The 144,179-nt window shown below is 39.6% G+C and overlaps 1 protein-coding gene, 1 non-coding gene and 1 pseudogene across 2 annotated transcripts in view; 1 reads left to right on the forward strand and 2 right to left on the reverse strand.

The window, feature by feature from the left end:
• Positions 1-7,552: 7,552 nt before the first annotated feature.
• LOC122070227 lies at positions 7,553-48,759 on the forward strand (annotated as a pseudogene).
• A 34,974-nt stretch (positions 48,760-83,733) lies between these two features.
• On the reverse strand, positions 83,734-83,840 carry LOC122070236. Its single transcript, XR_006137705.1, has one exon. It is a non-coding gene; the product is annotated as a small nucleolar RNA R71 (small nucleolar RNA).
• Positions 83,841-140,278: 56,438 nt separating this feature from the next.
• LOC122070223 (phospholipid-transporting ATPase 2-like) overlaps positions 140,279-144,179 on the reverse strand; it is a 123,328-nt gene continuing 119,427 nt past the window's right edge. The window contains 3 exon segments of the mRNA XM_042634349.1: positions 140,279-140,804; positions 140,918-141,068; positions 141,189-141,316. Coding sequence (XP_042490283.1) covers positions 140,439-140,804; positions 140,918-141,068; positions 141,189-141,316 — 645 coding nt within the window. The 3' untranslated portion in view covers positions 140,279-140,438.

Here is a 144,179-nt window from a genome sequence, read left to right on the forward strand (position 1 = left end):
TGCCTTAATGAGTAACTCGGAGGGGGTTAAAACGTGAGATATTAAAAGTGTGTAAAATACAATGTCTGTAATGTAGTATTGATGCATTACATATTGAATTTCTATAAGTTATATTCAATAAAACAAGAATCTTTGAAAATAATTTTTGCTTTACATTCAAGATAAAAAATTACAAAATAAATTCATCCAAAAAAAAAAGATACAAAATTACATGTAAGCCACCACCCCCCCCTAAAAAAAAAAAATTTATTTTTAAATATCTAGGGCAAGCCACCACCTATGTTCCTTGACTACACTTGTTGAACCAAACCACTGATAAAAAAATCCAATCTGGTTCCATAATTTACAGTTTTATATTTTAACTTTGAAGAATATAGATGCAAATTCTAATATCTTCAGTGGCAAACCCGGGCTCTCTTCAAGCAGTACAGGTTAGATATTTAAAGCCTTGGAACTTAAATGTTTTAACTGGGGTTTTAGGAATTCAAAGGAAATATTAAGGTTCTTTAAATTCAAGAATCAATGTCAGCGTTCCTACTTCAAGAATATGATGAATTGTATAGGTGTTTGTCATTTAAGTTGTATTGGATGGTAGTGTTCATGTAATGTATTTTTTGGGAATATGATGGATTGTATAGGTGTTTGCCATTTAAGTTGTATTGGATTGTAGTGTTCGTGTAATGTACTTTTTGGGAATATGGTTGCTAACCCCAATCATATCAAAACAAAACTCACATAAATTTTTTCAGAAGAAAATTAATTAAGACAAGTGGATGGACAGAAATCCAACATTTGCTCGCTTGCTCTTTCTTATTTCTTCTTCCATACCCCAGAAGCTACAAAATTAAGATAAAACAATTTGGTATAGGTGCAAATACTGATCCAAGGGAGCTTCATTCACGAGGTTTGAGATTCCAGCTGATCCCAATTCACTAGGTTTAAGAAACTAGAGCTGATGTTGCCATTGTAAGAAAAAAAATTGTCAGACACTCTAGCACTCTCAAAATTTGGGCTATAAGGCTGCTTCTTAGCTTACCAAACAATTCACTTGAAATGCAAATTTAACTAGGGATTCGTTTCTTGTTCATGGTTATCCGTTGTTTCTTCTCATGCATTCTTTTTTAATAAGCAATTGCATTACATGTATCCAATCCTAACACTGGGGGGAGGCAGTGGGTTGGAGGGGGAGGCAGATATTTTGCAAATCTAAACTCCAAGGTTGTGGTTGCTGATTTAGGACAGCATTGGAGCATGAAGGTGTGTTTAAATCTGAGATTAGAGGGCACAATCTGGACCACTTGGTTTATTGCCCAATATAGAGTTTGCAATGATTGTGCATATTGTGTGGTGCAAACTATTCTTATATTGTCTGGACAAACTTTTTGCATATTGCATTGATCAGTCATGGAAGGAGATGCAAGGGTCTCTAATTATGACTTGACAGTCTCAGTCTTTGCACTAAATACTTATTTTGTGCTGATGAGTTCTTCCTAGTATCATGTTGGAATAGTTTCTAAATTCAGAAACCAATCACTAAGATGCATGCAGTCCAAACTGATTTTAGGTGTAGAGCACAGGAACTGTGAGAACTTGGCCCACACTACATCCATCAAGAATATCACCAATCAGTCCCACACATAAAACAAAAAAAATTGAATTGCTCTTATTCAGCAGAGAATGAGATTCTCACGGCATTTAGGAAATACCCTTGGTTTATGAAACTATCTGAGAAGAAGATAATGAGCCATATGGACTTCTTTGTTAACAAAATGGGTTGGGGAACGGGCAGTTATCATCACGTACTCGCACCTTCTCGGGCTTAGCTTGGAGAACAAGATTCTTCCAAGGTGTTCAGTTTTATAATTGCTTTAAAACACAATCAAATTGTTTTCGCATTATGAGTCTGATGTAACTAATAAGATGGAAACTCGGAGAAGAATGTCTCTTGAGTTAAAATTGCACAAATTAGATGTTAGACTCACTAATTGATATGTCCTACATACCACCCTTGGTATATCCACATCTTAGTCACTTGCCATTGCCTAGGCTAGCACCATAACAATTGTGCCCAATTTTAGTGAATAGGTTTCCACATCATCACCTAGTCATGTATCTAATTTTAGACAAATCTGATTTCTCAACCTAACCATCATAGTGGTTCCAAATTTTGTTGGAAAAAATTAGTTATTTCTGGAAATATTTGAACTGCAGGGACCATTCAAAAGACAAGAGGGAAGTCAAAGCATGGTGGATCCTTTGGCTGAGGTAGGTCACCAAATTTGGCATATCCAAGGAATTCCTCATCGATCAGTTGGTCAAAATGTCAAATAATCTTGTCCATGTGGAAAAAATCTGTGGTCTTGTGGGAAGGGTTCCTAAAATGGGCATGTAGGAACCCTTCTTCCCTAAAGGACAAGGTTATGTAAACAATGTTGATAAGAAAAGGATTTTAACCATATTGTAGACACATACAGAAACCTAAAAAGAGAGAAGAAATAACCCTAGACATCTAAATTTTTACTGTTTTTTGAAATATTCATGCTAAGGTTCAACACTAAGCCAAGGGAGGAAAAAAAGGGGGTGTTAACTTAAGAAATGTGGCTATTAGTAATCTATCAAGTGGACTTTATATTCCATCCCTTCCAAGAATAAAACCCAACCTTTATAATTCTTTTGGGGGTGCTCCTGCATCATTAAGTAATATTTGCACTATGATATAGGATTAGGATAGTGTAGGGACAAGTAATATGTGCCAACCCCTTCCATTTCAGCTGTTAGAATAGTCTGTTTCTGCATAATTAGATAGTTTAAAAATTGTTCCCTGATTTAAGTTTAATGATTAAGTACCTGCAACATTATAATAAGGGAAAGAGGATGTTTTAAACTATATTAAGGCACTTACAAGTTGTAGTAATGCATTAAAATCTGCGAGCATTTGAGTTTTATTGCTTCGGTTATTAGATTCTGCACCTGAAACTTGAGTTTCCATTCCTGGCTGAAATCCATGAATTTGAGAAGCCAAATGACGAGCAAGCTTTGAATCTGATGAACATATGTGCAGTGCACATGTTAAGGATTTTCCAGATGTAGTCTTCTCATATGGGATCAGTGATGAGTACAGGTACTTTCAGAAACCGACTTGGTTTTCTGCTGGAGTTCTAATTATCTGGGATATTGAATAATAATCTCAAGGCATTTCATTATCATCATGATCTTTTTTATTATAAATCATCTATCGAATAATAGTTCTTGGAGCATATCATAAATTCAAAAACATCTTAATTGTTATTTATAATTATTTGTTCGCGACTTCATTTATTGAAATTGCAATGATACATCATTCCTAGCTAGACATCATTAGCTTTTCTGTACCTTTTGATACATATGTATTTTCCAAATAGTTACTTTCAATTTCTTTTAGGAAGAATAGCATACTAGCAAATAAAGTTTATATGAGGCAGCCACACAAGCACAACTTGGTGCCAGCTTTGTTTTGAAGGAGAGATCTCACTTCTGCCAAAGGCATGCCAAGTTTCTTTTTATATCTTTTATCTTAAGCAAAAAGTGTCCTGCTGTTGATACATTAGATTAGAAAGATTAATGATACAAGCCAAAGGCAAGATGGAGAAGGACTAGGACTAGAGAATGCCAGCTATGCTGATGGTTTAAATTTGCATTTGGGAGAAACTTTCTGAAAATTAGAAGAAAAAGGAAGAATAAGTAGAGAAGTAGAAAAACCTATGCAATCATACCTTGAGAGAAAGCAACATTACTTAGCTAGAAGAAGCTTAATTTTCAGAAAAACTAGAACTTTGGTTGTTGGTGCTATTGCTTTATGTATTTTAAGTCTAACTGATCAGCGCAGCAGCAACTAACTTATGTTTTCCTGACTTAGTGATGCAACTTGAAGGATTTGACGATTTTACTCTTACCTCTTCATGGGAAAGGTATCCTAATGTTTCTTAGAATCTCTCTTTATGTTAACATAAGATTTACTTCAACCTGTAGCTAGGAGACTAGTAAGATCTGAAGAGGTTAATAAGATTGGGGGTAGGCCAAGTGGGCCAACGGAGAGGGTTCGATGTGGAGATTCGCAGGGCTAAGTGTGAGTTGGGGTGGGGGAGAAGGGTTGGGGTTAGACAGCTAATGGGAATAGTGTCTTTATTGATGGTGAGCCGAGATGCTTGGGCTGACCTAGTTTCAAACCTGAGTCAAATAAGGCTCCAGTGTTAGAATCCTTGATTTAGGTCAAAGTAAGAGATATTTCTTGCAGAGCACCCGACAGATGTCTAATATTTGTTATACCTCCACTAGGTGGGAGTCTTGGGGAGGTGGTTTGTTCCTCCAAATATCAGCTGCAAATTCCCACTAGTTAGGAAGATATAGGTCCTTGAGTTCTGCCCAGAAATCCTCCTCCAGTGGCTGTCGCTGGATATGAACAGAACAGCACCAGTAGTAGATCATGGTAGGTAGTAAAGAGCCTCTATGCTTCGAACAGATCAATTAACCTACAGAAAATTAAAGAAATTAAAGGGAAAAACAGAAACTGATGGAAGGATGAGAAGGGGGAGAAGAATGATGTGGATTAGCCTCTCACCATCTCCTTGGGCTTCTCACCCCTCAAATATTTTTGGACAATCCCATCCCTCAGTCAACCCTCTCAACCATAGAAGAAACTAGTCAATTTTTATCTGTCAAAATCTCTGCTAAAAGGCAACAATTACTCCTCTTAATGGAAACAAATAATATAAGAATCTATTAACAAAAGGAAACTAGTAGGGAAAACAGAAACTGATCCTATTTGAAAACTAGTTTTTTCTACGAGCATAAAATCCTATTTTTAGTGACAATAAATGTAATCCACATTAGTCTGAAACTGTCTCTTATTGTCAACTTTCCTCTTTGTTTAGGTGAAGGCTGTGAAATTGAAGGATGGGAGGGTACTGGATGCTGAAATTATTATTGTTGTTGTTGGTGTTGGGAAAGACCACTTACCACATTGCTCCTAGGATAGATTGAGGAAGAGAAAGGTGGAATTATGATTTGTGTGGTCCCCATTCTAATTATGTTGTAGGGAATTTCTTCAGTGCCATCCACATCCACTACCCTATCTCAACCACCATAACCATAATTAACATGTTTAACCACCCAATTTACAAGGATTGCAGCTGGTGATTGATGTGATGGAATTCTTTTCTATTCCTATCAAGAGGTATGTTAAAATTTATAAGTCTTTAAATAAAGGCACTGTCTAAATGGCATTTCTTTAGGTGTATTTAGAAGTTTACACCTTTTAATTTCCAAAAATTTCATTAAACTAGGGGTATGTCAAAAATAATTTGAAAGTGTATCAAACAACTTAGGGTTCTTTATCACTCCAATTTTACTTTAATGATTATCGAAAAACAGAAAAATGTGCTTCAGGTGCAACCAATTGAAGCTTATCTTTGAAGGTGGTGACTACTCTGTGGATCTCATTGCAAAAATGGGGTCCCAATCTAATGGAATTGAGGAAATGCTTCTTACTGAACTTGAATCAATAGGATCAATTGATGGTGAATTTGGAATTTCACACTTCCAGCAGCTGGAGAAGATCTTGATAATTTCTACTATCAAAAGATTAGGTTATGCCGATCAAGCCCTAGCATGAAATAGGTTTATTGATTTCACACGGACTTCGATGGAGAAATAAAGAAAGAGATTATGAGAAGACATAGGGACTGTCTTGGGACTATGAATAGACCCATAAACAGTATCTACTGTTAAGGTAGGAATTTCGATTCCTTTCAAGACCCTAAACCTAAACCCATACCCAAACCCTAGACTATGTTGCTGCTATAAATCCCGTTTCTTTTAAGTACATTGGGCATGGGTTGCAGTTCAATCTAATGAACACTTCATGTTTACTTGATGTAAAGTTTTGGTTATACCCAAAAACCATTGGTACCATTTGGTTACGTGATTCGATTGATCTTCTTAGATGATTTGGTCATGTTAAGCTTCTCACTTTGGTTTCTGACTCTTGGCAGGTACCTATTTTCTTCTCTACATGTTCCCCTTCCTCCTTTCTGATTCACATGTAACTTACCACTCTAACTCCTTTGGTTTCTTTACTTCTTGGTTATGATATATTATGAAGAATCTGATAATTCCAAAAGAAATGAGGGACAATTTGAATCCTCCACTATATGATCCCGAGCATTTGAAACTGAAAAAGAGCAAACCAGCAGCAGGGATATATGAAAAATTTCTTAATAGCTTGTTGCTGAGATCTCACCTAAAGGCTTTATTTCTGTCAATGGAGTGAATGACTTTACCATGGGGATTGTGCAGGTATTAAAATTCTCTTCCTTTGTTTCTTTTATTCCCCAACTAACTTGTATGGAACTCATCACAGACAAATTGTTTGAGGTTATATATTTTACATGTTGCTTTGTGTTCTAACCCTTTATTTTCTCTCTTACAATATATCAAGAGCATGGATCATCCTTCGCTATGAATCTTAAAGTAATCTTTGATTGATCCAATAAGAACTGACCAAGTTATATTGATTTCTTTATATATTGTATGTAAATTTAGCCTATGATTTTAGTGGTTTCAAAAAAAAAAATATTGTAGTAATGCCGACTGATGTTTTCCAAATCATGTTGATAAGTTTTATACAATTTCTCAGAATATGTTGTGGGAAGTGGTTCACTATATAGGGTCTTAGGCATTTAAGCATTAAGGTTGGGGTGAGGATTTCTAACGATTTGTAATGCAAGGTCTGAGAATTTCTGTTGTCAAGATACATGAGCAGAATTTTGGTGCTTGGCACAGACTCCCTGACTTTTTTTTATTGATTGAAAAAAAAATAGGTAAAGAAAATAGACTAGATTTTATTTTTCTGAGCAGGAATCTTGAACTCTATTCATTTTCAGTCATGGAATTTTTTTACTCTTGAAGAAGCACATCTCCTACTGGCAGTACCCTGTTTTTGGGTAATTTTTTGCAGACTTTATTTCTGGAAATTAGTCTGAATCTGATCATTAGATTCAGTTGATTTTCTAGGGCCTTATGGCCCTCACTTAGAAGGTCCTTCAACTCAATTTGGAGGCAATCTTCCTCTTGGATTGATTGTAATTTTAAATCACCCAAAAAAGAAGCATGTGAGAATGATGCAGATCAACAGCAAGAAAGGTACTTTAAAAAGTTCCAACAAACACAACTGTTTCTTTTATTTTGGCTGCTTCTTATTGGCTGAAAACTTTCCAAAGACCAATATAATTCAACCTTTGTTGCTTTTAGGAAATCATTGTAAGGGTTAGATGATATTATGAATAAAACTTGGCTTTTGCTACATTCATTCTGTGAGATTCAGATGTATGTGAGATGCAGTACTTATGGTGAAATACCTTTAACGGCCAGTGGGACTCCAGTCATATCTGTTTCTTATTCATTCTTCTCCTCCATTAATATTCAAGTAAGTGTTCTATTTACAGTCTTATTCTATTACAGTCTTTAAATTTATTAAAACTCTTCAATTTTTTATCGATGCACCTTGGATGACATCATGGCCACATTTGAGATGATTATTGTAACACATAACTTGCATGAAGATTACCAGATTGCTAATGGTTATGGGCATGACAAAGCCAAGGAAGCTCTTATGGTTACTTTTGTTCTTTTAAATTTTTTATTTTGAGTTCTTTTTCTAGGTCCAGAAAAAGTGAAAGACAGAATCTGCAGTTATGGCCTGTGGGTTCTCCAACCTTGACAGTACGTGGATCTGCCAAGGGCTGCTGCTTAGGTGGCGCATCTAGCAAGATCTGAACGTTTCCCGGTTCCCTTAATGGTAAAAATAATAAACAAATAAAATTCTCTTATTTTGCATGACTTTGGCCCAAGTCAGCATCTTAACTACTCCGCCACCTAGGGTTATGGGCCTAAGACAATGATAAATTCTGTTCAGCATTTGACGGTCTAAAATCGATGTCAGAAAATCCTAAAATGGCATCGGAATGGATACCAACGTTGTTAGAAAGAACTTATCTGATGTCGGTAAAAGGGAACTGCAAACAAGTTTGGTCTGGAGCAAAAATTGATTTTATACACCACACCACACCACACCATGCCCCGACCCAACTCAACCCGGCCCCACCTAGATTTGCTCGGCTCGGCTCGGCATGTATGTGTTAAAAGCACCCTCGACCCACCCTCGGACATGTGAGAGGAGAGATATCTCTCTTCAAGTAACCCTACATTTATAATTGCCATTCCAATATATTAGCCACTGCCCATTCTCATCCACTTGCAATGTGGGACTAAAGTTTCCCACACAAAAAGTGCAATATAAAAAGCAATTCCAAAAGCCTAACTCCTGTGGGAGGGAAAACACCAAAATCAATTATTTGGAAATGGATAGGAGGTATTTTGAAACTTCATTTAAAAAAAAATTCCAGCAGGTATCAATTGGTTGTAGGCCTGTGATGTCCGTATTTGTTTATTTATCTTTAAATTGTGCTTGTCTTGCCAGAAGTTTACAGTATTTCATATTTGTATCAAAGACATTTCACCTGCCATGACATATACTGATGTGAGTTTTATTGATTTTCTAATAGCCCCAGAACATTTGTGTTTTGCAGTTGGTATTGTATTATACATTTGACTCATTGACTGCCTATCTAGACTTAAAATCTTATCTAGAAGGTTATAACACCAAAAAGCAGCAACCTTTTCTTCAGCATTTAGCCATTTTTGTTTTGGATATCCAAGTCTTATCTTTTTAGTTTTGATAGAGGACTAGGAAGCTTGTGTAAGTGGTGGCTGACCATTTGGATGGTCAGGAATGATGTACTTTGCTCTTCAGATTTGTTGTTGCAAAATTCAGAGTGCAAGTACTTTCTTTTTTCATTGTTTGTTTATGGAGCTTTGTATCTGAGTTTGCACTTTTCCAGGGAAATGTCTGCTACAAGTCATAGCATCACTTGGCTTAATATTCTGCTAACAGCTCGCAGAGTTGAAATCGAAGGGGCAACCGCTTATGCAGCTTCTGGTATGTTATGATGTGCTAATACTTCAAGTCAACAATTTCTGTAGGTTTTGGTTTGAAAGGTTGTTCTTTACCGTATGACCGGTATGACGGAATTGTCTTATTGTTTGGATTTGGGAAATTCTTGATCGATGGAGGAACAATATCACTACTTTTGTTCAGTAAGATGCCAAAGTGGCATTGGACTCATTTCATACTAGTAAAAATCACAGGAAATCATTTGATGACATGGATTCCTATTTCTCTGTACTGCATGGCCATAGAGATTGATTACACAAAATCAGGGACTCTGATCAAGCCCCAAACTGGGATCGAGTGGGTAAGCCCTAAACTGGGATCGAGTGGGCTTACCAAATAAGGTGAACAAGGTCCTGAAATACGAGAGGGATCTGCTGGCTTGATGCAAAGTAATTGCATCTCTATGCTTCCCTCCTCCCCCCCCCACCCCACACACACACACACAAAAATGGTGCTGCCAGCCTTTATATGCATAAAACTTGATTCCTGCAGACGGATAACTCCATGGGAAACAAGATGAAGGTAGTAGATGCAAGGAGACCCTAGTTTATCTTCATATAATCATCATCTAGGGCCTTTGATAGAATTTTTTCCAGCATAGGTTGCTGCAACCACATGGACAGTCCTTGAGACTATCAAAACAGAATTGAAGATGAAGACTGATTATAATTGCTGTGATACCATGGGACAACAGAGAAACTAATAACCAGTCCCCACAAACCTTGAAGAAGAGAAGAAGAGCAGGAGAGAGAGAGACCATGACATGATTCAGTAGTCTTCTATCGTGGTCAATGACAAATAAACAAAGTACTGCAGGGTCTGACAATAATACCCCTGCGGTGCTACATATCTTAACATCAATGATATCCCACGATCGAGATAATTGGCTGAATCCCATAAATCCATTACACTGAAGTTCACTGTTATCTTCTTTTATAAAAAAATTAACTTCAGCTTCATTTAGTGAATAATCCTGATTTCATATAATTTTTTTTGTTTGATAGAGTTGTATAATGCCCATTGATGAAGGGTTGGGTTTTGATTCACCATTTTAGATCATTATTCTTACAATATGAATCCTATTGTTGCTGTTAGAGGTTGTTTATCTAAGTATGACATGAACTGCAGGAACACCAGCAGATTGTGCTTCTTTAGGAATCTCCAAAGCCCTCTTTCCTGCAGTTCCTGACCTGGTAGCTTTCTAGACTCTTTTATGGGTTTAAGTTTTAATTCAAGAAGTTTGTCTTATCAATTATTAATTCAAGCACCTCTATGTTGCCAACAGGATTAATATTATTTGAATCTTATATGCTCTTGTCATCTTTTCTTCGTTATTTCAATATTAACATAGAGCATATGTAAGGAGAATTTTGTATGTTTCTAAATTAATCAAACAGAGGTAATAATATTCTGGTCGCAAGATCAAGAGTGATATAGCTAAACACAGAGGGGGACCAAATATAGAACATGTTACCAACATGTGATATCCACAGTTGCTACCCTTATTGATGCCACTGATAACCTGTGTGAGTACAAGGAAATATTAGCAATTTGGCAAAATCAAAACAAGTTTATAAAAAATAGTTATAATTTGTATAGCTCAAGTTTACCTTAGCAGCAGCAAACCTTACTTAGCTAGCGCTACCTTTAGAAAGCAAGTTAGCTACAGTTGAGCTGCCTTACTTTAACAAAACAAGTAAGCAAGTAAACTACCTTTCCTAAGCCTAAGTTTACCAGGCCTAAGCAACTACAGCAACAATAGTTCAACAAATAAACTTGTCAAAATACCTTATAACCCTCTACTCAAAGATTCTTCATATCTTTAAGAGAATGACGTCTTTATAAAGTGCTGCTGAATTGAAAAACCAAGCTGGTCAAAGGTTAAACTCAAATGGTCTATAGAAAACCAGAATTGGTTTGGTTTGTATTGAACCATTGAACCATGATCAATCATATTTTAAATATTAGACTGAACCAGTTTAAATCCATAAGGCCATTCAATGTGGCTGAACCAAGATATTGAGCCCATAATACGAAAATTGACCCATCAAGAGTTTAATCATTGAATTACTTGAATTGAAGATGAACCATATAATTATCTTGGCACTTGTGTTGACACCAATTACAATAAGACATGTGTTGCAATATGATTCTCAACACATAGATGACAGTAGCAATAGGGGCAGCAGCTGCAGTCCAACAACCAGCAGCAGATGAAGGTGCAGCAGTAGCAATAGGGGCAGCAGCTGCAATCCATGTTCGACAGCACCCCTCTCCTTCTTCTTCTTCTTCTTCTTCTTCTTCATCTTCTTACAGTTCAACCGTAGTATACAGCAGAATAATGGAATAACCGAGGCAGTTTTGGGCTTTTAAGGTTCAGCCCTAAGGGTTGTTAGGGCCCGTTTGGTAGAACCAGTAGCAATTGGGGCAGCAGCTGCAGTGCATGTGCAACAGCCCCCCTCTCCTTCTCCTCCTTCTTCTTATTGTTCCACTGTAGTATACAGCAGAATAATGGAATAACAGAGGTGGTTTTTTTGGGCTTTTAAGGTTCAGCCCTAAGGATCCTTTAGGCTCGTTTGGCTGAACTAGTCCAACTACCAAATTAGTTCTAAAATTTAATTCTAAAAACTACTTTTAAAACATAAATTATATAAAATTTAATTCCCTCTAATAAACCCCACCAAATATTAACTTATTAATTTGGATTTGGTTAGCATGATGACCTCTACATTTGGGGTAAGTGCGATGCCTGTGGGTGTAGGCATGTGGGCCCCGGTAAAAATTTTCAATTTTTCCTGCATGTTCGGCCGGCCAGTTGGCAGTAGGGTATCCCGCCAGTTTGACCATTTTTACACCATTGGCTGTCCTAACCTTTAGGTTCTCGAATCCACCCATTATAGGACTGGTTCCACTCATTTTTGGCTATTTTTATGCTCCTTCCATAGCCCATAAATTAGCCAAATTCCCTATCTCCCACTACTGTATATAGGGATCCATAGCAAAGTAGTCAACCTTCTTGTACCTACTAGGCTACAACACTAGGGACAGTTGCTTTCAGTTTAGGGTGTTACAACATCATTGGTAGACTTCATGTGTATGATATATACTTCGCTCGTTTAAGGGTGAGAATATTTGTTCTATTATGCTAGGAGCCCAATTCCTATGTTATAATATTCTGTTTATACTTACTGCTCTCTTACTAATTTCTTATATTGGTCCCTCCAATAGGTAATTTGAAGAACAAGTTTGTTCTAAAATGTCTCTAACTCAACTATTTCATAACAAGATACAAATTGATAGAAATCCTACAACGTTCTTTTAAGTATTCTAGCTAGACCTTCCTAAGTTCCTTAGATTACTTGTCATATAATTTACACGATTTTTAAGTAACTGTGAGTATTTTTCATATAATTACAGCTATTTTAAGTTATTGAGTGCCTTTATCATAAATGAGATTTGCCACCTCAGCTCAGATGGTGATCGCACAGTCCAAAGCTCAGCAGTCCATATCAGCAAGGATGGAAAACAGCCAGCCAATGGGAAGAGCCACCGACCACTATAAAAAGAAGACTTAAACAGAATTTTACGGTAAGACACTCAGAACACTCAGAGCTCTATCCTACTCACCCTTCTATTTTTTGTTAGAACACTGACTTAGGCATCGGAGCCTTCCTCCCGGGGTCACCCTCCGGGCCAGTTCCTTATCTATGGTTTGCAGGTTCTAACTGAGCGGGAAACTTTATCAGCATTAGCCGAACACTCGAAGACGAGCACTTTGAAAATTAACCGAACGTGCTAAAAATCCCAACAGGTATGTCTCTTACTAATTGCTATGTCTCTTACTAATTACTCATACGATTTCAACATATTTAAATTAAAGTTTATGTGTTGGATTCTATTTATTTTGTAGCTCGTAGTCGTCAGGGATCATAACACTCAGAACACTAGAGCTCTTCCTACTCACCCTTCTCTTTTTATCAGAATACTGACTTTGGCATCGGAGACTTCTTCCCGGGGTCACCCTCCGGGCTAGTTTTTCTTCTGTGGTTTGCAGGTTCTAATTGATCGAGAAATTTCATCAACATTAGCCGAACACTTGAAGACGAGCACTTTGAAAATTAGTTGAATGACGCTTTCATCCCTCCACATCTCTCTTGACTAAAAGTCCCAATAGGTGTGTCTATTACCAATTGCTAATACAATTTCAAAATATTTAGATTTAAGTTTATGTATCGACTTCTATTGTTGACACTTAGAACACTCAGAGCTCTACTTACTCACCCTTCCAATTTTGTCAGAATACTGACTTAGGCATCGGAGCCTTCTTCCCGAGGTCACCCTCCGGGCCAGTTTATAATCTTTGGTATGCAGGTTCTGTTGGGCGGGAAACTTCTACAACATTAGCCGAACACTCGAAGACTTGTGCTTTGGAAATTAGCCGAACGACTCTTTCAGCTCTCCACATCTGTCTCGGCCGAAAATCCCACCAGATATGTTTCTTACCAATTACACATACAATTTCAACACACTTTAATTTAAGTTTCCATATTGAATTCTTTTGTTTTATGCCTCTTAGTCGTTAGGGATCTTATACCTACACGCATTTGATCAATATGAGATTAGTTCAGCCAAAATTCACCAATATTGAAGTTTCTTAGGAAATTTTCTTCTTTGGAGTCAAAACTAGCGAAATGATACCGAAAGTCAATATACCGTTGAACTTTCCTCGTAATTATAATTTCCTCATTGAAAACTTACAATCTATACAAAAGGTTTGAACGAAATATAATGGAGCCTGTAATTACTGAGAGCCAGTACGTCACCTAATACAAAAGGGCACCACAGAGAGAATGCTCATTAATTTTTTCATAATTTAAATGCATAAGAAAGTTTTTTTTTTTTTTATTACTATAAACCTAATGGCCAAATATCCAAATTTAAATTAGAACAAGTATTTAACTTAATCCACAAATATATGCAAATGATCTTACAAACTGATATAAAATAAATAATATACTCTAAATAATTCTTATCATAATCATGCTAATATGAAAATGGTAACACAGGCATTTCTTAAAAGGGAACAAAAGGAGAAATAACTAAATAAATTAATCAATTTCACATAATATGATTCACATAAATGGTTAAACACCATATATGACTTAAATACATGAATCACTAAGTCATCCATAGGTCTCCCTATAAAATGATTATACCACCTCAACCTGCTCTCGCGGAACTTATACAGAATCGGTGTGACCCCTATTTCGTTTCTGATTAATTTATTCGTTACTTATCCCTCCTGGTATTGATACACATCCCTTATAACATCCTCATCTCTGCTACACCCAGAGATGAGGATGTTACGTGGGATCCTCATCTCGGGGTGTAGTAGAGATGATGAAGTTACGTGTGATATGCGGTAAGACCAGGAAGGATAAATTAAGGAATGATTGTATAAGAAACTAAGTGGGGGTTGCACTGACTTAGGACAAGCTCCGTGAGAGCCAGTTGAGGTGGTATGGTTATATTCCATGGAGAGCATTATAAGCCTCAGTTTGGAAAAATGATCGAATGCAAGTAGAGGGTTCCAGAAGAGGTATGGGCAAACCTAAAATTACTATCGACAAGTGGTATGGACATATATACATATGGTAAGGAAAATTAGCTGCCGGATGATGTGCAAATTGGTTGGTATCAGGTTGGACACAAATCATGCAACGTTCTTATAAGTAGTGTTGCTAGAGCTTCTTAAGTTAATGGGATTACTTTTCATATAATTTGCACGTATTTTAAGTTAATGAGAGTACTTTTCAATTAATTTACAGCTCTTTTAAGTTATTGAGTATACTTATCATATATGAGACCTGCCTCCTCAGCTAGAATGGTGATCGCTCGATCAAAAGCTCACGAGTCCACATCAGTAAAAATAGAAACCAGCCAGCAAATAGGAAGAGACATAGACCACGATATACAAAAGATTTAGACTTATTTTTACAGTAAGACACTCAGAACACTTAGAGCTCTGCCTACTCTCCCTTCCTTTTTTATCAGAATATTGACTTAGGCATGAAGCCTTCTTCCCGGGATCACCCTCCGGGCCAGTTTCTTATTGGTGGTTTGCAGGTTTTATTGAGCGGGAAACTACAGCGACATTAGCCGAACGATTGAAGATGAGCAATTTAGAAATTAACCGAACGACGCTTTCAGCTCCCCACATCTGTCTTAGCAGAAAATCCCAACAGGTATGTCTCTTACCAATTGCTCAAACAATTTAAAGACATATAAATTTAAGCTTATTGAAGGACTTATTTTATTTTGTGGCTCATAGTCATCAGGGATCATAACACTCAGAGCCCTGCCTACTCACCCTTCTATTTTTATAAGAATGCTGACTCAGGCATCGGAACTTTCTTCCCGGGGTCACCCTCCGGGCCAGTTTCTTATATGTGGTTTGCAGGTTCTATTGAGGCTGGGAAACTTCAGCAACATTAGCCTAACACTCAAAGATGAGCACTTTAGAAATCATCCGGACGTGCTTTCAGCCCTCTACATCTGTCTCGGCTGAAAATCCCAACAGGTATGTCTCTTACCAATTGCTCAAGCATTTTTAACATATTTAAATTTTAGTTTATGTATCGATGTCTATTTTTTTATGGCTCATAGTCGTCAGGGATAATAACACTCAGAACACTCTGAGCTCTACCTACTCACCCTTCCAATTTTGTCAGAATACTGACGTAGGCATCGGAGACTTCTTCCTGGGGTCACTCTCTGGGCCAGTTTCTTATCTACGGTTTGCAGGTTCTAATGAGGGCGGGAAACTTTAACAACATTATCCAAACACTCGAAGGCGAGAGCACTTTGGAAATTGGCTGAATGTGCTTTCAGCTCTTCACATTTGTCTCGGCTAAAAATCCCAACAGGTATGTCTCTTACTAATTGGTCATACGATTTTAACATAATTAAATTTAATTTTATGTGTTGGCTTCTATTGTTTTGTGGATCGTAGTCTCAAGGATCATAACACTCAGAACACTTAGAGCTTTGCCTACTCACCCCTCTCTTTTTATCAGAATACTGACTTAGGCATCGGAGACTTCTTTCCGGGGTTACCCTCCGGGCCAGTTTTTTATCTATGGTTTGCAGGTTCTATCTGACCGGGAAATTTCATCAACATTAGCCGAACAGTTGAAGACGTGCACTTGGGAAATTAGTCGAACGACGCTTTTAGTCCACATTTGTTTCAACTGAAAATTACAAAAGGTATGTCTCTTACCAATTACTTAAACTTTTTCAACACATTTAAATTTAAGTTTATATATGGAATTTTATTGTTTTGTTTCTCATTATCGTCAGGGATTATAACACTCAGAACACTCTGAGCTCTGCCTACTTACCCTTTTATTTTTTTTTAAATACTGACTTAGGCATCAGGGCCTTCTTCCCGGGGTCACTCACCGAGCCAATTTCTTATCTGTGGTTTGCGGGTTCTAACTGAGCGGGAAATTTCATCAATAATAGCCAAACACTTGAAGATGAGCACTTTGAAAATTAGCCGAACGACACTTTCATCCCTCCACATCTGTCTCGTCTGAAAATCACAATAGGTATGTCTCTTACCTATTGCAAATACAATTTCAACACATTTAGATTTAAGTTTATATATCGGCTTCTACAGTTAACATATAGAACACTCAAAGCTCTGCCTACTCACCCTTCTGATTTTGTCAGAATACTGACTTAGGCATCAGAGCCATCTTCCCGGGGTCACCCTCCGGGCCAGATTATTATCTATGGTATGTAGGTTCTGTTGAATGGGAAACTTTAGCGACATTATCCGTACACTCGAAGACGTGCACTTTGGAAATTTTCCGAATGACGCTTTCAGCCCTCCAAATCTATTTCTGCTGAAAATCCCAATCGGTATGTCTCTTACCAATTGCTCATACAATTTCAACATATTTAAATATAAGTTTATGTATCGGCTTCAGTTTTCTTATGGCTTTTAGTCGTTAGGGATCCTAACACTCAGAACACTCAGATCTTTTTGTACTCACCCTTCCTTTTTTGTCAGAATACTGGCTTAGGAATCGTAGCCTTCTTCATAGGGTCACCCTCCGGGCTAGTTTCTTATTTATGGTTTGTAGGTTCTATTAATCGGGAAACTTTTGCAACACTACCTGAACACTCGAAGACGAGCAATTTGGAAATTAACCGAATGACGCTTTCAACTCCCTATATCTGTCTCAACTGAAAATCCCAACGGGTATGTCTCTTACCAATTGCACATATAATTTAAAGATATTTAAATTTAAGTTTTTTTATCAGTTTCTATTATTTTGTGGCTCATAGTTGTTAGAGATCATAACGCTGAGAACACTCAGAGCTCTTCCCACTCACCCTTATATTTTTATCAGATTACTGACTTAGGCATCGGAGCCTTTTTCCTGGGGTCACCCTCCGGGCCAGTTTCTTATCTGTGGTTTGCAGGTTCTATTGAGGGTGGAAAACTTCAGCAACATTAGCCGAACACTCAAAGATGAGAAATTTAAAAATAGTTGAAAGACGCTTTCAGCTTCCCTCATCTATCTCAGCAGCAAATCCCAACAAGTATGTCTCTTTCCAATTGCTCATATAATTTAAAGACATTTAACTTTAGGTTTATTTATCGGTTTATATTGTTTTGTGGCTTATAGTCGTCAGGGATCATAACACTCAGAGCACTCAGAGCTCTGCCTACTCACCCTTTTATTTTTTTCAGAATACGGACTTAGGCATCGGAGGCTTCTTCCCAGGGTCACCAACCGGGCCAGTTTCTTATCTGTGGTTTACAGGTTTTATTGAGGGCAGGAAACTTCAGCAACATTAGCCGAACACTCAAAGATGAGCAATTTGGAAATTAGCCGAGCAACGCTTTGTGCTCCCCATATCTATCTAAGCTAAAAATCCCAACAGGTATGTGTTTTACCAATTGCTCATACCATTTATAGACATTTAAATTTAAGTTTATTTATCGAATTTTATTGTTTTGTGGCTTATAGTCGTCAGGGATCATAACACTTAGAATACTCAGAGCTCTGCCTACTCACCCTTTTATTTTTGTCAGAATACTGACTTAGGCATCGGAGCCTTCTTCCCGGGGTCACCCTCCGGCCAGTTTCATATATGTGGTTTGTAGGTTCTAATGAGGGCGGGAAACTTTAACAACATTAGCCAAACACTTGAAGACGGGCACTTTGGAAATTAGCCGAACGTGCTTTAGGCCCTTCACATCTGTCTTGGCTAAAAATCCCAACGGGTATGTCTCTTATTAATTGCTCATACGATTTCAACATATTTAAATTTAAGTTTATGTCTCGGCTTCATTGTTTTATGGTTTGTAGTCATCAGGGATCATAACACTCTGAACACTCAAAGCTCTGCCAACGCACCCTTCTCTTTTTATCAGAATACTGACATAGGCATCAGAGCCTTCTTCCCGGGGTCACCCTCCGGGCCAATTTTTTATCTGTGGTTTACAGGTTCTAACTGAGCAGGAAATTTCATCAACATTAGCCGAACACTTAAAGACAAGCACTTTGAAAATTAGCTGAATGACGCTTTCATCCCTCTGCATCTCTCTCAGCTAAAAATCCCAACAGGTATGTCTCTTACCAATTGTTAATACAATTTTAACATATTTAGATTTAAGTTTATGTATCGGCTTCTATTGTTGACTCTTAGAACACTCAGAGATCTAAACTCACCCTTCCAATTTTTTCAGAATACTGACTTAGGCATCGGAGCCTTCTTCCTGGGGTCACCCTCCGGGCCAGTTTCTTATCTGTGGTTTGCAGGTTCTAATGAGGGCGGGAAACTTTAACAACATTATCTGAACACTCGAAGACGAGCACTTTGGAAATTGGTTAAACGTGCTTTCAGCTCTTCACATCTGTCTCGGCTAAAAATCCCAACAGGTATGTCTCTTACTAATTGCTCATACGATTTCAACATATTTAAATTTAAGTTTATGTGTTGGCTTCTTTTGTTTCGTGGCTCGTAGTCGTCAAGGATCATAACACTCAGAACACTTAGAGCTTTGCCTACTCACCTTTCTTTTTTTATCAAAATACTGACTTAGGCATCGGAGACTTCTTCCTGGGGTTACCCTCCGGGCCAGTTTTTTATCTGTGGTTTGCAGGTTTTAACTGATCAGGAAATTTCATCAACATTAGCTGAATGACGCTTTCATCCCTCCACATCTCTCTTGACTAAAAATCCCAATAGGTATGTCTCATTCAATTTGCTAATACAATTTCAAAATATTTAGATTTAAGTTTATGTATCGGCTTCTATTTTTTTATGGTTCTTAGTTGTTAGTGATCAAAACACTCAGAACACTCAGAACACTCAGAGCTCTGCCTACTCACCCTTCCATTTTTTTCAGAATACTGACTTAGGAATCGTAGCCTTCTTCCTAGGGTCACCCTCTGGGCCAGTTTCTTATGTGTGGTTTGTAGGTTCTAACTGAGCGAAAAATTTTAGCAACATTAGCTGAACACTCGTAGACGATAACTTTGAAAATCAGCCAAATGACACTTCTAGCTCTCCACATCTGTGCTAACTGTACTACTAACCTCTGGGCCCATGGTACCGGAAAGAACCTCGACCACACCATGCCCCAGACCGTGAATGCCACAATTTCTACTGTAGATTTCATTCATAGAACCATAATTACTTACCTCACTTACCTCTGCAGTCCAAAACCATTTCTTAGCCTCATCTTTCATATTCACAGGTTAGTAGATAATATTAATAATGGCACACAACATTCATAACAATACAATAACATATCATTGATGTATATAATTCACGTAAAATAGTAATAACGCATAAAGACTCCATAAAACAAGGAAAAAAATACACCAACTCACCTTGTTTTCCAAATCGCAAGTACAATGAGATCCCCACAATCGACGTCGTACCCACCTCCGATTATTTAGTTTCATAACCAAATGTGTATCATTTTTTAAATATTATGAATTGACTCATTATAGGTTCACTACTGAACCCAAAACAACTCTTAACAACCCATGTCTAAATCTTACTTGAAACCTCGAAAATGCCCCTGAGTTACCCCTACTCATAGGGCTAATTTGGGTAAATAGGTAGAGAACATAACCCACAAGGGGTAGGGTACCATTCAACCAAAATAGGGGCTGATTGGGCTGAAAAACACCCAATCAGTGTGAGACAACTGGCTGGCCGCTTGCCCAATCGGTAGGAGATTCTATAAAAATTTATGCACTTCCATATGTGGTTCTGCCAATTTCTCTGGCTTAGGCTGCCCATGGACGATGGGTATGGTCCATGGCAACATGAGGAAGTATCTCCTTGTCCCTAGGGTAATTTTACAGTCCACAAAATCACCAATTACATGAGTTAAAATTATGCCTTAACATACTTTCAAATTTCTTCCTAATTTGAATACTTAAACCTTATAGTTCTGTAATAAAAAATTTCCCACCTCTCATACTGATTTAATTGGAGCTGGAACATTATAAGAAGTATGGATGAGCCACAGTCTAGCTTACTAAAATTAGGAATTCTTCCACTGAGTACAAAATAAGTATATAGGGACTAATTTTAGTCCCTAATTTACCGAATTCCTAACCGAGTATGCTTATACTTTAATTAACCTAATTCCTTTGCATGCAGTCCCAGATTCCCAAATTTTGGGTGGCTGTATACTTGAAACCCTAAACGGGTTTCATTCCTACTTAATGTAATTGCTGTATAGCAATTAGGGTGGTGGAATTTTATCTTATTGAGTATGTGTCCAGCAGAAAGAAGGTTCTAGCAGCCCAACCTAGCTGTGTGCAGCATCAACTCTATGTACAGCGAGGTAGTAACAATCTTCCATGCTTGAATCTGCTCTAGTTTGTAGCAATTTCAGTCCTAGTAACATCTGAACTTCTGGAGCACAACTCAAATCCGGTCTTTGTAATTCGACTGCAACCACAATTAGGAGCACTAACCCCTTAACAACATTCAACACAGCACCCACTGTATTTGGAGCTACAACCTCAACTACGCTTGTCAAGAACATTTGCAACCAATCACCAATAAACAGAGGAAACCCTAAACATCAAGTCTACCCAACACCCCGAGTACAGACTTACAATAGAAATCAAGATTTAAACAAATAATGCACTCACTTTGATTTCTTGGTCTTCAATCAATGTACACCTTCTTAGACAAGGTGTGTTTCTTCAAATCACCAAACCACTTCAAACAATAACCAATAACTTTCTTCACGGATCCAAATTAATGATGAATATAATGGCAGCACTTCAATTTTAGATATAACCCCATTCAATCACAGTAGCAACAATAACAGTATGCATATTCAAGACCGCAGTAGGAACATCAATATATAAAAGTTCTTCAATTAACCGATGGGCTTGTGGCAATATTGGTCTATTAAAGCAACCTCATATATCAACTCCGATATGAATGTCCATATTTTAAAATTCAGACTGAAGCTGGATATATATAGAACCGAACCTGAATTCTGAGATCGCAAACAGTAGACTTCCATTAAACCTAAGAACAATGCAGCAATAGTTCTTGTACCAATAACTGGCAGCACCTCTTCTCCTTCTTTAGTGCGGCAACAACGAACCCTTTCCTCCTTCCATTGGTCAGCAGGAAATCAGAACAAATATTGAGTCAGAGCCGTAAGAACGAACCAAAAGATACGATCAGCAAACTCTCTCAACCTGTTGCTCTCCCTCTCTTTCTGCCTGCCTTCCGCTTTTTTTTGGTATGAAGAAGACCTCCTTTTATACCCAGCATAACAGACTTCAAAAAGTAATTCCATATTGGAGTTCTTCTCCTAATTCCTTTTGACCTCAAATCTGAGATTTTCCCTTTTTATTTGAACTGTGCTTGGGATGTACGCACAAGAGACTCCTCTTGATATCGGCTGCTTTCTCTTTCTACTTCTTTCTTTCTAATCTGATTTAATAACAGCTCACGTAAGAGGATCCAGCAAGGCCGATTTTCTAGAAGTCCCACTGAATTGAGGATTCTTCTTTTGACTGGAAATATTAGAAAAAAGAGAGGCTCCTTGCTGTCCCATATCAGTGAAAACTCTTATTGCTGCCCACATATAAGAAGGTTACTTCCTCGTCGGACTCCAGATCTTTTAAAAAATAACAGACTTCTTTTTCTTTTCTTTTTATAGAGCATAGGGTATCCACGGTTGGGAATCATAATCAGATTAGGAATAGAAAATATTTACCTGCTGCATATCAGTTTCAATCACAACTAACTTGCTGAGAGTTTGGCTGAAATTATATCAAAGACGTTGAGCTGGCTATGCTGCTGAACCATTATGTAATGATGTTGTATTGAATCAAAGTCTAGAAGCTGACTCACCATTCCACTATTTAGCTGTTCGATTCAACAAATAAACTTGTCCTAATACCTTATAACCCTCTACTCATAGATTCTTCATATCTTTAAGAGACTGACATCTTTATGAAGTGCTGCTGAATTGAAAAACCAAGCTGCTCAAAGGTTAAACTCAAATGGTCTATAGAAAACCAGAATTGGTTTGGTTTGTATTGAACCATTGAACCATGATCAATCATATTTTAAATATTAGACTGAACCAGTTTAAATCCATAAGGCCATTCAATGTGGCTTAACCAAGATATTGAGCCCATAATACGAAAATTGACCCATCAAGAGTTTAATCATTGAATTACTTGAATTGAAGATGAACCATTTATTTATCTTGGTACTTGTGTTCACACCAATTACAATAAGACATGTGTTGCAATATGATTCTCAACACATAGATGACAGTAGCAAAAGGGGCAGCAGCTGCAGTCCAACAACCAGCAGCAGATGAAGGTGCAGCGGTAGCAATAGGGGCAGCAGCTGCAATCCATGTTCAACAGCACCCCTCTCCTTCTTCTTCTTCTTCGTCTTCTTCTTCTTCATGTTCTTACAGTTCAACCGTAGTATACAGCAGAATAATGGAATAACAGAGGCAGTTTTGGGCTTTTAAGGTTCAGCCCTAAGGGTCGTTAGGGCCCGTTTGGTAGAACCAGTAGCAATTGGGGCAGCAGCTGCAATGCATGTGCAACAGCCCTCCTCTCCTTCTCCTTCTTCTTCTTACTGTTCCACCATAGTATACAGCAGAATAATGGAATAACAGAGGCGGTTTTTTTGGGCTTTTAAGGTTCAGCCCTAAGGGTCCTTTAGGCTCGTTTGGCTGAACCAGTCCAACTACCAAATTAGTTCTAAAATTTAATTCTAAAAACTACTTTTAAAACATAAATTATATAAAATTTAATTCCCTTTAAAACACCCCACCAAATATTAACTTATTAATTTGGATTTGGTCAACATGATGACCTCTACATTTCGGGTAAGTGCGATGCCTGTGGGTGTAGGCATGTGGGCCCCGGTAAAAATTTTTAATTTTTCCTGCATGTTCGGCTGACCGGTTGGCAGTAGGGTATTCCGCCAGTTTGTCCATTTTTACACCACTGGCTGTCCTAACCTTTAGGTTCTCGAATCCACCCATTATAGGACTGGTTCCACTCATTTTTGGCTATTTTTAGGCTCCTTCCATAGCCCATAAATTAGCCAAATTCCCTATCTCCCACTACTGTATATAGGGATCCATAGCAGAGTAGTCAACCTTCTTATACCTACTACGCTACAACACTTGGGACAGTTGCTTCCAGTTTAGGGTGTTACAACATCATTGGTAGACTTCAAGTGTATGATATATACTTCGCTCTTTTAAGGGTGAGAATATTTGTTCTATTATGCTAGGAGCCCAATTCCTATGTTAAAATATTTTGTTTATACTTACCGCTCTCTTACTAATTTCATATATTGGTCCCTCCAATAGGTAATTTGAAGAACAAGTTTGTTCTAAAATGTCTCTAACTCAACTATTTCATATCAAGATACAAATTGATAGAAATCCTACAACGTTCTTTTAAGTATTCTAGCTAGACCTTCCTAAGTTCCTTAGATTACTTGTCATATAATTTACACGATTTTTAAGTAACTGTGAGTATTTTTCATATAATTACACCTATTTTAAGTTATTGAGTGCCTTTATCATAAATGAGATTTGCCACCTCAGCTCAGATGGTGATCGCACAGTCCAAAGCTCAGCAGTCCATATCAGCAAGGATGGAAAACAGCCAGCCAACGGGAAGAGCCACCGACCACTATAAAAAGAAGACTTAAACAGAATTTTACGGTAAGACACTCAGAGCTCTATCCACTCATCCTTCTATTTTTTGTTAGAAAACTGACTTAGGCATCGGAGCCTTCCTCCCGGGGTCACCCTCCGGGCCAGTTCCTTATCTATGGTTTGCAGGTTCTAACTGAGCGGGAAACTTTATCAGCATTAGCCGAACACTCGAAGACGAGCACTTTGAAAATTAACAGAACGTGCTAAAAATCCCAACAGGTATGTCTCTTACTAATTGCTATGTCTCTTACTAATTACTCATACGATTTCAACATATTTAAATTAAAGTTTATGTGTTGGATTCTATTTATTTTGTAGCTCGTAGTCGTCAGGGATCATAACACTCAGAACACTCAGAGCTCTTCCTACTCACCCTTCTCTTTTTATCATAATACTGACTTTGGCATCGGAGACTTCTTCCCGGGGTCACCCTCCGGGCCAGTTTTTCATCTGTGGTTTGCAGGTTCTAATTGATCGAGAAATTTCATCAACATTTGCCGAACACTTGAAGACGAGCACTTTGAAAATTAGTTGAATGACGCTTTCATCCTTGCACATCTCTCTTGACTAAAAGTCTCAATAGGTGTGTCTATTACCAATTGCTAATACAATTTCAAAATATTTAGATTTAAGTTTATGTATCGACTTCTATTGTTGACACTTAGAACACTCAGAGCTCTACTTACTCACCCTTCCAATTTTGTCAGAATACTGACTTAGGCATCGGAGCCTTCTTCCCGAGGTCACCCTCCGGGCTAGTTTATAATCTTTGGTATGCAGGTTCTATTGGGCGGGAAACTTCTAGAACATTAGCCGAACACTCGAAGACTTGTGCTTTGGAAATTAGCCGAACGACTCTTTCAGCTCTCCACATCTGTCTCGGCCGAAAATCCCACCAGATATGTTTCTTACCAATTACACATACAATTTCAACATACTTTAATTTAAGTTTCCATATTGAATTCTTTTGTTTTATGCCTCTTAGTCGTTAGGGATCTTATACCTACACGCATTTGATCAATATGAGATTAGTTCAGCCAAAATTCACCAATATTGAAGTTTCTTAGGAAATTTTCTTCTTTGGAGTCAAAACTAGCGAAATGATACCGAAAGTCAATATACCGTTGAACTTTCCTCGTAATTATAATTTCCTCATTGAAAACTTACAATCTATACAAAAGGTTTGAACGAAATATAATGGAGCCTGTAATTACTGAGAGCCAGTACGTCACCTAATACAAAAGGGCACCACAGAGAGAATGCTCATTAATTTTTTCCTAATTTAAATGCATAAGAAAGTTTTTTTTTTTTTTATTACTATAAACCTAATGGCCAAATATCCAAATTTAAATTAGAACAAGTATTTAACTTAATCCACAAATATATGCAAATGAATCTTACAAACTGATATAAAATAAATAATATACTCTCAATAATTCTTATCATAATCATGCTAATATGAAAATGGTAACACATGCATTTCTTAAAAGGGAACAAAAGGAGAAATAACTAAATAAATTAATCAATTTCACATAATATGATTCACATAAATGGTTAAACACCATATATGACTTAAATACATGAATCACTAAGTCATCCATAGGTCTCCCTATAAAATGATTATACCACCTCAACCTGCTCTCGCGGAACTTATACGGAATCGGTGTGACCCCTATTTCGTTTCTGATTAATTTATTCGTTACTTATCCCTCCTGGTATTGATGCACATCCCTTATAACATCCTCATCTCTGCTACACCCAGAGATGAGGATGTTACGTGGGATCCTCATCTCGGGGTGTAGTAGAGATGATGAAGTTACGTGTGATATGTGGTAAGACCAGGAAGGATAAATTAAGAAATGATTGTATAAGAAACTAAGTGGGGGTTGCACTGACTTAGGACAAGCTCCGTGAGAGCCAGTTGAGGTGGTATGGTTATATTCCATGGAGAGCATTATAAGCCTCAGTTTGGAAAAATGATCGAATGCAAGTAGAGGGTTCCAGAAGAGGTATGGGAAAACCTAAAATTACGATCGACAAGTGGTATGGACATATATACATATGGTAAGGAGAATTAGCTGTCGGATGATGTGCAAATTGGTTGGTATCAGGTTGGACACAAATCATGCAACGTTCTTATAAGTAGTGTTGCTAGAGCTTCTTAAGTTAATGGGATTACTTTTCATATAATTTACACGTATTTTAAGTCAATGAGAGTACTTTTCAATTAGTTTACAGCTCTTTTAAGTTATTGAGTATACTTATCATATATGAGACCTGTCTCCTCAGCTAGAATGGTGATCGCTCGATCAAAAGCTCACGAGTCCACATCAGTAAAAATAGAAACCAGCCAGCAAATAGGAAGAGACATAGACCACGATATACAAAAGATTTAGACTTATTTTTACAGCAAGACACTCAGAACACTTAGAGCTCTGCCTACTCTCCCTTCCTTTTTTATCAGAATATTGACTTAGGCATGAAGCCTTCTTCCCGGGATTACCCTCCGGGCCAGTTTCTTATTGGTGGTTTGCAGGTTTTATTGAGCGGGAAACTACAGCGACATTAGCCAAACGATTGAAGATGAGCAATTTAGAAATTAACCGAACGACGCTTTCAGCTCCCCACATCTGTCTTAGCAGAAAATCCCAACAGGTATGTCTCTTACCAATTGCTCAAACAATTTAAAGACATATAAATTTAAGCTTATTGAAGGACTTATTTTATTTTGTGGCTCATAGTCATCAGGGATCATAACACTCAGAGCCCTGCCTACTCACCCTTCTATTTTTATAAGAATGCAGACTCAGGCATCGGAACTTTCTTCCCGGGGTCACCCTCCGGGCCAGTTTCTAATATGTGGTTTGCAGGTTCTATTGAGGCTGGGAAACTTCAGCAACATTAGCCTAACACTCAAAGATGAGCACTTTAGAAATCATCCGGACGTGCTTTCAGCCCTCTACATCTGTCTCGGCTGAAAATCCCAACAGGTATGTCTCTTACCAATTGCTCAAGCATTTTTAACATATTTAAATTTTAGTTTAAGTATCGATGTCTATTTTTTTATGGCTCATAGTCTTCAGGGATAATAACACTCAGAACACTCTAAGCTCTACCTACTCACCCTTCCAATTTTTTCAGAATACTGACTTAGGCATCGGAGCCTTCTTCCTAGGGTCACCCTCCGGGCCAGTTTCTTATTTGTGGTTTGCAGGTTCTAATGAGGGCGGGAAACTTTAACAACATTATCTGAACACTCGAAGACGAGCACTTTGGAAATTGGTTAAATGTGCTTTTAGCTCTTCAAATCTGTCTCGGCTAAAAATCCCAACAGGTATGTCTCTTACTAATTGCTCATACGATTTCAACATATTTAAATTTAAGTTTATGTGTTGGCTTCTTTTGTTTCTTGGCTCGTAGTCGTCAAGGATCATAACACTCATAACACTTAGAGCTTTACCTACTCACCTTTCTCTTTTTATCAGAATACTGACTTAGGCATCGGAGACTTCTTTCCGGGGTTACCCTCCGGGCTAGTTTTTTATCTATGGTTTGCAGGTTTTAACAACATTATCTGAACCTTCTTGTACCTACTACGCTACAACACTTGGGACAGTTGCTTCCAGTTTAGGGTGTTACAACATCATTGGTAGACTTCAAGTGTATGATATATACTTCGCTCTTTTAAGGGTGAGAATATTTGTTCTATTATGCTAGGAGCCCAATTCCTATGTTAAAATATTCTGTTTATACTTACCGCTCTCTTACTAATTTCATATATTGGTCCCTCCAATAGGTAATTTGAAGAACAAGTTTGTTCTAAAATGTCTCTAACTCAACTATTTCATATCAAGATACAAATTGATAGAAATCCTACAACGTTCTTTTAAGTATTCTAGCTAGACCTTCCTAAGTTCCTTAGATTACTTGTCATATAATTTACACGATTTTTAAGTAACTGTGAGTATTTTTCATATAATTACACCTATTTTAAGTTATTGAGTGCCTTTATCATAAATGAGATTTGCCACCTCAGCTCAGATGGTGATCGCACAGTCCAAAGCTCAGCAGTCCATATCAGCAAGGATGGCAAACAGCCAGCCACTGGGAAGAGCCACCGACCACTATAAAAGAAGACTTAAACAGAATTTTACGGTAAGACACTCAGAACACTCAGAGCTCTATCTACTCACCCTTCTATTTTTTGTTAGAACACTAACTTTGGCATCGGAGCTTTCCTCCCAGGGTCACCCTCTGGGCCAGTTCCTTATCTATGGTTTGCAGGTTCTAAGTGAGCGGAAAACTTTATCAGCATTAGCCGAACACTCGAAGACGAGCATTTTGAAAATTAACTGAACGTGCTAAAAATCCCAACAGGTATGTCTCTTACTAATTGCTATGTTTCTTACTAATTACTCATACGATTTCAACATATTTAAATTAAAGTTTATGTGTTGGATTCTATTTATTTTGTAGCTCGTAGTCGTCAGGGATCATAACACTAAGAACACTTAGAGCTCTTCCTACTCACCCTTCTCTTTTTATCAGAATACTGACTTTGGCATCGGAGACTTCTTCCCGGGGTCACCCTCCGGGCTAGTTTTTCATCTGTGGTTTGCAGGTTCTAATTGATCGAGAAATTTCATCAACATTAGCCGAACACTTGAAGACGAGCACTTTGAAAATTAGTTGAATGACGCTTTCAACCCTGCACATCTCTCTTGACTAAAAGTCCCAATAGGTGTGTCTATTACCAATGTCTAATACAATTTCAAAATATTTAGATTTAAGTTTATGTATCGACTTCTATTGTTGACACTTAGAACACTCAGAGCTCTACTTACTCACCCTTCCAATTTTGTCAGAATACTGACTTAGGCATCGGAGCCTTCTTTCCGAGGTCACCCTCCGGGCCAGTTTATTATCTTTGGTATGCAGGTTCTGTTGGGCGGGAAACGTCTACAACATTAACCGAACACTCGAAGACTTGTGCTTTGGAAATTAGCCGAACGACCCTTTCAGCTCTCCACATCTGTCTCGGCTGAAAATCCCACCAGATATGTTTCTTACCAATTACACATACAATTTTAACACACTTTAATTTAAGTTTCCGTATTGAATTCTTTTGTTTTATGCCTCTTAGTTGTTAGGGATCTTATACCTACACGCATTTGATCAATATGAGATTAGTTCAGCCAAAATTCACCAATATTGAAGTTTCTTAGGAAATTTTCTTCTTTGGTGTCAAAACTAGCGAAATGATACTGAAAGTCAATATACCGTTGAACTTTCCTCGTAATTATAATTTCCTCATTGAAAACTTACAATCTATACAAAAGGTTTGAACGAAATATAATGGAGCCTGTAATTATTGAGAGCCAGTACGTCACCTAATACAAAAGGGCACCACAGAGAGAATGCTCATTAATTTTTTCATAATTTAAATGCATAAGAAATTTTTTTTTTTTTATTACTATAAACCTAATGGCCAAATATCCAAATTTAAATTAGAACAAGTATTTAACTTAATCCACAAATATATGCAAATGAATCTTACAAACTGATATAAAATAAATAATATACTCTAAATAATTCTTATCATAATCATGCTAATTTGAAAATGGTAAAGCTGGCATTTCTTAAAAGGGAACAAAAGGAGAAATAACTAAATAAATTAATCAATTTCACATAATATGATTCACATAAATGGTTAAACACCATATATGACTTAAATACAAGAATCACTACGTCATCCATAGGTCTCCCTATAAAATGATTATACCACCTCAACCTGCTCTCGCGGAACTTATACAGAATCGGTGTGACCCCCATTTCGTTTCTGATTAATATATTCGTTACTTATCCCTCCTGGTCTTGATGCACATCCCTTATAACATCCTCATCTCTGCTACACCCAGAGATGAGGATGTTACGTGGGATCCTCATCTCAGGGTGTAGTAGAGATGATGAAGTTACGTGTGATATGCGGTAAGACCAGGAAGGATAAATTAAGGAATGATTGCATGAGAAACTAAGTGGGGGCTGCACTGACTTAGGATAAGCTCCGTGAGAGCCAGTTGAGGTGGTATGGTTATATTCCATGGAGAGCTTTATAAGCCTCAATTTGAAAAAAATGATCGAATGCAAGTAGAGGGTTCCAGAAGAGGTATGGGCAAACCTAAAATTACTATCGACAAGTGGTAAGGACATATATACATATGGTAAGGAAAATTAGCTGTCGGATGATGTGCAAATTGGTTGGTATCAGGTTGGACACAAATCATGCAACGTTCTTATAAGTAGTGTTGCTAGAGCTTCTTAAGTTAATGGGATTTCTTTTCATATAATTTGCACGTATTTTAAGTTAATGCGAGTACTTTTCAATTAATTTACAGCTTTGTTAAGTTATTGAGTATACTTATCATATATGAGACCTGCCTCCTCAGCTAGAATGGTGATCGCTCGATCAAAAGCTCACGAGTCCACATCAGTAAAAATAGAAACCAACCAGCAAATGGGAAGAGACACAGACCACGATATACAAAAGCTTTAGACTTATTTTTACAATAAGACACTCAGAACACTTAGAGCTTTGCCTACTCTCCCTTCCATTTTTATCAGAATAGTGACTTAGGGATGAAGCCTACTTCCCGGGATCACCCTCCGGGCCAATTTCTTATTGGTGGTTTGCAGGTTTTATTGAGCGGGAAACTACAGTGACATTAGCCGAACGATTGAAGATGAGCAATTTAGAAAATAACCGAACGACGCTTTTAGCTCCCCACATCTATCTTAGCAGAAAATCCCAACAGGTGTGTCTCTTACCAATTACTCAAACAATTTAAAGACATATAAATTTAAGCTTATTGAAGGACTTATTTTATTTTGTGACTCATAGTCATCAGGGATCATAACACTCAGAGCTCTACCTACTCACCCTTCTATTTTTATAAGAATGCTGACTTAGGCATCGGAGCTTTCTTCCCGGGGTCACCCTCCGGGCCAGTTTCTTATCTGTGGTTTACAGGTTCTATTGAGGCTGGGAAAATTTTGCAACAATAGCCTAACACACAAAGATGAGCACTTTAGAAATCATCCAAACGTGCTTTCCGCCCTCTAAATCTGTCTTGGCTGAAAATCCCAACAGGTATGTCTCTTACCAATTGCTCAAGCTTTTTTAACATATTTAAATTTTAGTTTATGTATCGATGTCTATTTTTTTTTGGCTCATAGTCGTTAGGGATAATAACACTCAGAACACTCTGAGCTCTACCTACTCACCCTTTCAATTTTTTCAGAATACTGACGTAGGCATCGGAGACTTCTTCCTGGGGTCACTCTCCGGGCCAGTTTCTTATCTGCGGTTTGCAGGTTCTAATGAGGGCAGTAAACTTTAACAACATTATCCGAACACTCGAAGGCGAGCACTTTGGAAATTGGCTGAACGTGCTTTCAGCTCTTCACATCTGTCTCGGCTAAAAATCCCAACAGGTATGTCTCTTACTAATAGGTCATACGATTTTAACATAATTAAATTTAATTTTATGTGTTGGCTTCTATTGTTTTGTGGATCATAGTCGTCAAGGATCATAACACTCAGAACACTTAGAGCTTTGCCTACTCACCCTTTTCTTTTTATCAGAATACTGACTTAGGCATTAGAGACTTCTTTCCGGGGTTACCCTCCGGGCCAGTTTTTTATCTGTGGTTTGCAGGTTCAATTTGATCGGGAAATTTCATCAACATTAGCCGAACAATTGAAGACGTGCACTTGGGAAATTAGTCGAACGACGCTTTTAGTCCACATTTGTTTCAACTGAAAATTACAACAAGTATGTCTCTTACCAATTACTTAAACATTTTCAATACATTTAAATTTAAGTTTATATATGGAATTTTATTGTTTTGTTTCTGATTACTGTCAGGGATTATAACACTCAGAACACTCTGAGCTCTGCCTACTTACCCTTTTAATTTTTTTTAATACTGACTTAGGCATTAGGGCCTTCTTCCCGGGGTCACTCACCGAGCCAATTTCTTATCTGTGGTTTGCGGGTTCTAACTGAGCGGGAAACTTCATCAACATTATCCAAACACTTGAAGATGAGCATTTTGAAAATTAGCCGAACGACACTTTCATCCCTCCACATCTGTCTCGTCTGAAAATCACAACAGGTATGTCTCTTACCTATTGCAAATACAATTTCAACACTTTTAGATTTAAGTTTATATATCCGCTTCTACAGTTAACATATAGAACACTCAGAGCTCTGCTTACTCACCCTTCTGATTTTGTCAGAATACTGACTTAGGCATCAGAGCCATCTTCCCGGGGTCACCCTCCTGGCCAGATTATTATCTATGGTATGCAGGTTCTGTTGAATGGGAAACTTTAGCGACATTAGCCGTACACTCGAAGACGTGCACTTTGGAAATTTTCCGAACGACGCTTTCAGCCCTCCAAATCTATTTCTCCTGAAAATCCCAATCGGTATGTCTCTTACCAATTTCTCATACAATTTTGACATATTTAAATATAAGTTTATGTATCGGCTTCTATTTTCTTATGGATTTTAGTCGTTAGGGATCCTAACACTCAGAACACTCAGATCTTTTTGTACTCACCCTTCCTTTTTTGTCAGAATACTGGCTTAGGAATCGTAGCCTTCTTCATAGGGTCACCCTCCGGGCTAGTTTCTTATTTATAGTTTGTAGGTTCTATTAATCGGGAAACTTTTGCAACATTACCTGAACACTCGAAGATGAGCAATTTGGAAGTTAGTCGAATGACGCTTTCAACTCCCCATATCTGTCTCAGTTGAAAATCCCAATAGGTATGTCTCTTACCAGTTGCACATATAATTTAAAGACATTTAAATTTATGTTCATTTATCAGTTTCTATTATTTTGTGGCTCATAGTTGTTAGAGATCATAACGCTGAGAACACTCTGAGCTCTTCCCGCTCACCCTTATATTTTTGTCAGAATACTGACTTAGGCATCGGAGGCTTCTTCCCAGGGTCACCCTCCGGGCCAGTTTCTTATTTATGGTTTGCAGGTTTTATTGAGGGCAGGAAACTTCAGCAACATTAGCCGAACACTCAAAGATGAGCAATTTGGAAATTAGCCGAGCAACGCTTTCTGCTCCCCATATCTATCTAAGCTCAAAATCCCAACAGGTACGTGTTTTTCCAATTGCTCATACCATTTAAAGACATTTAAATTTAAGTTTATTTATCGAATTTTATTGTTTTGTGGCTCATAGTCGTCAAGGATCATAACACTTAGAATACTCAGAGCTCTGCCTACTCACCCTTTTATTTTTGTCAGAATACTGGCTTAGGCATCAGAGCCTTCTTCTTGGGGTCACCCTCCGGTCAGTTTCATATCTGTGGTTTGTAGGTTCTAATGAGGGCGGGAAACTTTAACAACATTAGCCAAACACTTGAAGACGAGCACTTTGGAAATTAGCCGAACGTGCTTTAGGCCCTTCACATCTGTCTTGGCTAAAAATCCCAATGGGTATGTCTCTTATTAATATCTCATATGATTTCAACATATTTAAATTTAAGTTTATGTCTCGGCTTCATTGTTTTGTGGTCCGTAGTCGTTAGGGATCATAACACTCAGAACACTCAGAGCTCTGCCAACGCACCCTTCTCTTTTTATCAGAATACTGACATAGGCATTAGAGCCTTCTTCCCGGGGTCACCCTCCAGGCCAGTTTTCTATCTGTGGTTTACAGGTTTTAACTGAGCGGGAAATTTAATTAACATTAGCCGAACACTTAAAGACAAGCACTTTGAAAATTAGTTGAATGACGCTTTCATCCCTCCACATCTCTCTCAGCTAAAAATCCCAACAGGTATGTCTCTTACCAATTGTTAATACAATTTTAACATATTTAGATTTAAGTTTATGTATCGGCTTCTATTGTTGACACTTAGAACACTCAGAGCTCTACACTCACCCTTCCAATTTTTTCAGAATACTGACTTAGGCATCGGAGCCTTCTTCCTGGGGTCACCCTCCGGGCCAGTTTCTTATATGTGGTTTGCAGGTTCTAATGAGGGCGGGAAACTTTAACAAAATTATTCGAACACTGGAAGACGAGCACTTTGGAAATTTGCTAAACGTGCTTTCAGCTCTTCACATCTGTCTCGGCTAAAAATCCCAACAGGTATGTCTCTTACTAATTGCTCATACGGTTTCAACATATTTAAATTTAAGTTTATGTGTTGGCTTCTATTGTTTGTGGCTCGTAGTCGTCAAGGATCATAACACTCAGAACACTTAGAGCTTTACCTACTCACCTTTCTCTTTTTATCAGAATACTGACTTAGGCATCGGAGACTTCTTCCCGGGGTTACCCTCCGGGCCAGTTTTTTATTTGTGGTTTGTAGGTTTTAACTGATCAGGAAATTTCATCAACATTAGCTGAATGACGCTTTCATCCCTCCACATCTCTCTTGACTAAAAATCCCAATAGGTATGTCTCTTTCCATTTGCCAATACAATTTCAAAATATTTAGATTTAAGTTTATGTATCGGCTTCTATTTTTTTATGGTTCTTAGTTATTAGTGAACAAAACACTCAGAACACTCAGAGCTCTGCCTACTCACCCTTCCATTTTTCTCAGAATACTGACTTAGGAATCGTAGCCTTCTTCCTGGGGTCACCCTCTGGGCCAGTTTCTTATGTGTGGTTTGTAGGTTCTAACTGAGCGAAAAATTTTAGCAACATTAGCTAAACACTCGTAGACGATAACTTTGGAAATCAGCCAAATGACACTTCTAGCTCTCCACATCTGTGCTAACTGTACTACTAACCTCTGGGCCCATGGTACCGGAAAGAACCTCGACCACACTATGCCCCAGACCGTGAATACCACAATTTCTACTGTAGATTTCATTCATAGAACCATAATTACTTACCTCACTTACCTCGGCAGTCCAAAACCATTTCTTATCCTCATCTTTCATATTCACAGGTTAGTAGATAATATTAATAATGGCACACAACATTCATAACAATACAATAACATATCATTGATGTATATAATTCACGTAAAATAGTAATAACGCATAAAGACTCCATAAAACATGGAAAAAATACACCAACTCACCTTGTTTTCCAAATCGCAAGTACAATGAGATCCCCACAATCGACGTCGTACCCACGTCCGATTATTTAGTTTTATAACCAAATGTGTGTATCATTTGTTAAATATTATGAATTGACTCATTATAGGTTCACTACTGTACCCAAAACAACTCTTAACAACCCACTCCCCCCCTCCCCTCTTTTAGCTGTAGTTTAAGTCTCACTAGGCACTTAGATACATAAGACCAAAAAAAGTAAGAAGGGGAAAAAAAAAAAAAAGGAAGAGAGTTGGACATGCCTCTAGCTTTCCCCAGATTAGTGGCTCAACTAACCTATGTGTAGGACGCAAGAGCCAGGACGACCAAGGAACAGTCTTTTTCCTTTATTTAATCCCACATTTTTTTCACCATTCTTTTATCATATTGTAATCCAGACTTAAATTGCGCCGGTGTGACCTTTGATTGGAAGAGCACTTTATCAACCTCGATGGTGACAAATATTTCTTTTTAACACCTCAATGGTGATGATACGCAAGGGATAAAAAAAATTGCTAAATAGCACTGACTATTGTTGGTGGTGGATTTTTTAATTTTTAAATCAGTTGATTATGTGTGCCAGGAGGATGAGGCCATTTGGACAGGTGTCTTTTAGTCCTGCAATGACTAAGGTAGTAGGAGTAGTTATTCAACCAACTCTTTGCGTCCAAAATTGAAGGTTGTTATTTAAAGGGGAGAAAAATTTGGCCAAAGAATGATCAACACAACAACAACAAAACTCATAAAAAATGTAACTCTTTACCAATTTCATCTTTTTTCATAGTGATAGATTTTACTCATGACTCTATTTCTTTCCAATAGATGTAATTTCAACAAGTTCCCCACATAGTGGAACTCTTGTATTTTCTCAGAATTATCTCAATGAAGTGAACTGGTTTCGCATTCAATTTCCTTGGTTTGCCTTTGACTTTGATTTATCTTCAACAATCTTCAAGACAAAGTCCTTGGAGCAATCAGGGCAAGAGAGGACTCCATTCATTTGATCAAAGTCAGTTTACTTTGAATCCATCCGAAAGGGATTCTGGCATACCTGAGTGAAAATAAATACGGTCAATGTATTTTAGGAGACAAAGAGAGAAATACAACCAACATTCTTTGGCACGCCTGGTGGGACACCCTCAATTGCAGTAGTCCAAACAAGGGAAAATTCCAGAAATTCCAAGGAGTGGCAAGTGTCGAACTCTCCTAAGGCATCCAATCCAAATCCAGAAGCGAATAGTCCTTCCTCTAGAGATCAATCAAGTGTAATGGCCGAGAAAATAACTAAACAATTAACTACAACCATGCGAGGGGCAATGCGGCCTATAGCCAAAAATATAAACTAAATGATAGTTCAATCAAATGCAAACCAGCATGCGAAGATTGATCAAAGTTTTTTTCAGATGTTAACTATTTTAACTCCACACATTTAATCTTCAAGTCAAGGTAATCCTAGTACACTTTCTTCGAGTAACCCTCCTTGTTTTGGGGAGTAGTGTAGGAATGCAACTGTTCCAATTAAGGGTGGCAATGCTGGGACCAACAAAAATCAATTTCCACAAATAGCATACGTTAATATTATGTACTAAAAACGATCGTGGTATGCTCCAACCAATACAACTGCAATAGGGGCAAATACTGTTCCATTGAATGGTTCATGGTATGCTCCGGCCAATAGGACCATGACAGGGGCAAATGTTACACCATTAGGTGGTCACCAATACCAAACCAACCATTACAGCCACAGTGGCCATAGGAATGGAGGGAATGGGAATAGAGCATCCATAACTCGTTAAAATAGACTAGACCCTCATGGTGAGGCCTGGAATGAATATAATGGAGTTAACTACATGGATAACGGTCAAAGAAATCAAACTCCCGTCATGCCAAAGGTGTTATTTGGATAGGGGAATCCCATGCTTGTAGATCATAAGGAGTTGATTAGGGTTATTTGGGATCAAATAAATCGTTCTTTGTCCAACAAAATTAGGAGTACACATCCAAAATGAAGATTCCTCGCTTTACCTGTATTTAAAGGTGCTAAAGGCTGAGAACGACTGCCTATGCAACCTGTAACCATGTTGTGACCACCTGATATCCCTATTGCCTCTGACAGCTATTGCCATCATCAATACCCCCCAACCATTGGAAAACCTACTGCCTTAGGCCCACTCAGTCTAGTCCCCCCCGTCCCTCTCCTCCTCCTCCCCCTTCCCCTTTCTAACCGACCTTCCCTCCTCTCCTCCTCGTACCTGGTGCTCATTTGTTTCTAACCCCTAATCCTCTCTACCCATTCACTCCCTCCACCCCTCCTACCGCAGGCCACACCCTCTACTACCACCCTCCTGCTACTTGTAACTCTTCCCCTGTCGGCCTTGTTCTCCTAGCTTTCTAGAAGCCGAGATATTGAAATGAAAGAACTATGTGATTGGATCCTTCTTAGGCAACAAACCTCCCTTTGTAGTTGTAAAAGCTTCTCTTCTTAATCAATGGAAGCCATCTTGTTCCAGGAACACGTTTATGCTAGAGAATGGCACTTTTATCTTTAAATTTGATGTTGATGCTTACAGAGCTACCGCCATTGATAGAGGACCTTGGTTCGTTGGGAAGAAGCCTATTTTTCTCAGAAATTGGGACGAACAACTATCTTTTGTCAAATCTGAACTTACCACAATTCCTCTTTGGGTTCGTCTTCCCAAACTCCCTCTCCATTTTTGGTGTGTCAAAGGCCTTAGCCTTATTGGCTCGCTCCTTGGGAAGCCCCTTTACTTTGATAAAAGAACAAAGACAATGGACCATCTTTTATTTGCAAGAATCTGTGTGGAAATCAAAGGTGACCATCTGCTACCTCATTTGGTAACAATCACTGGTGGAGAAGGATATTCCTTCGATCAAGAAATAATTTATGACTGGGTGCCGTCTATATGCTCACTCTGCAAATGCTTTGGGCATCAGTCCGCTCATTGCATGAAAAATCAGGCCATTCCAACCTCCCTTGTTGATCATGAAGCCACTGGAACTGGTTCTTCCTCCAGCAATGTCTCTCTGGAAGCCCCTTTCAAGGATCACATCTCCAAAAGAACACAAGAAAAAAAGAAATTGCCCTACTCAGTTATCAAGACCTGCCCCTTCGACTCCAACAAAGAACTCAGTTCCTAGGACTGATGGTCAGCCTCTGAGGTCTTTGTCTGATGGATCTAATTCTTTCCCGATCCTTACAATATCAAAACCGGGGTCTGCCGATGATGTTCCTCTTTGCCCCTGCCTAATCAGAACTGTCAGGCTGGACTGTCGAAATTCATTGAACCCTTGACCCTTCCACATCTGCTTCCCCTTCCTTCAGCCTTGCCTTCTATGAATTCCATCCTGGTGAGCCCTATTGTCCCCAATACCTTATATTCCCCCACATCAACCCAAACCACCACGAACTGGCCTTTATACCTTTGAACCAATTCCTCTGGGTCCAACTTTTAAATAAATTTTCAAAATTTTCTTCGGACCATCCACTATATTTGGGCAACCTTTATAACCTAACCCACTTCACCCAACCAGATCTAGTCCCAACCATACATCGCCCCAACCCGTTAAACCACTTAACCCCCAAACCTCCACCTTCCTAACCCGATACCTCTATCCCCTTCACTCGACTCCACCACCCCCGTGTCCCTCCCGATCGATTGCCATCTTTATCCTTTGATGACTCTATTGGTGCCACCGACGATCCCTAATTCTGCTATTCCATTGTCCAAGACTGTCGTTGCTCCATGCCATCAATGAAGATCCTGCCATCATCGACTCTCCACCAGCCTTTGTCTCTCCATTGTCTGCTGATCTCTTAGACCATTCAGACCCATTGTCACCCTCTGAAGGTCCCTGCGCCACCTATGCCCCTCCCCTAACCTCGGAAGGTCTCCCTGGTCTCGACTCCAAATCGGTAAACATGGTTGTTTCCTTTGGTGAAGGAGCCCTGCCCTTAGTTGAAGCTATTCCTCCTACCATAGGCCAACCCATAGTAGCCTACACCAATCTTCACATTGAAGCTAATTATCCCCCACCTCATTTTTCGGCCTCGGCTAAGCTCCGACACCCCTGCTTTGATGTTGAAGCCAATGATGTCCACATCTATACTGGATCATTGAACACTCAGGATACTTACTTTTGGCTGGTATTTTGGATGAGGCCCTTGTGAAGGCCACTTCTGGCACCCTTTCCAGCCCCGTCCTCACCTCCACCGGGAAAAAGCAAACCAAAAAATCATCATCCTCTTCCTCAAGCCCTGTCAATGTCTTAGCCTCCCCCGTATGGTTACAACCACCACCCCCTACAAGACCCTCCACAGCTCATCCAAGCTTTTAATGCCCTTCTCCTCTTGTCCCCAATGATCCCTTAGACAATTTGGAATGTCGGAGGCCTCAATTCCTTGACTAAATAGGCTGAAATTCATTCCCTTATCCGATCCTCTCAATCAAACCTTTGCTGCCTTTTGGAGCTGTAGTCCTCGAGTCCAATACAGCTCGTATTGCCTCTTCTATTGCCCCCCGATGGTCCTTAGATTCCAATTATCTCTACAACCCTAATGACTAGATTTGGATCCTTTGGGACCCTTCCTCCCTGTCTATCTCTTGTCTCTCCTCCTCTTCCCAAGTCATGCACGTTTCCATTTCCCACCAATCTGGTCCCTTTATATGTTTGCTCTTTATTGTCTATGCTCAGAACAGAGCTTCCCTTAGGCAGCCCCTCTGGCCTAACCTCCTCTCCCTTTCCCCTTCCTCTGGATCTAGGCCTTAGGGGATTGTTGAGGACTTCAATGTGATTTGCTTCAACCACGAAAAGCATAGGGGAAACCCCACTGACTCTTAGGTTGTTGCATCCTTTAATGAGTGCATTAATGATCTTAGTCTCACGGACCTTAAATGGTCGGGTACCAAATTTACCTAGCATAATAGAATATCTGGTACTGATCGGGTTGCTTGCAAGCTTGATAGAGCCCTGGTTAATGAAGCTTGGCTGGACTCCTTTCCCTCTTCCCATGCTTGCTTCAATCTCCCTGGGATTTCAGATCATAGCCTCATTTCCCTTCATGTCCTCCCCTTCCGCTCGTTTGGGCCTAAACCTTTCAAATTCTTTGATATGTGGATCTCTCACCCAAATTTCCATCAGTTAGTCCATAGTGCATGGAACATCCCCATCTCCTGCTCTCTCTCTCCCCCCTCCTTGCTTTTTCCAAAAAGCTTAAGAATGTGAAAGCTACCCTCAAGCTCTGGAATGTTTCCACCTTTGGGAACATTTGCTCCTATGTTACCATTGGTCATGAGAAGCTTCTCTCCATCAAATCCAGACTTTATCAGGATATCCTCAACCCTTCCTTGGCTGAGGAAGAGAAATTGGTTGCTTCTGACCTCTCCTTGCTCTTAGAGAAAGAGGAAAGATTTCTCCGCAAAAAAGCCCGCATTAAATGGCTTGCGCTTGGAGATTCCAATTTGGCTACTTCCATCGCTCCCTTAAAGCTAGGAATAAGGCCAACTCCATCCCTATGCTCATTTCTTCCACTGGGATCGATCTCTTCTCTCCTAACCTCATCAAAAATGAATTGATTTCCCATTTCTAGAGAATCTTCAGTTCATCCCACCCTACCCCACCCCATCCCTTCCAACCTAATTAATAATTTTGTCCCTGAGGAGCTCCTTCCCTTTCCCTCCATCCCCTTTGAGGAGGAAATTCTCTTAGCTGTTCTCTCCCATAAGGCCAATAAAGCCTTGGGTTCGGATGGCTTCAGCATGGGATTCTTCTCCTCTTGTTGGAGCACCATCCGTAATAACCTCATTCATGCGGTGCAGAGCTTCTTCCTCAACCCTAACCAAATTGGTGGGATCAACAACACCTTCATCTGTCTTATTCCTAAAAGGAAGGAGTAGTCTCAATGAATGATTTCAAACACATTTCCCTCTGCAAACTTCTCTATAAATTCATTGCAAAAATTCTTGCCAATAGGATTCAGATAGTTATTGATTCGCTTATCAGTTCCAACCAATCCACCTTCATTGTTGGCAAGAGCATTTCTAACAATATTATCCTATGTCATGAGATTATCCAGGGGTTCAATCGCAAGAACCACTCTCTGGTTGCTCTCCTCAATATCAAAATTCATAAAACATTTAATACGATTAGTTGGGACTTCATTTCAAACATTATGACCCAAATGGCATTCCCACCCTCCTTTGTCGACTAGATCCATACTTGCATTTCCTCCCCCTGCTTCTCTATCTTTGTTAATGGTAGTCCAGCTGGCTATTTCCCCTCGAGCCACGACTGTGATACCCTACTTTTTAAACCTGGTCTAATTACACGGTTGACCCGACTTAACCATACAGAACTTGAACCAGAGAGGGTTAAGGCGGGTTCCTTATGGACCATGATGGTAAGGGTGACTTTGAACACAGGTTGGCCATACAAGTCCGAGTCAGTGCCAGAGGAGACGGGTGTACCCAAGCCGTGCACATGCACGTATCATAAGGCCATGTACGGGTAATGCTGGTATGTAGCAGTATTCTAAGGTACATATGTAGAATATACCTTGTGCCGAGAGTGAGATACACACCGAGAGTCGAATTCCATTAAAATCCCACTTGTTGGCAAATTTTTGGCTCTCAGGTGGGCGGTCATAGGCGGGCGCGTCCACCCACCTAAGTGACCCACCCATGTGGTTACTAGTTGTTTTAAAAAGTATAAATAGCATTATTGTGTTTTTCATTTTCTCATTTATTACATTAAGGAGTTTGGTGAGAAAAGTAAAGAGGAGAGAGAAAAGAGAACGGAGAAGAAGAAAGTGGAAGGAAGAGGAAGAAGAAATGGATTTAAGCGGCGCCAAGGTTTGATCTTCCCATTCTGACGCCGGAAGAGTGATCCCCAACACGAGATCTACGATTGGAGGTGAGCAAAGGCTATGTTTCTTAAACTTTCACCAAACCCAAGTAAAACCCTTGATTTGGGTAGAGTTCCTTGAGGTCTTGTAAATCCCCCTTGAGATGATGAATCTAACGTTTAATAGATGGTCTATGCGTTGATTTTGAAGGATTTGAAGAAGTGTTTACAAGATTGTGAAGCATTGGTGATTTCTTGAGCTAAGAAGTGATTTTGGGGTTTTGAAAGGGTTCTTGAGCAAAGAAGGTAAGATGGCTTTTCAATCCTTAAATCTAACTTAGATCTAGGTTAGAATAATCTTATAAGACTTTGAATGTGTGGAAAATGTGATTGGAAAAGCCCCATTTGATTTCCCAAAGGTTGGGGAAAGTTTCAAGTAAGAGGGAAATTTTTCGCCCTATCAGGTGGGTTGGGATCGGTGGGCTGCACAGCTCTCCTGAGAAGGTAGTCCCTCCGCTAGGATCGACGGGCCTATCGGTGGGCCAACCGAAGGGCTGATGGCCTGCCTGAGATGATCGGTGGGCCAACTGGCTAGTCGACCTACCCGCCTGAGAGGACCGGCCCTCGATCCCCATCGGCGGGCCTACCCGCCCACCTGAGAAGACCGGTGGACCGTGACAGTGGGCTGTCCGACCCACCCGAGAGGCCCCCAACGTGATTTTTGTGTCCGAATGGACCCAAAACAGACGTGCGACCTTCTTTTATGATTTTAAACATGATTTAGTCATCAACTATTGTTAGTTTTGACCCTAAAGTGGTGAAATGCTAATCCCATTCACTTATGATAAGTTCACCAAAATTTACGTTTCTCGCACCGGATCTCACCCATACCAGGCGTGAGTCTTTGTACACAATAAGTAAGTGGGGAGAGGATGTTTGGCTTTATTTTAAGGCTTGTTGTGCATCATTTAATTGTATCTAGATTAGCCATATCATCATGCAAATTATATGTAGCTTAATCATCCTCATATGATTATGACATATGTGTTGTGCTTTACATTCTCAATGCTCAATGATTGATGTGCTTATATGGTGAATGATGGGATCACTGTGCATAATGAATTATTAGACTAGATGCCATAGTCGGCTTGGACATGATTGCATTGGTGGTCTATGGAATGGGACGCGGTGGCACTATGCAATCGTACTATGTCATATAGGAGCATGCGGTTTAGGATTATCATCTTCCCGTGCTACGACCCTTCCCAATAGGGGGTTATCACTTGGGGAAGCAGTGGTCGAGGGTGTCGGGTCACTGTGGCGGTTAGACATACGCTTGGCTAGTCATTAGGATGTCGGCAACCTCAGTGGTATATTTAAGAGGGCCAATCGTACTGCTTTTAAATTGCTAGAGTCAGCACCTTTACTTTTTGCCATTTACTTTTATGTTGAGAGCCGGTAGTCGGCATGCTTTACTTTTTCGAGTACTCACGGTGGGCCTTCTCCGATAGCCCTATGGGCGTATCGTGGGATGGAGTTCACGGCTCGTACCCAGAGCATACGCGCACTGTGGTTGTAGTAGCACCAAACCAAAGACTTAGTAATGTTGTTTAGGTGGATGAGATTTAAAATGAATTGCATAGCATATAGTGCATATGGATGTGATAGTTGTGTTGATTGTTGTGTGGTCCTTCTTTTCACTAACTGAGCTAGTGAGCTCATCCCACGTGCGCACCTCTTTTAGATGATTTTACAGGTCACCAGCTTGAAGATCAAGGGTCGGGCCCTACAGTTGAGTTTCCCGATGAGGATTGGTGGGTCCCCGAGGAGTATGAGCACGGTACAGATTGCACGTGCGAGGGCTGTGCTGCGGGACCACAGTATTGACGCCACACAGGGTTTTACTTTTTGATTCTTTTGATGACCCCTTTTTGTGTACTTGATACGTGAATTGTTATTCTTTTTATGTAAATATCATGTCTGCGGGCCCACATGTATTTATCTATAAACTACAGTTTGGGTATCAAGTATATTGGGGGTATTTACAGGTAAATTAAGTCTTTCGCTGAACTTTTGAACGTTTATCTTAGATGTGTGTATGTTGTGGCTGGGTACTATATTAGATGATCCTGGCAGGTTTGGGTTAACCGGAGTTAACCCGGTCACCGGTCCGGTTCTGTGAGAACGGGGTGTGACAACGACATTCGTCAGGGATGCCCCCTCTCCCCCTCTCCTTTTCTCCCTTTCCTTGGAAATTCTATCCCGATCTATTCAATCTGCCACTGACATTCGTCTCATCTCTCATATTCCCAAGTGTAAAGCTCTCCTCTCCTATTTGGCTTTCGCTGATGACATTATGATTTTCTCCAAAGCGGATCCCCTTTCCATCACCACCATCATGTCTACCCTTCACATCTTTGAATCTCTTTCGGGGCTGAAAATCAACCTCCTTAAGTCCAATATCTTCCTCTTAGGTATCTCTTCTGACGCCAAGGAAGCCCTTTGTGGCATCTTGGGCATCCCTCTGGGCTCCGTCGCGATTAAATACCTGGGTCTTCCCCTAATTTCTTCTTGGCTTTCTGCCCACCACTGCACCCCTTTGCTTGACCTCCTCAGGAAAAAGCTCCAGCTCTGGAAAGACAAGCTCCTCTCTTTCGCTGGCTGCCTTACCTTGATTAGATCGGTTCTCCAATCGATATGTCTTTACTAGTCTGGTACCTTCATCCTCCATGCCTTGGTGACCAAGTCCTTTGAGAGTCTCCTTTGCTCCTTCCTCTGGAAAGGCACTGAGTCTTCTAGGTTCCTTAGGCCCCTCAGTTGGAAAAAGGTCTATCTTCCCAAAGCTGAAGGTGGTCTAGGAATTAAAAGAATTAAGGAGGCTAATATGGTTGGGGTACTCAAGCTTATCTGAAAAATTATGTACAAACACAACCGGTCAGCTAAAGTTTAAGCTCAATTCCCTTTGGACTACCCCCTCCATCCTATATGCTTCCATGATCTAGAGGAAGAATCTCGAGCATAGACCCATTGCTCTCACTACCATCTCGCACTCCATTGGGAATGGGAATTCTACCTCCCTTTGGAAAGACCCCTTGCACCTTCGGGGATCCTTGCTCATCTTCTCACTCCCAGAGTCATTTACTCCTCCGGCTTTCCTTCTAACGCTTGGGTCTCCTCAATTCTCTCTCCCACTGGCCGGTTCCCCCATCCTCTCTTCCTCCCCTCGAGGACATTTGGGCTTCTCTTCTCCTCTTCCCCCCGGGCACCACAGTAGAGAGGATAAATGTATATGGGTTCCCTCCTCCAATGGCTCATTTTCTGCTGCTTCGGCTTGGGCCCACATTCAGACCTCTTCCCCAACTGTTCCTGGCATAAGCTGGTGATTTAAGAGTCAAATTCCCTGCGATAGCTTCACCCTTTGGAGATGCCTCTCCAACTATCTTCCAACCCAATCTTTTCTCATCCACCGTCTCATCCCGGTTAACCCCTCTTGCTATCTTTGCCCCTTAGGGGCTGAAGATATTCTCCACCTCTTCTTCTCTTGCCTAGTCTCCTCTCTTATATGGAAATCTGTTCTCTTCAAATGTTGGCCCAATCCTAGACCCATCCTTCCTTTTGATAGAGAATGCAGATGGATAGACATGTCATTCTTAGACTCTACCATCTGCAACACTGTGGGAAAATTGGCATTCTGTGCTGCTATTAACCATCTGTGGATGGAGCGTGACATTCATAGATGGACCTCCAAATCTAGATCCCCAGATTCGACTTGGAAAGCTATCTGCGTTGATGTTACCTCTAAAGCTAAGGGTATCCACGCCCTCAAACTCCACCCTTTCCCTATTTCCCCCAAAAATTCTCACATCATTACTTCTTAGAACCTCCAGGTTGACCTCTTCCACCCTCCTTGAGGATGCTAAGCAAGTTAGTCTCCCCCCCCCTTTTGTTGCTCCTCTTGTAGATTTTTTGTTTTGTTAGTGGCGCTCTCCCCTTGGGCTGGGCTCTATTTGTTGGCTTAAGGCCTCCCCCTCCGCCCCTTTTCCCCCCTATATATTATTCTCTCCTTGGTAATGAATTATTTATTCATCCAAAAAAAAAAAAAAATCCTGCTTTTCATCCAATCACCAAACTGATATATTGGAAACCATATCCTGAATATTTGGATTTGGTTGATGCTAGTAGGAATTTTAAAGTTCCCGAGTTCTCCAAGTTTTATGAAGAAGATAATATGCCAACAGTGGAACATATCGCCCGATTTACTGTACAATGTGGGACAGTTGGGGCAAATGATGTGTTGAAGTTGAGACTGTTTCCTAATTCCTTGACCAGAGCAGCTTTCACATGGTACTGTAATCTTCCAGCTAACTCCATACATTATTGGGGTGAGATGGAGGACAAGTTCCATTTACAGTTCCACAGGCCAAACCAACCGTTTTGGTCTCTGATCTGGCAAGAATGCATTTCAAGGCACTGATAAATCTGTTGACATGTTTTTTAACAGATTTAAGATTTCCAAACATAGATGTGTCATAGATTTGCAAACCTTCTCATTGGTCTGCACATTGACTTGTAACTGCACTAGCAGGGTAGTGTGCCCCCAAAGAGAGTTGAACTCATGGCCTCCTAATTTTGAGAGTATCAACAATTCACACATTCACTCCCTTAGACTCGGAAATGATCATGAAATGAACAGGAGTCTAGAAGAAGTTTGAGAAACTCAATTAGTTGTTGGTTTCTTGTTCTTGATTCTAACGTTCAGAAACTCCAGTCTCTGGCGGATTCCGAAATAATCCATCTTGGGTCATAAGGTGCAGACTCTACTTATTAATGCCAGGAAAAAATTGTTAGACTTTTAGTTAACTAGATTCAATACACTCTCCAGATGACAGAGTAAAGCAGAAGCCCAGAGATTCTATGATACAGTACTCAAGTTTGATCAGTGATGAACATTGAGGAAGTACATCAATAAACTCTGAAAGTCAGAGTTAAACCTAGAGTATTCCTATACAATAGGATCATGGATGCACTTGTAAAAATGGACCATTTGGATTTGGCAATGTCTGTTCATGAGGATTTTAAAGAGGATGGGTTTGTGGAAGATTGTGTTACTTATATGATCCTATTAAAGGGTTGTGTAAGGCAGGCAGGGCTGATGGGATTTAAGGGTTTGGGTAGAAATGTATGGGGATGGGGTTGAACCAGATGTTATGGCTTACACAACTTTGATCACAGGTTTGTGCAAGGGGAATGATTTTTTTTAAGGAGATGAGAGAGAAGGGTTATTTGATAGATAAGGCTGTCTTATGGTTCATTGATTGAAGCATTTGTGGCAAATAGGAGGTTGGTTTGGCTTGTGACTTACTGAAAGATCTAATGCAATATGGCTATCGCACCTGATCTGTCAATATACAATTCTTTGATAGAAGGTTTATGTAATGTGAACCAGGTTGACAACGATTACAAGGTTTTCCAAATCACAGCTCAGGAGGGTCCCCCTGACGTTATTACTATAAATCCCAAATTGGATCTTCCCAAGTTCTTCTCATTGTTGGTTGAAAAGGGGGACAGAGAACTGACAGCTTTACAAATGTATAAAGACTTGAAAGAAAAAGGATATTCCAGTGTTGCAATTTACAATATCCTTATTGGGGCTCTTCACAGCAGAGGGGACATCAAAGAACCATTATCACTCTTCAATGAGATGAAAAATTCAGATGTTAGACCTGACTCATCTACATATAGTTAGCTGCAAAATTGGAGAGATTGATGCAGCACTTTTGTTAGTTCGTGACTGCTTAGCAAGTGTCACTAGTGGGGCCATGGAGTTCAAGTACACTCTTACCATTGTCCATGCTTGTAAGTGAGGTAATGCTGATAAGGTGATACAAGTGCTGAATGGAATGGTATGTGCAAGAATGGAACTTCAGAGGAAGGAAGAAAGGTATTTGTACATATGAAAGATATGGCCTTCTAAGAGAATCAGATATGATCATATATGATGAGTTAATTATTGACGGCATGAGAAAAAAGATGGCAAGTCTGCTTCTGTCCGGGTTGAAATTTTTTGGTTTGAAATCAAAGTTGAAATCAAGCAGATTCTCCCTGTATTTTTTAACCCTGTGGTGTTGCTGATTCAGTGTCTGCTGAGCTCAGGGAAATTATTCAAGAATTGGAGATTTCCATACGAATGGGTGGCTTAAGGTCTATGTGGAAAGGGATTTCAGTTGGTGATTCAGTGGCTCCAAGACAGTAGAAAACAAGACGTTTGAGATATCTTTCTTATAATAAGAAGCACGGTAATTTTCTTTTACTTGGACATATAGGTCAGAAAACTCATTAGCTGATAAGCTTGAGGCACATTCTTTGTAATGTAGACAGTAGTACCCTCTAATGTAATTTCCTTTTCCTCGGGCTATGTTCAATTCATACCTTATTTCACTAGCCTAAAATTTTAAATGGAAAGAAAAGAAAAATTGACACTCAATTGTGAATTTCCACTGGCAGTTGAGTCACTTAATCCTATCAGTTTGTACTAAAGAATTCCAAGTTCAAGTTTCAGATCATAGAGTACAGCCTTTTGGTGCATTAGTTGCATCTGCATTTTATGAAGCATTTTTTGTGACAATGACCTAAATGTGATCTACATATCTCATTTTTTAGTTAACAGATCCATAGAATTTCCTAGTGATGTGTGATCCACTTATGATTTCAACCACACAGCCTGGTCATGTCAGAGCTAGACCAACAGATTGTAAGTAGAGCTGGCAATGAGCTTAACTGGTTTTAGTGAGGGCTGTGGTCGATCTGAATCTAACTTATGCACTCGGGAGCTATTAGATGAATTGGGCTCAAGCACCTCAAAAAGCTTTAGAAACTCAAGCTGAGAGAACATCTGAGTGGTAATTTCAGATTTTAAGCCAACAATGCTTCCTATGAACACAACTTCTTAATTGATTTCATCATTGTAGGCCAGTCAAAAATTAGATTATGATACATACCTAGTTATTCAACTATTTGAACTGATTGAGCATTAGAATTTATTACATAAATTTAGAACATGGAAGGTGATGGAAGTCGGCTATGATATCAAATTGGGAACACATTTGTATATGCTGCGTAAGGTACAACACCATTCATTTTCGATGGAAAATATCCAATAGTTAAACAACTATGTGTGAAAAAAAAAAAAAAACTGCAATAAAAACTGAATTTAATGCTTCCAAGTTCCAATTGTAGCTACTTTTTGATCTACAGTGGACCCATCAAGAATTATGCATCTCATTCCAACTCCTTTGGTGTCAATCTAAACATCCTAATACAACCTATGCATGTACAAATATAGGTCAAAGAAATAAATAATGTCATGAGAACCTTTCACCTTGATTAAGGCTAGCCATTATCCCTCTCTAGGTTGGACAGCTTGTGTTCAAGGACACTAACCCTGGCCATTTGTCCTATCCTTGAGCAATTTCCAAGCAGACCAACTACCTATTTATGACTTATTTGTGAGCTGCTCCATGTTGAGAACCTCAGGACATATTTTTTTTTTGGATTTGTTGAATTGGCTCAAAATGGATGCCCATTCATCCTTGCTGAAGGTAGTGTTTATAATTGCATATTTTAACAACTCAACAGCATACAGATTTTCTTTCTTATAATCACCTAATAATGCTTACAATCAACCATTCTGATTTCCCCGTCTGAATCTCAAATAGAAAACCCAAATTCATATCAGGATGATATTACATACCAAAAATTATTAGAAGAAATCAGATTCAAGTCGGGCTATATCTACAAAAACAGAAACTTGTAGGAAATTGCAAGATTTATTAGGCAGCCAGGTTTGGACAGTGAAAGATAACAACAAATATATATAGATTATTTAGCAAATCAAAAGGAAGATGTTTAATAGGTTTGTGGATTAAAGTGATAGTAAGGATTGAAGAACTTAGGTTTAAGAAACAACCTTGGATAAATATGTATCAAAGTAGAATCAACGACTCAAAATATACTGCTGCGAGAAATACATGACCCAGAGCATATTTATCCAAGTTTCTGCAACACTGCAACTACACTTCTTCAAGGTCTTGAAGAAGCAAGAGTATTGGGGATGAATCCATAGAGGTGAGGACAGACTCTAGGGAGCTGATGATGTTTTTTTCCTCAAAAAGAGATCCAAGTAAATGGCTATCAGAGCTATTTTATATTTTGTTTAACATAGAAAGTTCATTGAAATGTTTTAAGTTAGTTATTTGGAAGGAAAATTTGGATAACTGTATATGTCGTGTTAATGCTATGGCTGTGAAGGCCAGAGATGATAGAATTAGGATTTTTGCTATGGAGTATGTATCTATCAGTGCTTATGTTTGGGGTCAAGAGTTTTTGGTATCAAAAAAAAAAAAAAAAAAAATTCACCACAGGAATAAGATCGAAAAGTGGCCCTTGAAAACCTTAGAATGGTCAAGTAAAAGTGTTCAGAGCATTATAGTGATGTCCCAAACTCCCAATATGGAGCTTTTCTTCACTCATCATTTATTCTGTTGTTGGTTTGGACTCTTTGGACACCCAATGGTAGATTCAGCACTTCGTGCAATAAGGGAGGAAGAGGAGAAATTATGACCATTGATTGGCAAGAAATATCTTTACCCTGTGTAAAGAGAAACTCTCTCCTAGATAATATAACATAGCAGTATTCCTCTTCATTTGAAATATCAGAAAAATATACTAGATTTAACTAGTCATTGATCCATCAAGAGTAACCAAAACAGAGCTAGATTGGGTGACCAAATGGTATAATTAAGCTCCAGAATATGGCCTTGTTGATCTCTCCAGGAACTCCTACCCCTCCCCCCACCTTCTAAAAAAAAAAACCAATAGCAGTAAAATCACTAGAAAACTTTATGGAGACAAGGCTATAAACATAATGAGAAGCTTTAAAATATGAACTAAATAACATAGTGGGAAGCTTTAAAATATGAACCGAATCTAAGAAACCTAAGTAGGGTTTCTCATGTAGGATTAAAATCTCAAAAAGAGATATAAACCTTTGACCCATAGATCACCATAGATAGATTAAAAACACTAAGAACAATGGGATAAAAACTATAAACAATAAAAGCATACCTTGTTTGGGATCCATAGTTAAGCAAAGCACAGCAGAAAGCCTTTTGATCCACATAGCACTGTACTTCTCCTCTATTCCCCTATGATCACTGGCTAGATGAGGAACCTAAATGTACAAGGGTGGAAGCCACAAGAAACCCTGTTTCTTTACCTTTCTCCCTCTCTCTCTAGAATGCACGTTGTGAATAAGATTAGGGTTAGATGAGGGACCTAGCTTTCTATTTATAAAGTTTTTCAATGGACCCACTCATCACAAGTCCAATGGTTAACTAAAGCCCACACTAGCCAGATCATATTAAACTAATTAAAGCCCGTATGTCTCACTTAATTAGACCATATAATTAAGCTAGTTTTATTAAAGCACAAAAACCCAATTAATATAAGCCCATATAGAAATATTCTAACATTCTCCCACTTAGGCTATATTAATTGCTATTAATTTTTGAAAACTTATTTTGTCCTTAAAAAGCAATCTCAGGCTAATCATTACCTTAATGCACATGTCTTTAAAATGGTCTAGAGACATCTCTAATAGTCAATCTTGTCCCATACAGTCTCAAACACTGAATCACGGTAGTGACTGCATCATGTAAATGACACAGGACCTTCATGGTCACGAGAGCTCTCAACTCTACTGACATGGATTCAATATGGTAGTGTTGCAACTGGATAACACCCACATAATGGTTCCATATGTGTTATCCCCTTGTCAGCCCAATTTTTTCTCCCTTAAGTGGTACAACTACATTAGAGAAAATTCTTTATGTTTCCAATAAACTTGTATGTCTTATTTTCAATAACTCGATTTATACTTTATGTGTTTTAAGACATACCTTAAGACTAATAACTGAATGCCCCAGCCTTTGCTCAAGGTTAACACATACCTTAAGACATGCCAACATATAAAACACCCACGCGTTAAATACAACATTTATAACAAAGCTGCATTTTATTTAACAGAATTGCATGCAAAAGACAGTTAATATATAATCCCAAAATTACCAAAAAGTTAAAAGTACAGATGAAAATTTTATTACACAATAGAGCAAAATAAAATATCTCCCATTAAACAATCGCATCCCATGATGCTCCTAAGCCCATGCTAATGACAAGTCTCTCAAAAACATAAGAGCAAAGGCCTTTAGTCAGAGGATTAGCTACCATATCATCTGTACCAATATGCACCATTGTGATATCACCTTTCTTAACCTTTTCCTTTATGGTCAAATATTTGACCTCCATATGCTTGGACCCTGTGATACCATTATTGTTGTTAATAAACAACATAGCAAAATTGTTATCACAGTACAACTGGATGGGTCTAGCCACAAAATCAAACACTGTCAATTCCCTTATGAGGTTCCTGAGTAGCTGCTCCATAGTATGCTACAAATTCTGCTTGTATAGTTGAAGAAGTTATCAATTTTTGTTTTGCACATTTTCACGATACTGCCCCACCCACCATTAAGAAAATATATTTTGATATGGACTTTCTATCATCTTGACAACCAGCAAAATCAGAGTCTATATACCGTACTAGCTATAGGTATTGAATACGTCTGTAAATCAGCATATAATTCTTTATCCCCTTTAAGTACCTCAAAACCTTCTTGGCAGCAACCTAGTGATCGTGACCAAGGTCTGACTGATATCTGCCTAGAACTCCTATTGCCAAAGCAATATCTAGTCTAGTACAAACTTGAGCATGTGTGATACTTCCAAGTGCACTATCATAAGGTATTTTCTTCATTAAGTCTCTCTTAATATTACTTTTAAGGCACTGTAATAAGCTCAGTTTATCACCCTTGAGAATTGGAACATTTCCAGATTTGTAATCTAGCATACTGAATCTCTCCAGAATACGATCAATATATGCCCTCTGAGAAAGATCTAATAGTCGACAAGAACGATCCCTATGGATCTCAATGCTAAGGACAAAAGATGCATCACCAAGGTCCCTTAATGTCAAACTCCTTAGATAATAGTTGCTTTGTCTCATGCAACAATCCTAGATCACTTCTTACAAGCAAGATATCATCCACGTAAAGTATTAGGAAAATAAATTTGCTCCCACTGACCTTATGATATATACACTAATCTACCTGGTTTTTGACAAAACTGAATGAAGTCACAACACTATCAAACTTAAAGTACCATTGCCTAGAAGCTTGTTTGAACCCATAAATAGACTTATTAAGTTTACATATAAGATGATTAGAACCATTCATAGCAAAACCTTCAGGTAACTCAACAAGCTCCCAAACACCATTATATTTCATCAATTGCACTTCATCTTTCATTGCATTCAACCACAAATCTGACTGAGGACTAGAAATAACATCTAAATAAGAAACTGGATCAATCACACAACCAAGATTATAGTCATGTTCTCCCAAATAGACCATATAGTCTGGTGGTATGGCTGTGGTATGGCTGACCTCCTCACCCTGGTGGATCTCTTAAGTGGAGCCTCCACAACCTCATCTTGCACCTAAGAGACCTCAGTAGGAGCTATATCTACAACATGCTCTTGTATCTCACTCAATAGGTGCAACAATCGGTGTAGTCCATTTAGATAGGTAGAGTAAATGATACAGTCGTCCCAACCTCACTACTATTCTTTATAGTCTAAAAACAACTACTCTTATCAGTCACGTCAAGTTCCAGAAACTTTACTATCTGTGATTCCACAATTCTAGTACATTCCCAAGGGTTATATAATCGATACCCTTTCAAATGATCAGGGAAAGCAACAAAGTAGCAACGAGTAGTTTTGGAGTCCAACTTGCTCAAAGTTGGATTATACAACTTTACTTCTGTAGGACAACCCCAAACTCTAAGATTGTTCAAACTAGGTTTCCATCCAATCCATAATTGAAAAGGAGTTAATGGAACAACTTTAGTAGGGACTCAGTTAAGGATGTAAAGGGCAGTCTTCAAAGCCTGACCTCATAAAAATTGAGGTAAATTTACCCTATTAACCATACTTCTTATCATATCCATAAGGTGTGATTACGCCTTTTGGCCACCCCATTCTGTTCAGGACTCTCAGCATAGTAAATTGACCTACTATCCTAGAATCCTTTAAGTTGTCCAGCATCTCTGTTTGCATAATATTCACCACCCCGGTCTGATTTAACAACCTTGATAACTTTTCCCAACTATCTTTTGACTTTAGTCCTAAAAAATCTTAAATTTATTAGGAGATTCAAACTTTTTCTTTAATAACCATATCGGGAATAGTCATCAATAAATGTGATGAAATAAAAATTTCTACATAAGGTAGCTGTATAGGGTCCACTGATGTCAGTGTGAATGACCTCTAGTAGGTCAGAACTATGGATTGCCGACTTCTTCTTTATCTTGGTCATTTTTCCTTTACAACAGTCTACATATGTCTCTAGGTCACCTTCAAGAGTGGGTAGGATGTTAGACTTTATCAACCTTTCAACTCTTTCCTTAGAAATGTGATTAAGCCTTTTATACGACAACATGTAAGACTGTTCCTTAGGTAAAGGCCTTTTGGGAAGATTTCTTTCAACATTATAATAGACATAAATATCATGAGGAGCCAAACACAATCTATATAGTCTATATGACATAGTACAGTAACCAACTTTATTTGAATTGAAGAGCAAATTAACCATAGCGTTCTTTATTTCAAAATGGTAATCACACAAGTCTAAAACTGAAACATAAATTAAATTCCACCTAAATGACGGTATATAAAAAGTGTTTCTTAACATCAATTTAAAACCAGAGTCTAAAATTAAAATAACATCTCCCACGAATTCTACGTCAACTTGTTCATTGTTCCCACAATGAGCTTTGATTCATCCTTATTTGGCTTCCTCTGGTTTATGAATCCCTATATGGTAAAAGCAATATGATTAGTTGCACCGCTATCTAGCCACCAATAACTGGATGTGGCTTCTAATAAATTGGATTCACAAACAAGTGCTAAAGAATTATTACCTGCATGCTCACATTTAGATAACTAAATCTTGTACTTAGGGCATTCCTTCTTCGTATGATCCTTTTTTCTTACAAAAGAAGCAATGACCACCCTCCTTCTTAGAAGACAGTTTCTTAGGATCCAAATTGCTAGATTGACCAGACTCCTTTTTGATTTCCTGAGCTACGTTATTAGTATGAGATTTAGGCTTTTTACCTTTATGAAAACTTGAGCTAGAAGCAAACAAGGGTGTGTGGATTTTCACCTTCTTTAGTTTTTCTTCCTTAGCAACAACTCTAGAGATTAAGTCATTAATGGTCCAGGTTTTATCTAGGGAGTTATAATTGATTTTGATGATCCCAAATTCAAAAGGAAGGGCATTTAAGGCTTGATGGACAATGTAAGGATCAGGAAGAGAAATAATTAAGGCTTTAAGTTTGGTTTGGTAATCCGCCATCCGAATGATAAAGCCCCTAACACCTCCAGAACCATCATACCTCAAATTGAATAGTTCTTGCAGAAGAGCTCAGCATTTGATGAGACTCTGTACCTGAGTGCTACTGCTTCCATCATCTCCTTAGCAGTGCAATCAATAGGCAAACCACTTTTTAGGTGATCTTTGATTGACCTCCTTATGGACAGGAAACATATGCGATTGCTCTTTACCTATTCAGCATACACCAATTTTTTATCATCAGTGCTCTGATAAGTGAGATCTGCTAGTTTATTCATAATAAGGAATGTGTGAACATCTGCCATTTCTATAGCAAATAATACATCATCTTTCCATTTCTTGCAATTGGACCCAGTAAGAACCTCAATAGTAACTATATCATTGTTGATAGAAAAGGTGACAGAAAAATAAACAATGTTTAGCGTAATGTGAGTACTGTGTAACTTAAAAATATATAAGTACACCAATTGAGAGTTCACAAACATCATTACATCAACACCTTTGGGCTGAATTCATAATATGCAATTGTAGAACCCTCCATATATCAGTGGTCATGAAAACATATTCCAACCTTTGATGGGCTATCATCTTTAGGTGTATAGACTACTTGGGTTAATCAATTTTCAACCATATACTATCTATGTGACCCGTTAAGTACTAACATACAATCATCTCCTTTGGGTGTATGATTATGCATTAGACCTAGAGACATCCCACTACCGTATAAGACTGATATTCCATAAATTCAACGAAGAAGACCACTGTGGTGGCTAAAACTTAATCAAATTCATGAAACTCTCTCATACCGGGACATAATTAATATCACTGATATCAAACCAAATAATATGTAATTTTAGACTTGAAGACAAGGGGCTAAAAATTGTCCCTAAAATACATTAGATGCGAATAACATTGTCTAATACTTTAATCATCCATTAGGATATTTTTTCATTTATTTTTAATCCCATGAACAGTACCATGGGTACTATTCATCCTCTATAGTTAGGGTTTTAAACCTAATCATCCTTAATCAATTAGGGTTTTAAAAAAAATCATCCCTAATCGATTAGAGCTTCAAAAAATTAATCATATTTAATTTATGGATCCAATTCAAAAACTATAATCCATCACTCATAAATTTGATTAAGGGTTTAAACCTAATCACCCATAATCCATGGATTCAATCCAGAAACTTTAATCTATCCCTTGCAAACATAATTATGGTTCTAAACCTAATCTATGGTGGCTCTGATACCATATGTAGGATTAAATTCTCAACAAGAGATATAAACCTTAGACCCATAGATCACCATAGATAGATTAAAAACACAAAGAACAATGTGATAGAAACTATAAACAATAAAAGTGTACCTTATTTGGGATCTATAGTAAAGCAAAGCACAACGGAAAACTTTCTGATCCATGTAACAAGGTACTTCTCCTCTATTCCCCTATGATCACTGGCTAGATGAGGAACCTGAACGTACAAGGGAGGAAGCCATCAGAAGCCCTATTTCTTTACCTTTCTCCCTTTCTCTGCAGAATGCACATTGTGAATAAGATTAGGGTTAGAGGAGGGACTTAGCTCTCTATTTATAAAGTTTCGCAATGGACTCACTCATCACAAGTCCAATGGTTAACTAAAGCTCACACTAGTTAGCCCATATTAAACTAATTAAAGCCCGTATGTCTCACTTAATTAGACCATATAATTAACCTGGTTTTATTAAAGCATAAAAACTCAATTAATATAAGCCCACATAGAAATATTCTGACATCTCATGCCAATTTGAAAGTAGGTTACACATTATAAAATCGATTGCTATGAACTAAGGTTCCTTGGTTTGAGATTGTTTGGTTCTCCGGTCACCTTTCCTGCCACAGCTTCATCACTTGGAGTGCCTTGTCTTATGGCTTTCTGATTGGGGATCTTTTTCATAATCTGCACATCTCTGGCACTTGTGCATTGAGTTGGGTTGGGATATCACATAACGGACTAGAACTTATTTACCAACTTCCCCCTATGAATTATTGTATGATGAGGGAAGAAGACAAAAGACAAAATGATAGGTCAGTAATAGAATCAGAGGCTGCAACATCCCTACTCTTATCAGCAGAACTCAAAGGACAAGATGATAGGTCAGTAAAAAAATCAAAGGGTGCAACACCCCTGCTCTCATCCTCAACTTCTAGCAATTGTTTATTATGAGCATCGTCCAGCTTCTGGCAAACATTTCCTCTTAGACTCTCCAAAGAGCTTCTCAAAAGCTGTAACTCCTCCAAAGAACTGTAATTATCAACATCAATCAAATCCAACCAGAAACCCACGTTCTTTCCCTCACAAGAATATTGATCCAATTGTTCCCTCTCCTTTTTCCCTTCCCATTTAGCTTCAGTGATTTCTTTGAAGGGTATGTTATGGAGGTATTGATCAATAACAACATCAACAGAGGAGGTCTGGGAGACGAAAGTCTAAGGGTTTCTTGCAAGTGAGAAGACAACCATGGCAATCTTGGCATTACAGAGGCCACTGGTGTTCAAGGCTTTGCCAAAAATGCCCTTCGCCTCTTGGAAAAGGTCACATTCACCTTTTTCTTGTCATTGGTCTTTTCAAACGTTATTTTTCTCTTACCCATTGCAGTAGCAGCCACTGCATTTCAAAATTCCACATATAAAAGAGGAAAACCAAGTCATTCAACTGAAATAAGATTATAAAAAAAAAAAAAAAAAAACAAGAAATTTAACAAAACCGCTACGTTTCAGAATTCCCATATGTAAAAGTGGAAAACCAAGTCATTCAACTAAAATAAGATAAAAAAATAATTAAACAGGAAATTTAGAAAACCACTGCATTTCAGAATTCCCATATGTAAAAGTGGAAAACCAAGTCATTCAACTAAAATAAGATAAAAAAATAATTAAACAGGAAATTTAACGAAATACACTTCAATAGTTCCATGCACAAATAGTCCATACAAAACTACATTGAGCTTTGTATAATATTAAGATACTCAGTCAGTAAATAGACAACATAATACCATTTAACTTCCATCTCTACCAAATGATGTTGCAGAGAAAATTTGAGCAGGACAGAAAGCGGATACAACAATTGAGAGCTGCAAGGAAGTTTTGGCCTTACTGAATGATGCAAACCCATCAGTAAGGATGTTGCATCAGAAGTACACCATTTGGACGTTCAATGTTACATTGTAAAAGCTGAAAAGAACTTTTCCCATCAAAAGGGTGAGATGTTTTTGAAAAGGAATGCAAGGAAATGACTCTGAATATAATTTTTTATTTTTTGCGTATTTAAGATGAGTATGCTTTCTAAACACTCCCCCAAAAGAAAAGAGGTCGATTCATACTTCACAAATTTCTTAATGGTGATTTAATCTTCTATATGCAAGTTGCCGCTACTGCTCCCTTGACACTTATTTCAATGTGAACTTCATTCAAATAAAAAGGTGAATTTTTTCATGCTTGTTTAGTGTTGTGAACTAGCTAATATTTCTGTTCCCCGCCCATGTCTTACCTACAAAAGGAGAAGGGGAAGGGGGCAGGGGAGTTCATTCACTAATTATTTAACATGAATCTGCATGTGATGGCAAAAGGGATCCTCTAGGACCAGATTTTTTATTTTGGGTGGGGTGAGGGATTGGGTTTGGAATTTATAAGAAGGAATAGAAAAAGAGAAAACCAGATTTGTGTGCATAGGGCCACAACAGAACTAAAATCCATAGACATAAACAAGAAAGTATAGCAAAACAAAGTGCGGACTAGATCCAGATAAAAGTCTCAAATATTTGTCCAAAACAACTATAGCTGAAACTCCACAAAAATAAAACCATTAACATTAGCACCAACAACCAATAATCCCTAAGGCTTTGTTTGGTTGCCAGGGGAATGCAAATTTTTTATGTAAAGTGAAATTTTTTTTCCAGAAAAAATAAATTGAGATGTTTGGTTGGAAGGGAAATATATTTTACATGTAAAAAAAATTTCACATATACACTAAAATTTCCCATTTTGTTTTCCGACCAAATTAGGAAGAAAAAACAAAACCATATTCTCATTGTCTCTCAATCACTCTCGCGACTCTCAAGTCTCACCTCGCTCATGACTCGATCTCTCTCTCACGCAACTCTCAGTGCTCTCATGACTCTCACCCTGCGCACAGGGTGAGACGATCACTCTCTCACGTGATTCTCAGCGATCTCTCTCTCAGGCGACTCTCATCTTGCTCAAGCAGGGTGAGACGATCTCTTTCACGCGACTCTCATTCTGTTAGTGGTTTTCCTTCTCTACAAGTTGTTGGTTCTCTTCCTCAAGAGAAAATTTGGAATCTCTTCCTCAGGTTTGATTTCTTCTTCACTTATGTTCATTCTCTTCTTCATTTTGTATCTCTTTTTCATTTTGTAACTAAGCTGTGTATTTTTGCAATACATTGGTATGTGAGTATTGATCCTGCTCATCAAGTGTTTGATGAAATGTTTCATAGAGATTTGGTTTCTGTTAGTTTAAACATCCAACCCACCTTCACTGCTTTGTGAAAAAACTAATTTCATCTCAGGTTATAAATATCAAAATGCATTTTATATAGGTAATGAGGCCAATGTCATTGAAGCCATGCCTTACAGCTCTGCTTGAACTAATATTGGTATTGGGGTGCGGAAATAGAGATTGAGACAGGGCATATACTAAGGTTACCACAATCTACATTACAGGCAAAAGCGATACCCATTTATGTAGCTAGTCCACAGTGTAGTTTTGGCAATTAGTGAGCGTAAAGTCAAGAGAGCAATAGTGGCAACAGAAGTAGTAAAAATTAAGTAATTCAATTAAAGATAGATATATTACCAAGAGAGGCATGTCTCTCCTAAAGCATTGTTGGATGCTATACAACAAGTAGATGGATTTAGCGAAGATACACTTGACATCGTCTTTGATTTCCTCATGGTAAATGAACCTCAAGCAAAGGCATTTTTAGTTAGGGATGTGGAGCAATGGAGGAGGTGGATCTTGAGGTTTCTTGATCAAGGCCATTGATGTGGTAAGATAAATACAATCATTAGTTGTTTTATTCAGATTTAGGATGCGATTGGTTGTCACTTAGATCACACTGACTTGGTTTTAGTTGCCATAGCATCAGAGTTCATATAGTTTGCACCGAAATGAACACATATCCATTTATCAATTATGTTTGGATGAGTAATAGAATTTGTTTCATTCCTTAAAAATGTAGAATGAACTACTTCTTACTAATCAGAAAGAGTTCTCACAGTACATGAAAATTTTTCTTTGTAATTTAATAGGTAAATTCTTGCATCTCTTAAATGCCTTCCTCTTCTTCTTCTTGTGTTTGTTTGTTCTATGCAGAGGTCATCTAGGAGGGATACCAACTGAAGGAAATGACAAGGGATTCATAGAAATGCAACCAAGTTTATATAATGTTGTGCCTGAAGATGATACTTATAAGGGAGAGATCAAAATTGGCTTTAAATTCACAGCAAATGTATGAATTTCTGTTTTTTAAATCTGTTTATGCATGGATTTATGTCAGCCCTTTGAATCTAGAATTAAACAGAAGTCAGCACTGATGATCTCCTAATCTGCAGGTAGAAGTGCAAAAGGATTGCGTGTCACTACTTCCATGGTCCAAACCCACCTTCCAACCCAAAATGTTTAAAGTAATGCAATTGGGCTTGGGATCTTTTTGAACATTAGATATTTTTCATGAACAGTAATGTCATGAATGAAGTTGATTAGTTTTTTATTATCAGATGAACTTAATATGATTTTTCTATTCATTTCCATGAAATGAAAAGTTACAAAGTGTTTTAGTTGAAAACAAACTTCTAATATGATCACTGAACATTTTTCCAAGGATCGTCACTGTACTTGTTGGGAAAGCTTTACTTCTTTTTATAAGTTCTAGTATTTGGGTTCACAGTTCATTATATCACCATATGCCTTCACAAGCAGCAATCCAAATAGACAGAGGTTTACACTTTTCTGATTGTTGTTTATATTTTAAAGAATAGTAGTTGAATGTACTATGTGTGTGTGTGTGAGAGAGAGAGAGAGTGATTCTTTTTATCTATTAATTGCTATTGTGTGCACTGCATTAATGGAGAGCTTCTAAAACAACCTAACAATGGCTCTAAAAGGAAATGCCCACTATCAGTCTTCTTTACCTTAAAAATTTCCATAAAAATTTTGAATTTGCTTAAAGGGAGTGAGAAAGTCACTATTGAACAAAGAATTAAGTACAAGTTGTTTGTAATGATAATTAATAGGAGAATAAAACTTGTATATCATATGAAGTCATGCATCCAATGTATTGTATTCATTGAAATTTCATTTTTCAAATTCATAAATTAGGGTGGCTTTGAGGCTATTAAGCCTTTTAAATTTTTTTTGCCTCTTCTAGTAAATATATATAGCATCTTGGATTATTAGTTTTTAAAATTTTACATCTATTTTACATCCAACCAAATAACTCTTGGGAAATAAATTTCACTTTACTTCTATTGCAACCAAACGACTCAAAAGGGAAAAAAAAATTCCTTCACTTCCCTTCCCTTCCCTTCCCTTCCCTTTCCATTTCCCTTGCAACCAAACGCAGCCTAAAGATAATTGAGAATCCAGTATTGCTCTTCAAACATTCTGGAATTGCATTCCATCTAAAAGTCCACGCCATATCATGAAGTAGCAACCTGAGTAATGCTTACTTATGTTGTTAATGCCTTGCTGACTTTCAGTATTTTATGTTATTAAAAAAAAAATCTTAATTATTATTATTTTTTGGTATGATCATTTAAAACCCTGTGAGTAGTAATACTGACATTTTGCTCATATATCAATCTGAATTTCTAATCTCTTTGAAGAAAATTTGCTTCTTTGTTTCTATATTTGGACTAAGCATACCTGTTAGTATTGCCATCGTCAGGAAGGGAAGCCATGCTAACTAGCAAATAGAAAAATCTGGAACAATTGGGTGGAGGGACTGACTAGTACATAAGGGGATATAATGTCTCATTGGTAATCAATGTGGGACTGGGTATTTAGAAGCATCATCCTTGTTTTTTCATTGTCATTCCATACTTCAACGTAGTGGACCAAGAGGTGTTTTACAATTTATCTTCTGTGAATTGAACCTGATTGGGTGGTCTTTTCTTCTGCTCCAATCCCATCTTTCACATATTCCAGTGAAAGGAATTCATAAATCATGTAGTAACTGCTCTCCTCTGTCTCTTAGCAGAGAGATCTCTATCACCTCCACAGTTAAGATTCCATCAGAATCTCCCAAAGTGAAACTAACTACTATGATTCCTATCAATACAGCTAAACCGACAGTGCGAGCGCTTGATTTTAATTCAAGTGGATCATACACTTCCGGCTCGGTGAAAGATTCCATGAAATCATGGATGTGGGTAACATGCGGACAATAAAATCCTAATTGCTGAAGAGCACGCTTCTCAACTGTCGTACTAGATAACCTGAAGATTTTGACTGAACCTTACATTGCTTATAGGCACCTCATGAACCAAATTATTCTGGGATATCTCTTTCTGTGAATCAGATCCTACATAACATTACTCCTTTAAACCTCTGACAATAGTCTCTCAGCCATTTTCAGATCAGTCATCACCAGTGGATTGGCAAGCCACCTGAGATTTCCCCATGTTGCAAGTTGCAACATAGGTTCTTGGAAACATGCGTTCTCTGCAATCTTAGTAGACTTTTGGTCTTTCACTGCTTGAATATTTTCTTTTTTTTTTGGATACTGGGCATTGCTTAAATATTGAAATTTTATGCTGGTTTCTCCTTCGTGGAATACCACATCAGCAGAAGAGGGTAGATTTTATTTCCTACACTTTAAGGAAAGATGGTTCTTTTGTCGCTGATGGGGACATCAAGACGTACAGCAAAAGAAAGAAGACACAACCTTCTTTGTGGTTGGAGGATTAGAAGAAGGAAGAGGAGGGAAGAAGAAGAAGAAAGGAAGGCTCGATGCAGCCTTTCCAGTACTGGATCGAGTCCTCTCCTTCCAAAATTTTCCAAGATTGTGTGGTCTCCACCAAATCTGATAGTTTAGTAGTTTTATTTCCTAGGATTTTGTTTATTTAAGTCTTTTAAGTTAATTAGGAAACTAAGTAATTATCCTATTGAGTTCTTTTTAGAAAGTTTCTTTGTTTATGAAATAGCATTCCTAGAATAATCTTTTCATTTTAGTAATTAGTCTCTTATTTATGTAAGACCATTGGCCAAGGTTCTAATTCCATGAATGAAGAATATTCAAAGAAAAAGAACTCCCCAACCCCCCCCACAATTTCTCTCTCTCTACCCTCTCCCTTTTCTCACCTCTCACTCTCGCCCCTCTTCTCTTCTTGCTGCTCTCTCATCTCACCTCACCCTTTGCACTCTCTGTCCCTCTCGGTACTTCTATACTACTGCAGCCATTAGTCACAACAGATTGAAGGCCATCTCAGTCGTATAAGCTCCATCGGACTGCTGCTAGACACTTCATCATCAAGCTGAAATTTTTTTCTTCATCAAATAAGGTGGATTGCACCTCTATTTTGGAAGACTTCGGGTTCTTCTTTTCTCCTCAGACTTCAGACAACAAGGAAGTATGTAAAGAACCCCCCTGTTCTACATTTATTGGCCTCCCATTACCTCCATTAGTCCCCACTGAAATCTGAACATCTACCTTTTCTTCTTTTTAAGCCAATACTTATTGTTTTCCCTAAAGAAAATTTTGCTGTTATACCTTTCATTAGTTGGTTGATTTTGGGCATTGTTTGGTTTGCTTAGTTTGCTTAATGTCTTGATAGACTCGTGCTAAACTTATCACATAGTTGCTGCCATGTTCCCTACCCCATATTCTCACCTGAAACTTGAGTGAGTTTATGTGCTTTTATGCTTAGACGATTATTGTTCATTGTTACATTATTCATTAATCTCACTTTACTTGCATGTCAATCTTGTTTGCTGAGCTTTCCTTACCCTATCCAACCCAAGCCCCTTGAGTCTACCCTACTTGGCTAGTTAACCTTGTAGGAAACCTAATAACCTAGGAACCCCATACTTCATATTGGTATTAGAGTATGATTTTGTCTAGGTTTAGGGTAATTAGGTACTGCTTTTCCTTGTTTACATGTCTTACCTTTCGAGGTCTAATCTTCGTCACCATCTGTCCATAGTCGAGCATGAGCTAAGAGAGCAGTACAATAGATTAGAGGACACCCTTTTCTTTCTTAAGTTGGTGGGACCAAATAGCATTGGATGTTATTCCCTCCAAAAGAACATACTTGAGAGGGAGATTTTTTACCTCAAGATTGAAAGGGCTAGCTACTTGTCTCAATTGGAGATTCTAAGTAGACCTTGAGTCGTTGGTGGCAACCATACCTTGGCTGCCCATCTCCTTATGTCCACTCATAGTAGTAGAGCATACCAGGATATGTCTGACCCTCCTAGTGCCTCCACCCAATCTGAGCAACTGGCTGAATTCATGAAAGCCGTCCAAGCCATACAGGAAACACAAGCTGCCCATCTCTAAGCCCTTACAGATAAGTTAGCTACCCTTGAGACAAGTGCCCAAAACCCTGACGGACGGCAAGGCCGTAACACAACTGGCACTGAACCCAAGGGGAGAGGCCCTAACCTTGAGGAAGTAAATGAGAATAACCAAACTTATGATTATGACCAGATAGGGGATAACTTTCAAGGCCTAGGGCGTGGTAGGGGTCGAGGCCCACCACCAAGACGCCAAACCTAAAATGGAGATGATGAGGGTTATAAGCATCCTGATAGGGGCTTTGATGTCAGACGGATGATTAAGGTAGATGCCCCTACCTATGATGGTCAGATTGATGCTAGGATCCTTCTAGATTGGATCAAGTAGATAGATAGGTACTTCGATTTCTACGATATGCTAGAGGAAGTCCGCTACCGATTTGCTAAGTTCAAACTTATTGGAGCTACCAGGACTTCTGGACAGACCTAGAGTACCAGGAGGACCACCTAGAACTTGAGCCAATCACTACCTGGGTCGAGATACAAGAGCGGCTCAAGAGGGAATTCTTACCTATCACTTATAGGCTCCAATTGTTGAATGAAATGAATACCCTGAAGCAAGAAAAGTTGACTGTGACCGAATATATAAGCAAGTTCAATGAATTGAAAATTAGAAGCCGTATTCGGGAGAATGTTGAGTAGACACTATCCAGATTCCTTACCGGACTCAACTCCGAAATTCAGTCTCGTATGGCACCCCACCTGGTGCGAGACGTTCCACAGGCCTTCAGGATAGCCCTTAAGGTGGAATCATCCATGAGAACTTATTCTCAGAGGAAGAGCTAGCAAGCTGGGGAGTCCCAATTTAGAAAATCACCCCAAGGATCAACTGGATTCCCAAAACCCACTGCTACACCACAACGTCAATTTGACAAAAAGGGTAAAGGAATTTTTGGAGAAGCACCCAAGAGTAGTGGGCAACAATAGTGCTTCAAGTGTCACGGGTTTGGTCACTTCTCTAGAGAGTGTCCCAATAGGAATCTTTATGTCGGAGAGTAGACCCCTGAAGAAGGTGACCAAGAGGGGTTTTAGGACCATAAGTATGAGGACCATAGACCTGATGAGACCATAACTAATGAGGACACCGAGGAGGTCGGTGACCTCAAGCTTGGCTTTGTGTGTTGTATGGTCTCACAATGTAGGAGTAGCGATGATTGGCGACAAACTAATATTTTCATCACTTACACATGTCATCAAGGTAAGAACTGTCGTGTTACCATAGACAGCAGGAGTTGCATGAATGTGGTCACCAAGAGCGTTGTTGCTCGAATGGGCCTCAAACCTAAACTCTACCCCAAGCCTTACAAGGTTGCTTGGGTTGATCAGTCCACCATTCCCGTTAATCTGAGGTGTTTAGTTCCCCTACACTTTACAGGATATGAGGATCGAGTGTGATGTGATGTCCTAGAGATGGATGTTGCCCACATTAGCCTAGGTAGACCCTGGTTATATGATCAGAATGTCACCAATTATGGGAAGTCTAACACCTATGTCTTTGAGTTCAAAGGGAAGAAGATTAGACTGACCCCCAGTGCCCCTAAGGAAGTTAGGGTTCCAGAACATAAGGAAAGTACATCCACACACACCCCCATAAAAACACTCAACATTTTAAATCAACAACAATTTGAAGGAGAGCGTCAAGAGTCAGGGGTGATTTATGCTCTAGTTGCCGTACAGAGTAATACCGATAGGTCACGCTTATTCACTGAGGCTCATAGAGAAGTGCCACCCTTGTTGAGGAAATTCGAGAGGTTATTACCTGAGGAACTACCTAATGAGTTACCGCCTATGCATGACATCCAGCACACTATTGACCTAGTTCCAGAATCCTCTCCCGAACTTACCCCATTATCGAATGAATCCCAAAGAACACGTGATGAGCACAATAATATGTGAAATCTTAGGGATATAAGTATACATTTTGCCCCACTTTGGATAGTACTACTTTTATTTTTCTTTTTTTTTTTAGTTTCCAAGTTTATAAGAGAAAGTGCTTAAAGTGAATCAAGAACTAGTCCAAAGGTGGGACCCACTCATTGGTACCACATCCTCTCTCCTACAAAATCCTGAAGATTATTCTCTCTCCTTGCCACCTCACAAGATCTTGAAGATGTTATGTAGAGATTCCTTTCTGATTTAATCAAGATTGCAAGATATTGGTTAATATTTGCTAGGAAGGAATAGAATTTGTTAATTTTGAAAACGGATTCTCTCTTTCCTCACACAATATCTCAGAGAATGAGGATTTTTACAAATATTTTATTTTATTTTATTTTCTTTCTTTTCTTAAAGAAGACTTGTAGAAGGAAGGAGGCAAGACAAAAGCCCTATAAAAGCCCCTTCCTCCCCCCTCCTAATTATTATTCCCCTTAGTTTATTTTTTAGTTTATGCTTAGTTTTCTTCTCTCTCTCCCTCTCTCACTCTTTAGTTTTAGTTCTTCTTTATTTTTGCTTTAATCACTTTTGTAATAGTTTTTTTTTATGTCAATTAATGCAATCACTCTTTTATTCTTATTCAGTCTTTTATGTTTATGATTTATGCAATTGAGTTGTAATTTTTTAAGTTATAGTTCTAGGCTTAGATCTAGGTGACAAGATCACGAGCCGTGGAGCATCTTTTTTTTCAAGTTCAATTTTTTTTTGCTTCAAGATTTGTTTTCTCTAGTACTAAAAATTTCAGATTTGATCTATTCCAGATCTGGTTTTTAGTACTGGTAGTATCTCAAATCACCCAAGCTTTCAAGTTCAAGCATTGATTCAAGTAAGTAGGCTCCTTCAATAATCTTCTCTCCCCCCTCTCATTCCCTCTTCTGACTACCCTTTCTTTCTTAATTTAGGATTTTAATTTCAGTCGTTACATTATTGCTATCCCTTTCCCCCAAGGTTCATCGCTAGTGTATGTGTTGGCTTTGCCCCTCCTAGCCATAGAACCATCAATTTATTGCTTTTATTTTAATTGTCTCCCTTTCCCTAAAGCCAAGTAGAGTAATCCTTGTAAGAGTGACTCTCTGGTCAAGTAGGGAAGCTCATATTATGATGCATCCCTAGGGCTAAGTAGAGAAACCTACTTGTGAGTCACTCTCTAGCTTTCTCCCCTTTCGTTTACTTTATTTTTATTTCAACATTTTTTTCCTTTATTTATTTTAATTGCATGGGTTGTTTATTTTTACTTATTTATTTATTTAATTTTAATTGCGTGGCTTGCGTCTTTAAATTCTTAGATGACGAATGGTTAGGACGTTATTTTAGATACATATGTTTAGGACGGTAGTTAGAATTAGATCACAACCATTAATAGGTTCACTTTCGTATTATTAAAAGAAAAAAAAATAAAATGGCTGCTCTATAATACCCTACTTCTTAAACCCGGTCTGATTACAGGGTTGACTCGGTTTAACCATGCAGGACCCGACCCGAAGAGGAGTTAGAGTGGGTTCTTTATAGACTATGATGGCAAGGGTAACCTTAAACACTAGCTGGCCCGACAAGTTCGAGCCAGTGCCAGAGGAGACGGGGGTACCCAAGCCGTGTACATGCACATATCATAAGGCCATGTACGGATAAAGCAGGTATGTAGCTGAATCTTAAGGTGCATACATATATTACATCTTATGTCAAGAGTGAGATTCGTGCCGAGGGCCAAATTCTGTCAAAATCTCACTTGTTGGCCAAGTTTTGGCCCTCAAGTGGGCGGACAGGTGGGCGCATCCACCCACCCGAGTGACCACCCATGTGATTGCTTAGTTATGTTAGGAAGTATAAATAGCATTTAAATTTTCCTTTTTCTTTTCTCATTTATGACACTCGGACGTTGGTGAGAAGAGTAAAGAGGAGAGAGAAAAGAAGGGAAAGAAGAGGAGAAGAGAAGGAAGAGGAAGAAGAGATGGATTTCAGCGGCGCCGAGGCCTAATCTTCCCATTCCGACGCCGGAAGAGTGATCTCCAACACTAGATCTACGTTTAGAGGTGAGCAAAGGCTAGGTTCCTTAAACTTTCACCATACCCAAGTAAAAACCCTTGATTTGGGTAGGGTTTCTTGAGGTCTTGCAAATCCCCTTTGAGATGATGAATCTAAGGTTTAATAGATGATCTATGTGTTGATTTTGAAGGATTTGAAGAAGTGTTTACAAAGTTGGAGAAGCATTGTTGATTTGAAGTGATTTTGGGGTTTTGAAGGAGTTCTTGAGCAAAGAAGGTAAGATGGCTTTCCATTCCTTAAATCTAACCTAGATCCAGGTTCGAACCACCTTATGAGACCTTGAATGTGTGGAGAATGGGTTTGGAAGAGCCCCATTTGATTCCCCAAAGGTTGGGAAAGGTTTAAGGGAAAATGGTCTTTCCTGCCAAGATCGGTGGGCCATTTGGCCCGCCTGTGGGCACCCGCCTGAGAGGGTAGGACCCTTGGCCCAACCGACGGGCCGACCGACAGGCCACCCTACCCGCCGATCTTAGCAGGACCCTCGGGCCCAACCGACGGGCCAGACCGGTGGGCCGACCTACCCGCCGGTCAAGACGGGTGGGTATGACTGGTGGGTCAGATAGGTGGGCTGTCCAACCCACCCGAGAGGCTCTGAACGTGATTTTTACGTCCGATTGGACCCAAAACGTACGTGTGACCTTATTTTAGGATTCTAAACATGATCTTGTCATTGGATCATGTTAATCTTGATCCCAAAGTGGTGAAATACTAACCCCCGTTCCCTTATGTTAGGTTCACCAAAGCGTACGCTTCTCGCACCGGATCTCTCCCGTACCGAGCGTGAGTCCTTGTACACTACAGGTAAGTGGGGAGAGGACATTTGGCATTGTTTCAAGGCATTATTTGGCATTCATTTAATCATATCTAGTCTAGCCATGTCATCATGAAAATGCTATGTAGATTAATCATCCTCACATTGTTATGCCATGGGTGCTGTGTTTATTTTCTAAATGCCAAGTGATGATATGCTTATGTGATGAATGTTGACATCATTGTGCATGATGCATTAATAGACTAGATGCCGTAGTCGGCTTGAAAACGAGTGCATTGGTGGCCTGTGGTATGGGACGCGGAGGCACTATGCAATTGTACTATTGTCATATAGGAGCATGTGGTTTAGGATTATCATATTCCCGTGCTACGACCCTTCCCAACAGGGGTTAAGGTGTTGGGTTACCATTTGGGGGGAAGTAGTGGTCGTGGTTTTCTGGTCACTATGGCGGTTAGACATTACGCCCAGCTGGTCATTAGGACAATCGGCAACCTCGGTGGTATATTCAAGAGGGCCAATCGTACTGCTTTTAAATTACTGGAGTCAACACCTTTAATTTTTGTCATTTATTTTATGTTGAGAGCCGATGGTCGGCATATTTTAATTTTTTGAGTACTCACGATGGGCCTTCTCCGAGAGCCCTATGGGAGTATCGCGGGATGGAGTTCGCGGCTCGTACCCGGAGTATATGCGCACTGTGGTTGTAGTAGAACTAAACCAAAGACTTAGTAATGTTGCTTAGGTGGATGTGATTAAAATTGTATTGCATCTCATATAGTGCATATGGTTGTGATTGTTGTGTGGACTGCTGTGTGGTCCTCCTTTCCACTTACTGAGCTAGTGAGCTCATCCCACGTGTGCACCTCTTTTAGATGATTTTGCAGGTCATCCATCTGAAGAGCACAGGTCAGGTCCCGCAGTCGAGTTCCCTGAAGAGGACTGGTGGGTCCCTGAGGAGTTAGAGCATGACACTGATTGCTCATGCGAGAGTTGTGCTGTGGGACCGCAGTTCTAATACCGAGCTGAGCTCCACTTTTGATGCCGAGCTGAGCTCTACCTTTTGATGCCTAGCTGGGCTCAACCTCTGATACTGAGCTGAGCTCTAAGCTTTGATACCGAGTTGAGCTGTACACTCTGATTTTTTATAATTCCTTTTGAGTACCTGATATGTAAATTGTATTCTTTTTGTGTAAATATCTTACCTACGGGCCCACATGTACTTAACTATTGTATTACAAATTCGGTATCAAGTATTATAGGAATATTCACAGGTAAACCAAGTCTTTCGCTGAACTGATGAGCACTTTCTTAGTTGTGTGTATGCTGTGGTGGAATACTGCATCAGATGATCCTGGCAGGTTTGGGTTAACCGGTGTTAACCCAGTCACTGGCCCGATTCTGTGTGAACGGGGTGTGACAACTGTGGTATCAGAGCGTGATGCTCTATTCTCACTCACAGCATACCGTTTAGAATCCTGTAGAATCTATAATAGGGAAATGGGGTTGGGTTAATGTAAAAGCTTTAAAGAGTAAAAGCCAAAGAAAGAAGTATTAAAAAGGGTTGCATTTAGATGTTGCATTCATGGCATGCATGAGAGAAAATAAAAGGTTAATTTAACTGGTGTCATAACCCATCGAGTGCAAGTTTGACAAAATTTCGACAACATAACGGCTTAAAATGAGATTTCCAAAAATGTTCACACAAACACCTGATAAACAATATATCCATATATATAACAATGATAACAATTAACAAAGACACCACAACTAAACTACACAAGTTATCAAACATACAAATTTCATCACAAACCACTATCAAAACATATCATCCCACAAATAAGTCCAGTTACAAAGAAAGTACAAAGAATGAGAAAAGAAAGAAAAAAAATTTTATTACAATAGGATCAACAATAGGAAACAGGTGAGAAGTTGGTGTGGACGAGCTAAGTCCTCAATGATCATCGTCATCGTCGTCATCGTCATCCAATATTACTACGTTCGTCGGAGGTCTAGAGTTGACGTTGAGTCGATGGTCATAGTAGTCAAACCTCGAGTTCACCAACCGTACCACCCTCTGAAGTCGGCCAAAATCTGCTGAGATGGCATTGGCTGTGGTGTCCAAGTCCTGGCCCAGTCTGAGGAAGGAGTTCTCTAAGGTAGCTTGCCTCTCCAGGATGCATTCCTCCGTGGAAGCACTCTCGTCCAGTCTTCTTAGCAGCTGATCTTGGCCATCCTTCAAAGCCCTCATAGTGGACATCATGCCATCAAAATCATATGCACCACTCTCAGGTGGTGGGGCTCTATGCTGTGGGCCTGTAGCTCTGGTGAAGCTAGGATCAGTACCTCTCGACTCCTAAGGCACCTCCTCAAGGATGTCCTCATCCACCACATCATCCTCCTCATCCTGAGGAACATAGTCTTCATCCTCCTTACTAGACTCCTCCTCCATGGGAACATCCTCCATAGGGGTAGCCCTCCTATCCCTACCTCTCTGAGCTCCTGCTCTCTGAGGTATATCCATAAGGGTGTGGAGACCCATCCTCAAGAGATTTCCCCTGTCGAACTTATCCGCTGGAGTCTTCCCCTCCTCCCCACTCAGGTCCACTCCGAAGAACTCAAAGATCCTAGTGAGGATCCTGCCATATGGGAATCCTCCATCCTCGGGGTGTGAAGTGTGGTGCTCCATGGTCTTGAGAATGACGTAGGGTAAGCACAAGTGCTCGTCACCTGCCTTTAAAGCCTTATAAATGCAGAAGGCTAAAAAGGCTGCCATGAAGCCCACCTGGTTCCGGTGACCTCCTATGGGGAGCAAGTTGAACTGGACCAATCTGGCAAATACACGAACCTCCGAGAAAAATGATGTCTCAGACTCTGGACGTGCACTGCTGCCACAGATGGTCTCATAGATGTAGTCCGGTGTCTTCAAACTCATAAACGGACCCATGGGCTTACTCCTGGAGGACTGTAGTAATGGTGCCCAGCTGAGGAGATACCCAAAATGCTGCCCAGGGTGTCCACGGTCAGCTAAATGTCCACCCCCTTCACCATACTGATTATAGCATACTCCCCGTACTGGTAGGAAACCTCCAGGTTGCAGTAGAATCTACGGACCAACTGCTCGTAGCACGGACGATCTATGTGGAGGATAGACTGCCAACCCAGTGCTGTGAACCTCTCCTGAAGCTGAATCTTGTGGAAGTCGTCAACTACCATAGTCTTCTCCATCATTACAGACCTCTTCAGGAAGGCCTACCAGTTGGCTGCTGCCTCTGAATAGCGGAAGAGATCCTCGTCACAGTCAGAATGATCGATGGGGGCAGGTCCGGGTCGCCCTGTGCGGGGGGGCTGGAGAACTAGTCCCCGTACTCTTCTGCTTAGAAGCGGTGGTATTACGCCGAGTGCCAGAGGATGCGGCTCCTTGCATTTGCGAGATGACATTCTGGCAAGAAAAAGAGGGAAGAAGGGTAAGTGACGAAACAGAAATCATGGAAAGAAATAGAAAGTGACAAAATGGGACAAGTGAGAAATGATAAAAAGTCTATGAATGAAATGCCTGGCTAGTGACAAGATAGAGATTATGGTAAAGAACAATGTGACAGAAAGGGCCAAGCAAAGCATGGCAAGTAGAGAATGATGGAAAAGAAAAACCCCAATTCTTATTGTGCAAGTTCAATCTAAGGAAGAAAAAAAATGAAAAGACTCACAATTGAGTGAAGCATGAAGCTTACATGCTCATGGATGAAATGCCGTCATTCTACAATTTAGAATATGCAAAAACATCTACTATTATGCTATTGAGGTCCACAAATGCCAAAGGATGTAAAGAAAAATTAAAGAAAACCCAACACAAAAGATGGATTTTCATGGGAAGAAATGGGATTTCAAACATAAGGGACTTTCTACCATCTCTACAGCACGGTAAGTACAAATCAAACAAAATGCATTGCATTTGAGTCATTTATTTGGGGAAAAAGAGAAAGAATTGAAGAAACCCCCAAATTTGAGAAAACTAGGGCGGTTGGGGTTTTTTCTCAAAATGGAGAAGTAAATCCTAAAAAACTAGAAATAAATCACAAGAGGAACATCACATTTACATGAAATCACTGTTCTATGGAAAGAATCATGGAAAGAAAGTGAGAATGAAGATTAATTATGAGTTCTACCCCCAAAATGCAAAGTTCTAAGAAGGAAATGAAGAAGAAACTTACTTGTAAGTAGAGGGGTTGAATCTTCTCAAAAGCGCCAGATCGCAGAGTGAGATCGCGAGTGGAAGCGTCAAGAAGCTCTCCAAGATCGCCCGAGGAAGAGAGAGAGAGAGAGAGAGAGAGAGAGAGAGAGAGAGAGAGAGAGAGAGAGAGAGGAAATGAGGGAAATAAGGAAGAACAGGGCTTAAAAGGCCTTGTTCAAAAATCCCGCTCGGGTAGGACCAGCGGGCCACCCTGCCCGCTGTCAGCCCGCCGGTTGAAGATTTGGACCGACGGGCCAACCTGCCCGTCGGTGTCACCCACCGATTGAGAGAAAACTTGAAAAAAAATAGGATTTTTATTATCATTATTATTATTATTATTATTACGATTATTGTTATTATTCTTATAATAATACATTATGGTTAAGTGGGACCATTGACATACTCATTGAAGCACTAACCCTGTATTTTTGGAATCAAGTTACGGTTAGTTGCAAACTATCATACACTATAATACCCTACGTGTTGGCATAGAATTATGTGCCGATATCAATTCTATGGTGTTTAACCAATGTGATGTATGATATGTTCCAGGTACAGGGACACGATGGTATGTACTAGATCCGATAGCAACGCACGAGGTACCCCACGTGGTCCTCGCCTGGTTGGTCGACCATCGAATCCTAAGAGGTCCCGCTCTGTGGGGCAAACCTCACTTCCACAAGCTCCAGAGACCTTTGGTCACGGTGGGGCACAAGAGGACCCACCTATGACTACACTTCCAAACCCTCCACCGGTTATTACTCCGGGGGATGTTGCTACCATAATTCAGCAGTCACAACAGGCTTTCCAGCAACAAATGCTTCAGCAACAATAAGCATTTATGACTACTATTCAGCAACAATTGGACCTTTCTCAATCAGGTCAACCTCCCCGGATACTTACTCAACAGGACCCACCTGTAGGGTCTGGTACGGGGCCACAAGTGGGAGGTACACCTCCAATTCTGCCATTTAGTATTCCTCTGTATGGGGTGCCCCCTCCATACTCTTATTATCCGGCTTATGCTCCTAATTACCCGTCGACGAATAATACGTCAAAGGTAGTGGAGTCATTCAAGAGGAACTTGCCACCTGTATTCTCTAAGGTGGAGGTGGGGAGTGATCCTCTGGAGCCGGACCAGTGGATCCAGGAGCTAGAGAAAATATTTGAGGTGATTGAGTGCACAGATACACAGAAACTCATTTGTGCGGGGTTGTAACTCAAGAAGGAGGCCAACTCTTGGTGGCAAGCCTCTAAGCCCATATTATTGGCCGCCCATCCGGAACCCACCTGGGAACAGTTCAAGGAGTTGTTCTTGGACAATCATTACCCACGCAGCTTCAGAGACCACAAGGAGACTGAATTTATGGCATTAACTCAAGGAGGTAAGACTATCCTTGAGTACCAACAACAGTTTGAGAGCTTGTTCCATTTTGCCCCTAGGCATATGAGGACAACTGAAGAGAAGGCTGCGAGGTTTCTAAAGGGCCTAAAGGCATCCATTGGGTCTGTACTTGATGTCCTAGATTTGACCGACTATGGCTAGATTGTGCAGAAGGCCAAGACCATGGAGGATAAGCAGAAGGGGGAACAGTTCCTCACCCCTGGACTGTGGAAGAGGACAAATCCATTTTCGGATATGGGTAACTCCTCCAAGGCATACCGTGGGTCATACAGTTCGGGGCCTACATATAGGCAACCCTATAGGCCATCTGGCTACCCTCCTAGACCAGCTGGTGGTTCGGGCTCTACATCTTTTCGCCCCGAACACTAGTGCGGCACCTACAGTTCCAAGGTCGCCCCGACCTCCATCTTCAACGGGTCAAGTGCAGAGGGGCCCCGCCCCAGTTTCGACATCTCAGATCCGTTGCTTTAACTGCCATTCCTATGGGCACTATACAAAAGACTATCGGGTCAGACTAGCCTTGCCTTCCAGTCAGCCCTCGGCGTACTGACCTCCCTTAACTCGGGGAAGTCAACCGCAGGGAAGGATGTATGCCCTATCAGCTGAGGAAGCTGAGGCCAGCACAGAAGTGGTAGCATGTACATTTTAAATTTAAGAATTTCCTTATGTTAAATATTGATGACCTGCTGAAATTATATGCATTGTTACACTAGGTGTCCTATCTATATCGGGCATACCGGCCTATGTTTTATTCGATTCAGGAGCTACACATTCATTCGTATCTAAGAGATTCGCTGAGAAACTTGGTATGTCACCCAGGACCCTAGAGCATGGGATGATTGTTAGTATGCCTAATGGTAAAGTTACACAGTTGAAGGAGGTGTATGGGTCATGCCCAGTGGAAATTAGTGGGAAGAACTTTGATGCACAACTCATTAAGTTCAATATGTAGAATTTTGATGTTATACTGGGCATGGATTGGTTGTCGGCTCATTGAGCTAATGTGATGTGTGCTGAAAAGCTGATTAGGGTGACAGATGACGAAGGGAAAGAATTGGTATACCAAGCAGATAAAATGAAACGGGTGAGAAAGGTCCTTGTCTCTGCTCTTCAAGCGGTAAAGTTGTTGGAGAATGGATGTCAGGGCTACTTAGCATCAGTACTTGATGTTGATGCAAGGATTACACCTCTAGAAGAGGTAAAGATGGTTAAAGAGTTTCCCGACGTCTTCCCAGATGATCTGATGCATTTACCACCTAATAGAGAGTTGGAGTTTGCCATAGATTTGACTCCTGGAGCAGCTCCAGTATCTAAGGCTCCGTACAGGATGGCACCAGCTGAATTGAAGAAGTTGCAGATGCAGTTGCAGGATTTATTGGAAAAGGGGTTTATTCGCCCAAGTGTTTCACCTTGGGGTGCCCCAGTATTGTTTGTCAAGAAGAAAGATGGCAGCTTGCGTATGTGCATTGATTACCGGGAATTGAATAAGCTAACCATTAAGAACCGGTATCCATTGCCACACATTGATGATTTATTTGACCAGTTGCAGGGTGCCTAGGTATTTTCAAAGATAGACCTTCGATCAGGCTATTATCAGCTCAAGATAAAGAGCGGTGACATACCCAAGACAGCATTCAGGACTCGGTATGGTCACTATAAGTTCCTAGTGTTATCTTTTGGGTTAACCAATGCATCGGCATCATTCATGGATATAATGAATCGAGCATTTCGCGATGTCCTCAATAAATGGGTAATTATTTTGATTGATGACATCTTAATCTACTCCAAGACAGAAGAGGAGCACACTCAACATTTGAGAATGGTGTTACAAAGGTTGAGAGAACAACAATTGTTTGCCAAATACAGCAAATGTGAATTTTGGCTTGAGCAAGTTGGATTCCTGGGGCACGTAGTGTCTAAGGCCAGAATCGAGGTGGATCCTGATAAGGTGAAAGAAGTAGTAGAATGGGAAAGCCTTAAGAATGTCACCGAAATTAGAAGCTTCTTGGGTTTGGCTAGATACTACCGACGCTTCATTGAGAATTTTTCCCGAATCTCAGTGCCAATGACTAAATTAACCAAAAAGGGTGTGAAATTCGACTGGGTAGCGGAATGTGAGAAGAGCTTCCAGGAATTGAAGAAGAGGTTGGTGTCGGCCCCTGTGTTGACCATCCCTGAAGGCACAGGTGGAATGACAGTCTACACTGATGCTTCCAAAGTTGGGTTGGGTTGTGTTCTCATGCAACGCGGAAAGGTGATAGCATATGCTTCCCGACAACTAAAGGAGTATGAAAAGAACTACCCCACTCATGACTTGGAACTAGCCGCAGTCATTTTTGCCCTTAAGATTTGGTGACATTACTTGTATGGGGAGAAGTGTGAGATATACAGTGATCACAAAAGCCTTAAGTACTTTTTCACCCAGAAGGATTTGAACATGAGGCAGAGGAGATGGCTTGAGCTCATGAAGGATTATGACTATGACATTCAATATCATCCCGGCAAGGCGAATGTAGTGGCAGATGCATTGAGTCGGAAGGAACAGACTGTGTCTCTCTCGTACTTAGTAGTTAGCCCATCGCTTGTACAAAGAGGCGATGCTAATGGATGAAACTCTCTTATATGAAGGAGCAACCTTAGAGTTTGAACGTCAACCAGAAAACCTTAAATGGTTGACTGTATCCTTGACGGCTCTACAGGTGCATCCGATTATTAGGCAAGAGGTAATAATGAAACAACCTTTGGATCCTGAATTGCAGCGGATCAGAGTTAAGGTTCAAGATCAAACAATGAACGACCAAGATTTTGTTTTAGCCAGTGATGGGGCATTGATGTTTCGAGGCAGATTGTGTGTACCTGATGATTTGGATATACAAGACAAGATAGTGCGAGAAGCACATAGCTCCGAGTACTCACTCTACCCAGGGAGTACAAAGATGTACAAAGACCTCAAACAAAATTACTGGTGGCCAAGCATGAAAGTCACAATAGCTCTGTATGTGGTGACTTGTCTTACATGCTAAAAAATAAAAGCTGCGAGGCATCAACCTTATGTACTCTTTAGCCACTCCTTATACCAGAATGGAAGTGGGATAGGTTTACAATGGACTTCGTCACCGGACTACCATGTACACCTAAGGGGATGGACGCAATATAGGTGATCATTGATCGGCTTACTAAGACTGCTCATTTCATTCCCATCAAGACCAAGTTCTCTATGGCCAAACTAGCACAACTTTACATGGACAACATAGTGTGCTTACATGGAGTGCCGGTGAGCATTGTATCAGATAGGGACCCAAGGTTCACTTCCAGATTTTGGAAAAGCTTTCAGCGTGCCTTGGGATCACAGTTGAATTTGAGTATTGCTTTCCACCCACAGAATGACGGTCAGTCGGAGCGAACCATACAGATATTAGAGGACATGCTCAGGGCATGTACAATGGAGATGAGTGGCAGTTGGGAAGAATATATACCCCTTATGGAGTTTGCCTATAACAACAGTTACCAAGCTACAATTGGGATGGCTCCGTATGAGGCATTATATGGCAGGAAGTGCAAAACTCCTTTGTATTGGGATGAGGTAGGTGAACGGCGAATGTTAGGACCTGAAATAATACAGATGACTTGTGACAAGGTCGATGTTATTCGAGAATGGATTAAAGCAGCTCAGTCCCGTCAAAAGAGCTATGCAGACACCCGCAGAAAAGACATTGAATTTCAGCCAAGAGAAAAGGTATTTCTCAAGATCTCTCCTACTAAAGGGTTGCAAAGGTTTCACAGAAAGGGGAAGTTGAGCCCAAGATACATTGGCCCATTTGAGATCTTAGCACGGGTTGGCTCAGTAGCCTACATGCTTGCTCTGCCACCTTCACTCGGGGAGGTTCATAACGTATTTCATGTATCCATGCTGAAGCGATACGTTCATGATCCATCTCATGTATTATCCGTGGAACTAGAATATCTAGGAGCTGACATGACCTATACAGAACAGCCAGCCGAAATTTTGGACCGGAAGGTGAAAACCCTTCGCAACCGCTCCATTTCCTATGTAAAGGTGCGATGGGCTGGTCATTCACTTGAAGAAGCATCTTAGGAGGTAGAGGATGAAATGCAAGCCAAGTACCCTCATCTTTTTGATCAACCAGGTACGTAATTTCGAGGACGAAATTTTCAGAAAGGGGGGGGGGAAATGTACTACCCTACTTCTTAAACCCGGTCTGATTAGAGGGTTGACTCGGTTTAACCATGCAAGACCCGAACCGAAGAGGGTTAACGCGGGTTCCTTATGGACTATGATGGCAAGGATGACCTTAAACACCGGCTGGCCTGACAAGTCCGAGCCAGTGCCAGAGGAGACGGGGGTACCCAAGCCGTGTACATGCACATATCATAAGGTCATATACGGATAAAGCAGGTATATAGCCGTATCTTAAGGTGTATACGTATATTACATCTTATGTCAAGAGTGAGATTCATGCCGAGGGCCGAATTCTGTCAAAATCCCACTTGTTGGCCAAGTTTTGGCCCTCAGGTGGGCGGACAGGTGGGCACATCCACCCACCTGAGTGACCCACCCATGTGATTGCTTAGTTATGTTAGGAAGTATAAATAGCATTCGAATTTTCCTTTTTCTTTTCTCATTTATGACACTCGGACGTTGGTGAGAAGAGTAAAGAGGAGAGAGAAAAGAAGGGAAAGAAGAGGAGAAGAGAAGGAAGAGGAAGAAGAGATGGATTTCAGTGGCGCCGAGGCCTAATCTTCCCATTCCGATGCCGGAAGAGTGATCCCCATCACTAGAGCTACGTTTAGAGGGGAGCAAAGGCTAGGTTCCTTAAACTTTCACCATACCCAAGTAAAAACCCTTGATTTGGGTAGGGTTTCTTGAGGTCTTGCAAATCCCCTTTGAGATGATGAATCTAAGGTTTAATAGATGATCTATGTGTTGATTTTGAAGGATTTGAAGAAGTGTTTACAAAGTTGGAGAAGCATTATTGATTTGATGTGATTTTGGGGTTTTGAAGGAGTTCTTGAGCAAAGAAGGTAAGATGGCTTTCCATTCCTTAAATCTAACCTAGATCCAGGTTAGAACCACCTTATGAGACCTTGAATGTGTGGAGAATAGGTTTGGAAGAGCCCCATTTGATTCCCCAAAGGTTGGCGAAGGTTTTAGGTGAAAATGGCCTTTCCCACCAAGACCGGTGGGCCATTTGGCCCGCCTGTGGGCACCCGCCTGAGAGGGCAGGACCCTCGGACCCAACCGGTGGGCCCAACCGGCGGGCCGACCGACGGACCACCCTGCTCGTCGGTCTTAGTAGGACCCTCAGGCCCAACCGAAGGGCCATACCAGTGGGTCGATCGGTGGGTCTGACTGGTGGGTCAGACAGGTGGGCTGTCCGACCCACCCGAGAGGCTTCGAACGTGATTTTTACTTCCGATTAGACCCAAAATGGACGTGTGACCTTCGTTTAGGATTCTGAACATGATTTTGTCATTGGATCTTGTTAATTTTGATCCCAAAATGGTGAAATGCTAACCCCATTCACTTATGTTAGGTTCACCAAAGCATACGCTTCTCGCACCGGATCTCACCCGTACCGAGCGTGAGTCCTTGTACACTACAGGTAAGTGGGGAGAGGACGTTTGGCCTTGTTTCAAGGCATTGTTTGGCACTCATTTAATTTGTATCTAGACTAGCCATGTCATCATACAAATGCTATGTAGATTAGTCATCCTCACATTTTATGCCATGGGTGTTGTGTTTATTTTCTAAATGCCAAGTGATGACATACTTATATGATGAAAGTTGACATCATTGTGCATGATGCATTAATAGACTAGATGCCGTAGTCGGCTTGGAAACGAGTGCATTGGTGGCCCGTGGTATGGGACTCGGTGGCACTATGCGATCGTACTATTGTCATATAGGAGCATGCGGTTTAGGATTATCATCTTCCCGTGCTCGACCCTTCCCAACAGGGGTTAAGGTGTTGGGTTACCATTTGGGGGGAAGCAGTGGTCGCGATTGTCTGGTCACTGTGGCGGTTAGACATTACGCCCAGCTGGTCATTAGGATAGTCGGCAACCCCGGTGGTATATTTAAGAGGGCCAATCGTACTGCTTTTAAATTGTTGGAGTCAGCACCTTTAATTTTTATCATTTATTTTATGTTGAGAGCCAGTGGTCGGCATGTTTTACTTTTCTGAGTACTCACGGTGGGCCTTCTCTGACAGCCCTATGGGCGTATCACGGGATGGAGTTCGCGGCTCGTACTCGGAGTATACGCGCACTGTGGTTGTAGTAGCACTAAACCAAAGACTTAGTAATGTTACTTAGGTGGATGTGATTAAAATTGTATTGCATAGCATATAGTGCATATGGTTGTGATTGCTGTGTGGACTGCTGTGTGGTCCTCCTTTCCACTTACTGAGCTAGTGAGCTCATCCCACGTGTGCACCTCTTTTAGATGATTTTGCAGGTCATCCATCTGAAGAGCACAGGTCGGGTCCCACAGTCGAGTCCCCTGAAGAGGACTGGTGGGTCCCTGAGGAGTTAGAGCACGACATTGATTGCTCGTGCGAGAGTTATGCTGCGGAACCGTAGTTCTGATACTGAGCTGAGCTCCACTTTTGATGCCGAGCTGGGCTCAACCTCTAATACCAAGCTGAGCTCTAAGCTTTGATACCGAGCTGAGCTGTACACTCTAATTTTTGATGATTCCTTTTGAGTACTTGATATGTAAATTGTATTCTTTTTGTGTAAATATCATACCTGCGGGCCCAAATTTACTTAACTATTGTATTACAAATTGGGTATCAAGTATTATAGGAATATTCACAGGTAAACCAAGTCTTCCGCTGAACTGATGAGCACTTTCTTAGTTGTGTGTATGCTGTGGTGGAATACTGCATCAGATGATCCTGGCAGGTTTGGGTTAACCGGTGTTAACTCGTTGACTGGCCCGGTTCTGTGTGAATGGGGTGTGACATGCTCTCTCTGCGTTTGACTAGTAGCTACACTGATCCGTACGCTTGCGGTTACATTTAAAATCTCAAATAAGTTTTGGGCGCCGTTGCCGGTGAGACAGTTCCATGTTATTTTTCGCTTTCTTTTGGTAAATCGGAGTGCTTTGTTTGCTTTGTTTTGTTTTTCCTTTTCTTTTATTGAATTCCTGAGAAGAACAATTTGCAATAATAGTTGTATCGGTGGAGGTCACTATGCCTCACAGTATGATAAAGACAGGTTTCGCCCTGTAGCAGTACCTCAGGAATTGACCTGAGCAACCCCGGATCCCTGCCGGTAAGCTCCCAAAAATCCAAAAAAAATCAAAAAAATAAAAAAAATCATAAAAATAAAAAAAATCATAAAAAAAAAGTTTTGCTATCCATTCTTTTGTGCTTGTCTTACTCTAGTTGTGGGTAGTTTTCTATTGCATGAGTGTTAGGTGGGTACATAATACTAAGAATTGGTTAGAAAGAAGAGATCCAACAAGTAGTGACTCTATACGTTTGATCTCTTTAAAACCCTTCAATATGGGTGACCAACAGCAAAACTCTTCACCGAAATCTCTAAAAGATAGGTTCTACCCTGCTAGAACAACCCAACCTTCCTGCATAGTTCTACCACAAGCCCAGGGCAATAATTTTGAACTCAAATCTCAATACATCACTATGTTGCCCTACTTCCATGGGTTGACCTCTGAGGATGCATACCTATTTCTAATGGAATTTGAAGAGGTATGTGTTCTAATTAAGATCCAACAGCTTTCTGATGATGCTGTTAAGCTTAGGTTTATCACTTTTGCATTGAAAGACTAAGCTAAGAAGTGGTTGTATGGGTTACCCACAAATTCCATAACCTCATGGGAACAGTTCACAGTTGTCTTCCTTAAGAAGTTTTTCCTAACTCACAAGACCAATAAGCTTAGAAGTGATATCCTTCAGTTTAGATAAAAGTCTAGTGAGTCATTTTCCAAACTTATGGAGAGATTCAAGGATCTACTCCAAGAATGCCCTCACCATGGCCTAGACTTATGGCATTTATGTCAAATAATTTATGAAGGTATTGATTACCTAACTAAACAAATGATAGAGTCTATATGATCTGAGGGATTCACATCCTTTACAGATGAAGGAAAGGCATGAGAATTCTTACTTGACTTAGCTGACAAAACCCGTGAGTGGGAATCAACCCAAAAGAGTGAAAGAACCATAGGAGGAAAAATATATTTTGTGGATGGGATAGTGGCAAAAGAAGCCCATTTGGATAGCTTAATCAAGAGAATTGAGGCTATTGTTCCTAGAAAGCCATCATCAGTCAATTTGGTTAAGATTTGTGCTTGGTGCCAGTCCCCTGGACATCTCCTAGAAGAATGCCCCAACACCTCTGGGGGCACTTCTAATGATAGTGTTAATGCCTTATACCAGAATAATCCATATAGTAATACCTACAATCCAGGATGGAGAAATCACCCAAATTTCTCTTGGAATCAGGGCAACCAAGTAGGGCCTTCCGATTTCCATAATCAAGGTCAACCTGGACTCCAAAGGCCTCCCTTTGCACAACAATATTTTTCTCAAAATACTTTCCCTATGTCAAATATAGGACCTCAGGCTAGTTTTCTAGTGCCCCTCTCCTATCATCTTATCAGCAACCCCCTGGGTTTACCAACATTGGAGGAGGCAAGTAGAATAAGTGACTTAGAAAAAAATATAGCCCTCCTCATGACAAGCCATCAAAATCTTACGAGAGAACTCACTCAATTTGTCTCAATTATGCGTGAGAGGGAGAAATGAACTTTACCCAGTCAACCAGAGCCTAACCCCAGGCATTATCAGCTTGTTAGTTCACAAACATCAACTAATGCACCACTGAATATGGTACAAGGTCAGACCCAACAAGGGCCCTCTAACCAATGTAATGTTGTTTATGCCCTTAGGAGTGGTATAGAGTACCAACAGAGCGTTCCTAAATCTTCCCCATTTATTACTCATGTTAACTCTCCTTCAGTTGAGGACACAAGTGTGCCTCTTGTTTCAGGTTCGTTTGATGAACCTAAAGATTTTTCTGAAACTAAAGATGATTTGGTTTAGGAAACAAAAAATGATTCTTCTGAACAGGGGCAAATCCCTAGCAGTCCTTATATTCATCCTGTTCCATTTCCTAATCGCTTGGTAAACAAAAGGAAGACTGCTTCCATGGACAAAATTTTAGAAGTCTTCAAAAAGGTAGAAGTGAACATCCCCCTTTTGGATGCCATATCCTAGATCCCTACCTATGCAAAGGTACTAAAAGATTTGTGTACTCACAAATGTATCACTAGTGTGCCCAAATAGGCATTCTTGGCAGGTAACATTAGTTCCATAATTACTCAGCCTATAGTAGCCAAGTATAAGAATCCAGGGAGCCCTACCATATCATGTGTCATAGGCAACACCTACATTGAGCATGCCTTACTTAACCTTGGCGCAAGTGTGAATCTTTTACCTTACCATGTGTACAAGCAACTTGGATTAGGAGAATTGAAAGCCACTGAAACTATTCTTTACTTGGCAGATAGGTCTGTTAAAATTCCTAAAGGGATAGTTGAGGAAGTCTTACTAAAGGTGGGGGAATTTATTTTCCCTGTTGATTTCATTGTGTTAGATACCAAGCCCTTCTCAACCAAGGATGAGACCCCAATAATTCTAGGAAGACCATTCTTGGCTACCACTAATGCATTAATCAACTGTCGGAATGATTTCCTAAGATTATCTTTTGGTATCCAAACTGTTGAGTTTAACATGTTTAGGATAGGCAAGTAACCACATATAGAAGAAGAGATTAATATGATTGAGGATTTTCTGAATTTTTTCGATGATTTAGTTACCAACTTTGATATTGATTTTGATTCAGAATTCCAAGAGTGTATGGATGAGTTGGATGATGATAGTGAAAATTTCTTTTCTGAAGTCTTGAGTCTTCACACACTTGTGGAGCCCTTAGGACCCCTTTATAATTTCATTCGCAAACCTTCCATAGTTGAGCCCCCCAAGCTAGATCTTAAGGAGTTGCCATCTAATTTGAGGTATGCTTTCCAAGGGCCTGACTTGACTCTTCCTATAATAATTTCTTTAAATTTGACTTCTAACCAGGAAGAGGAGTTACTTAAAGTATTAAAAGATAATAAGGAAGTGCTAGGTTGGACCATGGCTGATATCAAGGGTATAAGCCCTTCTATTGTGCAATATCATATACATCTTATGGAGGATTCCAAACCATCCATAGAACCCCAAAGAAGAGCTAACCTAGTGATGATGGAAACTATTAAGAAAGAGATCCTAAAGTGCTTGGATCATGGAATAATTTATCCTATTTCTGACAGCCAATGGGTAAGCCCAATTCACGTAGTGCCTAAGAAGTCTGGTGTGGTTGTAGTTCCCAATGCCAATAATGAACTAATTCCAACCCGTGTCCAATCTGGGTGGAGAGTGTGCATAGACTGTAGAAAACTTAATGTGGCAACCTGGAAGGACCACTTCCCATTGCCATTCATTGACCAGATGTTAGAGAGGTTAGCTGGACATGAATACTATTGTTTTCTTGATAGATATTCCGGCTATAACCAGATCCCAATTGCTTTAGAGGACCAACATAAGAACACTTTTACATACCCAAATGGAACATTTTCTCACACGCGTATGCCTTTTGGGCTTTGTAATGCCTCTGCTACGTTCCAACAATGCATGATGAACATATTTTCTGACATGGTCAAAAAATTCTTCGAAGTATTTATGGATGACTTTTCAATTCATGGGAATTCATATTCTGAATGTCTTCATCATCTTTCTCTCGCTTTGAAAAGGTGCATATCTAAGAATTTGATTTTGAATTGGGAGCAATGCCATTTCATGGTTAAATCTGGTATTGTTTTAGGCCATATAATATCCAAGGAGGGAATTAAGGTAGATAGAGCCAAAGTGGATTTAATTGATAATTTACCACCTCCTCAATCTGTTAAGAATGCCCAATCTTTTCTAGGGCATACGGGCTTCTACAGAAGGTTTATTAAGAACTTTAGTCAGTTAGCCCAACCACTCACTTCATTACTTGCCAAAGATCAAACTTTTGAGTTTTCTAAAGAGTGCCTGGAATCCTTCAAACAACTTAAGAAGGAATTGACCAATGCACCTTTTGTTCAACCACCTGTTTAGACTGAACCTTTTGAACTGATGTGTGATGCTTCAGATTTTGCCATAGGAGCGGTTTTGGGTCAAAGGATTAATAAGTTGCCCACTGTCATTTATTATGCTAGTAGGACCTTAAATGATGCACAATTCAATTATACAACCACTAAAAAAGAATTTTTAACTGTTGTGTTTGCATTAGAAAAGTTTATGTCTTACTTAATTGGTTCACATGTGGTGGTGTATACTGATCATTCTGCTCTCAGATACTTAGTTCAGAAGAAGGATGCCAAAACCCGTCTCATTAGGTGGGTTTTACTTTTACAAGAGTTTGATTTAGAAATTAGGGATAAAAAAGGAGTTGAAAACCTAGTTGCAGACCATTTATCCCGGCTTCCTAATTCCTTGACTGTTGATTCTCCAGTCAACGAGAACTTTTCAGATGAACAGTTATTTGCAGTGTCCCAACAGTAAGGATTGGTCCCTTAGGCTCATTGATGCCTTGTGGGCCCATCGGACTGCATTCAAGACCGACCTTGGTCAGTCTCCCTACCGTTTGGTGTATGAGAAAGCTTGTCACTTACCAATTGAGTTGGAGCATAAGGCCTTTTGGGCCATCAAGAAGCTCAATTTTGATTTGTCTGATGCGGGAATTCATTGTAGGCTCCAACTATCTGAGTTGGAGGAACTTAGGAATGAAGCCTATGAAAGTTCTAGGATTTACAAGGAAAAGACCAAAGCTTTCCATGATAAACACATTCTGCGTAAATCTTTTGCAATTGGTGATAAGGTCTTATTGTACAACTCTCGATTGCATCTTTTTTCTGGTAACCTTAGATCCCAATGGGATGGCCCATTTATTGTCCATAATGTATATCCCCATGGGGCTGTAGAGATTTTGAATCCAGGAACAGGGGTAATTTCGAAGGTTAATGGTCAGCGTTTGAAACCATTCCTCGAGTTTCCTAATACTGGTAGTGAAGAGGTCATGGATCTCCATGAACCTCTTTACACTAATGACTAACTTTTAATCAGGTATGAACCCTTGCATTGTCTTCGTTTTTAATTCTTTCCATGCATTGAGGACATTACATGACTTAAGTGTAGGGGAGGGAAACCAGTTTTTGTTTTTTTCTTTTTTTTTTTGTTTTTTTTTTTTTTTTGAGCTTGCTAAAGGATGAAGTCCTACTTTGGCTTTTGGCTAATGATCATACTATTTGATTGCTTAATGTATGAAAATAAAAGTTTTGACTAAGGTACCCATTTTGAACGTATAAAAACCCTGTTGAGAAGAAAGAAACAAGCATGTGTCTTGAGATGGGACTTTCTTTTGAAAAATAAGAGACCTCTGTTTTATGGTGTTGGACCATATGTAAGTCTGTGGGTTCCTTGTACTTTTGATTTAGAGTTGAGACCTTCTTTTTAATTTAGCATGGGTTGACAATGCACAATTTTAAATGAAATGTGAAATGTCGTATAAAGAAGAATAAGAGTTGATTCCCTTGGAACTAGACAGGGCATTGCGCCTCAGGAAGCGTGGTGTCTTGATCGAAACTCCTTGGGAGGAAACTTCTGTAGGAACTCTAGCATCACTGTCTTTGTGGGCATATGCAAAAAGCGAAGCTACATAGTAACTTGGGTGTCTAGTATTTGCTCCACCATGTCATTTAGGCCAAAAGTAGTGGAGTAGAATAGAGTTTAAGCGAAAAAAAAAAGGAGAAAAAAATGTGCAAATGTCATTAATGCTTAGTAATATGTTTTGGTAAAAAACACTCCAACGCCTTAGTCATTGGTTCCCTATTTTTTCACAAGTGGTTTTACCTTAAGATAAGGATGTTTTGGAAGAGACGAGGTGAGTTCCAAATTAAGAAATATGCTAGTGCCTGGAATTGATCAAGGGTAATAAAAGTTTAAGTGTGGGGGTCCCTTGTAAGAAAAATTATCTTTGCTCCGGATCGGTATGAGCCTTACCTTTAGCCAAGGTTGGGGTTTATTTATTCTGAATTTTGGGTGTATATTCACTGCCAACACCCACGAGACACAACTTGTCCACTAGGGTAACTTAGGGGTTTAAAGGCTTGTTGCACATGCTAAGTGCAACCGTGATTCCTACGAAAGTGAGTTAAGTTTTTTCTTTCATTTCTTTATTTATTTATCTTGCTCGAGGACGAGCAAAAGTCAAGTATGGAGGAATTTGATGAGCACAATAATGTGTGAAATCTTAGGGATATAAGTGTACATTTTTCCCCACTTTGGATAGTACTACTATTATTTTTCTTGTTTTTTTTAGTTTCCAAGTTTACAAGAGAAAGTGCTTAAAGTGAATCAAGAACCAGTCCAAAGGTGGGACCCACTCATTGGTACCGCATCCTCTCTCTCCTATAAAATCCTATAGATTATTTTCTCTCCTTGCCACCTCACAAGATCTTGAAGATGCTATGCGGAGATTCCTTTCTGATTTAATCAAGATTGCAAGATATTGGTGAATATTGTAAGGAAAGAATAGAATTTGTTAATTTTGGAAACGGATTCTCTCTTTCCTCACACAATATCTCAGAGAATGAGGATTTTTACCAAGATTTTATTTTATTTTATTTTATTTTCTTTATTTTCTTAAAGAATACTTGTAGAAGGAAGGAGGCAAGACAAAAGCTCTATAAAAGCCCCTTCCTCCCCCCTCATAATTATTATTCCCCTTAGTGTATTTTTTAGTTTATGCTTAGTTTTCTTCTCTCTCTCCCTCTCACACTCTTTAGTTTTAGTTCTTCTTTATTTTTTCTTTAATCACTTTTGTAATAGTTTTTTTTTATGTTAATTAATGCAATCACTCTTTTATTCTTATTCAGCCTTTTATGTCTATGATTTATGCAATTGAGTTGTAATTTTTAAAGTTATAGTTCTAGGCTTAGATCTAGGTGACAAGATCACGAGCCGTGGAGCATCTTTTTTTTCAAGTTCAGTTTTTTTTGTTTCAAGATTTGTTTTCTCTAGCGCTAAAAATTTCAGATTTGGTTTATTCCATATTTGGTTTTTAGTACTGGTAGTATCTCAAATCACCCAAGCTTTCAAGTTCAAGGGTTGAAGTTTAAGTAAGTAGGCTCCTTTAATAGTCTTCTCTGCCCCCTTTCATTCCCTCTTCTGACTACTCTTTCTTTCTTAATTTAGGATTTTAATTTCAGTCGTTATATTATTGCTATCCCTTTCCCCCAAGGTTCATGGCTAGTGTATGTGTTGGCTTTGCCCCTCCTAGCCATAGAACCATCAATTTATTGCTTTTATTTTAATTATCTCCCTTTCCCTAAAGCCAAGTAGAGTAACCCTTGTAAGAGTGATTCTCTGGTCAAGTAGGGAAGCTCATATTATGATGTATCCCTCAGGCTAAGTAGAGAAACCTACTTGTGAGTCTCTCTCTAGCTTTCTCCCCTTTCTTTTAATTTATTTTTATTTCAACATTTTTTTCCTTTATTTTTTTTAATTGCATGGGTTGTTTATTTTCACTTATTTATTTATTTAATTTTAATTGCGTGGCTTGCGTCTTTAAATTCTTAGATGACGAATGGTTAGGACGTTATTTTAGATCATATGTTTAGGATGGTAGTTAGAATTAAATCACAACCATTAATAGGTTCACTTTCGCATTATTAAAAGAAAAAGAAATAAAGTGGCTGCTCTCTTTGAGTTTGACCCATAGCTACACTGATCTGTACGCTTGCGGTTACATTTAAAATATCAAACAACACGCCAAACGCAATCGGCAAGTGGATGAACTGCTATAGAAGGGATTCATTAGGGAAAGTCTTAGCCCGTGTGCTGTACCTGCCTCGCTCAGGCCAAAGAAAGATAGCACCTGGCGTATGTATGTTAATAGTAGGGCCGTCAATAAGATCACCATCAAGTATAGGTTCCCTATCCCTTGGCTTGATGACATGTTGGATATGATGGCCAACTCTTCAGTCTTTTCGAAGATTGATCTCAAGAGCGGGTACCACCAGATTAGGGTTAGGCCTGGAGATGAGTGAAAGACAGCCTTCAAGACGAAGGATAGCCTCTTTGAGTGGTTAGTTATGCCTTTTGGCTTGTCAAATGCACCTAGCACTTTCATGAGGGTAATGAATCAAGTGCTGCAACCATTCATTGGCAAGTTCCTTGTGGTTTACTTTGATGACATCCTCATCTATAGTAAGACCCCATCTTCCCACTTTGATCACTTACATAAGGTTTTTCATGTGCTCTTACAAGAGAAACTCTATGTCAACCTCAAGAAGTGCACCTTCATGAGTGATCAAGTTATCTTCCTAGGATATGTTGTGTCAACTCAAGGAGTATCTGCTGACCCTGAGAAAGTGAGAGCGATTGTAGAGTGGCCTAAGCCAACTAATGTCCATGAGGTAAGAAGCTTTCATGGCTTAGCCACTTTCTACAGGATGTTCATCTATCGGTTTAGTTCCATTATGTCTCCTATCACCGATTGCATGAAAAAGAAGGAGTTTCAATGGACTAAGAGCGCTATAAAGGCTTTTAATGAGATTAAGAAGCTTATGACTGAAGCTCCAGTCCTGCACCTCCCAGATTTCTCTAAGGTCTTCGAAGTGAAATGTGATGCATCATGTATTGGGATAGGTGGTGTCCTAGGACAAGAGGGCCACCCTGTTGCCTATTTTAGTGAAAAGCTTAATGAAGCTAGGCAACGATATTCCACATACGAAAAGAAATTTTATACGGTTGTCCAATCACTGCGCTATTGGCGACATTACCTTTTACCGCAAGAATTTATGCTATTCTCTGACCACCAGGCTCTGAGATACCTGAGTGCCTAAAAGAAACTTAACCAGAAGCATGCTAAGTGGGTTGAGTTTCTCCAAGAGTATACTTTTGTACTCAAGTACAGACCTGGTGTCAAGAATATTGCTGCAGATGCACTGAGCCGGGTGAACATGTTCCTCAATCGCACCAATGCTAGGAGTCGGGCTAGTGTGCTACTATAGGCAATGAGTGTAGAGGTTGTAGGGTTCGAGCAAGTTAAGGACCAATACCCCACCTGTCCTGATTTTAGTGAGCTATTCACTTCCTTAAGTGAAGGCAACCCGGTCAACCGCTCTGGCTACCTACTTAGGGAGGGCTTCCTTTTTAAAGGAAGCAATTTGTGCATTCCCAAGACTTCACTCTGAGATTTTTTGATCTGGGAATTGCATGCTAGGGGAGTCGCTGGCCATTTCGGTCGAGATAAGACCGTTACCCTGATTGAAGACCAATTCTTTTGGCCAGGACTGAAGAGGGATGTTGCTAGACTTGTGAGTCAGTGTAGGACATGCCAGACTGCCAAACAAAAAAAGCAAAACATGGGTTTGTACACTCCCCTACCCATTCCCCATTCCCCTTGGTAGGACCTTAGCATGGACTTTGTGTTTAGTCTACCAAAAACTTCGAGAGGCCATGATTCTATTTATGTGGTTGTGGACTGCTTCTCAAAGATGGCCCATTTCATCCCATGCTCTAAGACCTCTGATGCATCCATAGTAGCCAGACTTTTCTTTAATGAAGTTGTCAAGTACCATGGGTTGCCCCTCACCATAGTGTCAGATAGGGATGTTAAGTTCACCAGTCATTTTTGAAGGACCCTTTGGTGGATGATGGGCACGAAGCTCCGTTTCTCCTCAGCTTTCCACCCTCAGACCGATGGTCAGACCGAGGTTGTCAATAGGAGCTTAAAGAATTTATTACATTGTCTCATAGGAGAACACCTTACCAATTGGGATAAGTACTTAGCCAGGTTGAGTTTTCATATAATAGTTCTAAGAACCATACCACTGGTCTATCCTCCTTTGAGATCTGTTCAGGATACCAACCCCGAGCACCCATAGACCTTATCCCAGCTGTGTCTAGTTCCAGGACCTCCTAGTCAGCTGAGTCTTTTGCTCAGCATATACATGATTTGCATGCAGGTATAAGAAGACAGATAGCACTGAGCAATGATCAATATAAGTCAAAGGCAGATGTGCACAGAATGCTACAAGAGTTTTAAGAGGGCGATATAGTGATAATTAGAATTAAGCTGTAATGTTTTGTTAGGGTAAAAGCGAGCAAACTACATGCTCGTAGCATATGTCCTTTCAAGGTACTTAAGAGGATAGGTGCCAATGCTTATGTCCTTGATTTACCAGCTAGTATGAAAATCAGTAACATTTTCAACATGGAAGATTTTATCCCATACCATAGTGCCTCTACCATTATCCCCTTTTACCCTGATGACCTTGAGGACTTCCCTTTCACCCTTGATGATACTATTGAACCAACCCAACCACTTTCCCCAACTTCCTCACCACCTGTACCTAAGGTCATGAGGAGAACTGAAGAAGTTGAAGAGATCCTTGATGAGAGGATTGTATCCACACACACTGAAGGTTCTAAAGAGTTTTTGGTCAAGTGGCGTGGACGTCTAGAAATTGACAACACCTGGATCACAATGTAAGAAGCCCAACAACTCAACCCAGACCTACTTGAATATTACATGAGCTTTAATTCACCGGAGGTGAATTCTTCCAAGCCGGGGAGAGTTAATGGGGACATTGAGACGTACAATAGAGGAAAGAAGAAGACCCAACTTTCTTTGTAGTTGGAGGATTAGAAGAAGGAAGAAGAAGAAGAAAGGAAGGCTCGATCCAGCCTTTCCAACGCTGGATTGAGTCCTCTCCTTCCAAATTTTGCCAAGATTGTGTGGCCCCCACCAAATCTAATAGATTAGTAGTTTTATTTCCTAGGATTTTGTTTATTTGAGTCTTTAAGTTAATTAGGAAACTAAGTAATTATCCTATTGATTTCTTTTTAGAAAGTTTCTTTGTTTATAAAATAGCATTCCTAGAATAATCTTTTCTTTTTAGTAATTAGTCTCTTATTTATGTAAGGCCATTGGCCAAGGTTCTAATTCAATGAATGAAGAGTATTGAAAGAAAAAGACCTCCCCAACCCCCCCCCACAATTTCTCTCTCTCTGCCCTCTCCCTTTTCTCACCTCTCATTGCTCTTCTCTTTCTCGCTGTTATCTCATCTCACCTCTCCCTTTTCACTCTCTATCCCTCTCGATACTGCTATACTGCTGCAGCCATTAGTCACAATAGATTGAAGGCCATCTTAGTCGTATAAGCTCCATCAAACTACTGCTGGACACTTCATCATCAAGCTGGAATTTTTTTCTTCATCAAATAAGGTGGAATGCACCTCTATTTTGGAAGACTTCGGCTTCTTCTTTTCTCCTCAAACTTCAGACAACAAGGAAGTAAGTAAAGAACCCCCCTGTTCTACATTCATTGGCCTCCCATTACCTCCATTAGTCCCCACTGAAATCTGAACATCTACCTTTTCTTTTTTTAAGCCAATACTTATTGTTTTCCCTAAAGAAAATTCTGTTGTTTTACCTTTCATTAGTTGGTTGATTTTGGGCATTGTTTGGTTTACTTAGTTTGCTTAATGTCTTGATATACTCATGCTAAACTTATCACATAGTTGCTGCCATGTTCCCTACCCCATTTTCCACCTGAAACTTGAGTGAGTTTATGTGCTTTTATGCTTAGACAATTATTGTTCATTGTTACATTATTTATTAATCTCACTTTACTTGCATGTCAATCTTGTTTGCTAAGCTTCCCTTACCCTGTCCAACCCAAGCCCCTTGAGTCTACCCTACTTGGCTAGTTAACCTTGTAGGAAACCTATTCACCTAGGAACCCCCTACATCAGTCGCTCAATCTCAATGGACATATATTTTCTATGCATGATTATATCCTACTTAGCTCCTTGGGGGATGGCTTGTTTATTTTTATCTTTGCTTTTATAGTTTATATTATGCACTTGTGAAATGATAGTCATAACTATATATGTCATTAATCTAACATAAGAAGGGGAGGCAATACAAATGACATTTGGAATGATAGTTACCTTCATAGATATGATTAAGTTTTAGGGAGAAAAGATGAGATGAGAGTTTATTACAAGAGGTCTTTCAACCAGAAATTTGTGATCATATTCTTAGAATAGAACTATCATGCAGACTGAAGGTGGATAATTGATTTTCACTAAAACCCAGAAGAGGTCAAGTAAATAAATGGTCTGTAATCTTCACAACCATGAGTCTCAATAGATCCCATTCATTGCTTCTAAGATTCTGAAAGCTTCGATTTGCATTCATGGGATAGAACAATAAGGAATGAGTATTGTCAAATCCTTATGGAAGTTAATTTTTAAAATTCCTTCTCTACCAAGATAATTTTTAGGGATTAGTATGTTGGAAACTTTTTCCAAACCCCCTGCCCCTAAAGAAATGTAATCGGTGAAGGCATTTAGTTGCCCTTTATGTAAAGCATGGCCTGAATCCATGAATCATTATTTTACACAAATTGTTATGACTGAGCACATAGGAAGTACAGCTTAATAGTTTGAAAGTAGAAACTAGCAGCTGAGCAAGGTCTTATTCAACAGATTGCCCTCATTTTGAACACAAGAATTTATCAAATAAAATGAAAAAAAAATTTGTGATAAATAAGAAAATATTTCATGTACAGAACAGAAATCCTGTGATTGGAAAGAAAAATCAAAAGATAGGGTGGAAAGTTAGGTTATTCGAGTTCCAGTGGGAAAATTAATACATCTCAAATGCAAGAATATAGTCAAGAGAATAATTTGATTTCTATCAATAGAAAATACAAAGCAGAATAATCTAATCGATGCACTTGAGTAGCATCTCCAATGAGATGATATATGATCATCACTCCCAATGAATCTTTCCAGCAAATAACATCATTTCCTCACTCCTATGAAAAATAGGCTAAGGGTTTCAAGAATTGGTCAGAGAGAGAGAGATACCTGCGAAGCTAATATGGGTGGAGTGCTTAAGAAAGAACAAGCTTGTGACTGAGAGATTGAGATCGCCTGGCCAAGAAATGGCCACCTAGAAATTGAGATCATCCGTAAAAAAAGACACAGAAAGAGAGCTTTCAGCTGTGAGAGAGAGAATTGGAATTTGGGATACGAATGGTGTCACACCCCACTTCTAGTAAACCCGACTTACTGTATAGGAATACCGATGGTGTGAGTAAGATGCTTACCCGTCTTACGAACGTACCAGAATCTCTAATAGCAGTACCTTAATGATTCATAATCTCATAACACAAACTAACCAAAAGCAGTAGAATCAGAGAAATATAGCATAATCATAAATAAATGGGGAACATCTAATGATAATGTAATTATTCATAACCAAGTTTATCTGTTTACAAATATCCGAGACTTATACATATCAAGTTTAAAAGTATACCACCCATAAATCTGTATCAAAATAACAAAAATACGCCCAACACCTCGTGGTGCCGGATATGCACAGACATCACAAGCATAATCCTGGTCATGCTCCCTAGCTTTTAGAATCCACCAGTCGCTCACTCCATACTTGGGTCCGGAGGAAAGAGAGTCACAAGCCATAGGCATGACTGTACCTACATCAACATCTAAAAGGTAGCATATACATGGGGTGACCTTTCTAACTCGCTCAGTGAGGGGTGGGGTTCATGCATAACCAAGCAAAGCAGTTGCATAAATAATTTATGATGTATGATTATAGAAATTAAACACATAGTCCATGATGCTTGTGATGCAATTCATTTATTTTGTTATCCACCTAACAATACAACTAAGTCTGGTAAATGCTACTACAACACATTAGGCTGTATCCCTCGTCTTGGAACCGCCATCGACTACATAGCGCTATAAACCCTAGCTGTGATTAAAAGCCTATCGGTCTAGGTATGCAGCCATCGGTCATCTAAAAAACCCTGATAACCCCCTCCTGGAAGTCAGGCACCGGTATATCCATCGGCCATGCCAGACAAGTTTTTTCCTCTGGTAACAATCACATTGTACCTTGGGTGTGGCATTCCGAGAAAGTTCATCGAACATACCACAAATGGGTTATCTAACATCTTATCCCCTGTTAGCAAGGGGACGTAGCATAGGGAATGATAGCTAACCACAAGTATTCTACATACCTTCATAATGACACAATTAGTATGAATTATATGATATCAAGAACACATCGGCCACAAAGTGTAATCCATCTCTAAGTATAGTCCCGGGGTACACGATACCAGTAACACCTAGGCCACAAAGTGTAACCCACGGCCATTTACCTAATCTAGCATGTATAATAATAGTTGAGTATGGACTACGCAACACCGGTATGTCCATCGGCCACGAAGCGTATCCATTTCTAAATATAGTCCCAGAGTACATGATACCAATAACACATCGGTCACAAAATATAATCCATGACTACAACTAACTCTAATGCACATAATATATGCATGAATGCAACAAACATACGGTAATCACGATACTGGTACTACCTCAGCCACACCAGATTCTATCTCATACATACTCCAATCACGCTAAGATCACAGTACCGGTACCACCTCGGCCACATCGGATCCCACCATACATATCCACAAGCATTTTGTATCATTTTCATAAAAATGTAACATATAGTAAAACATCATTGTCATTTGAGCAATATAGATAATCATGTAACAATCTATACATGTGAGCAATTCTAAATTAATCAAACATTCCCAAAATAAAAGCAACCATCCCTCACCTTGATTAGGCTTATACGAATTAGGGTTCATATATGGCCACCAATCATTCGATTCAATTCTAGCCTCGGGGTATGTGCATGTCACTGTCCTAGACATAAGGGTAACTGAAGTCAATACGTGTCAGGAAGATCGGGAGGGGCCCACATGGGTCACCCCCAAAGGGTACAAACAAGGTCCCACAGTGACAGTACTGTCACCGAAAAAACCCATTGAAAACAGGTATTGTCCACCAAAAATATCAGTGTTGTTTCTGGTGGACATCACATAGAGCTCCTATCGGGTGATCACCGGAAGCAGCCCACTAGAAACAGGACCAGTGCTTCCGATGGTATATTTCTAGTGGCAGTACAGAAGCTACCCGTGTGATTTGGGGCTTTCCAGCTCAAGCTCGATCGTCGAGATTCATTCCATGGTGTTTATGGGGGATGTTCCTAGAATTAATATAAGCCATTAAAATCCAGATTCCACCTAGCCATTTGGGAGATATGTCAATCGAACAATCAAAACCCTAGGTGGTTATTTGGCCAATCTTGTTGTTGGAGCTCACCAGACTCAGTTTGAGCTTGGCAATGGTATCGGGGAGATAAAATACACAATCCCCGAGCTCTAAAATGTATATGGGTCAAGATTCCATCTATAGCTAGCTTGACCTAGTTTAAAATGAAGAGAGAGTGGTAGGAGAGGTTGTAATTACCTCCAGTAAGGATTCCGACAACTAGGCGGTAGCCGGCACCAAGGTAAGCTTCCCTCCTTCTTCTTCCTCTTCTTCTTCTTTTCTCTCCTCCTTCTCCTCTCCCACATTTGTGTACAAGTGAAAAATGAGGAAATGAATCCTCATTTCCACTTATATGGTAAAATAGGCCTTAGGGTCTGTTTGGTTTGGTCTTAGTCTGGTCTAAATAGGTTAATCCAACTTTCGGGGCACACAGACTCAACTACCTTGGTCCGTATGGTGCTCACGCCATGACGAAGGTGTGGGGGAGGATTTGAAATCATCCAGGGTTGTTTACGATGTGGGTGGCGGGACCCGCAAGCATCAAAACCCAATTATTAGCCTAATTAGCTAGTGGAAACAGGTCCAAGCTGTTTCTGATGGTCGAGATAGCAACTAGTCTTGACTACTTGCTGTCCACCAATTGGTCTTGCATTGGTAGTTGCCCTAAGTTGTTTTCATGGTCTTCTGGAAATTTTGGTGTGTGTCGGGATTCAAGTGTGGGGTGTCAAGTCACTTACCATTTGGAATTGAAAGGTACAAATCCCCTCCAGTTGGACTGGCAAGCAATACACGAACATGTGGAGTCATCTCTTCCCCCTTCGGCAATGGGTGGCCGCGAGCCAAAATCTGACTGTAGTTCCCACTTCCGGTCTAAGACCTATCATAATAGTTTAAATTAGACCGGGTCAGGGCATGGGTGTAACAATCAAGAGCAGAGAAGAGAAGAGGAGGTAACTTGGAATTTGAAATCTACAACGGTCTTATCTTAGAGACTAAAGAAAATGAGAGCGGGAGCGGGGAATTCAAGATGTGGCAACGATCATATGTGGCCCTTTCCCTTCTATTGTGAATTTACGGTAATACCCCTCTTCGGTTTCCCTATTTTTTGATTGTTCACGTTTTGTCACGAACTCTTGAATTTTTTTATTAAATTATCGAATGTACCATTTCATCATAAGTACCGAAGAAGAAAAAGACACACATACACACACTAAAACTAGGCCATATAATTTTTTAATTTTATTGTAATTTTATTTTTTATTTTTTATTTTGAATTTTCATCATACTACGATAAGGTCATTGATTTATATGAATACCATATAATAGAGTATAATATATATATTTTGCATTCATGTAAATTTTTTAATTTTTATCGTGGTATGCTCTAACAAATATGGCTGCAACAGGGGCAAATATTGCTCCTTTGAATGGTTCATGGTATGCTCCGGCCAATATGACCACGACAGGGGCAAATGTTACAACTTTGGGTGGTCACCTATACCAAACCAACCATTACGGCCACACCGTCTATGGGAATGGAGAGAATAGGAATAAAACATCCATTCCTCATCAAAATATACCAGACCCTCAAGGCATGGCCTGGAATGAACATAATGGAGTTGACTATATGGATAACGGTCAAAGGAATCAAATTTTCGTTAGGCCAGAGGTGTTATTTGGATCGGGGAATCCTATGCTTGTAGATTGTGAGGAGTTGATTAGGGTTACTCAGGATCAAATAAATCCTACTTTTCATCCAACCACCAAATTGATATATCAGAAACAATTTAAACAAATCTAGGCATCCGATACACTTCATAGTTTGTTAACTTGCTTACGGTTCTTGTAACATCCTAAGTTCAGAACTCTCTTAGTCTTGAAGGTGGTGGTAGCGAATTATAGCCAGAAGCTAAAAGATAATGATGAGAATGGGGGGATAAGTGAAAGTGATGGAAAGATCCAGGAATTGATTGATTTTATGTGTGGAAAAGGCCCCACACATGATAGGATGGGCTGAAGGCAGGTGTAACCACCCAATTTTGTCACCCTCCTCCGGTTATGATGACATATGGATCTTAGACGCAACTTCTGGCTTTCAATCAATAAAGATGATGATGGAAGCGTTCCCCTACCCGAAACCCTAAAAACCCTCGCGTGGGAGAGAAGAGGGTCTAGTTTTGACTTTTCATATATGAAGGAATATGGTCAAGATGACCATACAGATGGATAGTGCTCAAAAATACGATTCCGACAATATATGGCACGTTAAAATCGGACCAGCAGATCTCCCACAATCATCCCTAGAAAAGGGAAATATTCGAAAACCAGCATCTAATTGGAAGACCGGTTCAATCAAGTGAAGTGGGTGCCTAACACCTTCCAAACTTCATAACCTATCACTTACCCCAATCTTTGGACTAGATCGAGTGAATCTCGAGTCCATCTCGATGGATTGAACCCACATCCCGGGTCCTAGGCCCTAACCCTAGGAGGCAACTCCAAATGTTTGTTATTATTTTTAGAAGATACCTGGGCGGATAGCCCGATGAAATACTCCCACATGTCTTCCAGCATAAACACGGTAGTGCCCCGTGGGAGCGACCCCTTTGACCCATCTACTCCACAGTGGCGACTCCACTAGGGACTGCCAAGCTTCCAATATTAGATGCTACCATTAAATGCAAGAACATTCCCCTTATTGTATTTGTATGAAAACATGTTTTGCTAACCCACGTTTGTAATTGTAGGCGCTAACTGCATCATGCTCAGTGAAAATCATGTGGCGAGGATACTCCCAGTCGTGCCTTCACCCTCAGGGAGGTCAATGCACTATATACTAAGTATTATGAGATCATATGATACCTGCTTCATATATAAGAATGCTTAAAGCACAATCGTATGATGAGGATGACCATTATCATGTCAACACCCTCAGGGAGGTCCGCGCACCTTCTGGCATTCTGAGATCATACGGTAGTACTTTTTGCATTACACTTTTGCACACACTCACAGCATGGTTCCATTCACCCCCTTAGTCAGTTACTTAACCGTATGTGTAGTCACGAGTAATGGGCAAGGATGCTACCCCCATGATACCATACCTTTGGGTATATCAAAAGGATCACATACCTCAAGTATATAGATTCCCAGTCAAGGACGCCTGTTTGTTCCTATTGCATCCTCGCATCATGTAGGAAATAGATGGAGAACCCCTAGGAATGCCACAAGCTAAGAGAATAGATTTGTTTCAGACCTAAGTTGGAGTGTTCTTATGATGTATTCGAGTTGTCAGGGATACGCTCTCTCTCGAGTGGGTTATCGGTCAAAGGTTCTTTTCCAAAAATAGAGAATGACACCTCAATGGTTCAATATGTATGATTCTGAGTATATAGATTCCCATCAAATTGTATGAGATGCTAAATCATCAAGGAGGTGCATTTCAAGAGCATCCAGAGGGAATGAATTGTCAAAGTGGGATGAATAACAGAGAGCAGAACCAATGACGTAGGATACCTCATAAGACCACTTTTTGCTAAGATCGCCCATGTCTATACTAACCTTGTATGAAATGATTGTTTGTTAAAATTAAAAAAATTATGAAGCCAAACCTTCTTTGTGGATTAAGCACGATTCTAAGCCCGATAGATCCCCCATCGTCCATGTGGACTCGTCAGGGTAGCCGGTTGACTCACCTAAGTCTAGTATCACCATGATCAGATAGTCCTTTAATAGAGAAAGCCCAATTAGGATGAAAGCCTTTGCTAGGGATCTGGTCAGTGGTGATCCACCGGAGCCAGTATAGGCTCATCCCTTGCAAACTATGTAAGCTGAAACAGTTGAATTTAAGAAGAACTTGACACAAATCCTACAGGAGATTAGGAACCCGCTAAGGCTGATCCTGTCCCCAATCAGAATGAGAATGTTGATAGGAACCCGGCAAGGGCGGATCCCATTTTAAGAGAACCAGAGCGGCCTAGAGTAGCCACACCAAGAGGAACATCCGCGGTGCCTAAGGCCCCACGTAGGATTGTTATTAATGGGGAAGAGGATGGATTAATAGGTCATTATTAATTTTTTGGTATTGAAAGAGAGATTCAACGTGGTTGTTGTGAGAATCAAAAACCTAATGCTAAGGTTCCAATACCACTAGTGGGATTCCAACAACCCCAGGTGAGTGGTCCGGTCATATGGACCTCTTGTTAACCCCTTCTTCACTGTTTAAGCTCCTGCAATTAATCAAGTATATGGTCTTATTTCCTATTTGTTTCTTCTATCAATTACTGTTATTTCTATTAAGTTCTTCTCAGAATATTCTGAGTTTGTCATTGTTATTGAACCATTGTTCTATTGGGTTTCTTATGGGTGTACCCTTGCTAAACCATGATACAATCAAGGTTATTTATATCAAGGTTACCTGAACTTATATGATATATGATACCCTGTTCTAAGTGGTTTTAAAATCATGACATAAGGAGTGCTTCACAACTTCTTCTCTGATCTTCTCACTCCATTCTGGTCGTATTCTTCAGAGATTCTATTTTACTGGCTTTGCCCCAGGGTAACTCAGCAATCGATGCTACACGATGTTGGGGTTGATACCAAGCATACCCTCATAAGACCAAGCAAAGACCTCGGTGAATTCCTTTAGAAGATTAATCATTCGTTCTACTTCTTTGTCATCAAGGGAAGTGCCAATTTTTACCTTTCGAAGGCATTAGTTGGTTCCTAGATTAATAACCCGAGTATCCTCATGGATGGGTTAGGCTTTCTTTGGTTTGAATTGTTTTATTAATTCTTGATATTTATTAAGATCATCATCGAAAAAAGGGGGCAAGTCATACTCAGAATAAAAAATTTCATTCATTAAAGGAGTGATAAACTCGACATACAAAGACTCTAGACTCTTCTCAAGAGGGGAGGTTTATACAGAATCATAAACAATAGACTTGACTACAAACTCAATAACTAGCTTGATGCTTTCACTAGGGGTAATCAGGCTGGTTAACTCAAAAGTATGAGCAAACTTGAAGTTTTCTTTGATGCTTGTCCAATTCAAAAGTGGTTCAGTGGCTTGATGGATGAGGAGATGTGGCAAAGGGCCTTCTTCTCCTTCTAAGAAAGTTGCTGCTATTTCTTTAGTGGTGCAATAGTTCCTCTAGACAGGTGCCCGCTTCTTCATGAATACCAGCTGATCAATCTAGTGCTCTAGGAAGCTGAACTTTCTGAGGGGTGAAGATCTGTGGAGAATTCTCAATCCCTTTTCTATGAAGTCTATTTTTTCAAGCCTTCTGAGGGATGCCATCCCATTGCCTTGGTCACATCTTTGACCATCTTCATGAGCCCTCCCATTGCAATTGGTACGGACACAGTACATACAAACCATCATCCTCTGTGCTCTCCTCTATTTTGCATGCATGCTTCTTCCTCCAAAAGGATGGGGCTTGAGCTCATGCAACTCTTAGGCCCTTGGCTCTTTATGGGAGGGAGCAAATGAAGCCTTTCACATCAAGGGAAAGTGGTAGACTCCAGATGAGTCTTATCTTCTTTTTCGACTCCCTTTTCAGGAGGACCCGAGGACTTGGTAATTCTTTAGATTTGATTAGTGTTGTGGGGTTACCAAAGGTGAACCCATCTTCAATCATTGTAACTTTTGCTATCCTAGTAATGCATCTGTCTTGATCACTTTCCTTAACCAGCATTTGCTGTTGTTCCATTTTATGAGTTACCCAATCGAACTCGTGTTGGAAGAACACTTCAAGAACTGGTTGCATCTTGGCGGCGGTATCATCAAACCATGGCTCCACATTTTTACAAAAAGGGAAGTCCTCTCCTTCTTTCATGAAGTACCCATTGAGAGTAGGGTAGTAAGTGACGGAGATCGTCATAGTCATCCTTAGCACTTTCTGCCCTTTGACAGTTGGGGGAGTGTACTTGAGACCATTCTTCCCTTTGTTCACTGCCAAACTAGGCTACTTTGGAATGCCTTGATGATATTTTCCTAGCCCCATGCCAGAAAAGTACTGCATATTCTTCATCATCTGATTCACTGGCGGACTCCAGATGGCTTCATAGTTAGCTGGGATTTTCTCCTTTGGAGCTTCTTTGGCAATAGCTGTGCAAGTGGTGTCTAATTCAAAACCACTCAGTTGCACCTCCTGGTCTTGTTCTTCCCCATTTTCAATGATGGCCAAAGTGTTAACCACTTCAGGATCTACGGCCACTAAGACCACCTTCCCCTTATGAGTGAACTTCATTTTTTGATGGAGAATAGAGGATACCGCCTTCACAAGATGCAACTAAGGCCTTCCCAAGAGCATGTTAAAACTTGTCGGTATATCAATGACTTGGAAATCAACATCAAACTTCACTGGGCCAATCTTTATAGCAAGGGTAATGATGCCAAGGATCTTCCTCTTGCTATTATCATATGCCCTTATGGCTTGGGTGGTTGGCCTCATTTCTTCCAAGTTGATGCCGATACTCTTTGCTGATCTCAATTGTAGCACACTCAAAGCGGACCCGTTGTCAACAAGAACCTAAGGAACTATTTTGTCAAGGCATTCAACCATAATGTGGAGAGCCCGATTGTGTTGGGTTTCCTTCGAAAGCTCAAAATCCAAGAACATCAGGGATTGCACTATATATGTTGCCCCTACTATATGTGCAAGGTGTGTCAGATTTATCTCGATTAGCACTTGCACATTAGCAAGAGACCTCAAGACTACTTCACGGTGCAAAGGGGACACCATCAACAATCCCCAAATGGAGATATTTGCCTGGGAATTTCTAAGTAGAGCCAAGACTGGGTTCTCTAGCTCTTTCTTCATGCTGCTAGTTTTGACCTCATTAGCCTTTGGCTGTTCTACTGCTAGAGCCTTGCCCTTGTAGTATTTTCCACTTCCAGTTTTCATCATGTTGATTGGTTTTTTCACTATAATCTCTGTGGGATAACTATTTTCATCATCACTATTGGTTAAGGTGATTATCCCCACCATAGAATCATTTTCTTCTTCTGATTCTCCTTCCCTACTTGGGGTGGGAAGTCGAGGACCTCCATAAATATCCATAGCCCTGGCTCACAGCTTCTTGACTGCATTAGAAAGCTGTTGGAATGTAGCATCTATTGCCTCTGTGATTGTGTCATCTGGTCCTATTTCCTCTAGATCATCCAATTGCTCTTAGTGGTAAAGATCACTGACGGTTACTTCCCCCAACATTTTATCAATTTCTTCTATCCTTTCCTACATCTTTAATGCACTGGAGTATACTTCACACAGCTTTTGTTCTGGCTCGACTAGGGAATCTGGTTCATCCAAATAAACTTACATCGGCTCTCTAGATCATTCATCACTTTCTGAATCTAACGTAGAATCATCTCCTCCCATTCAGAGGGAAGGGTAAATGCCACCTGTTGGGTCAGCTATTAGATCATCACCACTTAGTATAGACTGAGAAACATATCAGATGTTCTGATGAGTAATATTATGACTCATCATCATAATCATTGTACTAAGGCCCTTGGTAGTCATCCCAGTCTTGATACCCATCATCCTTTCGAGAACTAGAGTCATCTCCATCCTCTCATCTTCATTTTCGTGCTCATCGTCATTGTCATCATCCTCTTCTTCGCTAATTTCACTCCCACTTGATTCTTCATTAGATTCCTCAGGACTATCAAATTCTCTGGCATCCAAATGCTCATAGTATTTAGAGCGTCGAGACTGAAAGATTCCCATAGGGTTGGTCCTATCATTACTGGCTCAAAGTTGGACTAGTCCCGACTCACCATCCTCATTGTCACTTCCTATGTGGATTAAGGAAGTGTATTCCTTGATCTGCTCCCCTATGGCCAATGTGGTTACTACTCTGAGACGATCAGCTGTAATCTCTTCAATTACTTCTGGATTATCTTTTGAAGTTACAGCATGATGAATTAGAGAAGTGGGATCACTCTCCTAGTCTTCCCCTAATGCATTTACTGACCTTATTGATGAAGTCATCTTTGGGAATCTAGTAGTGCAAGCATATCCTTCTAATCATACTCATCCGTCCATCCTTCTTTTAGGTTATACACCGAACCTTGAGAATGGGATTGGTATGAGGGTGAAGAGGGATATGAAGTGGGATGGTATAATGATGATGTAATATGAGAGGTAGGATATGAAGATTGGGGGTGATAGGATGAAGAGTTTCCTCCACTTTGATGGTGGGGGAAAGGTTGATGAGATGGCGGAGGCTGATAATATGGTGGAGGTTGATAATATGGTGGGGGTGGATGTAATATGAGAGGTAGGATATGAAGATTGGGGGTGATAGGATGAAGAGTTTCCTCCACTTTAATGGTGGGGGAAAGGTTAATGATATGGCGGAGGCTGATAATATGGTGGAGGTTGATAATATGGTGCGATGGAACCTTCTGTGGATGAGGAAGGATGAACGGTGGGCGTATGATCTTCTGATTCTTCTTCTAATGATTCTCTTCTTTTGGGGGTCCTTATGACTCCAGCCCTTTGACTCATGACTCTTCTGTAAGCACGGACATTCATATGATTCTTCCGAGCTCTAGGTACAATGAGTTGAGTGGGGTCATTCTCTATAGTTTCTTCATCCAGATTGTTCACATGATCAGGAAGTGGATTGGTATTGACATTGGGATGCTGTTTAACCTTGACCTCAATGGTTCCATTGTCTACCAAGTCCTAAATTGCATGCTGTAAACCCAAACATCTTTTAATATTGTGCCCCTTCTGAGTGTGGCAGGTACAATACTCATGATCCCTATACCAAGCTAGAGGAGAGTTGCTGATCACTCTTGAAGCCACTATCCCTAGCAATCCTTGCTTCTTTAACTTCTCATATACGGCCGTTACGGGCATTCCCAAATTAGAAAATTGCCTTCTTTGGGCGAGGGGCCTTTTGGACGGGTGCATCTGCTTGTATTATGAACTACACTCACCACATTAGATTCTAGATCCTTTTCCCGTCCAACTTGGGTGTTCTTGCTTACATCTTGGGAGGATCCTTGATACTGGGCCTCTCTCAAAATTTTGTTCTCCACACGTGTTCCGGTGGCTATTAAGGCATCAAAAGTTTGTAAATGCTATTAGTAAAGAACATTATAATAGGGTTTTGATAGGTTTTCTATCAACATCTCTACCTGCTATGCTTTTGAAGGCCTATCTGTCATTGGCGGCCTTGTCGCTGAATCTCATCAAGAAGGTGGTAAATCCTTCTTTAGGTTGCTACCTCAATGTCTCAAGCTCCCGACATTTCACATCCATCTCAGTATTGTAGGAGTACTACTTGGTGAATGCTTTCACTACCGTTGCCTAGTTCTGAGTTTGTAATGACTCCAACTATGTGAGCCACCTCAGTGCTGATCCTGATAGGGTTAACATGAAGACCTACCCCATCTGGTTATCTGCAAGTTGCCACAACTTGGCGATGTTGAGGAAGATTTTGAGATGAGCCTTGGGGTCTCCTGACCCATCAGACCTATCAGTCTGCCACTTCAATTTTTTTGGGATTCTTACCCAGAGAAGAAACTCATTTCCTCAGAATCCACTGCTTGGCCTTCTGAGCATTTTCCTGCTCGAATCATGTTCTCTAACTTCTCTAACTGCTCCCTAAGTTTCTTTTCTTTCTCTATCTCTGGAGGCTCAAAGTGGATGTGTGCTACAAATTCCTCTTCTTCATCTTCGACCACTACCCTAGGAGGAGGGACCCTAGAATAGACCCCTTGTTGACCATTCAAACGGGTAGGTGAAGATCCTCTCTAACCAGTTGGTCGGACATACTCTTGATGTGTGGAATTGCACCTAAACCAAAAGTGGTTTATTTTAGGATTCTTAAATTCCAAACCCCTTGTTCATACATTCACTAAATTAACAACCATTGATTTATCCAAAGTTAGTCTGCTTAATGATAGGGGGTGGATAGGGTTTGATGCCCCTGGTCCACCCAATGTCATAAGCGGGAAGTTCATACAAATGGCTTATTGAGAATATTCCCATAAGACATTCCATATAATAAAGTCATGCTTTCTTTGCTCTATTCCTACTAGGTGTCCTTTCTCTTGATTTTTCTTGGGACTTGATGTGGCTGCGACGGGATTGCCCCTGAGTCACGTATCCAGACATTCTTCTTAAGGAGGAGGGACACCTTTTATCTAAAACCCACTTAGGAAAGTAATTCTTTACGTCGAGAATATAATATAGGAATATTCCTTTTCAAGACCGCAAACAAGTCCTACAGTTAGCTTGTGGCACTCCTAGCTTTTTCATTTATTTTCTACATTATGCGAGAATGTGGTGGATGCAACAGGACCAACAAGGCTTCCTTGACAGGATCTATATATGCAAGGTATGTGATCCTTTTGATATACTCATAGGTATGAGATCAAGGGGGTGACTTCCTTGCCTATTACTCGTGATGACACACGAGGTTAAGCAATTGGCCATGGGGTGGTGGAACCATGAGTGATTGTGTGCAAAAGTGTAATGTAGGGTAACCATCATTCAATCTCAGAATTCCGTAAAGTGCTTGAACCTCCTCGAGGGTGCTGGCACAAATACGGACATCCTCACCATTTGATGATGCATTCGATCTCAGAATATTATAAAGTGCAAAGACCTCCCTGAGGGTACTAGCACAAATACAACATCTTCGTCATTTGACGATACCTATCATTCTTGTACAGGAAGCAGGTATCATTTGCTCTCAGAGTACTCTCCATGACATGCACTGACCTCCCCGAGGGTGCAGGCATGACAGGGAGTCCCACGCCAACTGATTTCACTTCGAGCATGATGCATGATGCAAATTTGATAAGCACAATAATATGTGAAATCTTAGGGATATAAGTGTACATTTTACCCCACTTTGGATAGTACTACTATTTTTCTTGTTTTTTTTTTTTTTCAAGTCTGCAAGAGAAAGTGCTTAAAGTGAATCAAGAACCGGTCTAAGCTTAAACTAACTTGTCCAAAGGTGTGACCCACTCATTGGTACCATATCCTCTCTCCTATAAAATCCTAAAGATTATTCTCTCTCCTTACCACCTCACAATATCTTGAAGATGCTATGTAGAGATTCCTTTTTGATTTAGTCAAGATTGTAAGATATTAGTTAATATTACAGGGAAGGAATAGAATTTATTAATTTTGGAAACAAATTATCTCTTTCCTCACACAATATCTCAGAGAATGAGGATTTTTATCAAGATTTAATTTAATTTTGTTTCCTTTCTTTTCTTAAAGAAGACTTGTAGAATGAAGGAGGCAAGACCAAAGCCCTATAACAACCCCTTCCTCCCCTCTCCTAGAAGGATTATTCCCCTTAGTTTATTTTCTACTTTATGCTTAGTTCTCTTCTCTCTCTCCCTCTCTCACTCTCTTTAGTTTTAGTTCTTTATTCTTCTCTTTAATCACTTTTGTAATAGCTTTTTATTTCAATTAATTCAAGCACTCTTTTATTTTTATTCAGCCTTTTTATGTTTATGAGCTATGCAATTGAGTCATAATTTTTAAAGTTATAGTTCTAGGCTTAGATCTAGGTGACAAGATCACGATCCGTGGAGCATCCCTTTTTTTCAAGTTCAGTTTTTTTTTTTCAAGATTTGTTTTCTCCAGGCCTAGAAATTTCAGATTTGGTTCATTCCAGACCTGATTTTTAGGGTTGGCAATATCTCAAATCACCCAAGCTTTCAAGATCAAGCATTGATTCAGGTAGGTAGGCTTCTTCAATAGTCTTTTCTCCCCCCTCTCATTCCCTCTTCTGACTACCCTTTCTTTCTTAATTTAGGATTTTAATTTAAGTCATTATATTAATGCTTTCCCTTTCCCCTAAGGTTCATAGCTAGTGTATGTGTTGGCTTTGCCCCTCCTAGCCATAGAACCATCATTTTATTGTTTTTATTTTAATTGCCTCCATTTTCCTAAAGCCAAGTAGAGTAACCCTTGTAAGAGTGACTCTCTGGTCAAGTAGGGAAGCTCATATCATGATGCACCCCTCGGGCTAAGTAGAGAAACCTACTTGTGAGCCTCTCTCTAGCTTTATCCTCTTTCTTTTACATTAGTTTTATTTCAACATTTTTTCCTACATTGCTTTTTAATTGCTTGGGTTGTTTATTTTTAGTTATTTATTTATTTAATTTTAATTGCATGGCTTGTGTATTTAAATTCTTAGATGACGAATGACTAAGACGTTATTTTAGTTACATATGTTTAGGACGTTATTTTAATTACATATTTCAGTTCACTTTCACATTATTAAAATAAGCCAAAAATAAAATGATTATTCTCCCTATGTTCGACTCGTAGCTACACTGATCCGTACGCTTGCAGTTACATTTTAAATCCTAACAAGTTTTGGCTCTATTGCTAGGGAGACAATTCCATATTATTTTTCGTTTTCTTTTGGTAAATCAGAGTGCTTTGTTTGCTTTGTTTTGTTTTTGTTTTTCTTTTTTTTTTTAAGAATAGCAGAACAACCTAAGCCTACTTTAAAGGATAGATTCTACCCAGCCAGGGTAGCCCAACCTTCTTGCATTAGATTACCATCTACCACAGGGAACAATTACGAGCTTAAAACTCAATTCATCACTGCGCTACCCTACTTTCATGGGCTATCCTCCAAAGACGCTTATTTTTTCCTGAGAGAATTTGAGGAGGCTTATGTCCTCATTAAGATACAACAACTCAGTGATGATGCTATTAAAGTTAGATACATTACCTTTTCGCTCAAGGATGGAGCAAAAATATGGCTATATGGGCTATCAACTAATTCCATTATCATATGGGATCAGTTTACGGTAACGTTCTTGAGAAAAAAATTTCCCTTGCACAAAACAAACAAACTTAAGAGCGAGATCATGCAATTCTGACAAAAACCTCAAGAGTCATTTTTCAGACTCATGGAAAGGTTCCAAGACCTTCTCCAAGAGTGTCCCCATCATGGTATTGATAAATGGCATCTTTGCCAAATAATTTATGAAGGGATAGACTACCATACCAAGCAGATGTTAGAGTCTATGTGTCCTACAAGCTTCACAGCTTATGCGGACGAAAACAAAGCTTGAAACTTTTTGGTTGACTTAGCTGAAAAGACAAGAGAATGAGAGTCTACTCAGGAAAGTGAGAGAACTATAGGAGATAAAGGGTACTATGTCAATGGGATAGTAGCCAAGGAGGCCCATTTAGATAGCCTCATTAAGAGAATAGAAGCTCTTATCCCTAAAACACATGCCTTAGTCCACCAAGTCCAAAATCAGGTCTTTATGTACAATTGGTGTCACTTCCCTGAACATATAATGGAAGAATGCCTAAACAATTCTAGGGGCAATGAAAGTGTTAATGCTCTTTACCCAAGCAACCCGTTTAGCAACACTTACAATCCAGGGTGGAGAAATCACCCTAATTTTTCATGGAGCCAAGGGAATCAAGGAGGCCCATCCAAATTTTATAACCAAGGGTAGCCTAGTCCCCAGAGGCTCAATTTTTCACCACTACCTAATTCTTTCCCTTGGCCTAATCTAGGTCCTTAGTCAAATTTTGTTAGGCCCCTCTCCAAGCACCTTATCAACAACCCCCAGGGTTTACATCCACTGGAGAGACAGAAAAAATTAGTGAGATAGAGAAAATCATGGCCTTTCTCATGACAAGCCACAATAATATGGAAAGGCAACTCACCCAACTTATCACAATCATGCATGAGAAGGAGAAAGGAAAATTCCCAGTCAGCCAGAGCCGAATCCTAGACATCAGGTGCTAACTCCACAAGGGCTACCTACTCCTCAGCTCAATGTTGTACAGAGTCAACAACACCAAGGGCCCTCCAACCAGTGTAATACGATATATGCCTGACGAAATGGCTGAGAGTATCTATGGAATGGTACCACTCCTTCTCCACTATCTGACCTTTCAGTTGACCCTTCGATTATCGAGGCTACTACTATGCCTCCTATTCTAGGTTCACCAAATGGACCTAAAAAATTAAGGATAATTTAGTAGAAGCCACAAAAATGATTCTATTAATGAGAGAACTTCTGATAGTGTTTATATTCCTCTTGTCCCCTATCCTAACCATTTGATGAATAAGAAGAAGACAACTTCAATGGAAAAAATTTTAGAAGTCTTCAAGAAGGTAGAGATAAACATCCCTCTTTTGGATGTCATAACTCAAATCTCAGCCTATGCTGAAGCTCTCAAAGACTTATGCACTCACAAGAGAACCACAAATGTTCCCAAAAAGGCATTCTTGGCAGCTAATATCAGTTCAATGATCACACAACCTATAACAGCCAAGTATAAGGATCTCGAGTGTCCCACCATCTCTTGTGTCATTGGCAACACACGTATTAATTATGCCCTACTTGACCTTAGTGCAAGTGTGAACCTTATACCTTATCATGTTTATCAACAACTTGGATTAGAAGATTTGAAAGCCATAGGGACCACTCTCCAGTTCATCGACTGTCCCGTCAAGATTCCAAAAGGGATGGTCAAAGATGTCCTACTTAAGGTAGGAGAATTTATTTTCCTAGTTAATTTTATTTTTTTGGACACCAAACCCTTCACCACTAAGGATAAGATCCCTATTATTCTTGGAAGATCATTTCTGGCTACCAGCAATGCATTAATCAATTACCAGAATAGTCTACTAAGGATATCTTTTGACAACCACACTATGGAGTTCAATATGTACAGGTTGCGCAAGCAACCCACAATTTCTTCTAATGATATTGATAAAGAGGGCAATATGCTTAAGGATTTTTTTTGATGATATTGTTAAAACTTTTGACATAGACTTTGATTCAGAATTCCAAGAGTGTATGGAAGAATTAGAGGATGGTACTGAAAATTTATTCTCTGAGGTTTAGAGCCTTCATACACCCATAGAGCCCATTGGTCCTCTATCAAATTCTCTTCCTAAACCCTCAATTGTTGAGCCCCCCAAGCTTGATTTGAAAGAGTTTCCATCTAACTTAAGGTATGCCTTCTTAGGAGAAATCAAACTCTACTAGTTATTATCGCCTCAGATTTAACTTCAAGTAAAGAGGAAGAGTTGATTGAAGTTTTAAAAGAAAACAAGGAAGCCTTAGGTTGGACTATGGCAGACATTAAAGGAATTAACCCCTCAATCGTTTAACATCATATTCACCTCATAGAGGATTCAAAATCTTCTAGAGAACCATAAAGAAGGGCTAATCCTATGATGCAAGAAGTTATCAAGAAAGAGATCCTAAAGTGCTTGGATCATAGTATCATCTACCCTATTTCTGATAGCGAGTAGGTAAGTCCAGTGCACATGGTGCCAAAGAAGTCAGGGGTCATAATAGTCCAAAATGTTGAAAATGAGTTGATCCCTACCCGTGTCCAAACAGGATGGCGTGTGTGCATTGACTACAGGAAATTAAATGCGATAACTTGGAAAGACCACTTTCCTTTGCCTTTCATTGATCAAATGTTAGAGTGGTTAGCCAGGCATGAGTATTAATATTTCCTTGATGGTTATCCCAGCTATAACCAAATTCCCATTGTCTTAGATGACCAACACAATACCACCTTTACATGCACCTCTGGAACCTTTGCTTATTGGTGTATGCCTTTTGGGCTTTGTAATGCCCTTGCCACATTCCAAAGATGCATGATGAGCATTTTTCTGATATGGTGGAGCACTTGTTGAAAGTATTTATAGATGATTTTTCTATTTATGGCTTCTCATTTTCTAATTATTTGCATCATCTTTCTTTAGAACTCAAACGATGCAAAACGACTAATTTAGTCCTCAATTGGGAGAAATGTCATTTCATGGTTACACAAGGTATACTGTTGGGTCATGTCATTTTCAAAGAAGGGATCAAGGTTGATAGAGTTAAGGTGGACTTAATTTCTAATTTACCACCTCCCAAGTCAGTTAAGGACATTCGTTCCTTCTTAGGTCATGCAGGGTTTTATTGTTGGTTCATCAAGAGCTTAAGTCACATGGTTAGACCTCTCACCAATCTTTTGGCTATTTTTGAGTGAATGCCTAATGTGCTTTGAGCAATTAAAGAAGGTGTTGACTACATCCCCCATTATCTAAGCTCCCTTATAGACTGAGCCCTTTGAATTAATGTGTGATGCATCTGATTTTGCTATAGGGGTGGTCTTAGGGTAGAGAATTGATAAACTTCCTCGTGTTATCTATTATGCCAGTAAAACTCTCAATGATGCACAGCTGAACTACACCACAACTGAAAAAGAATTTTTAGCCATTGTATTTGAATTAGAAAAGTTTTGTGCATATCTGATAGGTTCTCATGTAATTATTTACACTAACCATGCAGCTATTAGATACCTTATTCAAGAAAAGGATGCCAAAGCACGTCTTATCATATGGGTTTTAATTTTCTAAGAATTTGACTTAGAAATTAAGGATAAGAAAGGTAGTAAAAATTTGGTTGCAGACCATTCGTCCCAGTTACCCAATTCTTTGACTGTGAATACTCCAGTTAACAAGCATTTTTCCGATGAGCAACTCTTTGGTCTTCCCAAGAGAAGTACCGTTTCCACTCACAAGTTAAGTATTTCTTTTGGGATGATCCTTACCTTTTTAAATCATGTCCTAACTAAATTATCTGGAGATGTATCTCTGATCGTGAGCACTATTCTATTCTTTCCTTTTACCATGATCAAGCTTGTGGCGGCCATTTTGGGCCTACTAAGATTGCGGCCAAGGTATTGCAATATGGATTTTATTAGCCCAGTCTCTTCAAGGCTGCCTTTGCTTATTGTAAGGTTTATCCTTCTTGATAGTCTTTAGGAAAAATCAGTAGAAGGAACATGATGCCTCTCAACTCAATCCTCATGGTTGAGATTTTTTATGTTTGGGGAATAGATTTTATGAACCCCTTCCCTAAGTCATGTGAATATGAATATATTTTGTTGGTTGTGGACTATGTGTCCAAATGGATTGAGGCTCGTGCTTGTAAGACCAATGCCCATAAGGTGGTCATTCAATTCTTAAGGGAAAACATTTTTTCCTAATTTGGTACCCCTAGAGCTATAATTAGTGATAGGGGAAAGCATGTAATAAGCCTTTTGAGGCTTTAGTGAAAAAATATGAGATTACCCACAAGTTGGCTACCCCATACCACCCCCAATCTAGTGGGCAGGTAGAAGTGTTCAACAGATAGATCAAGCAGATTCTAGAGAAGACAGTTAACCCAAATTGAAAGGATTGGTCTAACTATCTGTCGGATGCTTTGTGGGCATATAGGACTGCTTACAAGACCATACTTGGTCAATTCCCATACCGTTTGGTATATGGGAAAACCTACCACCTTCCTGTTGAGTTAGAGCATCATGCCTTTTGGGCGATTAAGAAATTCAATTTTGATTTTTCTACCACAGAAGCTCATAGAGGTATCTAACTATCTGAGTTGGAGGAATTTCGAAATGATACATATGATGTGCAAAACTTTCCAAGGAAAAGACTAAAGCTTTTCATGATAGGCACTTTGTTTGGAAATCTTTTATGCCTGGTGATAAAGTTTTGTTGTACAATTCTAGATTGCATATCTTTCCAGAATAACTTAATTCTTGGTGGGAAGGTCTTTACCTTGTGTAAACAGTATACCCCCATGGTGCAGTAGAGGTTATGAATCCATCCACTCGGAAAATTTTTAAAGTTAATAGGCATTGTCTGAAGCAATTCCTTGAGTTGCCTTCATTGCATGATGCAGAGGTCAAATTCTCTATGAGCCTCTTTATGATGATATTTGATCCCATTTGGTAACTTCCTCTCCTTTGGCCTTCTTTTTCTTTTGTCTTATCATTTTTTTTTTTCTTTTTCTACATTGAGGACATTGCACAATTTAAGTATGAGGGAGGGTTTGACTGTTTAGAACTTGAGGTTACTTTTAAGAGTTTTCTGGTGCTTTATACACACCCTATAAAAAAAAATTGAGATCTAGGACCCATCTTGGTACTATAATCCCTATTGAGAGGATGGGAATGAGTATATATCTTAAAGTGGGACCTCACTTAAATGATTTAGAGATACTTATCTTAAGGTGTAGGACCATTTGTTAGTTGGTGTCCTTGTTCTTAGGTTAGGAGTTGAGATCATATTCTTGGCATGGTATAAAAATATATGATATGGATATGCAAAAAAAGTGAAAATTGGTCAAAAAGTATAAAGTAAGTATAGAATTTCTAGGAGCTAGACAGAACACTGTGCCTCATGAAGCAGGGTGTTTTGATCGAAACTTTTAGGAAGAAACACTTCCAAGAAGAACTTAGCTTCACTGTCTTTGCTGGCATATGTATAAAGTGAGGCTACTTAGTAACTTGGGTTTCTGGTGTTTGCTCCACCATGTTATTCAAGCCAAATGTAGTGGAGTAGAATGAGTTCTCTATTAAAAAAAAAATACCATTATGCCTTGCTGTTTATGATTGATCAACGCTCCAAAACCTTAGTTCATGGTCCCTACCTTACAATGTGGTTTGCTTAGGATTGATCATGTTTTAGAAGATACAATGGTCGTCCCTATTTGAGATGTGTGATTGTTCCTAAATCTAGATGGAGTATTAAAATTCAAGTGTGGGGGTTCTTTGGTTGATGTGCTCTAATTGAAAGATGGTGTGTGTTTTGTAGTTATTGGAAGCTTTAAATGGTAATTTTTCAAGTTAATTTGAATTTTGGGTGTATATTCACTGCAAACACCCATGAGACACTACTCATCCACTAGGGTAACTTAGAAGTTTAAAGGCTTGTTGCACGTGCTAAATGCAACCGTGATTCCTATGAAAGTGAGTTTGGTTTTTTCTTTCGTTTCTTTATTTATTTGTCTTGCTCGAGGACAAGCAAAAGTAAAGTATGGGGGAATTTGATGAGCACAATAATGTGTAAAATCTTAGGGATATAAGAGTATATTTTACCCCACTTTGGATAGTACTACTTCTGTTTTTTTTTTTTTTTTTTTTTTTTTAGTTTCGAAGTCTACAAGAGAAAGTGCTTAAAGTGAATCAAGAATCGGTCCAAGCTTGAACTAACTTATCTAAAGGTAGGACCCACTCATTGGTACCACATCCTCTCTCCTACAAAATCCTGAAGATTATTCTCTCCTTACCACTTCACAAGATCTTGAAGATGCTGTGCAGAGATTCCTTTATGATTTAGTCAAGATTGCAAGAAATAGGTTAATATTGCAGGGAAGGAATAAAATTTTTTAATTTTGAAAACAGATTCTCTTTTTCCTCACACAATATCTCAGAGAATGAAGATTTTTACTAAGATTTAATTTAATTTAATTTTCTTTCTTTCTTAAAGAAGACTTGTAGAAGGAATGAGCCAAGACCAATGCCCTATAAAAGCCCCTTCCTCCCCCCTCCTAGAAGGATTATTTTCCTTAGTTTATTTTCTAGTTTATGCTTAGTTCTCTTCTCTCTCTCCCTCTCTCACTCTCTTTAATTTTAGTTCTTCTTTATTTTTGCTTTAATCACTTTTTATTTCAATTAATGCAAGCACTCTTTTATTTTTATTCATTCTTTTATGTTTATGATTTATGCAATTGAGTTGTAATTTTTAAATTTATAGTTCTAGGTTTAGATCTAGGTGACAAGATCAAGAGCCGTAGAGCATCTCTTTTTTACAAGTTCAATTTTTTTTTTCAAGATTTATTTTCTCCAAGCTGAGAAATTTTAGATTTGGTTCATTCCAGATCTGGTTTTTAGGGTTGGCAGTATCTCAAATCACCCAAGCTTTCAAGATCAAGCATTGATTCAGATAGGTAGGCTTCTTCAATAGTCTTCTCCCCCCTCTCATTCCCTCTTCTGACTACCCTTTCTTTCTTAATTTAGGATTTTAATTTCAGTCATTACATTATTACTTTCCCTTTCCCCTAAGGTTCATGGCTAGTGTATGTGTTGGCTTTGCCCCTTCTAGCCATAGAACCATCATTTTATTATTTTTATTTTAATTGCCTCCCTTTCCCTAAAGCCAAGTAGAGTAACCCTTGTAAGAGTGACTCTCTGGTCAAGTAGGGAAGCTCATATTATGATGCATCCATTGGACTAAGTAGAGAAACCTATTTGGGAGCCTCTCTTTTGCTTTTTCCCCTTTCTTTTACTTTAGTTATATTTCAGCATTTTTTTTCCTTCATTGTTTTTTAATTGCATGGGTTTTTTATTTTCAGTTATTTATTTATTTAATTTTAAGTACGTGGATTGTGTATTTAAATTCTTAGATGACGAATGGTTAGGATGTTATTTTAGATACATATGTTTAGGATAGTAGTTAGAATTAGATCACAACCATTAATCGGTTTACTTTCGTATTATTAAAAGAAGCAAAAAATAAAGTGGTTGTTCTCCCTGTGTTTGACTCGTAGCTACACTGATCTGTACGCTTGCGATTATATTTCAAATCCTAACAATGCAGTTAGTGAATAAAATTACAAACATAGGGTTAGCCAAACATGTTTTCAAACAAATGTGGCGAAAAATGTTCTTGCATTTTAAGGTAGCTTCTAGTATCAGAAGCTTGACATTTATCCCTAGCAGAGTCGCCATTATGAGGGTAGTGGCCGGAGAAATGGGCTATACCCCCCATCCTCTCTCCTCTCTCTCTCTCTCTCTCTGTCTCTCTCTCTTTTTCATATGAGGGGAGGGGTTCGTGTCATGTGTGCTTTGCTTACGGGCCCCGCACCGTCGTATCACCACTTGGAGATACATGAAGGCCTATTTCGTAAGAGGATAAAATTCATCATTTGAGACGAGAGTTTGATGATGGTCCAATTCGGGGATCAGGATCATACAATTGGGGTTTGGAGACACCACGTAGGGTTATGGCCTAGGACCCGGGGGTGGGCCCGATTCCTGAGAAAAGGGCCCAAAATTTGGTCTGGTCTAGAGATTTAGGGTAAGTGTCAGGTTACAAAATTGGGAAGGTGTTAGGCACCCAATCTGCCCAGTTCAACCGATCTTCTTGCTAAATGCTTGAGAATGAACATTTTCCACAATTATTACTATTCACATGTATGGCTAAGTTATTACAAATATTACATTAATTGAATTCAAACTACTATATACACTAAAATAAGGCATGTATAAAGTCTACATTAAGACAAGTTGGTTGAGAAATTATACCTGAACTTAACCCCTGTTTCGGGTCAAGAGGGGTGAGCCCCTAATTAGTATCAGCTTGGATTGTCTTTCGAATTCTCCTAGCTCAGGGGAAGATGGTCTTGACTTCCAACCTCCTTTTTTTAGAGATACTGATTGTGATGGTATGTGGACAGGGTTCCAGTTAGGAACGGTTACTTTCTGATTGGGATTCGGACAGAGCTTTGGCTAGGGAAGGCTATTTTTGGGTTTGGGATGAGGTGGTACTCTGTTTTTTTAGAGATACTGATTGTGATGGTATGTGGACAGGGTTCCAGTTAGGAACGGTTACTTTCTGATTGGGATTCGGACAGAGCTTTGGCTAGGGAAGGCTATTTTTGGGTTTGGGATGAGGTGGCACTCCGGTACTTTCGGATTTGGAGTCGGACAGAGCTTTGGCTAGGGAAGGCTATTTGATTTAGGATGAGGTGGCACTCCGGTAGTAGAGCTTCAGTTGGGGATAGGCTAAGGGAGGGCTAGGCTAAGGTGGAACTTCGACAGTGCTTCCACTGGGAATAGCTATTTCTGAAAAGATTCCAGGGACACTCGGACAATGGTTCGGCTAGGAAAGGCTATTTTTGAAAAGAAATGGGCTGACCTAAAAATGGATTGAAGAACTCCAAAGTCCTGAAGAACACTTTGAAGATCTGAAGTGTCTCAGACCTTAACAAAGATCTCTTCGTAGACCTGAAGAACCTCAAGAAAGGGGGGTTTCTATCTCAGGAATGCTTAAGAATGCTCAAGAATGCTCAAGCACACTCAAGGGAGGTGGCTCAAGAACATACTATTTTTTGCTAAAAACTGGATCTAACTAAGAATTTGGATTGAAGATCTTCAAAATCCCAAAGAACACTTCAAAGATCCGAATAAGATTTTGGATCTTGATGAAGACCGCTCCGAAGATCAGAAGAAAATCAAGAGGGGGAGGGGAGAAAATTTTTACTATAAAAGAATGAAGGGGCATTCTGGTCTGTTGGTCTGTTTTTTCTCAGGGAGGGGGTAATTATAGTATTTTCTGGCCATATAGGAGAGGGGGAATCCCTTTATCCAGTGGATGAAAGGGGGGCTCTTGCCTAAAGTGAGGGGATAAGGTTTTTGTCCAATGGGTAGAGGGGGGAGTTGAAGGCAAAAATGGGTGGGGAGGGCTTTTGTCTAGTGGGTAAAAGGGGGTTTTTGAAAAAACGGGAGGAGACAGAAATTTTAGCCAAAAAAAGGTGGTTTTCAAAAAAATGGGAGGAGAGAAATTTTAGCTGAAAAAATATTTTTTGGAAAAACGGGAGGAGAGAGGAACACCAATCCTAGCCACTGACGGTAGCATATGGGACTAGGCCGAACTACCCGAGGTATGGTTAATTTAGGTAAGTAGTGCGGGTGATGTCACAAGTACACGATAGATGACGCACAATGTGTGAGGGTTAGGCTAGGATGGGTGTGCGGGTAAGATACGCATAGTGCAGGCAAGGTGTGCATGGCCATACAACAGGGGTAAGCACAACGTGCGGTGAGGGGGCACATGCTATGTGTGCAGCTTGCGGTGGGGGGGGGGCTCATGCTATGTGGTGGGCATGCCTAGCATGCGACAGGGGCATGAAGTAGGCAGTGGGGGTGCGTAGGCTGGCTTACCTGGGCTGGTTGGCTGGCTAGCTGGCTGGTTGGTGTGCGCGACATGCGTGCAGAAAAAATGTGATTTTTTAGGGAAGATTATGGACAATTCGAAGGTCCGATTTTGGCGTACCATATACCATCGGAATCGTATTTCTGAGCACTATCCATTTGTATGGTCATCTTAGCCGGATTCCTTCATATATAAAAATCCAAAATTGGACCCCCTCACCTCTCCCGTGTAGGGATTTCCAGGGTTTTAGGTAAGGGAATGTTTCCATCAGCATCTCTGTTGGTCAGAAGTTGGAAGTCGCATCCAAGATCCATATTTTGTCATAGCTAGAGGAGGGTGACAAAATTGCGTGTCTACACCGAGCAAAACCATTGGGAAAACTTTGAATACTGGAATGTGGATCCGGGAAAGTACGTGAGGATAAGAGACTTTCGGTAGTTACGCCTTCGCCAACTCTTCGAGGCGATTGGGTGGTACCATATCTTAAAACCCAATAAGAGGTACCACCCATGGCTAGTGAGGTTGTTCTACTCCAACCTCCAGTGCGTGAACCAAGGCATTAAAGAGATGCGGATCACCTCCTATGTGAAGGAGGTCGAGATTTCCTTCGACATGAGATAGCTGGCCAACATCCTAATGGTTGACAACATAGGAGAGCTCATCTGCTGCCCTCCTTGGACTCCAACTTATGAATTCCAAAATTCTGATGTTCTTCAAGAGATGAACAATATGCTCATGAAGGCTGCTTTTGGATGGGATAGCACCGCCAACTACCGAGCCACCCTGAAGGTTGTATGCAGGGCAATCCAGTTGAACATCCTCCCCACATATGGACACTATGATGAGGTGTCTGTCTTGCACACCTACATGACATACTGCATGTACATGGGGGTGCATGTTCACCTTCCTTACCTACTTATGTGGACCATGGTGACTAGGTCCAAGGGAGGGGCACGTAGAGCTAGGAACTTATGCTACGGAAGGATCTTGATTGATATGTTCCTTCACATTAGGGTAGACCTGAAAGGTGAGGGATACTTGGGAGATGACATCATAGACTTCAACCAAGACTCACTGAGGAAGATGACCCTGGACATGAGTGAGGTATCACCTAATGAGGCTGAGGATATGAGCTGCTAGTGGAGGTAGAGGGTCACCCAATGGTCGATGTTGGAGTTATTGGCAGAGGCATCGGTAGGGGTCCTAGTGATGGTGCTGGTAGTGTTGGTGGAGGTGTTGGTGGTAGTCCACCACTTGATCCACAGGCTATGGGCTCCATTGTTGCCTCCTCTGCCCTAGGCACCAAGGGTACTTACAGGCTATGGACACAGAATTGCTGAGGAGGATGGACAACCAACTCAAAGGCATGGATAGGAATTATTGTCTTATAGACAATAGGGTGGCCTCCCTTGAGGCACAGATGCATGCGATGGTCTTCCACCTCGCCATACCGGTGCCACCTCTAGGAGTACATGGTCAGAACCAAAGCCAGGCTCAAGGCCAAGGACAACATCGGCAACAGCAGGATCAGCAGGAGTAGTGGCTTGTTTGCCACAACAGTCTTAGGATTTCCCTTCAATGTTTTTCTTTCAAATTCCATGTTATAGATGTTAGTTGCAATTTATTTTCTATCATTTGATTCAGTTATTTGAATTTTCCTAGATTTAGGTTAGTTAGGATTTCCATCTTTTTGTCTTTTATTTTATGAAAATGGTGTAACCTTATGTACTCAGTTCTTTATCTAATGAACGACTTTGACACCTATGCTTGTCTCCTAGTTGTGTAATTCTATTAATTGTTGTCTTTGAAGTTTTTATTTTCAATCTTAATCCCCAATTCTTGGTTTGGTTGAGATTGTGAGTTAAGGAAGAGCATTGTGCTTTGATACCAAGCTGTTATATCCCACTTCCAATAGACCCAATATACCGTGTAGGAATACCAGTGGTGTAAGTAAGATGCTTACCCATCTTACGAACCTACCAGGATCTCTGATCATAGTACCTTAACAATTTAGAATCTCACATCACAAACCAACCAATAGTAGTGGAATCAGAGTATAATAGCAAAATCATAATTAAAATGGGGAACATCTAATGATATTATATATATACAAAGCCAAGTTATTCCATTGTAGTCATCCATGACTTATAAATAAAAAGTTCAAAAGTGTACCATCCACAAGTTCAAATCAAAATAAAAAAAATATGCCAAACACCTCATGGTGCCACATATGCACAGAAATCACAAGCACAATCCTAGCCATGCTCCTCTGTTTTCGACATCTACCAGTCGCTCACTCCATACTTCGAAGGTAAGAGAATCACAAGCCATAGGCACAACCGTACCTACATTATCATCTAAAAAAGAGTGCATACGTGTGGTGAGCTTTCTAACTCGTTTAGTGAGGGGTGAGGTTCATGCACATCCAAGTAAAGCAGTCGCCGTAATAATTTATGATGCATAATTACAGAAATTAAACACATAGTCCATGATGCTCGTGATACAATTCATTTATTTTATTATCCACCTAACAATACAAACTAAGTCTGGTAAATACTACTATAGCACATTAGGTTGTATCCCTCATCTCGGAATCGCCATCGACTACGTAGTGATACAAACCCTAGCCATGATTAGAAGCCTGTCGGTCCCCGTATGTGACCATGAGTCACCCAGTAAACCCTTGATAACCCCCTCGTCGTAGTCACGACACTGGTATGTCCATCAATCACACCGGACAAGTTCCTTCCTCCGACAACAATCACATCGTACCCTGGGTGTGGCATTCCAGAAATGTACATCGAACATACCACAACTGGGTTATCCAACACGTTACCCCCTGTTGGAAAGGATTCATAGCATAGGGAGTGATACCTAACCATAAATATTTTACATGCCTTAATAGTGATATAGTTAGTATGAATTACACGATACTGGAAACACATCAGCCATAAAGTATAATCCATCTCTAAGTACAGTCCTAGGGTACATGATACCGGGAACACATCGGCCACAAAGTGTAACTTGCGACCGTTTACCTAATGTAACATGCATAATAACAGTTGAGTATGGACTACGCAACACCGGTATCCCATCGTCCATGAAGTGTATCCATTTTCAAATGCAGTCCCAAAGAACACGATACTAGGAACACATTGGCCACAAAGTATAATCCACAACTACAACTAACTCTAATGCACATAATCAATGCATGAACGCAACAAACATACGGCAATCACGGTACCGATACCACCTCGGCCACGTCAGATTTCGTCTCATACATACAACATGTGGCGATCACGGTATCGGTACCACCTCGGCCACACCGGATACCACCATACATATCCATAAACATTTCATATCATATTCATAAAATGTAACATATGATAGAACATCATCATCATGTGAACCACTATAATTAAACATGTAAAAATCCACAATGTGAGCAATTCTAAAATAAAGAAACATTCCCAAAATAAAAGCAACCATACCTCACCTTGATTAGACTTGTTTGTATTAGGGTTCAAGTATGGCCATCGATCATCAGATTCAATTCTGACCTTAGGGTACGTGTGCATCACTGCCCTAGGCACAAAGGTAATCGAACGTCAATACGTGTCGGAAACATCAGGAAGGGCCCACATGGTCACCCCCAAAGGGTACAGGCAAAGTCCCACAGTGATAGTACTGTCATTGAAAACACCCATCGAATATAGGAATGTCCACTAGAAATATCACTCCTATTTTTGGTGGACCTAAAACAGAGCTCATAAGGATCGGGTGATCATCGAAAACAGCCCCAGTGCTTTCGGTGGCTTATTTTCGATAGCAGTGCAGCAACTGCCAGTGTGATTTAGGGCTTTTCAGCTCGGGCCTGATCCCTGGGATTTGTTCTATGGAGTTTGTTGGGGATGCTCCTAGCATCATTATGAGCTAATAAAATCCTAATTCCACTAAGCCGTTTTAGAGATACAACGATAGGACGATCGAAACCCTAGGTGGTCATTTGGTTAATCTTATTGTCGGAGCTCACCGGACTCGGTTGGAGCTCAGTAATGGCACCGAGGAGGTGAAACATGTAATTCTGAGCTCAACATGGTTTGTGGCCCAAGATTACTCCTCTACCTAGCTTGCCCTAGGTCAAAATGAAGAGAGAGAGTGGTAGAAGAGGTTGCACTTACCTTCGATAGGGATTTCGACAATGGAGCGACAACAGAGAACCAAGGTGAGTCATTCCTCTCCTCTTCTTCTTCTTCTTGCTCTTCCTTCCTCTCCTTTTCTCCTCTCCCACGTTTGTGCACAAGTGAGAAATGAGGAAATGAATCCTCATTTCCACTTATATGGTAAAACAAGCCTTAAGGTCTGTTTGGTTGGGTACTAGTTAGGTCCGAACGGGTTAATCCAACTTTCAGGGAATGTGGACCCAACCACTTTGGTCCATAAAGTGTTCATGTCATGAGGAAGGTGTGGGGGAGGATTTGGAATCATTCAGGGTTGTCCATGATGTGAGTGACAAGACCCACGGGCATCGAAGCCCAACCAGCAACCTAATTGGTTATTGAAAACAGCCAGTGGAAATAGGCCCAGACTATTTCCAGTGGGTTGTTTCCGGTGGTCAAGACAGTAACCTGTCTTGACTGTTTTCTATCCTCCAATTGGTCTCGCACTAGTAGTTACCCTAGCCTATGTTCATGGTCTTCCGACAATTTCAGTGTGTGCCTGGATTCAGGTGTGGGGTATCGGGTCACTTACTGTCTGGGATCAAAAAGTATGAATCCTCTCCAATTGGACTGGAAAGCGATGCAGGAACATATGGGATCATCCCTTCCCCTTCGGCAATGGGCAACCGTGAGTCAAAACCCTGTTTTACTTTCGAATTTCGATCTGAGACCTATCACAACAGTTCAAATTAGATCAGGTCAGGGCACTAGTGTAACAATTTTGTTGGGGGTGTCAGCACAGTTGTGTTGGTGCTCTTTCCCTTGTTGGAAAAAAAAATCCTTTGAAGCATGGTTAAAAATTCTGTACCATTGTCGGTTCGTAGTTGCTTGATGGAATAACTAAACTAAGTTTAAACCATGATATGAAATTTCGTAGATGTGTCCAAGCATCAGATTTATGATTTAAGAGATAAATCCAAATTCATCGGGAGAAGTCATCCACAATTTGTGAGAAAATAGGAAATATGGTCCCCAAATATCACAGTGTGTTAAATCAAAACATGCAGTCGTTGAAAATCACATATGATGGGAAAGGTAGATGGGTTTACTTAGCTAATGGATCAAATATTCTTCTTAGAGACATTGATAGTAGAGTCCATTTTATTTAAAAAAGGAAAAACATTATTAGAGGGATGACCTAGGTGGGTATGCCAAAAATCAAGGGAGAAATGGACGGTGGATGCTGCAATAGATGGAGGGGATACGTCTGATATGTAAAGTCCGTCATGTGCCTTACCCAATCCAATCATCTCCTTTGTTTGTAGGTCCTGAAAAATACAATGGGATGAGTAAAAACTCATAAAACATTGATGAGTTTGAACAATCTTAAGAACTAAAAGTAAATTAAAACCAAAAGAGGGAACAAAGAGAACATCAGATAAAGGTAAAGTGGGTATGGGGAGCAGGAACCAATGTGTGTAACATGGGTTTAATGCCAGTAGGTAATGTGATTGGAGATGAATGAGGTTTGAGAGTCCCATTTAGAAAGAACGAAGTGTCTGACACCATGTGATGGGTGGTGCTGGAATCAATGACCCAAATGGGGAAAGTTCGGCTATTACCTGTAGCATTGACCAATGGTGTGATAGTACCAGATTAAAGCATCGAAAGAATCTGGTTATATTGGTCTACGATAAAAGATGGAGGGATGGTTGGAGCTGCAACAAAAGCCACAAGTGAGTGGGCAGTTTGCATCATTGGTGAAGGCAGCAACAACAACCTTATTTGAGTTTTTTAGAGGGTATTCATTCTTTTTGAAGCATTGAGACTCCAAATGACCATCAAATCCACATAATGTACAATGATAATGCTGCTTTGGTTTACCAGATTTATAGTTTGTGCGACCACCAATAGAGGCAAGGGCATATTAATTCAATGATGAGTCTAGTGTGGCAAGAACAGAATGTTGACGTTCCTCTTGAAGAAGAAGAGAATAGGCATGATTGATGGCTGGTAAGATTAAAAGGAGCTTACTACGAATAGAAGTGTAGGATTCATTAAGACCCATAAAAAATTCTAGTAATTGACCTCATTGGAGGAGATTAGAATGATGTTGAAGAACACCACAGGTGCAATTGGGATATGAGCTATATGAAACAAGCTCATCCCAAAAGCCTTTGATAATAGTGTAATACGAAGCCAATGAAGAAGAGCCTTGTTAATGATTAGAGATTGCATGACGTATCTCAAAAATTTGTGGGCATTCCTTTGAGAAAAATTATCATAAAGGTCAATCCAAACATCACGGGCGGAGGATGCATATAAGACATTATGAGCAATGTTAGTAGCAAGGGCATTGATGAGCCATGAGAGAACCATACTATTGCAACATGTTCTTTGAAGAAGATTAGGAAAGTTAGCAATTGGTTTGGTAATGGAACTATCAACAAAACCAAGTTTGTGGTTGGCTTCAAGTGACATATACATTACATGACTCCAAGTGGGGTAATTGTCACCGTGCAGAGGTTGAGTAACAAGTATTGTACCAGGGTTATCCAAGTGGTGTAAAAAATATAGGGAGGAACCATTGCCGGTGGCAACAATGGTGGTGGCAGCATTGCCAGTGGCAACAATTTTGGCGGCAGTAGTAGAATCGGCCATGGATAAGATCAAGAGTTGAAAATTGAAGAATAGATGGAGAATCGAGTTTAGGCTTTGATACCATGTTAAGAAGATATTTAAATTGTTGGTAGAAGGATGATCATCTTATTAGATTGAGATATACAAATCAAATGAATAAAAATAAAGAAAGCCAACAAGGCAATCTTATATACAAGAAAGAACTAAGGCTTTGATACCATGTTAAGAAGATATTTAAATTGTTGGTAGAAGGATGATCATCTTATTAGATTGAGATATACAAATCAAATGAATAAAAATAAAGAAAGCCAACAAAGGTAATCTTATATACAGGAAGAATTAAGGAATTCTAATCAGGAAAGATTATCTACAGCTAATCCGGCCTTATCTATACAACCAAGAAAATCAATAAAGAATAATTCTAAAAACATAAATCTTGGTTGAGATTTTATCTCTAATACATTTTGAATGGTAAAATTTACATTTTCAGCTTTACTTTTCTTTTGTCTGATTTTTCTTCCTAATGTATGGCCAGTAACTCATCCATAGTCCATTCTTCCTTTCTTATATTATAACTTACCTTTAATATGTCAAACTGCTCAGGTAAAGAATTTGTAACAAGTGAATAAAAAAATATTCAACTTCGAATTATTTAATTCTGAGGTAATGAGCCTCATTCTATTTATATCAACTTTCACACAATTAGTCCCTTCATAACGGATTGAGCTAAATCCTGACAAGAGAGTGCTCAAACTACCTTAAAAGGTGTTTCAGTATTGCTTCCACAGTGCCTGCAAATATGCTTTAGCCTTGTCACTGGTCAAGATTTCCCCATGTACATCTAGAGCAATAGAATCATTAATTATCATGGCTGTCAATTGGTTCGACTTCTCCCACTACTTATAATGATCAACCACACATCCAGTACTCTTATTAGTGGGTTCAAGTGGTTCTTCTTCATGGATGACCATTTTTTATATTCATGCACCCAAAGGAAATTTTATCCTTTTGTTAGGCAAAGTTACCCCCATAGAGCATTGGAATAGAGGACAATTGAGAAAAAACTGAAATAGGGTTCCGATAAATTATTTTCACAACATTCCTTATGTTATGTTAACATTATACATAAACTGTAGTCCAAAACAAATTCTGGTGAGTAATTACAGTAAATATATAAAATTTCTCATTTAGGTCAAGATAGCAACTGCTATGTGTTGTAGTCATTTAGTGATTCAAGATCACTATAGACTAATCAAACATAAACATAACAAAAAGATGTTTTTACATTCTTCGGCTATGAGAAATAACCCATTGGATTACATGCATCTATCGCTCTATCTTGTTTTAAGTTGAAAATAAGTAAGCTCCTTTGGGTTGCTCACCATTTATCAACTTAAACACAATTTCTTAGATGCCACTAAAAATTGTGCTAACAAAACACACTTTCAACCTTTTTGAAATCTTGAAATCCTATAGTTGGGCCACTTTGGCAGCTACCAATTATTGAATTCTTTGATTTCAAATGGTGAACTATAACTATAGGACACCCCTATTAATGCATACACTCTATACGTAAGCATCTAGTTTGTAGTCATCTCAGTTAGTAGACATCAACCATTAGATCATCACAATCACATAAAACATGCAAGCAACAGTGCCTTTAAGATTCGAGAAAAGTACTAGAAATTTTTGTTGCAAAAAACTAAATTGGTGATAAATCAATTTGGGAATTTTGATGGATCAATGTTCAACACAATTAAGTGCCCACAATTATATTTATTTTTCAATCTTCGTTGAGAAAATATACAACGTGGCAACCTTAGAACAAGCGTATGCCTTTAGAATTGTTAAAACCTATAGACTTCGAAATTCTACGTAAATAATCCCATTCAAGGCACTCATATGCCTTACTATTTCAGTTTTTAGAGCCAACCAACCTCTTTTACCTTGGATGATTGTGAGGAGCAAAGAAAAGAGACGGAAAGTCGAAGGCAGGGTTCCTTCTTTCTATCTTGCACTAATTCACATGCCAAGTCAACCTGAATGATTCCTATGGCTGGTCAGGCTATTTATTGGCCTTTAACTTACGGCTGCTGATGATGAACGAAATTGGTCTGGTCTCTTTTCCTCTAGATCTAGATCGAGGTCCACTTCACTCGTTGATGGAATGAAACTGAACTTTATCGAACCACTGATGATAGAAGGCACTCCAATTAAAAGTTGTCACCCTAGTATATATGTTGACTTCAGGGATCGAGAAATGGAAGAATGCCCTAGTTGGACAGTTCATAGGAAACCATCCACCGTTCTTAATGACAAAAGAAGCGCTCCTAAGACAATGGAAGGTATCTGGACATATTGACCTGGAAGAAGATAGGTTACGGATTCTTGAAGGAGGGCTTTTTTTTTTTTTTTTGCTAACGACGGGTATCCAAGCCTTCGATCTGACTAGTCCCACGGATCCATACTAACCCCACAACCACATGAACCGGATCATACTCGACTTTTACTGAAAGTAGTGAAAAACACTAAATACCACCGTGTGAGTGACCCCAAGGAGGTAAGAGGAGTCGAACTTAGAACCACACGCTTCCTGAGGCGAAGGCCAATCCCTTGCCAACTCGGCTACCCCTTGGAGTACTTGAAGGAGGGCCTTGGTTTGTGCAAAAGTGCCCAATATTTGTAAGGTCCCGGACCCAATTGACAACTCTTGACAAAGTGGAGGTAAGTACAATTCATGTGTGGGTATCATTACCAAATCTTCCATTTCACTGTTGGACAGTAGACGCTTTGAGCGCAATTGATAGTTTGATCAAAATCCTAAACACAATTGATAAATGCACGCAAACCATGGAGAGGCTATCATATGCAAGATTTTGTGTGGAAATACAAGCAGGTATAGAGCTCCCTAGCTATACCACTATGCATAATCAAGATGGGGTTGTGCTTCATTAAAATGTAGTATATGACTAACGGCCTAATTCTTGTTCTCGTTGTAATATCTTTGGTCATGCAATGGAGAAATGACTTAAAGGATTTGTCTTTATTGGAAGACTCGGTGGCTTATGATTCAAACAATATTGGGATGGAAGGAGAGTTTTTTATGTTGATGATGAGGAAGACTTGGTGGAAGGAGGAGAAATTCCTTCACCTTCTCCTAGCTTGTCCCTAATTCAAACTACCAACAATCCTCCCTCAATTAAGGAGGAGAAGAAGAAGAAATAAGAAGGAAAATTGTATCTCTATGGGCCATAAGTCTATTTTAAATCCTGTGGCTAACAATTCATCTAGCACTCCCTTGGAGGAGCTTTTAGAGTCTATGGGAAATCAGAATCTTGAAAATGATCCTTATGATAATGAATCATTCCTTCAAGTTTTGAATTGGGATGCAATGACAGTTGTTATCTCTCCAAGGAAAAGATAGAGTTGAAATATAGTGAGGAGGTGACCCATCAAGTTGAATTGAACCATAGTGAGGAGATGATCCATCAAGTTGATAATATATATATATATGGCGCACATAAGAATTTTTCGGAGGAAGCGTCAAAGTCGACCAATGATGACGATGACCCCGGTCATAATGTCTTTAGAATCCGTACCTATCCTGTCACGAGAAACTTTTTGGGGCAGAGTTTTGCATCAAAAGAGCCTTACACTATCTTTGCTCCCGCGATTGGGCTACTTAACTCTTCCATGGAATTTCTTTCTGGGTGTAAAATTTTTCCTTTCTAGTTTTCCTTGTAATGCAAGGGACTATTCTGCTTGTGTTTGTAGGGGTTGCTCTCCCTTCCTTAGGCCTATCTAATAGTGGGAATGGATGTCTTCTCTTGTTTATTCTTTCTTCTTCTTTTCTTTTATAAAGTTTTTTTATCCATCCAAAAAAATATATATAAATATATATCTCCTTTACATTTATATATGTTTTTTAAACAAATAATAGAATCTTATATTCAATTATAACATTATCAACAATTTTCCTAACTTTTACAAAGGCAGCTTGAAATTGAGAAATGAACTAAATATTTTTTCTGTTTCTTTTTTTTAATAAAAGAAAATTGAACTTATCCAAAACTAACTTTAACCTATTAGCAAATAATGTTATAATAGATAGCACACAAATTCACAAACTAATAGGTCTAAAATCCTCTACTTTGATAGTCTTTTCTTTTTTAGGAATCATAGATAATAGAGTGATAGTGCCAAATGGTAGAATATTTAAGGAAATGAGATCATAAACAAATCTGATATCACTCTTAACACTATCCCAACATTGGTGGAATAAGATTGTTAGAATTCCATGATGGCCAAGAACTTTAAATACTCCAATTCTAAGAGCAACATCTCTAATTTCGGATTCTAATGGAAGGGAAATTAATTGTAGATTTTTTTGTATGATTCAAAAAGCCTTTTACTGCTAGCAGGATCCAAAGGGTTTGAGGTAGCATATATGTTCTGCATATGATTAACAAAGAGTTAAACAATTTATGGAAGGTCATTTTTTTATTTTTTTATTTTTGCTAACAATGGCTATCCAGGCCTTTAGCCTGATTAGTCCCGTGGGCCCATAATGACCCCACAACCGCATGAATCGGGTCATATCGGGGTTGAATGAAAACCATTCAACTTTCACTGAAAGCAGTGAAGAACACTAAACACCCCCGTATGAGTGGCCCAAGGTGTGCCTAGTGGGAGTCGAACTTAGGACATCTGAATTTACGGCTCGTACCAAGATCGTTGCTCACCATCATTATTTGATAAGGATGGTATACTTGATCTTTTAAGATGATATTAAGCCGTCATATGGTAGTATCTAGTGTTATGATCACCATCATTGATATAAATTTGCTAGGATTTCTAAAACCAATACATTTCTTTAGTTTCCATTTTCAACATTTCTTTAGACACTTAGGGGTAGGTTATTTTGATTCTAATGAAAAATATTCATCAAGAAGTAATTATTTCCCCAAAAATATAAAAAAGGATCCAAACACATATTTATTTCATATTTTGAGATACATCATATGGCCATTCATATTTTGAATAAGATCTTTACTAAAAAAAAGAAAAAAAAAATTAATAAGACTTCGAGAGCCAAAACTCTCCCACTTAGAATTACATAATAAGCTATATTACAGGTGTTTGAACCATGTGGACTGGAAAAGAAAATCTTCTTAAGATAATCCTTAACAGGGTCGGTATTAAGAATGATAGGATTGTGATCAGATCCCAAAGAACAACAATCTTGATAAATGCATAAGGGAAAAGTAAGAACCTCTCCGGGAAAGCCATAACTTGATCCTACACTTCCCTAACTAACTGGGGCGGGGGTTGTTTTTGGACCATGTAAAACAAGAACTAATAAAGGGTAGGTCATCAAGACCAAGTTAAAGTGACTAAGACACTATTTGATATCATTTCTAGAAACGTGTTTCTGTGTTTTACTATGCCAAAAAACGGAAAGACGGCCTTAAAAGCGTTTGATAAATCTGTTTTGTTCCACCCGTATTTAGAAACGTAAATAGAAATTTATGACAATTTATGATACAAGAAACTTGAATTAGGAAACATGTTATACTTGTTTTGCTGTTTTAAGAAACAAATTGAAGCCAAAATATTGGGGAAAGACCCGATAAAAAATCGATCAAAAGGCAACTCGATTATCAAACACCAAAAAATCCTTGAAGAAAGTCCTTGATGCTATTGTTGGTGTTGTAGATCTCAGTGCGGACAATCCAAAAAACAAGTTTATCAAACACTAAAAAATCCGTTTCTGTTCCCAAAAACATGAAAAATCGTTTCTGCTTTTTTAGACACAGAACAATAGAAACGTAATTAATAGGTGCCTAATAATAATGAATGGAATAATTATGGTAAGTTTGAAGAGATTCAGTTCCTTCCAAAATGACTTTAATATATGAACATAAGAAGCTTCATAGAACTGGGTATAAATTTAACAATATTGAAGGGGATACCTTTAGTAAGCATTTCAAGTTTAAAACTTGACACTTAGTTTCCAAGTGGAAGACAACATATGGTTTAGAAAGACAGCATGAGAGCATAACATACTCTTAGAAATAGGGGAATTAAAACCCATAATATTCCAATAGAATAGCAAGCTTACTAAAATACCAAAATTAAAATTAAGAGATAAGGAAAAGATATGACCTTTAGGATAAACAAAACAGAAAGTAAAATAGAAAACCAATTCCAAAGGTTGAGGGGCGATCCACTACCCTTTGAACCCTAGCCACTTTATTTCCCAAATCTTATAATTGAAGTGGGACATGCATACTCTATCCATGTTTTCCTAATGTCTAGAAGACAAAAAGATAACACACAGAGATTTTAGGAAAGGTTTGGTATAATTTGGAGGTCGCCTATCCTTGTCTCTCAAGGAGAAATAATAGGAAATCCCTTCTAACCTTTCCATCAAAGGTAAACTCATCAGGAATCCACTAGAGTTCCTTAAGTTTAATATGTTCCCTTATATAGGCGTTTGATTAGAACCCTCTCAAGTATGGACCCATCGGGTAACCCCTAATCATCCAAAACTCTAAAGGATAATTGCTACCTTTCACCGGCTTCTCAGCCATCTTTCAAACCCGTTTCCAATGTTTGGAACAGATATTCCGTAATGATGCTTTTATGATCGAAGGGATTTGGAAAGAAAGGTTCGACTCATTTCCGGTCGAGAGTCCTTGCCATGAAGAGTACCAGAGAAATTGACCTGCCGATGAGATCTCAAAAAACTCTTCCTGGACTAACTGTCAAAAAACTACATTTAAAGCAAGGACCTGAATCAGAGGTTTTCGACTGCATATAAATGAAATCAACAAGTGGAAATGAGAAGGCGGCTTGTTGCTCTTTAATCACTTTGTTGAATATAGTAACACATTTGATGAGTTTGGTGAAAGTAGTAATCCCGATCGGAACATGGGCACATATGAGATTCAAATGTCACCATGAAACTTGATAGCTCCTATTTTTCTTTAGAAGATGGCTTTTCCAGCTGTAAGGTTAGAGTGAATCAAGACAAATAGTCAGTCTTCCAATTTTTCACTCAATTTTGATCCACATCTGCGGCCATGGTATTTTTTTTTTTTTTGGTATCATACCTTTTTTTCTCATTCCCAAATACCAATAAATAGGCTCTAGCCGTTACATAACCCACTCCCTCTACTTCTTGTATATGATTACAACTATAGTTATCCATTACTCCATGATTCTAGTAGTTAGAAAAGTTATAAATACTAACCGCCTCTTCTACCCTTACAATATCCCACACATCAATATTTATAACCCACCCATCACTACTATGACGGTAAGTATCCATGCATGCAAGCAAGATGCATGTAATAGGTCCCTCCCGGCCCTTAAGGAATGAGCTTGTCCTCAAGACCCTAATTTGGAAAGGGCTTTGTTTTGGACTCTAAGTCTTCCAACTTAACTTCTTTATGAGTCATTCTTTCTTCATCATAGGCCTCAAGTAAAAATAGCTTCTTACATTGTCTAGGGAAAACTATCTCGTTGCAGTTATAACACAAACATTTCGAGTGTCTCTTTTGCATTCTGCAAGTGACACACATCAAACTGGAAGAGAGGAACCATTGGAGATTATCTCCTTATTCGTCCTAAGTATCCCTTCAACATCTAATGCTAGAGCACTTTGTCATTGAGAGAAATTGTGAGCTTCATATAGGTGGGCTAACCTAATAGTAACAGATAGGGTTGGAGGTCACCCTACCAAAACGTCCCACCTTAATGTTGTATTTTAACTCGTTGACGAAACAACTCACTTGGCGACTTGGTGGTAGCAGTCCCACCTTAGACAACAACCTCTTGAATTGTGTTTGGTAATAGCGAACAAATCCAATTTGCTACTATTCTCCCAATTCACCAAAAAAATTTTGAAAATAAGTTGTCCGTACCTCATTTGAAGTCCATCACAAAAGTGCTACCAAGTCATATCTCCCCCTTCTTGTCGAAAAAGCTGATATCAGAGTTGGGAAATCTCCTTCCAAATGAAATGAAGCAAGTGAATTCTACTTTCGGAGTTTGATGGAACTGAAAAAATTGCTCGACATGATATATCTAGCGCCTACAACAAAAGATACTTGTAGCTACGGAAATTTAGTTGTGGTTTAAGAACTACAGCTATAAATGTCCTATAATTACGGTTTCTCATGTGCAATTTTATGTATACGGTATTTAAAAGTCGTAGTAACAAAGGACCATGTTAAAATCACAACTAGATTGTTGTATCTTCCTCGCCATTAAAGCATGGGAAGTCCAGCTTTACAAGTTTTGGAGTGAAGGAATGAGAAGACTCATTATATCGGCTATCCATGGTATTAGCAAGTCGATCCTCACGAGTTGGAGGTGGAGTCATAGAGGTCTCCTCTACACATTCTAGATCCGTTGTGCACTATGTAAGCAATTCAAACGTCTCATTTAGCTTGTTCATGATTAGTTGTTGACTTTCAGTGAGAGACTCCACTTCATCCTCTAATTTGTCCACCCTCTCATCTATGCCTCAGCTTTGATACTAGGCTGGTATATGCACTCATTGCCCATATCTAACTTGAATTAACCTGGAGGGGGTGAATAGGTTATGCTAGTGAAATTTAAATATTTTCAATTACTATCCCATGTGTGATTGCAAAATAATAATTGCGGAATGAATAAAAAGATTATAATCACACAATACCAAGATTTATAGTGGTTTGACTAAATCCGAGTCTAATCCACTCCCTACAAGATCCTATTATAAGGTATTCCACTAGCTCTTCTCTTTCAATACAGTAGGTAGGGAGGAAAACCTTTACACAATTTTTCAAGAATAAGAGAATCCGTACACTAACCTTTTCAGGTAGAGAGACACCTTACAATCTCTTCCAAGGTAGAGAGGGTCTTACAACTTTTAAATATAAGAGGATCCTTACACAAGCCTAAGTACAATCTAGACTTAATGTAAAAAATAAAAATTCAGAGAAGTGGAATAATAGAGTTTTATCTCTGGTGGTGTAGGGAAAATGATACCTGAAATGATGATATGATAATTGCACATTTTTTAAGTCTTCACTAAGCCTTGACTTGACCAATGAAAAGATGGAAGACTTTGATAATGACTTTGAGTTTTACTATGGTGGAATGATGAACACAAGCTCAAGTAGTAAGTAGAATGCTTTTTGACTTTGAATGCTCTCAAAAGTATGATCTATTGCTTAAAATTAATTGTTATTTAATTAAAATCATTAATGGTATTTATATGTGAGATTAAGGGATAAATTTAGGCAAAAAATCTCAATCACACGGTTATATTTTGGGATCACCGATCTATCGATAGTCGATCGACTGCCAAGAGTCGTTGGATAAAAAACTAGCCATTGGAGCCAGTTCTACCACAGTCGGATTGGCACCAGTCAATCAGATGCATCATCCAGACAGGTACCGGTCGATCGGGGCCTCCAGCCGGTTGATCGCTCATAGGCTCGGCCAGAACATGTTTTGACAAGGTTCTATCATACTAACCAGTTGTTAGTATTTTCGCCATAACTTCCTGGTCTGACTTTAGATTGACTTGACTCTAGTTGCGTTGGAACCAAAACTCGATTTCCTATAATTTTCTTGAGAGTCCATTTCCTAGTACCTAATTTTAGGTTACCCAAAATGCCTTTGAGTCAGGTCAAAGTGGTTTCTACAGAAATTCAGTAGAACATATTTTTCATAATATGTTCCTAACCACCTAGAAGCTCTTCACACTTGGTCGCAGTGCACCCTAGGGTCATTATAGTATGGATGCAATGCAACAGCATGAAGTGAGTGCGCGTATACATATGGAAGATATAATTACAATAGAGAAGAAATTATCTATCCTAGAGGTCTTCTTCTTCACTTGAATCTTTTACTCCTTAGCACTTCATCTTCTTTTCTTCTTGTTGGCAGTTCTTTGTCTTGAGCTTCATGTCATGTCTTCTTGAAGCTTGAATTCTTGGGGTTTGACATGCAAGCTTACCTTCAAGATGTCTCCTTACACTCAGCATCACTAAACAATTGTTGTTAAAACTACTATTTGTTTGTTATCATCAAAACCAATTTAGGCGTGTGGGTATGTTCCCAACATAACTATTATGTGGAAGATAAGAAGATAATAAAGAGAGATTTCAGGAAGGGTTTGGTGTAATTAGGAGCTGTCCTATCCTCATCTCTCAAGGAAAAATAGTAGGAAATCCAATCTAATCTTCTCGTTCCCAAATACTAATAAATAGGCTCTAGTCATTACATAACCCTCTCCCTTTACTTCTCCTATACGATTACAACTATAGGTACTCGATACTCCACGATTCTAGTAGTTAGAATGGTTACAACTACAACTCACGCTTCTACCCTCATCATATCCCACTCATCACTAAAATGGTCCTTATTTTATCAGTAAGGTCCTTAGGAGACTGGAAATGCAATAGCAAGTCATGGAAGAACCGCCAAAATACTTGAAGCCCTCTGATACATCATCATCATTAGATCTTGAACACTTACATTTTTACCTTTAGGATAAAAAATTTGCACCCTAAATGCCAAACACAATTCCACTCTCGAAGTTTTTCCTCAAACGAAGAAAAAATTAACAAAATCACTCCACAAAGTGTTGTACCGTTTCATGACTTTACCCACTCATGCAATTCCTCAAAAACTTCTAATTATGTCTCTTTCCAGAAAATGAGATGCGCGGCCCACAAGATCGCAAAAAGTGGTATTATTTTCTTCCCTTTGGCTCTGCTTGGTTGCAACTTACAACGGAAATCGAAGGGAAAAATAAATGAAAATTTTCAAACCTAAAAAAGAAACTTTTGTAATCATTATTTGGCATAAATTGAATTGCTCGTAAATATCAACTCAAGAACATTCTACCTTTTGGGGGGACAGGGTTAATAGTTTCATATATAGGAGGGTAGTGAAGTTATTTTATACCTCCCATGGCTACTCAAAGCCTTTTCCCTATTTTTTCATCATAATACAATGAAAAATTCGTACTCACCACTTCTTCATATGTCACCTTTGGATCGACCTCTTTTAATTTCTCCAATCTGTATCATATTGATCATGCACAATCAGTGGCCTTTGTTGCAAATACTTATGCCACATCAAACACTGCCCCCTTCAACTTTTTTTTTTTTTTGGACGAATAAACACTTAAATTACACAATGGGAGGCATATACAAAGGGAGAAGGAGGGGAGGGCGAAGGCATCAAGCCGCTAGGGACAAGCCCCTAGAAGGAACAAGAGGGGGAGGGGGCAAAAAAACAAGCAAACAAGCTAAACAATCGAGATACGACCATCAAGGGGGAGGGGGGATCTAAAATAGAAACAAGGAGGCCCCAAGCAATAGCAATATGTCTATTCCTAGGGGAATCTCTAATATAGCCATGCTTGAGGCAACCAAGTTAGGTGAAAACATCAAGTATATGACATTCGAAATCTTATCACAAGAGCGGGAATTGAAAGTCCGTCTACAAAGATTGCGCTCCATCTAAAGATGGTTGATGGTAGCACAAAAAGCATGTTTCTCTGCAGTGTCCCGTATGGTGGAGCCAGCAGAAGTCATATACACCTAGATCCATTCTCTACTAAAAGGAAAAAGTCTCCTTTTGGATAGCCAGCAATGGCTAAGGACTTTTTTACCAACTGGTGGAAGAGAAGGGCAAGAAATTCCGTTCCATTCCAATAAAGTTTGCAGGAGGAGGGGATAGGAATGTGGCAGTAGATGAGAAAGTCTTGGATGAGAAGGCAACCAGAGAGGGCATGCCAAGCAGTGAAAACAAGGGATGTGGCCTTTTAAATCAAGTGAATTTGCACCAAGTTACAAGAGGGTCGGGAAACATCCTCTTCCGCGAAGCCTGTGGCACAACGGTTAAGTTGCACTATTGCAACATGTTAGTCACAGGTTCAAAACCTGGAAACAGCCTCTTCTGCGAAGCAGGGGGTAAGGCTGCGTACAACTTGCCCCTCCCAAACCTTGCAGTAACGGGAGCCTCGTGCATTGGGTTTCTCTTTATACAAGAGGGTCGGAAAATCATACATGATTCCATGCAGAGGGAGAGGTGAAGAGACCGGAAGAGGAAGGGAGCTAGGAAATCTTATCTTCACTGTCAAGGAGAACAGGAGAAGGGGTGGGGATGGGGGTGGTAGGACCAGATAAGAGCAAGGGGAAGGTGGGAGGTTAAAGGAGACCAAGCCCCATCAAAGATGGCATCGGCAACCTCGACAGATCTGGTAAACCCCAAAGAATTCTTAATTGCACAAACCCTTGATTAAAAATGAGATGGAGAAGAAAACTGAGAATAGCAAAGCATGGAACCAACAGATAACTCGAGCCACTCACCAATTGCATGTAGTATAAGGTAAAACCTGGAAACAGTGTACAAGCTCTTGCCTAAAATCCGGAGCTTGGGTTTAGCATCAACCTGTTACAGTTTATGCTTACAAGGTCTTAAGTCCCATGTCAGAACATTACTTGAAGCAGTTTAATCAATGACGCACTGTTATCACTTGATTCTGGGTTTCTCTCATGCATGTAGTATAAGGTAAAAATTGTGATGATTAGCTTTCTGCTGAAAAACTGAGAAGGCTTTTATAACTCAAAAATATATACATGATTATGTCGTAGGCCTTTGCAGTACATTTACTTGATCTTTGATTACCAAGCTTATGATCCTTGATTGTCATCTGAAGATTCTGACCATTGGGCAACCAAAGGTATTGGTACTATACATGATTTTGCTGTAGCTGTTTAACAACTTTCATAAAATTATTCTTAGAATTTCTTGTATAGGCTGAAGATGACAATCTGGATGATGGCAGGAAGAACTCAAATGGAGTTGATCTTCTGGTAGCAGTTGGTGAATCAGAAAGTAAAGGTTCATAAAGAGGGCTGCAATTTTTGGGTTGATTGATAGGCAAAGGTGCAACATCTTCGTCCAGAGACCTAGGCTGGGGGTCCATATTTCCCAGAGACAAAATGGGCCCTCCCATATGTTCTGCCAGCTGAAGTATATTGATTGCACTTGGTCTGTAGGTATATCGGAAGTATTTTAGAGCTAGCAAAGGGCCCATCCCTACTGCCACAGTCAACTGTTACAAAAAAAAAAGAAGGCGCTATTAGTATACAGAGTTCAATATGAACAACTAACCACCATAATGAGAAGCAATATAAAGAGTGCGATGGTTCAACTAAAGAAACTTACAAACATAGTTATCCAATAAGATGGTTGTCTGCATAGTCGGAACATGATCGTGTACATCCCTGATGATGGCAGGGCGCTGACAATCAAGTTAACAACATAAAAGGCAGCCAAATTCCCCCAAATTGCAAGATGCTGCAGGACTGTGAAGGAACTGCAAGTTTGATAGATTCAGTTCTGGATATGAAGCTGAAAAAGTGCATGGAACTGTCCTCTGAAAGAAATGATCATTTAAATATTTGGTTTACAATCATAATTGGTATCTTGTGCTTACTTGGTCTCCAGTGTCATAACAAAAGCCTGTAGCCAGATACAACCAGAGAGTGCAACCATTGACAGCTCTTCCATCTCACTTTTCTCATAGGCATAAGCATGTATGGAAACTGAAAACACGACAAGTGCCTGCACAACAATTCCATTGTCAGTGGTGAACAGTAACACAAAAACCATTCATACAAGAACTGACCAAATACATAAATCATTTCAGGCATCAATGTGGCCTTCCATCATATTTCTGTTTGAGATTGTATGGCATAGGAAGATTTGGATAGGCTTTCTTCATTTCTTTAACCTTGCTTGGCGAATCCAAGTTCTGTAAATAATATGTTTAAATGGTGGAAAGGAAAGCAAATATGGTTCCTTTAAAGACTGTTTGGCTTGCTGGTTTGATCCTTATCCTAATGCATGTATGGTATGAACGAAATAGTAGGAGGTACATAGGGAAGGGCAAGCCTTCTAATTCTTTTTGGAAGCAGTTCTTTTTTATCTCAGGAAGGCTGTTGTGCTGATGCCTTGTCATTCTAAATCTTTGGAGGATCTTCTTTTTTCCTGAATGCTGAATATCTCTATTTAATCAGCTTTCATTCCTTCTCCCATCATGGAAATGAAGTGGCTCAAACCTGATCCAGGTTGGTTCAAGCTTAACATTGATGGGTGCTCAATTAATCCATGTTTGTCAAGTGCGGGTGGAATTATTCATCCAAAAAAAAAAAAGTGCAGGTGGAATGTTCTGCGACTACCTTGAAACGGCAAGGGGCTGTTTTGCTCATTTTTTAGATATTATGAAAATTTTCAATGCTGAGTTCAATGCCATTTTTATTGGTCGGAAGTTTGCTAGGGAGCAGACTAGGTTAAGGAAGCCCTAAGGAAGATGAAAGTAGGTATGTGAAGTAGGGGATTTCCTAGAAAACTAGGGTCCCTACAAGAGTGACTCAATTAAGGTAAGACAAACTTAAGGGGGTCTTGAGCATAGGTTGGGATTTAGATATGCTCAACAAAACAAGATTCAACATGCAATAAATAAAGATAAATCAACATGTAGCCAGGAGCAATATCAATCTAAGCGAAAAAACACATAATAACTTACTAAAGCTTCAAGTGGGGACATGGGGAAGGGAACAAACGTCATGCGAATGTTAGGTTCAGCACAAATCAATCTAGGCACCAAATAAGATATGCAAACAATCAATGTCCTCTAGCAGCCAACTAAAATAGAAAATCAGCAAGGGTTTTGGAGATATAACAGTGAAGAAACGTCTTAAAACAGTAGCTAAAATAGGCATAAACGAAGGGGCAAGGGCTGGTTTCAATGATAATGGACTGCAAACATATAACAGGGGATTAATGGGGGTGGGGAGTTTAGTTTAATTACCTACCTGTCCACTGTCCAAACAGAGAAGAGAAGAAGAAATCAAAGTCTACCGAGATTGAGGATTGCTGTCCAGATTGGGTGTTGTAGAAGAAAACATCCGGAATTGTTGCAGCTCTTGTTTGCTTGAAGGGAGGACAGCATATATTGACAATATTACAGAAAATAAAGTGCAGCAGGCAGTCGTCGATTGCTTGAAGAAGAGGCAGCAGTATCCCTAACAGTAGTGCAGGAAGACAATGGTACTTTGATCGATCCTTGGCTGCTTGAGGGAAGAGCACCTGTCTTCAACAATAATACCAGAAAAAAAAAAATAGAGAGGCTGCAATATTAAGACAGCTGAGAGAAAGAGGGAGAGGGGAAGTAACCGAGAAAAAGAAAGGAGGCGAGAAAGAGGAACCGAGAGAGGGAAAAGAGAGGGATTAACGAGAGGGAGAGAATCGTGAGAGGGGGTGGGGAGGTTTGCTCATAGGCTGCTTTCAATAATCTTTCACTGATTCCATCGTGGCCTAGGCCATTACAAAAATGATAAACTTAGTTACTAAAAATAAAAAAAAACAATTGGAAAGTAAATAAAGACTTCTAAAAACTAACAACTAGTAAAGTAGTTTCCTAATTAATTAAAAGACTAACAAGGAAAAGAACATTCTAAAAATAAACTACTAAACTAACAACTAATGGGGCCTACAAGATTTGCTGAGATCTGGAAAGAGAGAGATTCGATTTAGTGTTGGGAAGGCTGGATCGAGCCTCCTTTTCTTCCTCATTTTTCTACTTCTTCTTTCTTCCTCTTCTTTCTATTCTTCTAGCCACAAAGATGGCTGTTTCTTCTTCTTCTAGATGTCTCCATCAACTCTCCCCGGCTTGGAAGAATTTACCTCCAGTGAATTAAAGCTCATGTAATATTCAAGCAGGTCTGGGTTGAGTTGTTGGATTTCTTGCAATGTGATCCAGGTGTTATCAATTTTGGACGTCCACGCCACTTGACCAAGAACTCTCTAGAACCTCCAGTGTCTGGACACAATCCTCTCATCAAGGATTTCCTCAACTTCTTCAGTTCTTCTCGTGACCTTAGGCACAGGTGGTAATGAGGTGGGGGGAAGTGGTTGGGTTGGTTCAGTAGTCTCATTAATGGTGAAGGGGAAATCCTCAAGGTCATCAGGATAGAAAGGGGTAAAGGTAGAGGTACCATGGTATGGGACTAGGTCTTCAACATTGAAAATATTATTGATCTTCCATACTAGCTGGGAGATCAAGAACATACGCATTGGCACCTATCTTCTTGAGTACCTTGAACGGACCTTTGCTTCGAGCATGCAACTTGCTCGCTTTTCTCCTAACAAAGCGTTGCGGCTTGATTCTTACCATTACCATATCGCTCTCTTGAAACTCTTGTAGCCTTCTGTGCACATCTGCCTTCAATTTGTATTGCTCATTACTCAGTGCTATCTGTCTTCTTACACCTGCATTCAAATCATGTATATGCTGAGCAAAAGATTCGGCTGATTGGGAGGTCCTGGAACTAGACATGACTGGGATAAGGTCTATAGGTGCCCGGGGCTGGTATCCTGAACAGATCTCAAAGGGGGACAGACCAGTGGTACGGTTCTTAGAACT

Source organism: Macadamia integrifolia, unplaced genomic scaffold, assembly GCF_013358625.1.
Source record: "Macadamia integrifolia cultivar HAES 741 unplaced genomic scaffold, SCU_Mint_v3 scaffold86, whole genome shotgun sequence".
NCBI classification, from domain to species: Eukaryota; Viridiplantae; Streptophyta; class Magnoliopsida; order Proteales; family Proteaceae; genus Macadamia; species Macadamia integrifolia.